The 144,179-nt window shown below is 36.8% G+C and overlaps 2 protein-coding genes across 3 annotated transcripts; one reads left to right on the forward strand and one right to left on the reverse strand.

The window, feature by feature from the left end:
* Nucleotides 1-20,182: 20,182 nt before the first annotated feature.
* PFDN4 (prefoldin subunit 4) lies at nt 20,183-90,136 on the reverse strand. 2 transcript variants are annotated; one of them, XM_007475698.3, is made up of 5 exons: nt 90,026-90,136; nt 85,967-86,047; nt 21,602-21,709; nt 21,112-21,252; nt 20,183-20,587 (listed from the first exon to the last, which is right to left on the reverse strand). In XM_007475698.3, exons 2-5 carry the CDS (start codon nt 85,991-85,993, stop codon nt 20,456-20,458), a joined length of 408 nt encoding a protein of 135 aa, XP_007475760.1. In that variant the 5' UTR covers nt 85,994-86,047; nt 90,026-90,136; the 3' UTR covers nt 20,183-20,455. The 2 variants fall into 2 exon arrangements, with proteins under 2 accessions (XP_007475760.1, XP_007475762.1); XM_007475700.3 differs by lacking the exons at nt 85,967-86,047; nt 90,026-90,136 and adding an exon at nt 39,678-40,002.
* Nucleotides 90,137-92,970: 2,834 nt separating this feature from the next.
* Nucleotides 92,971-115,244, forward strand: LOC100028177 (1,25-dihydroxyvitamin D(3) 24-hydroxylase, mitochondrial). Its single transcript, XM_001378239.4, has 12 exons — nt 92,971-93,903; nt 94,153-94,343; nt 95,570-95,663; nt 97,666-97,762; nt 101,059-101,150; nt 102,605-102,716; nt 106,050-106,195; nt 111,127-111,293; nt 112,394-112,472; nt 112,973-113,170; nt 113,290-113,410; nt 114,349-115,244. The coding sequence occupies exons 1-11, from the start codon at nt 93,646-93,648 to the stop codon at nt 113,398-113,400; spliced, it is 1,545 nt and encodes a 514-aa protein (XP_001378276.1). The 5' UTR covers nt 92,971-93,645; the 3' UTR covers nt 113,401-113,410; nt 114,349-115,244.
* Nucleotides 115,245-144,179: the final 28,935 nt, after the last annotated feature.

Consider the following 144,179-nt stretch of genomic DNA (forward strand, 5'->3'; position numbering starts at 1 on the left):
ATTACAGGGACACTAATGCATTGTAAGTGGAGCTGTGAGCTGATCCAAACATTTTGGAGAGCAATCTGGAGTTATACTCAAAGAGTTATAAAGCTGCATATACCTTTGACATAGCAATATCACTACTAGGTTTACTTCCTAAGGTGATCAAGTATAAAGCAAAAGGAACTATATATTCTAAAATATTTATAGCACCTCTTTTTGAGGTAGAAAATAACTGAAAACTGAAGGGATGTCCATCAATTGGGGAATGACTAAACAAGTTGTGGTATGTGATTATAATGGAGTACTATTATGCCACAAGAAATGACAAACAAAACAGTCACACACAAAAAAACCTAAAAAGACTTATATGAAATAATGCAAAGTGAAGTAAGCAGAACCAGGAGAGTGTTGTACATGGTAACAATAATATATGATGATCAACGGTCAATGACAAGTATCATAAAAAAAGTAAGGATCCCAGACAACTCCAAGGGACTCATGACAAAAAAGGATATCCACCACCATAGAAAGAGCAAATGGAGTAAGAATATAGATTGAACCATACTCTTCTTTTCTTTATTTCCTCCATGAATTTTTCTCTAATGTAGGTAATATGTTTCTTGTTTCACAATATGACAAATAAGGAAATATGTATTACATGATAATATGTGTACTACCTAGACAGTATTACCTGTCTTCTTGGGAAGGATGGGAGGGAAGGAATTTTTTTTATGTTTACTAGTTTATTTTTTGAATAGGAGGATTTTGAAAAGAAGGTTAATTTTCATATCAAAAAAAGAATAAAATTAATGAGTCATTTAAAATTCAAATAATAGAGCAAAAGAAAATGTAAAATGGGACCCAAACAAGCAAAGCAGTGTTGGAATTACCATGTTAAATTTGAAATATATATATATTTTTGGAAACTGTATGTAACAGAGATTCACTATTTCTTATGTGTTCCTCTTTTTTCTGTTCTTTGAATGTGGAAAAGTTCATGTATATTAAGGATCATCAAGTTCATAGAAATAAAATATGTAGTAAGCAGAGAAAATACTGCATTTGATTGACAGGGAGGATGCGACACAGAATCACATGAGAGCCTGGATCAAGATTCCAAGGGGGTTGTGGTCCCAACTGAAACAAAACTTCTTACTTTTGGAGGTAGCTGTGATTTTCCACCTTTCTACAAAATATCTGGACCTTTGTGAGACACCAGCTTGAGGACAGAGAGACTTGAACAGGCTGCTGGCAGCTAGATAGAAGACAAACAAAGAATCATCAAATCTCTACTGGACCTATTTTGGACTTTACCTCTTGGATCTTGGCCCATTTCTGGATTCAGTTTGTGAGGTTCTGTTTGAGGGGAACTTAACTTATTTAGCTTAAATAAGTTAGCCAATAGGATAGTATTAAGAGAACTTAGTTTGGGGAGAAGATTAAGAAATTTTCCTTCTTTGTTACCCTCATTTAGATGTTTACCTCTTGTCTCTTCCCTTTAAATATCCCATAATAACAAAGAGAAAATTTAAAATTTTTTAAACATTTTTTAAGTTATTCTGACTCAGTGGTCCATTATTTCCTGATCCACTTTTCAATCAGTGTTGGGAAAGCATCACCCAATCTGCAGAATTTGTATTATCTTCTACTCATCTTGTAGGAAGTCATTCCCTTCCTATTTGTATCTGATAAATATCACACATAGATAATTGGGGAGGAATTGAGACCCTGTGGCTCGCTCATCCCCTTTCATTGATTTAGACCTTTCCAAATTGTCTTTATCTCATTATTAAAGTTATAAATAAAAGTTGGCTCCATCTTAAAATCCTGCCTGATCTCTACTGAATGGCCTGTCAACATGTTAGTACTTTGACGTATCTTAATAAACTCAGTCCATTCTCTTTGTCCTGCCTTTTACCTCATTAATCAAGGCAAAAGCCTGAACAATGGATTTTTCCTTTGAACACAATGTGCTTAAGATGGCAACTTACAAAGCTGCCCACATAGATGAAAGCACGAATTACTGAATTATGGGAAAATTAGACAACATAGAGTCTAGACAGAGCCAAGAATCAGTCAAGTCAGCACCCACCTTCTGAAATATACAGTGATATGCAACAGGGGATATTTTCAACATTACCTTTTAGATGTGCACGTTATCTATGACAAAATTCATCTGATACATATATTTATCTCATAATGAATCAAATTGTATGTATTAACAAAACAGGAACAAAGCTTTATCAAAATTACATAAATTAAAATTGAAAGTCAAAGCACTGTCAAAACTGTATATGTTAACAATACAGGGTCAAAAGATATGCAGTAAAACAAAAGTCATTATAGATTTCAGCATCAGAGACAAATTCAGTTAAGAAGCATTAGGGAACATGATAATGGAAAGAGTGATTCCTTCAGTTGTTCAAGGAAAGGGTAATGAAAGGAATAGTCCAAACATAATACATATGAAATGATAGAAAAGGAGTAGCCCATTCCCTCTTCCTCTTCTCCCAATTTTTGCTGGTCTAGGATTCCACTCCCTATCCCTCTCTCTAAGCTTACCTTTCACCTTGCCCCCATCCAAAATACCCACCTGTGCAGTGGATGGTGAAGATGATAAGATGCATTTAGTCTCCCAAGCACAATGGATTGGAAGGTCACCTTCCCCAGGAGGAAGCATGCTAAGCAACACCAAAAAATCATCAGCACCTGAGGCAAAATCCCAGTTGCCCCATCCTTAGTTACAACTCTGGGCAAAATTGTGATCCGTCTGGCAAAAGAAATATGCTCACGTTTCAAAATGTCCATCATAGCTTCTGCTACAAAAAAATAAGCACTGTGATTTCAATGGTATTGACCCAGGTTGTGTTACATACCTTTGCAATACCAATCACGAAACAGGTGAAAGGGGATCTCTTTAAAGAACATTAATGCAAACTACTGTGCAGAGTTAGTGCAAAGGTTTGTTCAAGCTCTTTTAGGCACCTAATTATTTTCTGATGGGTATTCTGCTTTTTATTATACAGACTTCGAAGCCCTGACCTAGATAACCAACTCCTCGAGGACCCCAGCAGTGTCATTTCTTACCATTGAAGGCAACTGGCCAACAAATATTCCATGTAAAAACCCCACTCCCACAAAATTATGACCATTATTATTCCTTATCAACACGAGTATTTGATGCTTCTATACTTCTATACCCAAATGGGGAATGGTAGGATAAGTCTTACGCTATTCTATCAGTTTCACATCCTATATCCAGAGCCCAGAGAAAAATGTAAATTTTTTGGCCCTGTATCGTTTGGTCCAGGAAATCTTTTCAAAGGACAAATCTCCAACCTTTCCTCGGCCACATTGGTTTTTATTGTGGCATAAGGCAGCTGAGAACGGGGAAATGTGGACTTCCACAATTTAATTGAAACTGAGAGTTTTATTAGTTTACCCTGAAGTGCTAATAAAAAATGGTCGATAGCAGATGGTCTTTCTCTGCTCTCCAATGGCACTTCCATACCCTGAGGTTAATAACCCACCCTTTTTTGTTGACCTATTGACATCATGTCTCCAGCTGCATTTGTTTTCTCTTTTAAAAAAACATTATAAAATGTTCAATATCTTGTTGTTGTTGTTTTTTTACTGGTAAAGAAACTCTGCATGATTTCCTTTTATTGAACCATTTGTTTCTTACCTCTCCAAAGCTTCACTACATCTCTGAACTCTCATTGATTTGGACATTCTCTCCCTTCACTGGGGGAGATCAGAACCCATTCCAATAGAATATTAAGCTCTCTGATGATGGAGACGTCTCCTTTAGACGTCTTTAGCCTTTGTGTTACCATTACTTTACTTAGAACAGAGCAGATGCTTTAAAAATGTTTGCTGCTCTGAATGACATCAAACAACATTTTTAAAGAGCTGTTGATACAAAGATAAAAAATGAAACATTCCTTTCCCTAAAGAAAGTTACATTCTGCACATGCATGGGTTAAGGTATACATAAAACAAATACAAGGCAATTTGGCATGATGGGAGGAGTGGCATTAATAGTAGTGGGAAATCAGGAAAGGACTTCTAGAGATGGTAGTCCTTCAGCTGAGCTTTAAAGGAAATTGGAGATTCTAAATGGTAAAGAGGGACTATATTCCAGGTGTTGGGAACAGCCTATTCAAAGGATGAATAGGAAAAACTGCAAGTAGACCAGTGTAGATAAATTAATGGAAATAATGAGGGTTAGTGAAGCATTTTTTTTTAATTCATGGGAGAGAATAGTTTTTTTAATGCTTGATAATTAGGGAAAATAATTTAAAATAAAAAAAACATAAGGAAAGTGCTGAAAGTTCAAAGGAAACAAAGATAACTGAAAGTAACGTGGAATGCTAAAAGAAAGAAAGCTATTCATAATATAGCTTAGCATTTTCACATTGAATCCTATTTCCTCTATGCTACTTTGTATATGAATACATTCTTTTGTCTTGTTGGGGTTGGGAGGAAGTCATTTAACTAAAAAAAAATTTAAGTCAAATTATAATTGTCTTTAAAATAAATGTCATATTTCTTGGCCTGGCATTGAATCTGGTCCTTGAAAAATGTGCCCAAAATGATGAATAGCAAAAAAATTATATTATAATAACCATGCTATCTGGTATTTAGATAGCACTTAGTAGCTTACCAATAGCTTTAACTTTATTGTCTCATTTGAGAGGAATCATGGCTTAATAAACAAAAATTTTGCTTTAAAGCCAGTAAGATTTGGGTTTAAGTCTTCCCTCTGACACATACCAGCTGTGAGATCCCAAACAATTCGCTTAATTTACTTAATTACTTAATTAAATTTACTTAACCCTAGGTATCTCTCTAAGACCCTAAGTTGCAGAGATAGACGAACATAAGTTGTCCTGGTAGAGGGAATGTTCTCACCTGGAAGTTCCCTATACCAATGAAATCACAGGCCTTTTCTCTGTGCCTATAGTACAAAAAAGTAGTTACATCAATTACTGACATTAGCTAGAGGTGAACAAGGAGGACATTCTAGGCATGGAAGACAGCCAGTGCCAAAACCCAGAGATGGGAAATGGAATGATAAATAGGAGGACCAGCCAGAAGGTCAACTGAATTAAACCCCAGAAATCAGGAAAATATGTACTAGAGTACTTTAGAAGCATCCGGAGTAATACACAACTGAAATGTAGAAATACATGAAGAATCTATTATGTCTTTGGTGTAGGAAATTCTTTCTACCAATGCAGATTGAAAATGGTCTATGATTTAGTATATTGTCCTAGACCATTGCCTGAAATATGGAGAAATATGGAAATTAAATGACTTGCCAAGAGTCTAAAAGCTAATAAGTATCAGAGGAAGGATTTGAAGACAGGTCTTTCTGATCCTGAACCCAGCTCTTCATCTATTATATCACATTGCCTTTATAGCTGACACTATAATGGAAAAATAATTCATTTTAATCTTTTTGAAGTCAACTCCCAATGGAATTCTATGTGGCAACCCATTTTGAGTTATTACATGACCCTAAAAGTTTAAAAAAAATAATGACTTTAGTTTAGGCATATTTAACATCGAGAAAAGTATGCTGGAATCAGCAGGAATGGAGATGATCACAATAAAGTAAACAAGAGAACATCTAGTTTACTGGAAACATAGGTTCAATCCTGTTGCTTTTCTTTCCTTTATTAATTTCATACTTTGTTTTGCTGATGGAAAAAAAATACTAAGTTAGCAAATCATAGATTCAGAATCCTTAATTTACATAAACAAACATTGGCAATGGAATGAGGTCTCCCTTTCACACTGAATAATAAGTTCTACTATCTCTCTGATCAATGACAATTCTTTTAGCTACATCATAATACCATTACCAGCACACACACACACACACACACACACACACAAAAACACTAGACATCCATTCAGGGTCAGGTGAAAGATCTATTCAACCTGGCAGTCTGTCCCTGTGGAAAAGTAAGCAGAAGGAAGGTGTTTTGTGAAAGTGGTTTTGTACAAATTCAAATGCTCCCTCACCCCATATAATTACTCATTCTCCAAATTTGTTTCTACACTATTTGGAATCTATTCTCTTCTCTTTAAACTCATAGCCACCATCTCAGTTCAGGCTCTCATCCTTTCTCACCTGGATTTTTGCAAAAGCCTTCTGTTTGGACTCCATCCTCAAGCTTCTCCCCACTGCATTTATTCTCTATTCAACTACCAAAATGATTTTCCTAAAGGACATGCCTGGCCATGTCACTCTTCTGCTTAAGAAGTTCCAGTGGCTACCTATTGGCTCTAGGATAAAATAGTATTTTGCCTTTATCTCATCAACTTTAAATATCTATTTTTGTGTACATTTTGTGATGTATTTAATATATATGTATCCAGTAGCACATTATATAATTTATAAATAAATAAATGTGTGTACAATGAGAAAAAGTTTGAAGATCCACCCCCTTTTTTGTTAAAACAAATGATAGTGGGGGCAGCTGGGTAGCTCAGTGGATTGAGAGTCAGGCCTAGAGAAGGGAGGTCCTAGGTTCAAATTTGACCTCAGACACTTCCCAGCTGTGTGGCCCTGGGCAAGTCACCTGACCCCCATTGCCTAGCCCTTACTACTCTTCTGCCTTGGAGCCAATACATAGTATTGACTCCAAGACTGAAGGTAAGGGTTTAAAAAAAAAAAATGGATAGTTCTCTAGGTTATTGTCTTTTCCTCAACACACCCATTTCCTCACCTCACCTTAACATTTCAACCCTCAAAATGACCAATACCAGCCCTAAGACTACTTCTTCACATATCATTAGACCTAGTGGCTAACCAGAGATGCTTCTCCTTTCTCATTGAAACCCATAAAAGCTAAAGTATGTGTTCTTTTCTTCCTCCACTTTTCCTAAGGGATAGGAGAGGTTGCTCGAAATGGTATAAATCCATTAGAGAACTTTCTCTTTGGGTTGCATAAAAGAAAGATGCTGATAGCTTTCTCACAAGCTTTCTGGTCCCAAACTCTCTTTGGCTTTTCCCTGGGACTGGCCTTTTGTGGAAACCTTTCCCAAAGTGCTGGGTACTGGGGAGGTCCAACCTAGTCCTCTCAGTCTCTTCCTTTTCCTGTGGTATTGTGTTTGTATTTTGTTTGTTTGGATGTAGTGGGGGGGGGGGGTGGTAGAGGGGCAAGATGATATTGATACCTCTCCCCATCATTTGCATCTAATTAGGCATTACCAGCTTTTGTGCTCCAATAATTTTGAACTCTGGTTCCCAGTGTCACAGAAGCATCATGACCTTGGAGGGCAGGCCATGTCAAAGCTAAATTCTAACCTTGACCGAAGGAATGAGCATTTTCTAGTTTGCTCAATCAGGCTGAAACACTACTCTCTACACTACTGGAGGCAGACTCAAATAGAAACAGATCCCTATAGGCCAGTGCCCTAACTTAGAAAACCACAAATTAACATTATCTACATTGCATTTTTTTTCTTAGCTACTTCCCAATTGCATTTTAATCTGGTTGGAGCCATGGGAGTTTTTCAGGCTGAATGTGATTGTTTGACATCTCTGACCTACACCAAAGAGCCCAGTGCCCTATTCCTAGACACAGAAAATCCTGGCTCACATCAGACCCAGCATGGCCACACTCAGGATCTGAGGTCTCAATCTGACCCCTAGTGACCATTTTTCCTCATTGCTTCTCCAAATTTCCTTCCTGATACCCTGAATCCTGATAGCCTGAGTCCAGACCAGGCAACAAAGGCAGGCGAGGTGACCTAGAAGTCCATAATCAAAACCCAGGCCATGGTTTGCCATGTGCTAATAGCACCAGGACACCTTTTACGTGGTATGAGGTAGGCTCTAGCTGTATAGTATTCATACTTAATTGCCTGTCCTTTTAACAAACTCTGTCCTCCCTCTTCCAAGAACATTTTGTGGTCATTTGATGTTCAGTTGGATATAAGCTCTTTGAAGGCAGGGAATATTCTTTTTTTTTTGTCTTTATATCCCCCCAGCCTAATATATACTCACCTAACTAGATACTCAATAAATATTTGAATTGAACTGAATTTTAGTCTTTCATCCTGCTAAAGAAAAATGAATCTAGCAGGAAGTTTTATTTTGTTAATCAATCCTTCCTTTTAGGATCTATATCAAGAATACTCCCTTTTAGCCCCAAAGCATCTTTGAAATTCATGAACTCATTTTTTTCCTAGCAGGAGCATCCCCCATCCCTTGCCTGATGCTGGAACTGATATTGCAGCATTTAGTGTCTGAGGAGAATATACAGATATTCCATAGAATTATGACAAAATCAGGGAATGAACATTTATCTAACACCTACCCAGTGAAAGGCACTGTCTTATGAGCTTTACAAATATTATTTCATTTGATTCTCAAACAACCCTGTTGTGTAGGTACTATTATGATCCTCATTTTACAGTTTAGAAAACTAAGAGAAGCAAAGGCTAAGTGACTTGCCCAGGGTCATGCAACTAATAAGTATCAAAGGTAGAATTTGAACTCAAGTCTTTCTTACCCCAGGCTCAAAACCATCTACTTTCCTCTAGCTATTTCACATAACAATGGTAGTTTCCTAGCAAAGGACTATCTATTATCCATCATAGGTTCCATCTCATCCAGCCCTCTTGCCTTTGCTCCAGGATATAGAGACCAGCTCCATTGTACATATACACAGGGCTGCATTGGTTTCCAGACCAGACCAGACTCTTCCCAATTACCCTTGGAAAACAACTGGGGAAATGATCACTGACTTTCAAGGTTTTTTAATAGGCTAAATCTTCTATCTAGAATGCTCTCTCCTCATTTTTCTTTCTCTTGGAATCTACAGCTCTTTTTAAGGCTTACCTCAAGTGTCACCCCTTCATCAAATTCCCCTACTTAATAATGTTCCCTCCATAAAACTACTTTGTATTTACTTTTAAAATACAGTCTGGGGAGCAGCTGGGTAGCTCAATGGATTGAGAGTCAGACCTAGAGATGGGAGGTCCTAGGTTCAAATCTGCCCTCAGACACTTCCCAGCTGTGTGACCCTGGGCAAGTCACTTGACCCCCATTGCCTAGCCCTTACCACTCTTCTGCCTTGGAGCCAATACACAGTATTGACTCCAAGATGGAAGGTAAGGGTTTAAAAAAAAATAAAATACAGTCTGCTTATTATTTTCTTTTACTAATCACATAGTCACAACCACTCCCATTAAAATGTAAGCCACTTGAGGTCAGAGACTTGGGGTTTTGTCCTTGGATCTCCACCCCAGTAAAGAACTCTAAAGCCCTCAATACAAATACAAGTTCTCTGTGTTCACATTTGACTTAAAACACTTCCCATTCCTGTGATCCTGGGCAAATCATTTAACCCCCATTGCCTATTCTTTACCACTCTTCTGCCTTGGAACCAATATACTTAATATTGGTTCCAATACAGAAAGTAAAGGTTTAAAAAGAAAACAAAGAAATCTAGAGAATAGTTAGCAGTCATGGCCCTACCTCCACTCTCACCCCCAAGCCTCAGACCAGAGCTACTCCTTTTTGACCCACTTTCCCCTCCATACTATCTGACTTTGAGTTTCATAGGGTATATATATCATCATGGCATAGTAGGGAAAGCGCTGGACCAGGAATCAAGATAATCAAGATTTTACACAACACAGTATTTAGCAAAAGTCAATAACTAGGTTAACATAGATAAATCACTAAACTCTCCAAGAGGGTTTCTTCACTGTTAAATAAAGGATAATGGGGGGGGGGGGGGGCAGCTGGATGGCTCAGTGGATTGAGTCAGGCCTAGAGCTGGGAGGTCCTAAGTTCAAATCTGCCCTCAGACACTTCCCAGCTGTGTGACCCTGGGCAAGCCACTTGACCCCCATTGCCTTGCCCTTATCACTCTTCTGCCTTGGAGCCAATACACAGTATTGACTCCAAGATGGAAGGTAAGAGTTTAAAAAAAAATAAAATAAAGGATAATAAATTGCCTATAATCAATTCTACCTCACTGATTGCTTTATTTAACAAATAAGAGTATATATGGATAATCTTCAAAAATAAAATAATAATAATAATAATAATAATGGCTAGCATTTCTAGAGCTCTTTAATGATAATAAAGCCCCTTACCTATTATTATCTATATTATCTGTAGGGGATATATGCCTTTTATAGATGAGAAAACTGAGGCAGAAGTAAAGTGACCTACCCAAACTTATATAGGTAGTAATTATCTGAGACTGGATTTCAATTCACATCTTCTTGACTCCAAGCCTAGAGATCCATCCTTCCTCTGTCCTACCAAATTATCTCTAAGATATAAGACATAATGTGTTATAAAGGACTTGGGGTCAGGAAAGCTCTAGATAAGAGCCTTCAGGAAGGACATTAATGAACCTTCTAGAAAAGGATGACCAAATTAATGAAGGACCATGTGGTTACACAGATGGACTGAAGGAGGTGGTGAAGTTTAACTTTGATGAGAAAACTTGAGGGTGGTGGAGGGAAGAGAAAGGTTATAATAGTTGGTATTGGTAAGCTATTTTTTGTTTGTTTGTTTTTAATAATTTGAAAGTCTGTCACCTAGGGGGAATAAAAAAAATGAACTTCTTATCCTTGGTCCCATTAGGCAAAGAAAGGAATGATGTTGCAAAGAGGCAAATAAGGTTAAATATAAGGGAAAATGTTCTCACTGTCGGAGATATCCAAAATAGAATGGGCTACTTCAGAAGGAAGAGGGCTTACCTTCACTGAAGAGTGTCAAGAGAGACCTAGATGATCACTTTTAGGTGATACCATAAAGGGAATTTTTGTTTAGGTGTGGCTTCATCTTGATGGTCCCTTTAGTCTGATACAACTTTGAGAATCTATAATTCTAATTCTGTTCTATCATATCTCTCTTGTGATATATTAATTATAATACTGATGTTCCAGCTCTGTACATATCACTGCTCTGAACCAGGACAAGATTCTAACATTGATAATTAAGATAGTTAAAACCATAAGCATAGCTATACCATATATACAAGTATTTCCAACATACTGACTTTCTGTGGCTCTCATGTTTCTTTCATATTCTCATTCTCATATGACTTTGCTCTTTGGGGGCCTTCTGCCACCATTCTTGATTGAATAGGCAGACATTTTATTATCTTCCTGGGATCTCTGTTGTATGGTACAACTGCTGAAAATCCATATATTTTACACTTGGCCATTGACTTTCTTAGCTCACAGCTTTCATTAAATAATGGCATGAATGTAGGCAAGTATTTGATTGTGTCCAAGATGACATTTATAGAATTTATTCCCTATATCCAAAACTGCAATACATTACAATTCACTTCCCTCTTCTTTCTGTCTTTGTTGTCTTTGATGAAAATCTTAAACAAACCCAAGTTACTTACTAAGAATTATTCAGATTCTATGGATGTATCTAAATTTATTTTTAAAGTCCTTTCCCAATGTCTCTTGCCATTGCTTAGTCTCTTTGGTAAATAGATCACTTAAAACTTTCATGGACATACATACTTGATGTGATATTTGATGAAACCAGTATAAACATATTTAGACTTATTTTAAAGGCCTTTGGAAACTAAGACATGAATTATGTATCAAGGGTACAAAAAAGCTTCACTCATTGCGTGATATGCCTTTGAAGCCTTTGAAATGGTAGAATTCCAAGCATTTCATTATTCTTTCCTCTAGAATTCAAAATCAGGTAAATAGAAAAGAACCATTTATATACATGATTTTTTTTTAGGTCTACTTTCACTTGATGAGAACAATTATGCAATTTTAGTGGGTCCAAATGCCAAGTTTATCAATTAATCCATATGTGCCAGGCATTCCACTATGTGCTAGAGCAGTGGTTCTCAACCCTTCTAATGCCGTGACCCGGCAATACAGTTCCTCATGTTGAGGTGACCCCAAACCAAAAAATTATTTTGGTGGCTACTTCAAAACTTTTGCTACAGTTATGCTACAGTTATGATTCAGAATGTAAATACCTGATATGCACTATGTATTCTCATTGCTACAAATCAAACATAATTTAAACATAGTGATTAATCACAAAAACAATATTTAATTATATGTTGAGAAATATTAATCCAGCAGGAGGCAGCCTGAGCACTGGGGCAGGAGGTAAGTCCTGCCTGGGGAGGGGGTCCGCAGATGCAGCCTTCTTCTTCCTGTCATCTCCCTCCAGCTTGAGCTGAGGCTTCACTTTGCTGGGGTTACTCAGCTCCGTTATCTGCTCCAGGACTCATTCTTAACCCCTCCGGAGCCAGCCCCCTCTCTGGGTCTCTGTTTGAGTCCAGTCTCCAGGCAACAGGGCAAATCCATCGCCCCTCATAGGGGGAGGGCTGCTGATAGGAAACTAAAATTAGTACAATGTGCGGGCATCAGGGTCCCAGTTCTTTCCGAGATCTTGCTGTAAAGTAGCACGATTTCTCAGCTGCTAAAGCCATTGGAAATATGTATTTTCCGATGGCTTTAGGTGACCCCTGTGTTTTGGTCATTCGACCCCCGCCGGGGTCATGACCCACAGGTTGAGAACACGAAGGAAAAACAGTCCCTACCTTCAAGGAGTTTTCATTCTAATGGGGGAGACGTGTATAAAAAGGGTATGTACAAGATACAGAGAAGATGAGAGATACTGGATCATTGTGCCTTTTTCACCATAGAAGAATTTTTTTTTTAAAAATAGCTAAAAAGTAAAAATATTTTTAAAACAAATTTCAGTAGTAGAATTTTGTCTGCAATTTGCTTTTTTTTCTTCATCACTAGTAATTGTAATTATAGTTAAGGCGAGTAGTGTGACTAACTTGGTCATTTTGAAGAAAAATCTATGATGTGGAATGCAATCCAAATTAACCAAATGGAAATAGAGGCAAGCATGGCTCCATCCAGACACTTCCCCTCTCCCACACAGATTCCTCCTCATTCCCCAAAGCTCAGGGATCCCTCCAACCCTACTCCCCATTCACACCAAGCTCTGGCCCCCTGACTAGATCTATTTGTAGAGGACATGCTTATGAGGTACATGGCCTAGCCTCAGTGGTACCAGAAGTCCTTTCTGGAAGAGCACAGCCTCCCTATGAAACAAGCCTGAGTCTGTAACTCTGGCTCTCCAGGGTAGAATAGGGTACCCCAAAGGCAATGAAAACTTTTAATAGTATTGAGGAAAAGGCTTTCTAGCAGACTTCAAGGTGCCTGAGGCAATGGGGTTGGGGAATCACAGTGCCTATGGCTATGGGTAGGCAATGTCTTAGTTGGGGGAAAATAAGCAACTGCTTGGTTCAGAGCAGGCACTCCTACAGGCACTGAAACAGATGCCACCCAGAGAAACCAAAGAACTTATTCAGGTGGTTCAGACCAGAGTGTGGTTGGTGCTGGTCAATCCAGGAACCTAGACAACACGAATGCTCTGCCTTTCTCCTCCCTGCTAAGCTTCCTCCAGTCTTGCCCACTCCCTCCTCCATTCCTAGTCCCCATCCGCTCCTCCCCCCAGGGCCTCAGCTACAAGGTTCACCTCCTCAGGAAGCTTTCCTGGATACAGCAACCCACATCTTTCTCTTCCCTACCTACTCCCTATCTTGTCTTTGCTAGGGCAAGGCAATCAACATGTAAACAACTTTGTTTCTTAATCTCCAGGCACTCTCCAGAGCCCCTGGGGTAAAGACAGAAGTGACACATTTCCTGTCCTCAAGCAACTTCTATTCAATGGGTGCAAAGCTGCCTATAAAATATATATCAAGTAGATACTATCCTAGGCATAGTAGGAGGGAAAGACATTAGAAATGGGGTAAGGGATAAGGAGAAAGTGGAGACAGGAAAGGCTTCCTTGGTGACTACTTGAGCAGAATCTGAAGGAAGCCAGTGATTCAAAATAGCAGAAGTGAGGAAGGAAAGTCAAAGCAAAGGTATGGAGATAAGAGGAATCTCGTGTGTGAAGAACAGGTAAGGATGGCTGGACCTCGGGGTACCAGGAGATGACTAATGTGCAAGAAAACGAAAAGTTTTCCCCTTATGTCTAAGTCAAAGTCAAAGCTCAGATTGCATCTGCTCTGAGGTTGGACCCACCCTCAGAAGAGGAGGAGCTGACCTTATTGGAATAACTCTGGAATCTACTACCCAGTAATGGCAGGGAGGGGAGGTGGCGCCTTGCTCTGTGGCTCCTGTTCTTTCTCCAGCCTGGTGGCCACAACTGTAACCATGATGTTTATGCTTCAGAGCTGGGTATCTGACTTTTCCCTGGATGAGGTTCTGGTCTGGAGGGTAAATGGTCAGGCTGTGGGAAATCAAGTTAGCCCATCATTTTACTTCCTCTATTTGGCAACAAATGTCTCCAAATGCACAATTCTTCAGTAAAAACAATCCATACTAGGAAAGTCCTCCTCTCCTACTCTGCTCCCTCCTCTCCTACCCCTGCTTCACACAGAGGTGGGCCTTCTTGCCAGAGCAGACCAGTCCAAATGTTGCATTCCATTCTCTCCAACTCATTGGCCCCTCCATACCCACTCCAACTATGTTTCCATCTTTCTGTCTCCTGACTGGCTATCTTTCTTCTCCTGCCACTCAAATAATTCCCCATCCTTAAAAAATGCTCATTTGGCCTGTTCATCCTGACTAGCAATTATCCTATGGCCCTCCTCCCTTTCCTGGCTAAATTCTTTGAAAAAGTCATCTGCATGAAAGCTCTATATCAAATTATTTACAACCTAGGGATTGGGGGGAGTAGGAGTCTGAATCCTGTCAGTAAACAATTGTCAAAAATTGTTTCTACATATTACTGAAAAAAAATTAATTAAAAAAATCATCTGCAATCCTTGCTCATTTCCTTTTCTCTCACTCTTTTAACTCCCTGCAGCCTGTTTTCTGACCTTCTCATTCAACTGAAAATGTTCTCTACAAAGTTATCATTGGTCTCTTCTCAATTCTCATCCTTCTTGACCTTTTCACTTTTCACAGTTTTCTCCTTTATATTCTCTTCTCTCTAGGTTTTTGTGACACTGCTCCTTCCAGATTCTCTTACTATCTGTCCAAAAACTTCTCTGGTTCTTTTGCTTGATCTTTACCCATGTCATACCACTTAACTTCAGGTGTTCTCAAGGTTCCCCAGAGACTCCCTTTTCTTCTCCTTCTCTTGGCAATCTCATCCATTCCTGTGGTTTCAATCATATCTCTGCTGATGATACTCAGATTTATAAAGCCCTAACCTTCTTCTTGAACTCTTGTACCTCACCAATTATATACTTAACATCTCAAACTAGATATCCCATCTGAAACTCAGAATGTCCAAAACAACTCATTATCCCTTCCTCCAAAATCTCCCTCTTCAAAGGCACTACCATACTTCCAGTCATCCAGTCTCACCATGTAGGTATCATCCTTGACACCTCAATAACACATATCTCAGACATCTAAGCAGCTGCCAAGTCCTATTGTTTTTACCTTAACATCTCTCCTATACTGACACTGCCATAACCCAAAAACTCACTAATAGTCTCCCCCTCTTATCTCTCCCTACTGTGAATTTCAAAACTACTCCACCCTATTCAGACCATTCTTTAGAAGATCTGAGTTAGCTATTTCCTGATCAATAACAATAGAGATACTTGGAATAACAGAATCAGGTCTTGGAAACTACATTCTCTACCCTACTCAGTGTAACAAGATTAGGAAGGGCTGCAGCAAATTCAAGATTTAATTATTTGAGAATATGGCCTTCAACAGACATGTGCAAAAAAAGGGCAGACCTCTGGGCAGTCCTAGGTCAAGCTAGAGCCACCATTGGCACATGTGAGATGCAGTAAGTGGAGAACAGCTTCTGGAGTTCTCGGGACTTCCTGTGAAGAGGACTAGTCAGTTCGAGGCTGGTGCTTGGAGTTGGAGGAGCCCTGTGGACTGCTTTCCTTCAGATTGGTCACATGAGTGATAAGGATTGATCCCTTTCCCTGCCTTGGCTATTCAAGGCCTTAAAGCCCACTTTGGCTCAACCTGAGCCAGAGTGGGTCTGAGTTAAACTTCTTTCCTTCTCTCTCTCTCTCTCTCCCTCTAATACTTTCTTCCTCCTGTTATAATTAAAACACCATAAAAATTTTGGCAGCTGATTTGAGTGTTTCATTTAGGAATTTCATAATTCCTTGGGAACCTTAAAATAATATATATCAGGAGGCAGAATGATATTCCTAACATGCAGATGTACTATGTTACATTAATTATACAGTCACTCAATAAATGCTAGTGCTTCCCTATTACTTGGCAGGATCAAGTATAAAATCTTGTTTAGCTTTCAATTCCTTTAACCACCTTACCCTTTCTTTCCTTTCCATCTTTTTTTCTATGTACTCTATAGTCCTGAACATTGTGCTATTCCTTGAAGACATGCCTTTTCTTTTCCACTGGCCCCTGTATCTAGAATCCTTTTCTGATTTCTACTTCCTGATTTCCTTGACTTCCTTCAAGACTCAGCTCAGACTTTTCTTCTGCAGTCCTTTTAATGACTTCCCTCTAACATTATTTCTAATTCACTTTTATGTACATAGAATGTGTTTTAAACCTTTACCTTCTTAGAATCTATACAAGTATCAGGCCCAAGTGTGCTCATCCCCTCCCCCTTCCTGAGTAACTTTATTTGTCCATCAAACATTCCTGACATACCACAGTTGCACCAGGTTTGCATCAGCTTGCATCAGTGTACATTCGGTACGTCAATAAAAATTAGGGTTTGGGGGAGGACAGGGGAGACCAAGGAGAGAAAGGGAGAGATGGAGAAGACCATGGGAGAAGTATGAGAAGTGTGCAGGAGGTGAGAGGGAAATGAGAAAGGAACTGGCAGGCTAGGCTCCATGTAGCTAGGTTACTTAGGAATTATTGTCTACCCTTCATAATAAACATTATAAAATATATACCTCTGGGCAGCAAGAAATATTATTTAATTTTAATTATTACACAAAGCAAAAGAGCCATAAGGGCTAGACAATTGGAAGTGACTTTCCCAAGGTCACAGCTAAGAAGTGTCAAGGTCATATTTGAATCCAGGACCTCCAATCATGAGTCCTGACTGTATCCTGGGCTTCCTAGCTGCTGCCCCTGTGCAGGGTTTTACAGGTAGCCTCCTCTACTATGTTGTGACAAGCACCTTTTTCCCCCCTTTGAATCCTAATGATTAACATATTAATAGGCACTGCTGGCTTGATTAAAAAGGCTTCAAGTACAGGTGAGCAAAAATCTCTGAACTCTGGGCTCTTGTGTTCAGTATTTCATTTACTAGGAGGGATGAAGGTGGTCTCTTAAATGTATAAGATGGGCCAGCAGGAAATGGCAAAAGGATTAGAAAAGGGATAAAACATTATTCATACATGACATTTCACCTCCCATCATTGTCTATAGACTCTCCGATTTCTGGAATGCTCTCCCTCATCAGTATCTCTTTAAAATTTCTGGCTTCTTTAAAGGCTATTTTTGAATCTTCACAAGCCTTTCATGATTTCAAAGGTATCAATATTTTACATTTGCTCCTTCCTCTGCAAAGGGTCTATTTTGTACTTATCTCAGTATGTTGTTTTCCCCAGTAGCAAATTTCTTGAGGGAAAGAACTACAACTTTTTTCTTTATCAGAGACTTGATATTTATGGAATGTTGTGTTCACTTATACCACTGTTTTGTTTCCAGTTAACACCTCACCAAAGAATGAATGTACCCATCTCCTTATTTTATCTTGGTAGCTAATTGTTTACTGGGAGTTGTTACGGTCAAAAATTTCATCTCTGGCTATAAACTGGTGAAAAGCTTCTCCAAAATCAGCTAGACTAGCAGTCAGATGACTGACACAATCCATCACCAGGCTCACATTTGAAGCTGTTTCAACTTGTTAGGATCCACTGAAGCTAATGTAGCCTTCACAATATCACTCCCCAAGGCCCAATTATACATATTTACAGTCACAAATACATATGTGCTATAGATCTGAAATTACCATTTGAAAATCTGCATACAACTGGAGTCAAGATTCATAAATACATGTATATATATGTAAGTTTATATATACATAGACATATGAAAACTATTTGTGGCAATATACAATAGGATAAAAAATATACATTTCATCTACCATTTGGGCAAATTATTATATGTGTATATACATATATACACTTTATGAGAATGTCATGAGAATATATATTTATGAGAAGGAACTTAAATATATGTTTATTCACATATAATCTTGGTTTCTAAGATAGGTAGGTCATATCTCCCTAGGTCTTAAATTTCTCATCCATTATGTGTAGGTGTATATACAGAGATCTAGCATATATGTATACATAAGTATGCATGGAAATGTGTATAAAATGGGAAATATATACATGTATCTGCATGTATGTGTGATAAATGTGTGTGTATGCATGTATATAAGAGAAAGCTGACTGGTTTGGGGTGGATTTTCAACTGGTAAGTTCAAAGAAAAAAAGGCAATACAGCAATATTGTATATTGCCAACTTTCCCACTCACATTGCATATTTCCCAATTAGCATTCAGAGTAAATCCTCTAACCTGGAAAACTGGTAAATGAAGAAAACCCTTAAATAGTCTCATTAGAGTGTGGCAACTCTGGCAAGGGATGATAATTTAAAACCTACAGGGGTACTAGTGAGCTGAAATCCAAGCTAGCTAATTAAGTTTATCTCCAGGGGCTGTATTAATAAAAGCAATTTCTAGAATGAGGAAGCTGACAGTACTACTGTCATCTTTTAAAAAAAAAACTACCAATGGAATATTAACCAGAAACATACAAGGAGAAAAAAAAATACCAACAATGTATAAATAACCTAATCTTTTCGCTTTTCCAGAATGTAGTTCTTAAAAATTATAAATTAGTAAGACAGGTAAATTACTTCTTTCTACACTGGAGAATTTCAACATAAACTCTTCAGTTTAGTAGTTAAATCCTTGACCCTCAGAATATGTTACTATCTTGGTAGCTATATAGCTCCTCTAAAGATTTTTGTTTTCATTTTATGAACATTTTTCTACGTGTATGTTTCTCAGCTGTTTCAAGGAGACTACACACAATTGTTATTTTTTGGTTTGTCTGATGAAGCAGCTTGCCACAATAGTAGTAGAAATGCTTGGAGTTAGGAAGTTTGAGGTATTTGTCTTTGCCTTTTCAGCACAAAGGCTAATTGCCTCTTGGTACTCTCCAGTTATTCTCCAGTATCAGAAACTATAAACCAATTGTTGATCTGCATTGGTAAGGAAAGTTCATTGGGAGTTCTCTTATAACAATGAAATAGTATATGTGGACCCCAAAAACTTCACATGCTAATATGTAACATAAAAACTCATTCCATTTTTAACCTTGCAAATTCTCCTCTAGTAGCAAGTGAATATTTAATGGAAAATATTCCTATTATATGTCAAAGTATTTAAATGAGTATTTTGGCATATCAGTGCCATCTACTGGAAAGTTAATACAATGAAATTATTAAAATACCTGAGTACCTTTCTGATTTCTTAAAAAGAAAAGTATACTTTTTATTCTTAAAAATGAGTTTATTTCTATTTGGAAATACTAGTAGGTTTTAAAAATATATATTTCATTATCGATATTTATCAAATACCAAATGTAACATGTGAGGATATTGTAATGATAATATAGACCTTTCACAGAGAGTCTGGGAAAAACTCAAATACACATTCTCATTTCTAGCATTTAATCTTTGTTTCTAAGTCAGTAGGTCACTTAACTTCCCTGGGCCTTAAATTTCCTCATCTGTAAAAACAAAAGGTTAGATAATCAGGAAGGTTTCTTGCTGCCTGACAATTTATATTCTAAAGTTTTTCCATCTGCATTGTGTTATTATTGTCTAATCTTTATCTACTTTTTTACTAAAAAATAGTGCCTATTCCAAAAGGACACCAAATTAAATGATTTTCTATAATCAAATAACTATAGGAGATTGATGTCCTTTTTATACTATTTTCATTGAGAAGGAAGCATGGTTAATAGAACTGGAAACCATATATTTTAATCCTACTTTTTATAACTGGTTTCTTATTGGATGTACCCTTCATTATCCATGTACTGGAGATACCAACACAAAGCATTCTCAACAGAAATAAAGGCATAAAATTATAATTAACCCTGTAAAGGAAAATGTGAAATTAAAAATTCTAAATGACAATATAGAAACATACAAATATTGCTTAACTGGTTTTAATAAACAGGACACAAAGACCCTTACCTTGAAATTATTATTATGCAAAATACAGATGTAGACTGCTTTTTCTTTAAAAAATATAAAATAAATAAGCAAGACATGTGAAAATAGGCAGGTTTTCATTAAATAAAGGACTGGAATTTTTTTTAAAGAAAAAATGTTGATTTGATTTCAACATCATATGGAGAATGGAAATCATTGTTACCAATATTCAAGTTTATTAAACAAATAAAAAAATTATATTTAGAAACTTTTAACTGTCATCCGCTTCAAGGTTTATGTTGCTCCCAAATTTTGCATATAACTGAACTTTCAAATCGGCTAGCACTCGTTGGATCGATTCAACTCGGGATTCTAATGCTTCAATTTCATCCTGCAAATTTTTCTGGAAAATAAGACAATTGGTGAGTAGTAATTCAATTCAAGTTATTCTCGTGTGATTTCTAAAGAACTATAGCAAAAATAATAAAGCTTTAAAAGTTAAAACTTCTGAGAAGCAAATGAATGGCACAGCAATTAGGGTCAGCGGTTCTCATCCTCTCAATTTGTAGCAATGAGAATACATAATGCATATCAGGTATTTACATTCTGAATCATAACTGTAGCACAATTACAGTTTTGAAGTAGACACCAAAATAATTTTTTGGTTTGGGATCACTGCAACATGAGGAACTGTATTGTGGGGTCACGGCATTAGAAAGGTTGAGAACCATTGAATTAGGTAATTAGATTCAAATATATCACCATTTTCTGAACCAAGAATCTTAATATAAATTTTACTGATGGCTGTATTTTTGACTATTTCAGAACTATAAGAACAATGGTCAATTTCAATTTTTTTATAATCAATACCAACACATGTCTTAATGCAAACAAAAACTAACAAACACACAGAGATTCCCAACATACCTTAGCTTCTTCCAGCATTTCTTGGGTTTCATCTTGAGAGTGGCTAATAAAAACATCACCAATTTGATAGGGAATCATTAACAAATCTTCATCCATCATCAATATATCATCACAAGCATCCTCTAAATTTTGAAGCTGTTTCTATAAATTCAAGAGAAAATACCACTGAAAAGGAGAATTTTTAAATTAACTATTACAAATACAAAGTAAGAAGTAACTTTCACTTTGAGACAATGACCGAAAAGGTAAAGGGGTTTCATTTTATAAAGAAATCTATCTCCAGAAGTAATTAAAAGTTAAATGTAAATATAAAATCCTAAGTAATCAACTTTTAAGAAGTCATCAAAATGAAACACTAAAGATATGAACACCACAACTCCCTCTAGATTTCTATAAACAGTAGTTTCTGAGTTCACAGTATTAAAAAACTACATTTCACTACCATTAACTCCATTTTTACCAATTATAAAATTTAAGATTTTCCTAATACCTTTTTAACTTCTATTTCTTCCTTCAATTCTGTGATTCTACTAGTATTCCGTGCAAATTTGTTAATCTTTTGTTGGTCCTCAAAAGTGACATTGACATCTTCTGCAGCCTGAAAAACAAATTTTTATTTTTTCTGTAAAACAAATTATTTTAATCAGTGAAGAAGTATACAAACCATTATTTTTAATTCTATAAGTTTTTATTATCTATTCCTTCCCATATTTGATAGGAAAGAATTCACTAAGTATTAAATGACTTCTATATTCAAGGTACTGAGGATTAGATGTAAGTCCTACCTTCAAGAACCTTATATTCCAAGGGGTTAGAAGGGATACACCTCACAAATAAGGACAAGATAATTTTGAGACAGGAGAGTATAAACAAATAGAAGGATCAGGAAAAGCTTCCCACAAATGTTTGTAGTAAGCCTTGAAGGATTCAAAAGATTTTTAAGAGTCTGAGGTAAGAAAAAAATGTTTCAGACATGAGAGATATCCAATGTAATTATGAAATGGACCTTCAAATTAAAAAAGCATTGTCAAAACTATTTGACCAAAACATAAAACACATAAAAGGGAATAAATGAAATAATTCTGAGAAGACAGCCTGGAATTAGACTGTGGGTGGTTTTAAGTGTCAAGCTGATAAGACAAGTTTATGCTGTATTTTATCCTATAAGCAATAAAGAATTATTTGAGGTTCTTGAGCAGTGGAGTAAGATGGTCACATCTGTGCATTTGGAAGATAATTTTGATAGCATTATGGATCAGAGATGAAATATGCAATGAAATCAGAAATGAAAAACAAAAAATACTTTAGAAACTTACTGCAAGCAAGCAGATATAAGAGTTGATGAGTCCTTAAATTAACAAAGTGATTATTTGAGAGAAAGGAAACTAGAGCTAAAAAGACCTGACAACTAACTGAATATAGGAGTGGAGGGAAAGGGAAACGCCATGGATAATATAAAAGATTTTGAAAGTGGGTGGCTCAAAGGATGTTCATATCCTCACAAAAAAGAATATATTGAGTTTGAGATGTGCTGATGGAATGAATATCCAAATAGACACATTCCGCCAGCAGATGATACAGGTCTCAAGTTTAGGAGAAGATTAAGAATAAAATTTGGGGGTCATTTCCATAGAAAAGATCTCTGAACTCAAGAAAATTGATCACCGAAAGTAAGAACAAGTAGGGGGAAAGGGGGAAGTACGTTGGACTGAGCCTAGGGGTGAGGGACACCCACATTTAAGCTGCAAGAAGTTCTATGAAGAATGATTCAGAAAAGGACACTGAGAAGGAAGGCTCAAACAGATAGGAAAAGAATCAGGGAAAAGCATAAAAAATTTTTTTTCCTTTTTAATTCCACATATTTTATTTTTATTTTAAGCATTTAAAAATATAATTCTGAGAACAAGTCTGTAAGCTTTGCCAGATGGTGAAAGGCACCCATGACACCCCAAAAGTTAAGAACTCCTTTCCATTGGTGTCATCATAGCTCTGACCAGTGCAGGGTTGTTGGAGTCAGTAACACTTGCAGTCCTTGAGCAAGGAGAAATGATTGAGCTTAGCATCTAGGAAGCACAAACAATGAGGGGAAACAGAAAGTTTAGGCAGATGACCTTCTTCCTCCTCCTAGTAGGCAAAACTTAGATGAGCTCTTTTGCTTAGCTAGCTCCCCCAGAAAGTAGCCATTCATTGTGCATATGTGCATAGACAGTGGGTGTTCTGACCTGGAGAGTTAGTCATGGTTTCTGCTATTTACCCTAAAGATGTTTGTCCCAAGAACAAAGAGGTTCAGTTACAGATGTATCTATGGACTCTGAATGTTGCTTCTGCCTCTTGTTTGAGGGCTAGATACTGTACACAGCCAACTCATGTTTATATCAATGTAACACAGGGAGTGCTTGGAACAAGTGTTCAAATTCTGGAAAATTTTTCTGTGGAACAATTTTATTAATGATGGATGTGTGTGTGTGTGTGTGTGTCTAAATGGATATACACATATGTGTATACACATACACGCTTTAGGATAGGAGAGCCAAGTGTCAGGGCATCAGCTCTGTGCTAGCATCCCTTAAAGAGTTTTGTGATGACATGATGAGTATCTCTTGCCAAATTACCAAGGCTTTCTGAATATTTCTCATTCAAGTACCATGTTGTCAAGTTAGAGACCTTCTGAATGGATGCTAAACAGTGAGTCTAAACTAATGTCTCAAAGTTTCTGACATTGCATTTTAGACTTGAGATAGAACATTCTATGTAGTAGGACTGCCCTCCCACCGCCTTAACCACCAGAATAATGGCTAACCACCAGAATAATCTTAGTTCACCTTAAAACTTACTGCATTGATAACTAATTCAAGCCATTTCTAAGTTTGTGCACATGTCCCCCATTAATGCCCCCTCCCCAAAGTGTATTTTTATGCCGCTGAAACGTATTTGTGTCCCTGTTTACATTGGGGGAAGCTTAGGAGTCAGCTTTTCCATATGTCCCCTCGGGTGGTCTGTAGTACTTGAGGAAAGCCATCAGTTGTAGCATGTTGAATGCATACTTTCTGCATTTTATATTCTTCATAACATTCTCTATGCGGCATCCTTCTCTTCTCATACAATCTAGAGCACGGATGAAGTAGTCCTTATGCAGGTGATGTTCATCTCTCAAGATGGAGCACTGCTCAAGAGTCACTGTCATAAACGTCCTGTCTTTGGACGTTATCCAGGAGTTTCAAAAACTACAGAGATATCAAGGATAAGGTTTGAATAAAGGCCACTGATTTTGTAACTAGGAGTTTACTGGTAACTTTGTAAAAGACAGTTTCAGTTAAATGGTGAAACTGAAACCAGGCTTCAAGAAGGTTGAAAAATAAGTAGGAGGTAAGGAAGTATAAGCACAAAATGTCAACAAAGTTTCTTTATCTCCTTAAGAAGAAATGTGCAAATAGGAAGCTATGATCAGACAGGGGAATGAAAAAATGCCAGAGTTACAGAGGTAATCAGTGATTTGAGATCAAGGCTATGACTTTCCTTGTGTGTTTCAAAGAAAAAGACAGTATATGAAAGTCAACTGGGTGTTTTGCAAGTTTTAAGTTTTCCCCTGCCCCCTGAGAATTCACCCCAAGGGAAGTCCCAGACTCACCTATTTCAGACTGAATAATAGACCTCCAAGTGTTGGTGATCCCAGTTTGGGTGGGACTAGTGGGCATACTCTAATGTTAAGTACCCTTATTTGTCTTAGTATTAAAGTCCTCTCCCAGGAAGCCCAGATCTTGGCTTGAGCTTCCCCACCCCCCCAGCTATTCATCGTAGTAGACCACTCCCAGATACCCCAGCTGCTGGATGCAGCCTCTTTTTCAAACCTGCTGTGACCTGTCAAAGTATGTTTGCTGTACCTAGTTCCCCAAAAGGTAAAAAAGATTCCTAAGTTCTATTATTCTTTGAAGAATCATCTCAAGCGGTTATCTTCCCTGAGATACTGTCCCCAGAGCCCCAGGGATCTGACTCTGTGTAGTATCTTGGCACCTGGCTCTGTGATAGCGGCCGATTTTTAGACCTCTCTCTTTCCTGATTAAAGACTTGGTTTTTGCAGACTACTGCAATAGTTCTTGTTATTTCCAAGTTAACATGAATCAAGGGGATTGAGAAGCTGTTGAACTGGAAAGACAGAACCTGATTGCAATGTGTACAATGAAAACTCCAGATATTGTAAAAATTAAAATTAAATGTCAATAATAAAAATATTTTATTTTAGGAGATTTATTAATGATCCATAGAAATCAAGGAATAAAGAGAATACAAAATAATGACCACATGCCTATGGCTGCTAGTTCAAATGCCTGCCTTACCACCAACAACCTCAGGACAAGAAGTAAAGAGGCGGGACCTTCCATGTCCCTGCCTAATATCCCATCTGCAGGAAGTTCATAATGAAAGGAAGTCAGTGGGCTCCTGGGAAATGTAGTTCTTTTTTAGGGTAACAGATTTTCAATTTTACAATATGATGGCAGAAGTTAAGGAAAAGGAATACTATGAACCAGTTACCAAACTCCTTGCGTAAAGAATGAGAATGATCCTAGGGGCTGGTAGATCACTCCTCTAAGGATAACATGAAGTAGATAGTGGAATGGACCTCAAAAGAAGTTGTAGGTGTTGATGTCAGAGGAAAGGCCTGAAAGTAACTGTATGTGCACATGGAGTGTGTGTGCCTACTCTTCTCCTAGATCTAGTGTGAGGGGAAAGGAGAGAAGGGGAGGAGAGGAGAAGAAAACAGAGGAAAGTAATATTCAACACAAAAACACAAATAAGTCTTCAGAAAAATGCAATTAATTTCTGGGTTTTTTTTTTGTCAATTCTACTGTTAATATATGACTGCAGAATATCATATTTCTAAGATACTTATGAAAAACTATTATTCTGGGATATAATGGACATAAAAGTACATTCCAATGGTAAAAATGTGATTGAAAAAATACTAGATTGGATGAATTCTTCTGCTACATCCCACAGCTGAGTATAAGCTTTGGCAAATCAGTGAATCTCTTTGGGTCTCTTTATTTGACTGCAAAATGAGAGAGTGGAGTTTTATCCTAGATCAGTGATAATGAACCTTTTAGACTGCTTGCTGTGCCTCCCTGCCTGCCTCCTCCCCCTCTCCCTCTACCCCCAACCTGAGTGCCATCCCACCTTACCCCAGACAGGGGAGGGAGAAAGGGAATAGAGTAGAATGGTCAGAGCACCCCCGTCAGGGGAAGAATGGCCCTAAGCACTACACTCAGGGGAGGGAGTAAGAGCTCCCCTTGGGCTGCTGGGCAGAGGGAAAGGAAGGTGAAATGGAGAGGAGGGGTGCAGCTCTGCCCAAGTTCCTCTGTCAATCAAGTAACTAACTCTAGAAGGTAATTTTGTAGGTACCCACAGAGGTCTCTGTGTGCCCTTTTTGGCACACATGCCATAGGTTCATCATCATGGTCCTAGATCATCTTTTAAGTCCTTTTCCAGGTCTAAATCTATGATTCTCTATGACAAAAAGATAATTTTTATCTAAACAATTCATATTATTCTCCTTTATATATTATACAATCCAGCTGAATTGACCTACTCAATACTCCAAGCTCCCTGAATTAGACATTCCATCTTGTTTTTCTGTGCAGGTACAGTAGGTAACCCTTCTACATTGTAGAGGTTAGGAGCACAGCAACCTTGGGATCTGGAAAATCCAAATAAAATTTTTGGCCCTTCACACCAAAGAAAAAGTCTCATTTTTTTCCCCTTTTTCTTTTACGGGTTGTTTATAGTACCTTATTATATAAAATTTGGGTTATATATGTAGGTTAATGTTAACATTTCTACTAGCCCTTGTATGTCGTCTGCTGCCTTTCACAAGTCTTTTCACAAACTTATTTTAACTTGAAAAATGAAATTGTGTATTAAGGTATTAAAAGACAAAATATGTTGATATTATACTATGCATATCTGAGTTTCTAAACTTTATCTGTTCCATCTGCAACTTCCACAAAATTCTCAAAACAATTTCCATTTAATTTTTTATGCTGATCCCTGATATATCAAAACAGAAATGGGGAAAGGCACAATGTGGAAGGGATGCCTGTATAATCTCAAAGAGCTAGCTTAGGCTTCAAGTCCTAACTGAACCTTTTCCTGATCCCCACCCCATCCTCTTCTAGTTATTAGCCTACTATTCTTTCTCCAGTTATTTTGTATTCCTCTTTTTAAGTTGTATCCCTTCCATTACACTAGAAGGTCCTTGAGGGAAGGAATTATCTATGCTGAAGTCCAGCATGGTGTCTTGCACATAATACTTAATACTTTTTGAACTGAACAATCAAAGAAAATTTTCTAAAAAATATTAAGTTAAAAAAACTTCCTGAAGAACCACTGTAAAATTCAAGAGATTTTTTTCACAATTAAAAATAGTTACAAATCTTAAATTTTCTTCATTATTTATAAGTTATTGGTGGAATTACTGAATCAGTGCTTGTTCAAATGCTTAGGAAGGGTGGCATATTTGTTATAAAAACTGAATTATTACCAGCCCTGACTTATATGACCCAGACATAATTAGGGGGCCCACTAATTGTTATCTATAACCCTGTGTGTGTTTGTTTGGGGGGAGACAGGGACAGAGAGGGATAGAGTGATCATATTTTAACCAATAAAGAATAGGAGGCCATTTCTCCAATAACTGTTTATTAATGAGAGGCATGCAATTCCATTAACAAAAATTGGATCCTTTTCCCCAGCCTCCTCCCAGAAAAAAAAAAAAAAGAGCCAACAAGTGGGTCTAGCTTCTTGATTTTCAAGGGAGTTTTATGTCCTCTTTCTGACTGACCTAACAGCGTGACCTGAGGACTTCCCCTGACAGTTCCCATTAATAAATATTCAAAACAAGAAGGGGACTTAGAAACTTCATTTCTTCCTTATTACTTCATCACACTGGAGGTCAGTGATCTTAGTCTATACATGGTGATGGCAAACCTTTTGGAACTTTTTAGAGACCTTGTGCCATGCCTCACCCACCCCAGACTGCTTGTCCATGCCCCAACCCCCCACTGTATGCCATGTCTCACCCCCAACTGCATTTGAGGGCAGCGCCAGGATGCAGATGCAGGCTGGCTAAGCCAAGGGAGACTCCAGTGACCCCTGGCATTTGGGAAGAAGGTGGGGGGGAGGGGGAAGGAGGGGTTACAGAGCCAGGCTACCAGCCCTGGGCTGGCTGTGCTCTGCAGATAGGATGGTTCAGTCCCCCCACCTTCCACCTGCATTCAGAAGCAGTGCTAGGCTTCAAGCTCTGCAGGGAGGCTCCAGTGCCCCCTTGGGGGAGGAGGGAAAGGGGGTAAGAGGCATGAAGGCTCCCAACTGGCCAAACCAGGGCCTTTATATGCCCAGAGAGGTCTCTGCATGCCATCTTTGGCATAAGTGCCATAGGTTCGCCATCCCAGGCACAAGCTTTTCCCAGCCTTGTGGCTGAACCATCTTACTTTTAATTGAGTCAAAATTCAATAGCTTAAAAAACATGGGCAATGCACCCTTTTCTGCTATGTTAGGAAAATGAATGTTAGGAAGCTTATGAAGCTTAGCAATTTCTAGCAATCTTCAGCTACAAAATATAAGTTGACTCAAGCAGATTTCCAGTGGCTCTCATCTCATTTGGGGACCTGGTTACCCTTAACCTAGATGATATACATAGCAAGGACAAAGAGAGTTTTTGCTTCCACATGCCTCTGAGAGTTCTTGTTTACAGATAAATAAGGAACAGGTCTCCACTTTGCTTTTAACAAAAGACTAAGGGATCAACCTCAAGATATCTTGAGGCCTAGGAGTAAGTTACTTTAGCTTGGAAGCCTGCTGACTTTTAAAACCAGAGATTTAAAGTAGGTTTCATATAGAAATATTACTAATACAATATTAATCTTCTTGAGTGGGAAAGAGTGAGCTGAAACTTTTAAAGAATCTATAGCATCTAGATCTAAGAAAAATAACACCTTAGGAAGCTCAAGGCAGACTTAGGTTTTCAGGCAGGAATAGTCTATGGAAGAGAATCATAATGTCACCTTTTAAAAGGGACCTAGTCCAATCTACTCACTTTCCCCACACAACTTAACATGTTTAAATTCATTTTATTACCCAGTTTGAAGTTCCAACAATTAGAAATTTACTTAAGTTAACAAATATCTTTTTAAAATGTAAATAACCCCTTTAAGAGTTAAGCTGGTTCGTATTTCTGAATGAACTAATTCATACAGATTGTTGGCCTTCACTTAGTTAGAAGAAGAGCTTCCACAGAAGTTAGAGGAAGGTTTCTTTTTTGGGGGTGAGGGTGGGGTGTTTGGAGCACTTGTGAGTTAAAGCAGAAGAGTCACAGAAAAGGATGGATACCATTCTAAGAGCACCACAGACTTGGAAGGGAAAAAAAAGTAGAAAACTGATTTAGAAAAATATAAAGAAATATGTTTATCAAAGCAAATTGAATCACTTGTTTTTAACAATCAAATCTGTGGGAAGCAACAATTATTTATGTCAAGCATTACTAGAGAACATTTGGTTGACATATAAAGATCTGTTTTTGCAGATGATAGCAATGAAATTACAATGGAAAAGGGATAGAATGCATTTTTCCTTCTCCTATAAGCTTAGTTTCCTGTTCCAGACCCAATAGTATAATTCAATTGCACTAGGTTAAATAAATAGGTTTTTGGATCTAAGGATCTCATCACACTTTATATTTTTTAAATGAATTTTTATTGACATTTTCTGTTTTTCACATCATCATAGTATCCCATCTATCCTTCCACTGCCTCTTCCCAGAGAGCCATCTCACACGACAAATAGTAATTTTTTGGAGAATGAAAAGTCAGCACAACTGATCAATATATTGAAAAAGAACCAAAATTCCACCTTTCCCTCTGTCTATAACAGCTGCAAACCCTGTTCTTCATCCTCATTGTAATGTCTTAATTTCTCTTCCCCCAAAGTCCTTCTCAAACCTGCACTGGCTTCACTCTCCTTCCTTCCCCATTAGTGAACCAGTTCAACTCCACCATGTCCTCTCTTCTCAAATCCCTCACCCTCTATGCTATCACTAATTAAGTTCTAGGAAGCTCCAACCTTGGTATACTCCACCCTCCATTAATTTACCGAAGTGATTTTCCTGAAACACAGGTTTGACCATATCACCCCCTCACCATTCAATAAATTCCAATAATTCCCTATTACCTAGGATCAAATAGAAAATACTATCTTTTAAAACCCTTCATAATGCAGTCCCTTTCTTTCTGATTTTCTCATTCTTTACTTCCCTCTATATGGTCTACATCCAGTAACACTGGCCTCTTTGCTATTTTCTAACACAAGACTCTCCCAACTCGGCATTTTCATTGGCTGACTCCCATGTTTGTTACACTCTTCCTCTTCATCCATACCCCCTATAACTTCCCTGACCATCTCAACTAAAATCCTTTCTATAAGAAGCCTTTGTTGATCCCCTTTACAACCAGTGACTTCCCTCCGAAATTATCATCACCTAGCCTACATATATCTTGAATATATATAGCAGTTTATATGTTGCCTCATTCATTTGAATGTGAGCTCTTTATGGGTAAGGACCATTTTACCTTTCATTGTATCCCATATCTCAGTATAGTGTCTCTGCCAATACTAAGTGCCTGACAAGTATTTTGCTTGCTTATTTGCCATACATGTCCAAAATTCTTATTACAAATTTAACTCTAATAATTTAAAATTCCACTAAAATGGGGCAATCCAAAATATATTAAGTTTCAAAAGTTTAAAGATAGTATGATGATATTTGGCTCAGTGGATAGAAAGTCAGGTCTAGAGACAGGAGGTCCTAAATTCAAATTTGGTCTCAAATACTTCCTAGATGTATGAGCAAGGGCAAGTCACTTAAACCCAATTACCTTGCCTTTATCGCTCTTCTGCCTTAGAACTGATACTCAGTATCAATTCTGAGAGAGGGTAAAGGTTAAAAAAAGGATACCATAGTGATGTATGCCATAAAAAGCAAATAGTTTCTTATGTACATTTGAGACACTGTATATGCTTTTTCCAAACACAGGAATTTCTGTTTAATGCTTCCTACAGATTCCAATCATTATTGACTGAGGCCCAGACCCCAAAATTCAGAAGAATCATAACAAAATGCAAGTAAGAATCATAATGAAAATTAGATACACAAATATGAGGCCAGATAAGTAAATGCAAAGAAATTTCAAGAGGAGCAAAGCACTAAGAACTAAGGGAAATCAGGAAAGAGTAGAATGTGGTATTTCAGATGAGCCTTGAAGGAAAAATGGGAATTTATGAAGAGGAAGTGAGGAGGTAATGAATTCCATGTAGGAGGGAAAATAGCCTGTGCAAAGGAAATAACATGTCAAGTTGGGAAAACAGCTATAGAGATCATTATGTTGGCTGGAGAGTAGTTTGAAAAGGGAAGTAAATATGAAATAAATCTGGAAAATAGAAATTTGATTGTAGAGACATTTAAATGGAAGGCTAAGGAAGTTCTATTTCATTCTAAAAGCAATAGGAAGCCACCAATGATTTTTAAGGAGAAGATTGCTGTGATCAGAACTGTATTTTAGGCATATTAATTTGACAATTATGTAGAAAACAGAATAAAAGGAAATACTAGGAGACTAATTAGGGAGCTGATGCTATTGTTCTGGTGATAGGAAAAGAGAATTTGGAATCAGCATGACTGACTATGGACTAAAGAGCAATAAGGGGAGAGAAAAATGACTTTGAAATTAAATATATGGGGCAGCTAGGTGACTCAGAAATGCACTTTGAGACAGAAGATCCTGGGGTCAAATAGAGTCTCAGATACTTCCTAGTTGTGTGACCTTGGGCAAATTCACTTCACCAAAAATGCCTAGCCCTTACTGCTCTTTTGCCTTGGAACTGATATTCAGTATCAATTCTAAGACAGAAGGCAAAAGTTTAAAAAAAAAAAAAGCACTGTCTCTATGCTCAAGAATTATGAAATCCCCTTCTATGACCATAATCTATTGGCTTTCCAATTTTCCTTCTGCCTTTTCTTACCAAACCCTACTTGTCCACTCCATGATCTCCAATCCCTAGACCCTTCAGTTCTCTTCAGACCACATCCCCTGTATTTGCCACTCTCCCTGTTTTCCTCATCTTGACCGCTTGATGAGCCAATTCAACTCTACTTTGTTCTCTTCTCCAGTTATAAGTCCCCTTGCCAATCCTCAGTCTTCAATCTCTCACATTATGTGCTAACTCCATTCCTACCTGTGCTGATGAATGAAATTGAGGAAAATCACTCAACCATTATAATTATATCTACTATAAATTTGTTATACCAACCTTAACATCCCCACTGCTGTTCCTATACCTCTTTTATCAACTCACTATCTCATTCTCCACAGTAGATCTCCTTTTCATCCCTTCCCAAATCTTTCAATTTCTCCTCCCTACCCTCTTAAAAAAACAAAGAACTTTGCCTCATACTTTACAAAATGGAGACCATCCAATGAGAACTCTCTTTTCTCCATTTCATATTACTCAAATGTCTTCTGCCACTATCTCCTTCTTCTTCAACCCTTTGTTACGTGAAGAGGTATCCTTACTCCTTACCAAGGCAAATTCCTCCACTTGCCCAACCGATAACATTCCATCCAGTCCCTCCAACAGAATACTGTTATTCCTGTTCTAACACTTCTCTTCAATCTGTCCCTGTCTACTGGCTCTATCTCTAAAAATGTCTGCCCATGTCGGCTTCATCCTCAGAAAACCTTCAATTGATCCTTCTATCCTGTATCCATGCTACTGTCCTTTATCTCTTCTGCCTTGTATGGCTAGACTGCTTGAAAAGATGATCTACAATAAGCATCTCCACTTTCCTCTCACTCTCCTCTTCACCCCTTAAAATCAGGCTTCCAGTCTCATCATTCCACTGAAACTGCTCTCTCCAAAATTCCCTGTCATCTCTTATTCCCAAATTCATTGGTCTCTTCTCAATCTTGATTCTTTTTTACCTCTCCTGGCAACTTCTGACACTGTTGCTCATGTTCTTCTCCTTCAAGCTCTTCCATCTAGGTTTCTAGGACAGCATTCTCTCTTGGTTCTCCTCCTGGCTATCTGCCCACTTCTTCTTAGCAATCTTCTTTACAGGATGCTCATCATTCTCACACCCCTCACATACTGATCTTACTAGCAACCATGGATTTAAATACCATTTCTAGGTTGATGATTCTCAAATCTATCTTGCCCTAACCTCTCTGCTGACCTCCAATCTCATATTTCCAACTGCCTTTCACACATCTCAAATTGGATATTCAATAGATATCTTAAAATTTTAACATGTCCAAAATGGAATTCATTATGTTCCCACTAACCCCACCTCCTACTGTATCCTCCCTACTACTGCCAAGGGTGCTACTATATCCTTCCAGTCCCTCATAACTCACAATGTTAGTGTCAACCTTAATTTGTCACTCACTCACCCACCATATCCAATCTGTTACCAAGGTTTTTCTATTTCACTTTTATAACATTTCTTGAATATACTCTTCTGGGAGTGGGGTGGGGGTAGATTATGAATCATGTAACCATGGAAAAATATTCTAAATAAAAAAAAAGGGTGGTGGGGGGGAAGAATATACCCTCCCCTCCTCTAATACTGCTACCACTCAGTACAAGTCCTTCTCACTTCACTCCGATCTACTGAAATAGCCTATTAAAGGATCTTCCCTTCCTCAACTCTCTTTCCACTCCAATCTCTCCTTCATTCAGTCTCCAAAGTGATTTTCCTAAAGAACAAGTCTAACCATGTCACCAAAGCCCTCCCCAATACACTGCAGTGGCTCTCTATTACCTTAAGGATCAACTACAAAATCCTCTGTTTGGTGTTCAAAGCCTTTCATAACCTAAGTCCCCTCCTACCTTTCCAGTCTTCTCACACCTTACACATACTCTTGTCTTTCCTTAATCTGCTAAGGGTGTATGTGTTATGTTAGTACCTGCTTTATTATTGATAGAAAATCCGTATTTTGGCTAAAAGCAAGAAGGTTAGTTAGTTATATTCTTCCATTTGAATAGCTTTGCCAAACCTGGCAATACCCCCCCACCCCCAAGAATAAATCTATTTCTTTAAGAACTCAACAATTAAAATGGAATTTTATAATCACTTTAGAATGATGCTTTCCCTCTTCTCAGGTAAATTTCTAGGGTACTTGATCATATAGGACAGCATTTCCATTGGCTTCCTTCTTGAAAATCATTGCTCGTACTTTTTAATTCTTCATAGACTTCAAAGCAATCAGTGTTTACTTATATTCTGTGACTATATATGTACATGCATATGACTATGTAAAGTACAATGACTGGTACATAGTAAGCCCTAAATAAGTGCTTTTCAATTGATTCTGTAGTTTTCCCACCAGTGATTTTTCATCTCACTTTATTGCATAGTGAAAGCACTTGTTAAAGGTTTTTTCATTTAATCAGTTATTTATTTATTTATTCTTTCATTCACTTATTCATTCAGATATATTCATCCTACAAGTTAAAAAGACATTTGTATAGGTATTCATTTCAAGGATCATGAATTTAAAGGATTCAACAAATCCAATTCCCTAATGTTACAGATGAGGAACTCAAGGCAAGGATGTTGAGGGACTTACCCAGAGCCACATAGCTAATAAATAGCTAAATAAGTGGTACAATGCACAAAATACTGGATTTGGAGTCAGGAAGACCGAAGTTTGAATTTTGTCTCAAGCACTTACTAGTAATGTGACCTTGGACAAAATGCTTAACCTTCCTGTCTGTTTCCTCTACTGTAAAATAAATATGGGATCAAATGAAGATAAACATACATAAATCATTTTGTAAACCTTAAAGTGCTTTGTAAATACTATTTATTTGTTATTGTACTACCACATACTCTTCAATCCAGTTACACTGGCCTCGCTGTTCCACAAACAACATACTCCATCTCCCAACTCTGGGCATTTCCTCTGACTTACCCCCCATTCCTGGAATGCTCCCCCTCTACTTCTCTGCCTACTGGCTTCCCTAGCTCCCTTTAAGTCCCAAATAAAATCTCAACTTTTATAGGAAGCCTTTTCCAATCTCACTTAATTCTAGTGTTTTCCCTCAGTTAATTATTTTCTATCCATCCTGTATTTGTCTCCTCCATTTATAGTGAACTCCTTGAGGGAAGGGACAATCTTTTGCTCCTTTTGTCATTCCCACCATTTAGCACAGTGCCTGACACAAAGAAGGCACTTTAAAAATGTTTATTAACTATCAATCCTTAAAATTGTGTGTCCTTAGGCAAAAAACCTGAGAAGCAACTTCTTCATCTGTAAAAAGAGGAGTTATACTAAAATAGTCTCCAATGTCCTTTACAAACAATTCTATGATACTGTGATGAACTTCAGTCTCTTCCTATCCAGTGGTTCCTTGAAAAATATGATCATTCTCCCCCATTCTTTAAAAACAACAATAAACAACTTTCATTTGACTCTCCTATTCCCTCAAGTTATCATCATGAAACCTCCTCCCTTCCAAAGCCACTCTTAAAAAAAAAAAAAAGCTGCCTTAAACTGTAGCCTCTTACTTTCTCTCTCATTCTCTTCTCAACCCCACACAAATTGGCTTTCTGATACATCATTAAACTGAAATTGATCTTTCCAAACTTAATAATGAGTTCTTAATTGCCAAATTCAATGACCTTTTCTCAGATAGTAAGTTCTTAACCTGGTAACTAGAATCTTTGGGTTTATTGAACACTAGCCAATTGGGTTAATTTGCTTCTATATGTTGTACAGCATCTCGGTTCACTTATCATGGCTTCACTGTAGCGTGGGTTTTTTTTTAAAAAAATACATCTAATTCTGTATTGAGTTTTCGCTATATCACTGAATACCATATTGTACACAATGGAAATGCAGTATGCCACTACTGCTTGCACAAGTTTGCCAACATGAGATTATACATGGCACACGATTGGTTGGTGGAATAAAGGCGACCAACCACAGTGCTGTATTCTATATCCTGGGTGCTGATTGGTTCAGTGACTGTAGAATGGGTCTGTTTGCCCTCCCACACTGTGCCATATGTTCAAAAATTATTTAAGAGCATATGAAGTGTTTATAAGAGTGTTGGAAAGGTTAATAAGAGTTCGGGAAAGGTTTATAGGAGAGTGGGAAGAGTTTATAAAGCCTTAAAATACATGTAAATAGTAAAATAAACATAATGTGACTACTTCACTAATTTTCACCTATCACAGGAATCTCTGGAACATAACTCCCATGACAGGTGAGGGATCACTGTATACCTAATATGTTCCACAGATCAATCTTTCTATTTTTTAATCAGTACCAAATCATTATTGATTACTGCTTTAAAGTATAGTCTGAGGGGGACCTACATGGTTCAGAGGATAGAGAGCCAGATCTAAAGACAAAAGTCCTGAGTTCAAATCTGTACTTAAGACACCTCCTATGTATGCAACCTTGGACAACTCACTTAAGCCCAATTGCCTAGCCCATATGCCTCTTTTGCCTTGGAAGGATACTTAGAATCCATTCTAAGATGGAAAATGTTTAAATAAATAAAGTATAGTCTGAGATCTAGTACTCTTAAAGTACCTTTCTGCAAACCTTTTCTTCAAAAGCAGCATTTGACCCTGTTAATAACTCAAATTTCCAAAATATTCTCTCTTCTGTGTTTTTAAAACACTACTCTGTTATTTTTCCCCTGTCTTTCCTTCTCAATTTGTATTTGTTGGATCAACATCCATATCCCACCCCCTAACCATGAGTATACCCCCCATGGCTGTGTCCTGAACTCTCTTACCTCTTTACACTCTGTCTCTTGTTGATTCCGTCAGCTCCCATGGCTTCAAATTTCATCCTTATGTGGATGACTTCTAGATTTATACATTTAGCTCTAATCTCTTTCCTAAACTCTAGCTCATATCACTTACTGCCTACTGGAGATAACCAATATTATAAACCCTAAGTACCTGAAATTCATCATGTCTAAAACAGAATGTATTTATCTTTCCCACCTAAACCTTCTACCTTTCCAAACTTATTTCTTTCAAAGGTACCACCTAAGTTATTCATTCTCCCTTACTCCACATATATAATTAGTAGTCAAGTTCTACTGATTCTGATTCCACCTCTCTTCAATCACAATGGTCACCTGCCAAATTCAGGCAGTCACTATTTCTTACTATTGCAATAGCCTCCTAATTGGTCTCTTTTTCTCCTGTCTCCTCCCTATTCATTCCAGTCCATCCTCAGAACAACTGCTGAAGGAGATTTTCCTAATGTAAAGGCCTGATTATGTCAATACCCTGCTAAAACAAACATTCCTAATACCTGATAACCTTGAGACTCAAGTACAAATTGCTCTATTTGGCAATTAAAGCCCTTCAGAGCCTGGCTTCAGGTAACCTTTCCAGTTAAATTCCTTCCATTAACGCTCTAACAGCCCATCTTGCTAAATCTCATCCATTGTATTCAATTTGCATCTCCTTGCCTTTGTAGAAGCCATCCAAACATACTTGAAATGTGCTCCTTTCTCAAATTCTAGTTTACTTAAAACTCAATTCCAATATATTCTAAATGAAGACTTTCCTGATGCTTACTACTTGTGGGACCTTCAGCAAATCACTTACTCTCCAGAGGTTAAGGGCCTCAGATCTCTGATCTGTAAAAATGAGAAGAGCTAAACCAGATGGCCTCTGCAATCCTTCCTAGCTCTAGACTTATGACACCTCCAGTGATTTTTCCTTGTCCCTAGCATAGTCTTTTTTGTTTATTCTGAATGTGTATATTTTACAAAGCTGAATCTTCTAAAGATATGAATCCTATCTTTCCAAACTAGACATTACTCTAGCTCCTTCATACTACCATCCAGCCAAAAAGTATGTCTTTCTTCAATATGTTCCACACTTGGTGTACTACATCTTCCATCTAATGTATTCCCTCCCTCCATAAAAAATAATTCAAAACCACTTTCTAAAGGCCTTCCTTCCTGATCCTCCCAACTGCCAAAGAAGAGTGGTCCTTAGTAAGTGTTTGCTGACAGATATGTTTGCACATACTATCTTCCCAGAAAGACTATAAGCCCCTCCCAGAGTAGGGAGTAATTCATTTGTCTTTTTATCCCAAACACCAGAGTTCCCTATATACTCGGTGATTGATAAGGAATTCATCAAACCCAAGTCCCATCATTTTTTCCATGCATTTTATTACAATTAATGCAGAATTTAACAATTCCAGCCTCTCAAAAAAGGGAAGTAATCCCTAACAGTCTGAAATTAGGCTTTAGAGTTGGTAGCAATGACCCCTACATTTTTTTTCCTTTTTAATATTCAGCTTTCCTTTGGGAATTCATCACCCTTATTGGCAGTTTCATCTACAGCTAAATTTGTACTTAACATTGGATTCACAAGCCAGTGGGGCCAACCTGAAAGCTAGCTTTCCTGATTAATTCAATGACCTTGGGCAATTCACTGTCCCACTCTGGGTCATTTTCTTACCTGTAAAATGATCAGGGGTTCTTATCCCAAAGTCCAGTAAAGAGATAAATGGTTGGAATTGGTTTCTTTTGTAATCCTACATATTTTAGAGCACTAGTTCTGAAGTCAGAAGACTGGAGTACAAATACTCTGACTGGAGAGGTGTGCTTAGGCAAGTCACATGACCTATGCCTACCTCAGTTTCCTTGTCTATAAAATAAGAATAGCAATAGTACACTATCTAACTCCTAAGGTGGTAGTGAGGCTCAAATAAGATAAGATTGCAATCCTTAAAGTGTTACATGAATGCCAATCGTTATTATTACCATCATCATTATTACTTAGAAACATTTTTCTGAGAGGGGTTCACCAGAGCCAAAGAAGTCCAAGTCACAAAAGCATTTTTTTAAAAACCCTGAACCACATAAAGTCTCCGGATCTTCTGGCTATGACATTCAATATTCTAAGGACCCTTCCAACTCTGAAATCTAGAAGTCTAAACCGCCCTAGGATCAGGGTGAATTGAGCGAAGACTTCACCACCTCGAGTTCACCCCCTCAGAGAACTAAGCACCCTAAGAATCTCCTGTTCCTCCCCTCCCCAGGGCACCAAGGCCAGGCCGGACCGCCACTGCCCTTGTGCCCTGGGGTAAGGTACCCATCCTCGGGGTATAGGAGGGTCCTCAGGGGACCCCAAAGCTCAGGGAGAGAGTGGGGAGCCAAAGGGCCCTTCCCCAATCCCTAGTCAAGTCCCTTGGAACTTCCAGACTCGTGACCCCGCACAGGATCGAGGAAGAGCCCTGGCCTCACGCCTAACGCCACCACCGCCCCCCTAGGCCCCGCGGAGTGAAGAGACCGCTACGGACGCGGGCCCCTAAGACAGAGAGCCACATCCAGCGGGCTAACACTCCCTAGTTAGCCCACACCCTCTGCAAAATCCTTCGCCGGCTCCAGCCCCCCAGTAATCCCCATGTTGAGCCATATGAGGTCCCGATACCCCGTCCCAAACCCACAAATCACCGGAGAGCCCCACTCACCGCCTTCTTCATGGTGGCGGCCATCTTGGGATTGGACCATCTCTCAGCAGGAGTGGGGGGCACAAGTCAGCTCGGCCTCCAGTGTAAGCCCTGCTCGGCCTCCTTCTCCCGAAGATGCCCTAACTCGAGAGGGAAGCCTCTTTACTATCTCCTTTCTACTCTTCTATGCCCGATTTTTAACTTCAGGCAACCGAGGGAGAATGTATAAACAAGAAAGCACTTGGTATCTTCCTCTTAAAGAAACAAGACTCCCTCGGTCTCCATCCTTATCTAGAAGGGGTGTGGTAGAGAGGCAGAGGACTGCTACGGGAGTGTGGGGGAGGGTCAGACGGAACTGCCCAATAAGAGAAAGATGCATTGTGACGTGCCAGAGAACCCTCCTTTGGACACCTGCAACTCCTCATCCTTGCTTGGAAAGCGAACTGTCCAGAGCTTAGTATATAATATCTGACACATAGTAAGCGCTTACTAAATACTGCTTGACCCAAAGGCTTACTTACTTATGAGCAGTTCAAGGTAAAGAATCACCGAGAATTATTACTGCCTTGCTCACCGCCCTAGTTTAGGCTGTTGCCACCGCTCACCTGAAGTACTGCAGTAGCCTCTTAATGGGTAATTAATGCTTGCCTCAAGTCTCTTCCCACCAGGATCTATCCTCCATATAGCGAAGGGATTTTCCTCCAGCACAGTTCAATGACAATGTGACATCCTCCCTCAATAAACGCCAGTACTACTTCTAGAATAAAACGTAAACTCCCGCTGTCATTTAAAGCCCTTCACGATCTGCCTCCTACCCATTCTAGCAGCCCTCTTACGCATTATCTGCTTCAAATAATCTACAATCCAGCCAAAGTCGACCTGTCTCCTGAGTCTTTGATTAGGAAATATACTTTTTTCTAGTTTTTTCTTCTTAAAATCTCAACTTTCTTTCAAAGATTAATTCAAAATCTGTCTTACTCTTCTTCTATGAGTCATTTCCTGATCTCTCCAGCTGCTGGAACCTCCTCTCTAAATGAACGTGTGTTTATTTTGTATATATTTGTATGCATGTCTATGTCCATGTGTATGTCTTGTCTTCCCCTATAGAATGTAAACTCCTTGAAAAAAGTGAGTATTTCATTTCTGTTTTTCTATTGCCATCTACAATCTAGTTGCTATGAAGGATTGCTTTGAGTACTTTTAAAAATTAGAAATAATATTATTAATAGATGTCAGCATACTCACAACTTTAAAATAAATGAAGTTAAAACGTTTTGAAATATAGAGACCAGCCAGAAGAAATAAAAACCATGGAGGGAAAGGATGAAGCAAATATCATTCATTCCTATCCCTTCTGCTACTGGAGTGGTCCCAAAAAGTTTTTCAATGAGCCCAGGGATTACTAATCTAATCACTAAAATTTTAGTCAATTACAAAATCATTCCTTTTGTCCACTTTCTAATAGTCTACCAAATATTTAAAACATAGAAGAAAAATGTCTAGTATATAATAGGCACTTAATAAATGCTAATTGTGATTGATCATTGATAACAAAATCTTAAAAGTGGGAAATTTCTTTGTCAACATAATTATTATTAAAAAGAGCTGACTTACATGGTATTTTAACATTTATGTTAAACATTGAATATTTTATTTCATGGTACCCTGAAGAAAATGCTAGATTTCGACCCAAAGGACCTGATTATTTTCAAATCTTAGCTATGCCATTTAACTATTCTGTGATACTTGAGCAAGTTATTTTATTCAATCAGTGTCTCAGTTTCCTCATCTGTAAAATTAAGGTGTGGAATTTGATGAATTCTAATGTCCCTTTCATCTCTAAATTTATGATAATTACATTAATTTATTTATAAAAGTTTATTTTTAGATAAGTCAAACAACAATATTAGAAGGCAATGTATATAATGGTAAGAGTCGTGAAGTCTAGTTATTTGGGATTCATACAAATTAGAATGACTTTGCCCAAGTTAGTCATCTATCTCAGTCTTAGTTTCCTCCTTTGGCACCAAAACATAGTTGTTTTGACTAACAAGTGTTTGCAAGTCTTAAGTGGCTCTGTAATATGAGCTGCTATTATTGAATAGATCCCTTCAACTGGGATCTATTCGGGCAACTAGGCAACACAGTGAACAGACCACTCAAATTAGTAAGAAAGAAAATCCTACTTTAGACAGTTGTTAGCTGTGTGACCCTAACAAGCTACCTAACCCAGTTTGCCTCAGTTTTCTCACCTGTAAAATGGGAATAACAATAGTACCTACCTTAAAGAGTTGTTGTGAAGGTAAAATAAGAAATTTGTAAAATATTTATCATAATATCTGGCACATAGTAGGTGCTTAATAACATTGCTTTACCCTGTTCATCTGTAAAAAAAGAGATAATCCTGATAATCTCTAAGGTCCCTTTTAGATCTAGATTGTGTAAAGATTGGATTTAGCTATCTCCTGATTATAACAATGAAGATACTTAACTCTTCCTTTATTGTAAAGATAAAATTGTAATCTTCTGATTGTAACAATGAAGGTACTTAGCTCTTCCTTTATAGTGAAGCTGGAATTGTAATCCACAATCTATTTTTAGATTTTAATCTACAAAAAGGTGATAACTCAGTATTTTAAGTACATCTACCCATTTTAACCACAAAAAGGTGTTAAGTAACTACAAAAGGTGAACTCACAAAAAAAAGGTGTTAAGTAACCAAAAAAGATATAATCTAACCAAAGAAGGTGAGAACTAAAGATTGGGCAGTCCTGGAGAAAAGAGTCTGCTGTTATTGGTAGATGTGAAAATTTAGGGGAGGTGACACAAGAGAAAAAGATCTTTAATAGGACCAAAGGGGCAGAAGAAGATAGATTCAATTTGAGTTTTGAGTTGGAGGAGGCTCTGACTCAGAGGAGAGACTGGAAGACAGACTCTTGAGGAATGACCAGAAGACAGACACCCAGACTTCTTTCCATTTAGACTATCACCATTGGTGAGTGAAAGGCTGACTTAGTGACCCTGTTTTTCTCTTCCCCTGACTGGGGCTTAGAAATTCTAACTGATATCAGAAGAAGCTAGAGTTCGTTCATGTTCTCTCTCTCTCTCTCTCTCTCTCTCTCTCTCTCTCTCTCTCTCTCTCTCTCTCTCTCTCTCTCTCTCTCTCTCTCTCTCCCCAATAAACTACCATAAATTCTATTTACTTTAGTAATTCATTTTGGGACTTAGAAATTAAATCCCTGGTGACTATATATTAGATATTCAGAGTCCAACCACAATTAAATTTAACAATTGTATGACACATTTAACCACACTGCAAAATATGCATACCATACCAAATGAGTTTTAATCATTTATTCCACATACAAAGAAGCAGTTTGGTGTAATGAACAGAGAACCATCCTCGGAGATAAGAAGAAATGGATTCAAGCCCTGCCTATGATGCATATTGACTATGACTTTGGGTGAAAAACTTGACCTCTTAATTCTTTAGAAAAGTTTCTAAAACCATATATTGCAGAGATGGTGCCAACTGTTTTGTTAGAAGGAGTTTCTTCAACTGTGATTTCTTTATGTGAATAAAATTGCTATACAGTTCTCTATTCTTACGCTGCATGCAAACATTAAATGCATTCTTGGTGTGTGTTTGTGTGTGTATATATAATCTGTGCTAGATTCTGGGAGAGATACTAAGAAAAATATAGTAAGATTCCTTTTCCCTAAGAAATACAAGCTAAAGATTAGTGAATTTTCTTGGTGGGGGTCCTCCTTTCACATAGGCAAACCACAAATCTGAGCCTATGCAGAATAGATGAGTTATGATAGCAAATAATAAACGCTATCATTTATATAACACTTTAAGATTTGCAAAGTGCTTTACAAATATTATCCCATTCTATCTTCACAACTTGGAAGGTAGGTTATGTAGGGAATTAGGACTCAATCTAGAATTTCATTTTAAAAGGGAACTTGGGTATAATGCACTGTAGTTAATAATAATAGCAATAAATCATATTGTATATTTATCAAAATCTAGTGGCAAATCTTTTGTTGACAAGCCTCTCCAAAATTATTGAAGCTAATTGTTGGAGATTTATAAGTCAACACCTTATACTAAGCATTTCTAGCTACTAGGGCCTGCCAGAAATTTAGGTTTTGTTAGCATAGCCCTTGAAGAACCACAGTTACTTCCACATCACAGTGACTCATCAGAATAAGACTTAACTGAAAGAAAAGACATATACAGATATAAATAGAATATACATTGTGTTATACTAGAATTGTTTTTATCTAATTAGAACCTTACACAGTATGCTTCAAAAAGTCACAAAAATTACTTAGAATCTACCCATATAGATATCTAAAAATGTATTAGTGTTTAAGTTAATGAGGTACTTATATGTATACATCTAATCCTCATAATCTTATATTTTAGAACTAAATACATCAAATGATTATAAAGACTAACATATCCACCCACTCATCTTTCAAGCAATTAAAGCATTATTATCCATTTTACATCTGAGAGAAATTAAACCCTAAATCTAGTAAAATGGGAAATAAAATTCAGGTCCCTTGCTTTCCAGTGCAGAATTTTTTCCACTATACTTCATTCCTATCCCCTCCTGTTTCACCTTTGAGGTTCTGCAAATATCTATTGAGGACATTTATTTTCTTTCATCTCTTCGCTTAGTTTCTTCCTCTTAGATTTTAAGAGAGAGATGAGAAGAGAGATGGGGGAAAGTTATAAGCTAATTCAAGGTCCAAACTATCCATATGCAAAATATGGCATCATGAGATAATTTTGGCAGACATATTCCTAGTGCTAGAAAAGAATGTGGCTTCTATAATGAAGTATGATCAAGCAAAGAACTGAAATACAATATGTAAAAAATACAACATGTAAAAATCTATCATGATCTTAAATACATTATCATGAAATAAAGTATTCTACTAATTAGCATTAATGAAACCTATCTCAACTACAGTTTTCATTTAGGATGTACAAAATTAGAGAGTATCCAGAGGAAAACAAAGAAAATTATTGGGGGCCAATAAAATAGGAAAGGTTTTGTCATTCAGATTATTCAAGACAGAGTACAGTTAAAAGATTCACTCAGGGTTATTAAAAGTAGAATAAAAAGCAACTTTATAACACCAATATCCTTTTCTTGATGGTATAAGGCTATAAGTCTTAGAACACCAAATAATCAAAATAATCACAATTTCAGATGACCCAAAGAGCAAAGGAAAGAAACATGATGGGTTAAAGTAAGCTACAGTATAGGTGACTTGACTATTAGACAAAGCATAAAAGACATCATTAAAGATATTATCTCTGAAGAATAATATAGCAAAGTGAAGAATTACAAAATGACACCATTAATGTTACATAGAAATATTAAGTTACAGAAGAACTCTAATACATTTGGTAAATCCACTGTGGATAATTTATAGAAATATATGAATAAGAAGAGCACAACATGAGACAGCTTTGGAGGGAGAATGCTCTTTTGAGATCATGAATCCACTGGATTTTTTATATAGACCAGCTAGTTAGTCAACATACCTACCTAAGATAAAGGAAATGACCTTAAACTGCATGCACCAAGAATTGGTTAGCTAGTCCATACTACACAGACAATTAGGTTTCTAAAGGATAAAGTCTTGATTTAATTTCCAAAAAAACAAAGATAAGGAAGGAAAGTATTCTCTCCTCTTTCAATCACATTGTTCTCCCATAACCCACCAACATATTCTAATAAAGAAAGAATAGATGTTTCCCTTTGGAATCCTAATGTCTTCAGGGATAACAAAGTAAAGTAAACACATACATAAACACACACAAGATATGGATCTGGATGGAATAGTTCTGCTTTGTTGGTTTTTAAAAAGGAAAGAGAAGGGGAAGAAAGGCAATATAGTATGGACTAAAAAAGGAAGCAGGGGAGAACCTATTTCACATAAATGGTGTATATGAGAAAAATATACCCATAAAGAAAGGGGTGAAGGGAATAGACATCTCATTGCCTCACTTTTCTCTCAACTAGATAAAAGAGAACTGAATAAACTATAGATACACTAGCAGAAGCTTGATGGCACATGCACATTTGCACACACATGAATTTTGGCATAGAAATCAACAGGGAAACAAATGTTGATAGGGAAAGAGAGAGAAGTATAAGACAATTAGAAATGATAAGGGAATATTCACCAGCAAAAGAAACTTCAGATTTAGAGTTCATCAGAAAGTGAGTACTAAAAAGAGAAAGAAAACATGCTATAAGAAATAGATATAGAGGGTAGCTGGGTGGCTCAGTGGATTGAGAGCCAGGCCTAGAGATGGGAGGTCTTAGGTTCAAATCTGGCTTCAGACACTTCCCAGCTGTGTGACTAGGCAAATCACTTAACCCCCATTGCCTAGCCCTTACCACTCTTCTGCCTTGGAACCATACACACTATTGATTCCAAGATGGAAGGTAAGAGTTAAAAAAAAAAAGAGAGAGAGAGGTATAAAGGGGCGTGATAGAGAAAGAAGGAACAGAGTAGGATCATATCACTTCAATTATTTATCAGATTAGAGCTACTAAAACATATAGGATTAAAAGGAGCTTTCCTTAATATTGTAAATAGTATTATTTAAAACCAAAAATCTATAATAGAGAAATACTAGAAGACTTCTCAATGAGAACTAGATAAATCAAGAATGTTCGTTGTCATAATTGGTATTTGATAAAGTTCTAAAAGTATCAGTTCTAGTAATAAGATAAAAAAAACCCAGAATTTGGAAGAATCAGTAAAGGGAAAGAAGAAATAAAATAGTTGCTTTTTGAAAATGATTTAATGGTTTTCTTAGAGAATTCTAATAATTCAGATAAAAATTAACTGAAATAAAAACATCACACTAATAAATTGTTGGTGGAAATATAAATTAGACCAATCATTTTTTCCAATTTTTAAATTACAAACTTAATAACCACCAAAAAGAAAATTTAAGTAAACAAATGCATAAAAAATGATGTGTAAAACCACAAACTTCATATTGTCTACAATTTGCTTTAAAATATGTAAATTATATATATATGTTAATATAAACATCCTCTTCTTTTGAGTTCCCTTTGGATTTGTTTTACTTGGATACTTTCTTCTCTTGATTTTGTGGGGTTTTTTTAATGTAATGATGGTACAAATTATTTTTTATTCTCTTCATCTCTTTTCATTTTTTCATATTTTCCTTATTTTCTTTTTATTACCAATATTTGTCATTTTTAATTACATTACCATCCATTACATTCAAGTGTCATAATCTATTCAGTCATTTCTCCCCATCATTGCATTTGTGTTATTTCTAGTTATTTTGTCATTGCAAAGTTTCCATGAAGATTTTCATATATACACAGCTTTTTAGTCTCTCAATAATACCCTTAGGTCTAAATCATTGCAATAAGATCTCTAGGGCAATGAATATGAACCACATGACAATTCTTACTATATATTTCCATTTTTTTCTACAAAACAATCCATAATTGCTCTAGTAATTTAATATTAGGCCTGTTTTCCATGCTCCTATTAGCATCTAACTTAATCAACTTACCCTGTCTGATTCTCAGTTAACACATTATTATGGCCATATTTAACTACATTGGTCCTTAGGTAACAGACCTGTTGCCAGGACCATACTTTTCCCAAAACCAAGTATCTCCAGCTTGGTCATAGCCAGTAGAACTTTTGTTCCAATGTTACAGCCCCTCAGGAATTCAGCATTACTTCCATAGTATGATGAGTATTAAAGTAAAACTTTGGCAGAATATTTATACTCTCTGAACCATTGTTGTCCCACCAAAAACTATGTTTGGATTATGTGTATACTCAAACATAGATCTATTGCTAGCCTCATGTAAGTGTATGTGTACAGAGGGAGTGATCTCTAAATTTCTATAATATTTGACCAACCTAAGATTCTATTCATCACCTTAACTTCTCATTTATTTCTTGGTTAGATTTATCTAGTTCTAAGAGGGGAAAATTAAAGTCCTTCACTGTTTTATTTTGCTTTCCATTTCCATCTGCATCTCATTTAATTTTTCTATTAAAAATATGGATGCTTTTAACTCTTGATGCATACAAGTCCAATACTGATAATGCTTCATAGTATCCCCCAACATAATATAGTTACTTTGTTCATCCCTTCTAGTTATATTCATTTTAACTCCAATTTTGTCAGAGATCATGACTACTATATCATCCTTCTCTGGACCAGCTGAGAAGCTGTATATTCTGTTCCAGCCACTTACCTTCATTCTATGTCTATCTCTTATTTTCAGTTTCTTATAAACAACACACCATCAGTCCTGGGTTTTTTATTCTTTATGCTATCCATTTTCTTCCCATGGATGAATTTATCCCATTACATTCAATATCATAGTTACTAGTTATGCATTCCCATCAACTCTATCCCTACTCACTTCTTAGTCTCCTCTTCCTTTCTTTCTTCCATATCCCTCCTCGGATGTACAATTTCCTTTCACCAATTCCTCTCCAATTCACACTCTTTAACAAAAATATTCCCTTATTCTCTCCACTTGCACTCTTAGTTCCAAATTGGCTCATCTTTCCCTTTACCTTCTTCCTGGTCTTTTAATTCTTATTCTATCCACATTTCCAAAAATTCTTTATCCTCACAATCCTCCTACTTTGATATGTATTAGATTCTAAGAATCTCTCCCCAATCTTGTCTTTATCTCCAACTTTAGACCCTACCTCTTGATATGTATTCCTCTCTAGGTATGCCTCCCTTCCATCCTTTTACTTAACTCCTTGTCCCCCTGTCTCTTAACCCACCTTTCCTTCTCTTATTCCTTAAATCTTCTAAGGGGACTCCTATTCCCTCCTCTCTAATCTATTTTCTTTCCCTCCTATTTCTCTGAACATTAAGAAGATTTTTAACTTGATTGTGTATGTTGTTCTCTCTTTGTCCCAGGTCTGATGAAAATAGGGTTACCTACACTCCTCCTACTTATTCCCTTCTCTATGGCAGTTCCTTCACTCATTCTTCCTTCATATGAGATAACCATTCCACCCTTCATCTTTCTCTATTTTATTCCATTACATTCACCTCAATCTTGAGTCTTCCAACCATACATATCCCTTCAAAATAACCAGGCAATGATGGCATTCCCAAGAGCCATAGATGACATTTTCTCATACAGAAATCAAACACTATGACCTTTTGGATTGTTTATGATTAGTTTTGTATGTTTCCTAAAGATCCAATTTTCTGCTAAAGTCTGAATTTTCCCCAAAGGAAGAGTTGAAACTCCTTTAGTTCATTAAATATATTTTTTACCTTTTATAATTATGCTCAGCTTTGCTAGATATGTTATCCCTGGTTGTAAGCCCAGTTCTTTTGCTCTATGAAATGTTGTTTTCCATGTCCTGCATTCTTTTAATGTTGAGGCTATTATTTAATATTAGTCTGACTATAGCTCCACAATATTTAAATTATTGTGTTTTTTTTCTTTTTTGCTTGTAGTATTTTCTCCGTAATCTGGTAGCTATGGAACTTATCAAAGCTATTCCTGTGCATTATCATCTTTAGGTCTCTTTGAAGTGGTTATTGGTAGATTCTTTCAATTTCTATTTTACCTTCTGATTCTAGAATTTCTGGGAAGTTTTCCTTAATAATTTCTTGAAGTATTGTGTCTATCTATGCTCTTTTTTAAATCTTAACTTTCCAGGAGTCCAACTGTTCTTATATTGCCTCTCCTTGATCTATTTTCCAGGTCATTTGTTTTTGTGATGAGATGTTTCATATTCTCTTCTACTATTTCATTCTTTTGATTTTTTTATTAGTTCTTGTTATCTTAGGAAATCTTTAGCTTCTCTTTGCCCAATTTTAGTTCTTAATAGATTATTTTCTGTGAGTTTCATAATTTTTTTATATTGCTCTTATCTTTTCTGTTTTTCTTCACCTTTCTGATTTGTTTTTTGAGGTCTTTTTTAAGCTCGTTGGGATGCCCTTTTTGAAATTGTGGCCATTTATTATATTTCTTTGCTGATTTTGAAGCAGATGTTTCTACTTCACTCTCCTCTAAGTTTGAGTCAAAGTCTTCTTTGTTCCCAAAATAGCAGTCAATAATTGATTTTTCTACCTTGCTTGCTCATTTAAAAAAAATAGCAGCCAGACTAATAGATTAAATTATTGGCTTTTTGCTTGAGTCCCAAGGTTCCTAGTATATTGGGATTTGGTACATCAGATTTCAGAATTGTGTGTGTGTGTGTGTGTGTGTGTTTTTCCAGGGTCCCATTTAGATATTTCAATTTTATAGTCCAGGATCAGATATACTCCCAGTCCTTCTCTCATACCCTAGTCAATGATTGACCTCAGGTTCTCTAACCAGAGTCCTGGGGTAGTTCTGTCATTATAATAGCAAGCACTCACCTTCATCCTGTGGCAGTAGGCAGGGACTCTGCTCTCCTGAGAGCAACAGCAGCCAATGAGATCAGAGACCCCCAGTAACCACACTCACCAATCTACACTTCCTTCTCATTCCTCTCCTCACTCTGATGCATCTTAGAATGGAACAGATATCCAGTCCTTGTTCTTCAAACCTCCAAAGTCCCTCATTTTGTTAGCTGCAAGGCTTTTATTTCTGAGTCCACTCCCTAAACCCCAGATGTGAGCCAGTCAGGGTATCTAGAGCTGAGACCCAGACCATAACAGATATAGCTGCTTCCCGGACTCTGTCATTGTATTCCAGTGGCAAGCTTTGGGGCTCAGCAAATGAGGTCAAGTTACCAATCCTGCCCCTAGGGGCTACCTTGTTGATTTCCACTCTGTTTTCTCTCTTTCTGCCTCTAAGGGCTATGGAGGTAGAACTGATTCAACTGAAGTCACAAATCTTCCTCCCCAGTTATTGAGCTTCACTTCCAACTCCTGTTTTTTGTCATTTTTAACTGATTCTGTGGAATTATTTTTGATTGTTTGTGGTGGATACCAGGCAAGTGAGAAAGCTTCACATCCTACTCTGCCATCTTCCCATAATGCATTTCTCTAATCATTGTTAAAAGCAATTTGGAACAATAGTTGCCCTTCACTATATGGTGGTTCACTTATTGCAGCTTCACTGTATCACGGGTTCTAAAAAAAATATCTAATTCTGTATCACAGGGGTTTTGCTATATCACGAGATTTGGGGGAATGAATACTGTACTGTACCCAATGGAAGTGCAGTATGCCACTACCACTTGTTCAAGTTTGCCAATGTGAGATTCTACACACATACTATTGGCTGATGGAATGAAAGGCGACCAACCACAGCACTGTGTTCTGTATCCTGACTGCTGATTGGCTCAGTGACTGTAGCATTGGTCTATTTGCTCTCCCACAATATTTCTGTATGTTTAGCATCTCTCTCTGTCCACTTCACATTGAAGTCTAATTGCTGTACATAGGGATGCTCTATGGTGTTGTGTTTTTGTGAAGTTTTCATAAAAGTTTGAATTTATTTCAAGGCTTTTGCTACCCAAATGTTCTGTACCTTCTAAGGCTTTTAGCAGTGAACCCAAGCACCAAATTACATAGGTTTAACAGTGTAGAAAGCGGTTAAGAACATATGAAGTGTTTATTAAAGGGTGGGAAAGGTTTATATGAGAGTTGGAAGGGTTTATAAAGTCTTAAAATATATATATATTAATAATTAAATAAATATAATACCACTACTTTGCAGATTTTCACCTATTGTGGGGATCTCTGGATGGTAACTCCCTCAAAAGGTAAGAAATCACTGTATACTCAAAAAGTCACTAAACTGTATATACTCCTTGACCTACTAATGCCACTAATAGATATATACCACAATACAGTGGGATGTATGGGTATGGGCATACCAGGCTCTTTTCAGGGCTACTTATCCCCATTTGGTATCTACCTGTCCCCCAACTTTCACCTGTGGTTTTAAGAAGCTGTACCTCAGTAAAACCATTTTGGCAGATGAGCTAAATTTGTTTGAGGGTAACCATCAAACTGATTGGTGATTTAGTGGGGCATCTGTCCCAAACATATGAAGACTTTCAATGTCCATGAAGGCAGCTGAACAGGCACTATGAAAAGTTTATAGATTAGTTGACATCAAAGACGCCAAGGTCATCCGCTGAACCTTGTGCCATCAATACTTGTACTGATTTTTGTCCTGCCACAGAACTTCAATGATTCTGGAAAAGAGAGTGAGGCTGATGACTTTGAACAACTCTGCCTCGCTTTAATCTAATTCATTCTCAAGTTAAGATATTACTCCATGATGTCATTGCTCCTCTTCAAAAAAAAAGGAATGTGTACCCCAAAGAGATAAAAAACAGAGGGAAAGGATCCATGTGTCCTTATAGTAGTACTCTTTGTTGTATCAAGGAGATAGAAACAAAGTAATTGCCTATCATTTGAGGAATAGCTGAATAAATTATGGCATATGAATGTAATGATTAAAGACATGGATTCAAAGAAAACTGGGACAACCTGTATGAACTGATAAAGAGTGAAGTGAGCAGAGCTAAAACGACTTATATAGTCAACACAACAGTATAAATGAAAATAACTTTAAGAAACAAGACTTCTGATCAATGCAATAACTAGTCACCACTCCAGAAAATCAATAATGAAGCATGCCTGCCACCTCTTGGTAGAAAAGTAGATAGAGTATGGATAAAGAATGAGCTCTACATTTTCATGCACAACCAATATAAAAATTTGTTTTGTTTGTACTTATTAGTTAAAAATAAGGGCTTCTTTAGTGGGGGTGTGGGGATGGGACATGGAATTTCAAGAGGGAGATATGTTGGTTGGATGGAATGATGCCAAAAAAAAAAGAAAAATAAGAACAAATGAAATATTTTGAAATATGCAAAAGAGTAAAAAATATTGAGAAGGGAACATAGATAAATAATGTTGGTACTAACACATTAAATGTGTGTGTATATATATATAATGTTGCATAATAGATTCAATTTTGTGTACAATCCTCTTTTCTGGTCTTTGTTAAAAGAAATGTTCAGACTTGGTGACTTTCTAGGTCATAATAAGCATTTTAAAAAAGAAAGCAAAAGACATAACTGGTTGGGGAAAAGAAAGGTGCAATCAAGTTTATGTCTGAAAGGAAACTGAAAATATGACTTTCTAGTGGTACAAATGCCATTGTGAAGTGTCTGAGCCAATAATTATGGGCCTAAACCAACCCTGCCACTTTCCAGTTTCACAGAGAAGTTAGAGTTTCCGTTACTTCCTTTGTTATTGCTCAGTTGTTTCAGTTATATCTGACTCTTTATGATCCCATTTGGTCTTTTAGTTCATTTTATAGATGAGGAAAGTAAGGCAGAGTTAAGTGACTTGTCCAAGGTCACACAGCTAGTAAATTGTATGAGGCTGGATTTTAACTCAGGAAGATAAGTCTTCTTGATTCCAAGTCCAGTGCTCTATCTACTTCACCACCTAGTTGCATCGCTGTTTTTTGTTTGCTTTTGTTGAAAGAATTAGGGATGTTTAGCCTGGAGAAATCTTGGGGAAGAGGAGGGGGTGGGGAGGAAAGGAATTGGGTGATCATTGTCTTCAAATACCTGAAGAGCTGTCCAGTGAGAAATTCTGCTTATTTTGTTGCCCAAAGAAGTAGAACTAGAAACAACAGGAGTAATTTGCAGAGATTTAGGTTCAATGGAAGGGGAAAAACAGAGCATCTTTCTAATGATCAGAGCTATTGAAGAGTGAAATAGGCTACCTCAGAAGTAGTGTATACTTCTTCATTGGAGGTCTAGTGGTGGAAATATGATGACCATTTGTTGGGAATTTTATGGAGGTGCATCTTGCTCAAATACCAGTGAGATCTTCTAAGGCTCCCTTAAATTTTGAGATTCTTTTATTCTGTGAAATTCTAAGACTAGAGCTCAGAGAGTAGAGTTGAAGTTGTAAAGTTGGGAATCATACACACATAGATAATTGTTGAAATTGTGCAGTGGATGAGATGACTAATGGGGGAAGACTATAGAAAGAACAGGACCTTGGATATTGCCTGTACTTTGGAGATCAGAGAGCTAGAAACCAGCAAAGGAGACAGAGGAGACATGGTTAGAGAAGCAGGAGGAGAACCAGGTAAGAGTAATGATAGAAGTAAAAGGGCGATAATTCAAGGTATAATGTTGGTCAGTATATTGAAATGATACTCTCAAATCAAAACAAATGAATATTGAAGACAAAGTTTTGCAATTTACAGGTCATTGATGAGTTTTGAAAGAGTAATTTCAAAATAATATTCAAAGGCTCTTTTACTTGAGATAAGTTTTTGTGTGTTATTTTTTGTTTGTTTTACTGTCCCTATGTTTTTATTAGTTTAGGAAAGAAATTCCTTCTACCATTAGGGATCTACAGCTTCTTTTTAATTTAAAGTCATAAAGGAATTGCTTAGATTAAAGCCAGTAAAATAAAATAAGAACTTAAACCTAGGCCATAAGCCTGACTCTAAAACCAATTCTTTATCCAATAACTCCATACTGCTTCTTTAGGCATATTACAAGTTGAAAACACTGAATAAGTTCTCATATGGAAACACATCACAATTGTTATCCCTATGGTTTGAAAACAGTCAAAAGGATTATATTAATAGGCATAATGCCACTAGATTCCCAGAATTATGGAAATAAGGATGTAGAACTTCCTATAAGAATTTTCTCTCTCAGGGTAATCAACCAGTTACACATTCTATCTAGACTGGAGATCGGGCAATGGATTAGATGACCCTCTGAAGTTCTATCCAGTCTGATTCCATCATCCAGTGACCATGTCTACCCTATGTTATCATATTTATTTGGGTTGTATCTAAATAGCAATAAAAGACTTGTAAAATCAAGAAAATTCCATGGTATTATCCAAATGATTATGTTGATAACTCCATAGAAATTCCAGAGTAACAGCAACCTGGGACACTGATAACTATGTTGAATGGAAAATAAAGCAAATTTTCCCAAATGGAATTGACATGTAAGTTATAAAATTGTCCAGATATGCTCCAGTTTAGTTTCTGTCACTAAGAGATAATACGTTCATCGCACCATTTCACAACTCAAAATGCATGGGTGCTTTGTGAAGCCTGTAGCATCTACCGTTGCTACAAGACTACAGACTAAAATCTCATTGGAAAGACGCTAGACGGCTGATGTAGAGTCATAAGAAAGGAGGAACTCTCTTCAGAACATGATTTAGTTCAAAGGGCCTTGAGTTACTTTGTACAACTTGGTGCCTGAAGAGAATAACCAAAAAACAAAGCTGTGAAGTTATTGGGGATTTAAGTTTATTTGAGTTTCAATGGTTGATTTTTAGAGGGAAGAGTCTTGAAGATTTCTTTTCTTTCAGTAAGCTTCAGTAGGCTGTGGCTTCAAATTTATGCCCTACCCCAAAACATTTCTGAAGTCTTCTTCTATGCAAAACGCACACACGCAAGACACACTGACTCTTCCAGATTATTAAGGAGTTTTTAATTTGTTCTGTTTTGTTTTCCTTTCTTTTGTTTAAAAAGAGTTAATCTAGTGCTTTGTAACCAAAACCTATTGCTAGAGATACATTTTATAAATCAAATCAACAAGCACTTATAAAAAACCTACTACTTGTCAAGCACTTTACTAAGTGCTAAATGTACAAAGAAAGCCTAAAGGCCTAAAGTCTCAACCGTACCTTTTGATGAAAGGCAATCATTCCCAGGGCCTTCTACTAAGTGGTGATCTGAAACAATGGTTTCTCTGTGTAAAGTAATATCCATTTGAGAATCAAAGTTGAATTTAAGATTTATTTATTCTAATAAACCAAACTAGCTAGGTTAGATTTTTATTTTAAAAGAGTGTATCAACTCCCAAGTATTGCTTGACATAGATTTCTTTCATGTCACACAAACTCGATCTTTAGAATATTTTTTTTTCATTATATTTTCAATGATTTCCTCAGTGCTATACTTGTAGTCAAGAAGACCTGGGTTGAAATTCTGGATGTTATAAGACAATTTACCATCCCTGAATGAAAAAAAATCTTCAATTTACTGATTTAAAATTTTAATAATAAATAAATGCTATATTTTATCATTTAAATTTTGCTATAAAATTCCATTCTCAAGCAATCTTCTTACTGTCGCTCCTACACTCAATGCTTAAGATTTCCATGCAATATATTAGACAAGAGAGACCAGGAGAGGCTTCAGAGAAGAGGTACAATTTGACCAGAGTCTAGAAAGCTGAGTAGGAGGACAATCAGAAGGAAAGGTGGGCAGGGTACAACAGGAGCAAAGACATGAAGATCTTAAGCATTGTGTGTAGGAGGATCAGCAACAGCACTTGAAATAACCATAGAACATGAGTAAGAAATTGATTTGAAGTTTCTGCTCTTTCATGTAACTGTAGTTGAGTTACTTAATCTTTCTCGACCTTGCTTTAGTAAAATCAAAGTTAGATGATCTGCAAGATCCCTTTGATTTCTAACATTCTATATTCTAGGATGGAGTCAGAATGATTATACTATTCTATATACTTCTTTGTTGTTTGTTCTGGGTAGCCATGTTTCATCTCACAAATTATTTTGTAAGATTGTAGTGGAATTTTACAAGTAATTCATTAATCTTTTGCACAACCTTTCCTGCTAGGATTTAGGTCATAGAATATGAAACTTGGAAGGATTTTAGAAAAATATTTAATCCTGATACCTTCACTTTTGCAGATGAGGAAACTGAGGCCCGGGATGGCAAAGTGAATTGTTTGAGATCACACAGTAGTTAGTAGCACAGATAGTATTCAAACCCAGGTTCTCTTAATTCCAAATCTAGTGCTCATTCCTCTATATCATGCTATAAGACAGGTTTGTACTAGTTGTACAGCCCTATCCTAGGTACTGTGGTGGATAGTTGATTCAAGTACTAGTTGATGCTTGGGTTTTATTATAAATCAATTAATCAACAGCGGTTCCATCAATGGTTTCCATATGGTCTCTTCTTATTTCTCTGAGATAAAAATTCTAAATCTTGCTGTCATATGATTTCTTTCCACAAACATAGCAATCCCCCATACTTCCACCAGGGGCCATTATAGGTCCAGCCTCCAGTGTTTCCATTTTAGTCTTGCTACATTTGTAGTCCTTTTAGGACACAGTAGAATTTATAGTATCATTATATAAAAGTAATTACCATTTGCTCTTCTGAATTCTTGTCTCATGTTTAATAGAGCAACAAAAGAACCTTCCAAAGCAAAAACACAAAATGGTTTTGTAACCCAAGACATTTCTGATCATGCCACTGCCTCTTTCAGAAATCTTCAGTAGCTTCTCATTGTTCATAAGATAAAATATAAGCTCCTTAATTTGGCATTTAAGGCTCTCAACAATCAGACTTTAAATTGCCTTTAGAGCCTTGTTTAACATTAACCCTTTACCCCAATGTCTACAATTCCATTCCATTCCACTTAGCAGCAAACATTGATTATATCTTAGTCAAATTGAGCTATTAGCTATTTCCCCAATCCTATCCTATGCTCCCCCCCCCCATGCCTCCAGAATTTTACATGAACTCACATGCCTACAACACATTTCTTTATCTCTAACTTTTGAAATCCTTCCCTTCACTGTCCAGCTCAGGTTCCACCTCTTACATGAACCCTTTCCTGTTCCTCCTAGCTGAAAATCATCAGTCTGGTCAAATATTCCTAGATTTCTCCTTTACCTCTGTCACATTCAACCTTGGATCATACCTCTGTTTGTATGTGCCATATTTTCTTATTTGACTGAAGGTTCTTGAGGGCAAAAGCTACATTATTTTTTCATCTTTATAAAGTGCAAATTACTAAACCCTTCAGTGACCCAGGTGACTCTCTAAGACTATAAGTTGCAGAGAAAATGCCAATCTACACTTCTGGAACTTTCTCACAAGGTATTCTTTATCCTGATGAAATCTCAGGAACCAGTATAAGAAAGAAAAAAAGTGGATACAGAGCTAGTCTTGGAGTCAAGAATAATAATAATAAGAATTCAAATGTACATAGCACTTTAAAGATTGGAAAGTACTTTATATATATTATTTCATTTTATCCTTGTAGTAATTCTGAAAAATACTATTATTTACTACTGAGTACCTATTTTATAGATTAAGAAACTTAAGCAGGAAAAAGTTTCATTCCCAGGGTCACATAGCTTACAAGTACCTGAGGCTGGCTGGATTTAGTTCAGATGTTTTATCCACTATACCAGCCAGCTACCTGGAAGACTTGGATTCAAGTCTTACCTCAGATATGCAAAGTTTATATGACCTGAGGCAAGTTACTTCATCTCTCAGTGCCCTAGGCAACTCTCTAAGAATATAAATTGCAGAGAAGGTACTGGCCTTGACTGATAGAAGGTATTTCCTCTTGCAACAATTCCATATATTAATGAAGTGACAGATCCAGTTTCCATCCAAATTTATGTGTTTTTGTGTTTCCATCCAAACAATACACATTGATAGACATGTGTATATATATGCATATATATACATGTATATGTAAAATTTATGCATATATGGTGCTTGGCACAATGTCAATAGGCACTTAATATTTATTGAGAATTTAATTGAACTGGAAGTTCTTTAAGCATTAACTTACTCTGACTTTTCTCTTATTTCCAACACACAACTTCGTCAAAGCAATTTTGAAATTGTCTTAAAATATTTATTTTAATAGAAGCCATAGCCAGTCTTATACAATGATAATAAACATAACACATTTCCAGAGCATTTTATAGTTTGAAAGTACTTTCCTCACAATAACACTATGAGAAAGGTCGGAGTTCCTTACCCACAGTCATGGAGACTAATAAGTCTTTTTTAAAAAGTAAAAAAATTAAAACCTTACTTTCTGTCTTAGTAACAACTCTAAGACAGAAGGGTAAAAGCTAGGCAAATGGGGTTAAGTGACTTGCCCAGGGTCACATATCTATGAAGTATCTGAGGCTTGATTTGAACTTACATCCTCCCAACTCCAGGCCTTGTGTTTTATCCATTACACCACCCTTGCTGCCCCATCAATAAGTCTTTAAAGCCAAAACTTGAACCCAATTCTTCAAATTCAAACCTTCAATCTCATAGCTGCTGCTTACAAAGTCACTCTCTAAGCTTAATAGTTTCCTTTGAAAATATAAATTCAGTCTAAGAAAAATGAGGGGAAAATAAACAATAATTTGTGGGTAGTTTCAAGTTTCAATGCATGGCATCAAATGGCAAAATTATATCTGAAGGAATAGCAAAGATCTTGCTTTGTCATAGAGTATTATAATTGCTTCATGGGCTAGTATACAATAACATAGCTAACATTTATATGAAAATTTAAGGTTGAAAATATATACATGCATATATTCTCATTTGATCTTCCTAATAAACATTTAAGGCATCACTATTATTGACCTCATTTTACATGTGAGGATACAGAGAAAAAAAAATTGCTTAAGGTCATATAGCTAGAAATATCTGAGTTAGGATTCCAATATAATTCTTTATGATTCCAAATCTAGTATTCTATTCCCTGGACCTCTAAGCTGCCTCAAAAGAAACCATAGCTTGTAGAAATTGTGTAATCATAGTTATAAACTCTTAGAGTTGAAAGATAGACCTCAAGAGTCATCTAATCCAGTGTGTAGCTGAACAAGAATATCCTTTACAACTTCCATGACAAATAGACATTTAGCCTCTATTTCAAGATCTGTAGTGGGAAGACAGGTAGGTAGCTCAATGGATAGAGAGCCAGGTCTGGAGACAGGAGGTCCTTGGTTCAAATCTGACCTCAGTATGACCCTAGAAAAGTGATTTAACCCCCATTGCTTAGCCCTTACCACTCTTCTACCCTCGAACCACTATACAGAATTAATTCTAAGATGGAAAGTAAGTTTTTTAAAAATTTTAATTAAAAAAAAAAAGAAAGACCTGTAAATAGCTGTCCTCATTTAAGTAGCTTTAATTGCTAGGAAGAGTTTCCTTTAATTGATTCAAAATCTACATCTTTGCAACTTTCCCAATTGTTTCTAGATCTTCTCTCTGGGAAATATCAGAACAAGTCCAATGCCTTTTCCTAAGAATAGTCTTTTAAATACTTAAAGAGAACTATCATGTCTTTCTTGAGTCTTCTATAGGTTAAATATGTTCTAGTTCTTTCAAACAATCCTCCTCTGACATGGTTTATGGTTCTTTCACCATCTTTGTTGCCCTCACCTGAACTTCAACAGTTTGTCATTGTCCAGTCCAAGATACAGTACTCAGAACAAATACAAAGTTTGAGATGTGATCTGATCAGAACAGAGGACAGAACGATTGACACCTGTCCTCAAAACACTATGTTTTCATTAATACAACCCAAGATTATATTAGCTTTTTGGCTTGTCACTTCCCCTCCATTGATTTATTGAGTTTACAATCAATGAAGACCCTCAGATTATATTTGAAAATTGTTATCTGGCTGTCCTTCAATGTCTTCTCTTGTGCAGGGGATTATGTTTTTGTTACAGTGAAGACTGTAAAGTATTTCAGAACTGAGAGGGAGAAAAGGCTCCCCTTCTTAAAAAAAAACAAAACACATAACTTGAGACAGAAAAGTGGTAAGGACTAGACAATTGGGGTTAAGTGATTTGTCCAAGGTCACACAACTAGGAAGTTTCTGATGTCAGATTTGAAGCCAGGACCTCCAGTCTCTAAACCTGGCTCTCTATCCACTAAGCTACCTACCTGTCCCCGCCACTTCTTTTTAATTTACATGTTCAACTTACTTATGGCTTTCCATGTAAGATTATTGGCATAGACTCTGATGTGGCTCCATGGACTAAGGGCATGCACAGAATCAAGGTTGTTCCAAAATAAATTACAGGACTATAAAAGATACCTAAATTCAAAGAAATGATTTACTACTTTTTTGTTTAAAAAAAGGCTTAACTCCTGTCTTAGAATTGATCATTTCCAAGGCAGAATGGTGGTACAAGTCAGGCAATTAGGGTTAAGTGATTTGCCCAGGATACACAATGAAGAATTGTCTGAGGCCAGATTTGAACTCATTTCTCTAGTGTTGGAAGAGAATTTCTCTCTCCATTATGTCACTTTTCTTAACATCACCTCTCAGTGACCTGAAGGTCAAAGACTACTGAGATGTGCAGGTATAGACAGGCCCTCAGAGAAAGAAACTTAGAGAACCAAAGAACCAACAGAACAAGAAACTGATTCCACAGGCACTACCCACCTCTGGGCAGTCCAGGCAAATTAAGAAACTATGATTGGTTCCTGAGATGTTACATGTGAGAGCTAGTGGGTGGAGAAAACTGCTTATAAGGGGAGACCCAGCAGGAAGTGAGCATCTTCTGGCTGGAGTATGGAACCTGAAGGAACCCTCATTGCTCGTGAGCTTCAATCCATCATTGTGGCCAACAGAGAAGAAAGTTAAGTAATTCTCTACCTCTTTCCTACCTTTCCCTCTCTTTACTTCTACTACTTTGATTTAATAAAGTTATAAAGTCACTAGAAGCCTCATAATTTAATTTTACTTATTACATTAAGCTTGCCACTCTAACTTTTAAGCCATGTAGTTGATCCATGATCAACTTTCTTTGTTGGAGCCCACATTTGAGAAAATGTAGCACAAAGGATAAGTTGTATTTTTCATGAATGTGGTTACCACAAAAGAAAACTTCCTTAGGAGTTGTCTCAGGAGAGATGAAAATTGTCATTTTCAGATCTTGTGCTATTTTCCCACCCCTTTAGTTTTATCTACCTAGTACCCACTTAATTCCATTTCCCTCTTGGACTAATATTCTCTCCTCCATTTCATCACTCCTACCTAACCTTCTATATTGGTTCACAGGGATGAATTATTTGGCTTAATCTCAGCATAGAAATCTTGAAACTTCATCTGGTCACCTTTAAGATTGGGGAGGCAAGATAATGCCAGGAAAAGAACATTGAATCTACAATGATAAGACCTGGATTTAAATCTTACTTCTGATGCTCACTTCTGTGACTATTGATAAGTTACTTGAACTTCCTTGGCCTCAGCTTTCTCATCCATAAAATTAGGGACAGAGGTAAAATTAGATTGTCTCTGAGATCTTGTCATGCCTTTTATCTGTGATCCTACAGTTCTGTGAGGTCATTTTCATCAGGCCTGTTCATCTCATCCCAGGTATGATAGGGGCCCAATATTACTAGTTAGATGATAGCAAATTTAAGAAGAGAAAATGACCAACAGCTTTGTTAGAATCTACCATCCAGGCTAGGACAAAGAAAGTGGCCTGAACATGAGGAGTTATATAAGATTCACTGTCATAATAAAAAATAAATTATTGGATATCTAATTCATGCAGTATGTTATATACTGATGATGCCTCTTGTCAAAGAAATAGTTGAAAAATGATGAAGGCATAAATAAAAAACAACAATGCAGTAAATTCCATGTAAATAATAGAGAGTATAAATGCCAAAGGTATTCAAAAGAAAGAGAGATGTCTGAGGGCTAGAGGAGACAGGGGGAAGAGTCATAAAGATGGTACAACTTAACCTGAAATAATAACTAAATTTAGATAAATAAACTGGAAAAGATGAGGGAGGACCTTCCTGGTAGCAGAAATTAAAGGAACCAAGTCTTAGAGATAGAAGTCTATGTGTATTTTATTTATTTTTATAAAGAAAAATCAACAAGGTATGATGACTTGGATTTGGGGTCTGGGGAGGAGAGATTCAGTGAAGGAAAATGCCAAGGATAGGAATTATTTAAGATTATAAATTTAAATTGTTTCTTGAGAATGCCACTCCAAAACAAGTTATGTCCACATCTATTGGGGGGTAAAGTCTCAGATCCACTAAAGTTTGCTAGATTCATGCTCCAGGTAAAGTTTTTTCTAGCATCAAGAGAGAATATTCAGATATAATCATGCTTTAATGATTTCATTGATTATCAGAATTGAAAGGGATCTAGGCAGACAGGCATCTAGTTCAAACTGAGAGCTGAAAAATAATTTTTATAACATACTCAACATGTAGTAATCTACTCTTTCCTTGAGGGCCTCCACTAGATGAGAGCCCACTACTTCCTAAGGCAGCCCATTCCATTTTGGGACAGCTCTAATTGTTAGAAAGATTTTTTTTTGACATGCCTAAATGTGCTTCTTTGCAACTTCCACCCATTGCTCCTAGTCCTGTCCTCAGGAATCAAAACAAAGCAGCCTAATCCCTCTTCCAAGTATCAGTCTTTTAAATACTTAAAGATAGATGATGTCTAATTGAACTGTTGTACTCTGTAAACATTTTCTTCTTCTGGTTACACAAACCCAATTCTTTCAACCAGTTCTCAAATATCATGAACTTAAGATACTCCATCATTCTGGTTGTTTTTCTCTATTTCTTCTTCAGTGTATCAAAGTCCTTTTTGAGTTTGTATACCCAGAACTGAACATAGATATGGAATGACCAGGACAAAATATAGAGAGCCTGTCACTTCCTGAGTCCTGGATACTATGACTTTCTCAGTGCATCCTGAGATCCTCATTAGCTATCTTCATCCTTATCTCACAACATGGAGTTTTAAGTTCACTAAAATGCTAAGATTCTCCTTCAAAGGAACTAAACTTGTGAGGTTGATTTTTGGAATCCAAATGCAAGAGTTTATAATTATCTTTATTAAAGTGTCTTTTAAAAATCATCTTAATTGATTGGGCCCAGTGTTCTATTCTGTCTGCTTCTGATTCTGCCATCCAGTATGTTAGCTATCCCTCCCTCCCAAGTTTGTGTTGTACACAAATTTGCTACATACCATTGATGCCTTTAGCTAAATCATTTTTTAAAAACCAAAAAGCAAAGGGTCAAACATAGATCCCTGGGGTATTTTCAAGTTTACATTGATCCATTCTTCCTTGGGTTCAAACATTTAAATAATTCCACATCTATTTGTGGAGCAGTAAGGTAGCACAATGGATAGAGTACTGGGCTTGGAATCAAGAAGATTCATCTTTATAAGTTCAAATCCAGCCTCAAATACCTGGTTGTATGACCTTGGGCAAGTCACATAACCCTTGTTGCCTTAATTCCTCATCAGTCAAATGAACTGGAGAAGGAAATGACTTTGAAAATAAAATTAAAATAAAATTTTAATAAAATGGATATGTTTCCAATGTTCTCTCCTTCTTTAACTATCTAGTATCCTAATAGAAACCCCTTCTCTAAGACATTCACTCTTAGCAAGCTCTGATACAAGGAAGACAAGGCAGTTATTTCTAGGAAGAATGGAGGCAAGAGTTCCAGAGCTATACATAGTTATCATTCATAAATCAAGTGTTGCTGAATCAGGAACTGCCTTTTCATTGATAGTATATTAAAACTGATTTTCAAAACTCTAGTTAACTGGATATATCAGTACCTCATATCATCAAACTAAACCCAGATTCTCTCACTTCAGTTTTGTTCTTGGGCTCACAGGGACAGGTGAAAGAGGAAAGTATTAGTTAGAGTGATCTTCTCTCAACAGCTTTAAAAAGAGATGATCATTTTTCAGAGATGAATAGTCCTCTTTGAGAACAAGGGGATGGTCTAGGTAACTTCTAAAGGTACTTTTTAATCCTAATTTTCTCTGATTCTTTAATCTAATAATTCAAACTAGAAAAGACAGGAAGTGATTCATTAAAGTTATAAAAATTTTTTCTGAGTTTCATATTGAGTAATACTCCTTATATTGTGTCCCAATAAAATGTTACTCTTGTTTCCAATGTCTAAATGTTTCTAAGCATTTTATGCTGATGGAATGTTGCCTACCTCGAGTTCCAAAGAATGTACTTCCTGCTAGGTAGCCTATCTTCATGTATAAAGAGAGATAACATCGTACTTTAAAGCAAAATAACCAGAGTTTTTAGGCAAGTTTAGCAGGCAAAGATGCATTTAAAAACAAACAAACAAACAAACACCTAAAATCACTTTTTTTTAAAAAATGCCAACTTATTTCCAAACTACCTTCCTCCTTTAACACTTGCTGGACTTCAAATCACAGTTTTAGAGCTAGAAGGTATTGACCTTTGGATCATCCAATTCAACATTTTGTCTGGACAGATAAAGAAATGGAGAAACAGAGAAGAAAGATTGCCTTAAAGTCACAAAGGGATTTAAATTCCAGTCTTTTAACACCAATTCCATGTTCTTTCTGCAGTACTATGTGGTCCCTAGGACTATACATCTTAAAATAATGGCTAGCTAGAATTTCTATGGTGCATAAAAATTTGTAAAGCATTTTGCAAGTATTATATAATTTTATCCTCTCAACAACCAAGGGAAATAGTAGTTATTGTTAGCTCCATTTTATGGATGAGGAAACTGAGGCTGACAAGGGATAAGTCACTTTGCCAGGTCAACACAACAGATAAGTATTTCAGGATCTGAACTCAAGTCTTATTGACTTCAGGTCCTGCTCTAGTCATTGGGCCTACTTGTGTACCTTCTTCTTTGTGCTAACTCCAGAATAAAGCCAAAGGACATAAAAAAAAACTCTTCCTCATTTCCAAAGTACTAATAAGCAAACTATTTTTCATGGAATACCAAAGCTATAATCTGCATGAATGAGCCATTAACACCCACCCTTTTTTTTTTCCATATGGAATGCCACACCTTTGCCTGCAGTGATTCATAAAGCCCTCTGGGAAGGATTCTTTCTGGGTTCTTTGCAGGTTGTTTGACACTCTCTCCTACACCCTCTTAATGGACTAATCAAAGAGCATGGGATAAAACTTGTGCTTGTCATGGCTAGTTTACACAGATGTTGGACAACATGAGAATTATGAAGGAGAATGGAAAAAAGAACTCTGTAAATGACTGGATAAATTTTGCTTCCTTGTTCTAATTAAACTCTTCTACACAATTATTGTTGGCAAGGAAAATGCCATAGACTAATAAAATAGGGGAGAAAATAGTATTAATATTGGGCTATGTTATCTCTTCTTTTCCTCAGGCACTGAGGTACTAGAAAGGTATATACAAATGTTCTATTTGGCAAGGGAACGGAAGAAGCTGGTGGAAGTTTCTTGAGAGTACATGAGGATATTATACCACATATATTGCCAGATTTTATGTTTAGTTATAAATGGAGCTAAAATGTAGAGCAATATTAGATTTTCTAAGTCTCCTATCAAGCAGCTAATCAGTCTATCCTGTAGTAAGAGGTAGAAGAAGATGAACTCTGGGGCTCTGAGCTTAGCCAAGAAGCCCCAGTACTCTACTAAAAGGTCAAATAGAACCCAATATACCTCTCAGACTCCTTTACCTCCCTATGGACTATAGGGTAGCTGGTTCTAATTATTATAATAATAATAATGATAGAAAGTTTCCATAGCTCTTTAAAGCTTATGAAATGCTTTCCAAATAATAAACAAGAAGTTAATAACATAGGTATTACTATCCTCATTTCACAAGTAAGGAAACTGAGGCTCAGGGGATAAAAATGGCCCATCAAACCAGATTCTTTGACTCCAAAGCAAATCTCTTTCTACTGTAGCAATAAGTTTTCATTTCATTTCTATTTAATTTAATAAACATTAATTAAGCACATATATACTATTTGTAGAATACTATGCAAATCATAGTAGAAGAAAAAAGTAAAACAGTTCTTGCCCTCAAGGAGTTCATATTCTAATTTTCACCATTTATTTTGTTTAATTGAAAAGTTATTTATACGAACACATTCCTTATATTTCCAACCAGGAGATTTCAGAAAAGCTCATTACAAGTTGAAGTAACTTAGTAATGTTACACATACTCTCATGCAACAAATAGCCTGTTAGTCCCTTTTCTTGTAAGAAAATTAAATGAGGAAATGTGTTTATGAATTGAGGGTTTGAAATCAATTCACTTCTTTCACAAGCTCAGACAAGAGAAGAATATATGTATGTTGGCAAGATGAACTGACTTTATGTAAATAAAAGGGAAAGGTATGACACATCAGGACAAATTGTTCAAAATGAAATACCATGAACTAGTTGAATTCAATTCTGTTAAAGAGTGAGACTGAGAGAGACAGAAAGACAAACAGAGATGGAGATAGACAGAGAAAAATAGTGCGAGGTAAGGGCAATGGGAGGGAAGAAGCAAGGGGATATTCCAGTCCTTCCTAGTTGGTTTCTCTGCCCCAAGTATCTCCTCACTTAAATCCAACTTCCATTCAACTGTCAAACTGATCTTTCCAAAATGTGGGTTTTACAAGTAGCCTCCCTGTTCAATCAATTCCAGTGACTCCCTAATGTCTCCAGAATTAAATAGAAAATCCTCTGGCTTTTAAAATCCTTCAGAAGCTGGACCCTTCTTACACTTTATTCCTCTGCATGCACTATTCTTCAGACCAGTAATACTGGTCTCCTTGCTATTCCTCAAGGCACAATCCATCTCCAGATTCCCTTATACCTAGAACTCTTTCCCACCTTATCTCTACCTCTGGACTTCCCTGGTTTCCTTTAAGACTCAGCTAAAGTTTTACCTTCTGCAAGAAGTCTTTCCTAGTCCTCCTTAGTCTTAATCCTTCCCTCTTAGATTTTCCATAATTTATCCTATATCTTATTTGTGTGTATAGTCAATTGCTTGTTGTCTCCCCCACTGAACCATAAGTTCCTTGACAGTAGGGATTGTTTGGGGGGTTTTGCCTTTTGTGAGGAACTCAGCTACTAGTATGGTGCCTGGCTTATAGCTGACACTTTGAAAAACAAACAAACAAACAAACAAACAAACAAACCAAGAAAGTTATTGACTGCTTCAAAGCACAGCTAAATTTAGAGTAAAGGATAATCTGTCTCCATCCCTTATCATTTCAGCTCCTCAAATCCTAGACTACGTTTATCTAAATTCTTATACACCTCTGACCCACCATCACCACCAGCCCACCCTACCCACTGCCAAGGCTTTCAGTGATGTTAGAAAGACCTTACAATAAGGGTGGATTGTAAAACACTGATCTGAGTCACAGAGAAATTAAAGAATCCCTTTTGCTGGAAATCCTTAACAATTTAATAGATTAGGTTGGTTTCTTCCTTGCTAAAAAAAGTAGTGAAATGAATTCTAAGGTTACCACATGAAGTCTTTTCCAACCCTCTTCATTTCTGATCCATATACTTCCTTAAGCATAATAAAAACTCTCACTTTGAATCAGTGATTTTTAGGGAGCTGAGGAGAGGCAGAAAGAGAGCTGGAAATAATATATACCATGATTATAATTGCACAAAGGAAGTCAAATTTTGAGTAACTCAAAGATCAATAATGCTTTCAGAGAAGAGAAAATGAGATCTACCCAGTAGAATGTTTTGCACACTATCAGATTTAATCACTCAGATTTTTTTACTTGATTAGTTCTCTTCAATGCAAAGGAGATTTTCATTCTGGAGGTGGGGTGGGGGGCATTTCTAGAAATTATTGTGATGTAAAGACAAAATGCACTAATAAAATTTGCTTTTAATATAATAAAATTAATTGATATTAAAAAAAAAAAAAGAATATTAGCTTAGGAACCCAGATAACCTACATTTGGTGCCGAGCTCTGCATAGACTTCCTATATGATCTTAAACAAATCACTCCCTTCTCTATACTTCAAAGTTCTTCTCTCTCAATAGGGAGGACTATAATATGGGACCCTTTGGTTTCCTCCAAGTCCTAAAAATCTGTATACTAATGTCCTTTTAGCTCTAAATTTCTTTGTTCCCAGTCACAGTTAAATGCAGAGAAATGCAATTTGTTGCTCAGAGTTCAGGATCAATGAATCAGTCTGAACATTTCATACATGAAGTAAATGTATCCCTAAATTAGTTCTGGATGGCTGCAATTCAAATTTTATTGTAAGGGGTAGTTAGATGGCTCAGTGAATAGAGAGCCAGGTCTAGAGACCAGAAGTCTTGGGTTCTAATGTGACCTCAGACATTTCCTAGCTATGTGACCCTGGGCAAGCCATTTTACCGTAATTGCCTCGCTCTTACTCTCTTCTGTCTTAGAACCAAAGGCAAAAATTTTTAAAAGAAAAAGTTTTAATGTGAGTACCATGAAGTAAATTAATTTAGTAGAACTAGATAATGGTTGCTCTTTTATGAAAGATTAGAGATAATGTATTTATGAAGCCAGTAAGTATTTCTTAGCTTAATGAGATACAAATTTCACTCCCCACAATAATAGGACTTTTGGGGGTGGGGGAACTGGGCATTTGAATTATATATCAAAGTACACTCTTAAGACAAACAATCCTTTATGATATATAATAAAAATCTAAATCCTTATCCTGGTTACCTTTGGTAAACTAGTCTAGCAAAAGGAGCTAAGTGGGACAGTGGATAGAGCACTGGATCTGGTGTCAGGAAGACCTACATTCAGATCCACAGTCAGTCGCTTACTTGCTATGTGGCCCTCAGCAAGTCATTTAATCTCTGCTTCAATTTTCCCAACCATAAAATGGAGATAATAATAATAATACCTACCTCATGGGGTTATTGTAAGGATCAAATGAACTAATATTTGTAAAGCATTTCGCAGAGGCATATAGTAGGCACTTAATAAATGCTTATTTCCTTCCTTCCAAGTCTATTAATTTTTTTTAAATCCTTACCTTCTGTCTTAGAGTCAATACTATGTATTGGCTCCAAGGCAAAAGAGCGGTAAGGGCTGGGTAATGGGGGTTAAGTGACTTGCCCAGGGTCACACACCTGGGAAGTGTCTGAGGTCAGATTTGAACCTAGAACCTCCCATCTCTACACCTCAATCCACTGAGCTACCCAGCTGCCCCCCCCAAAGTCTATTAAATCTGAAATGACAATAAACCAAACATAAGAGCTGTAAAGTATTTAGGGATCATCCCGCTCCAATATTTTATATGTAAGCATGCTCTGGGACACCTCCCTCCCAACTTACACTGACCCACATGTTGGGTGCCCTGGGGGATGAGTATACAAGGTTCACTGTACTCTGTGGGTCTATTGTATAAAAAGTATATGTCACAAATCTTCACCATTTGCCTTTCAGTCAGCAATTAGAGGACATATTTAGCAAAACACCAAGGCATTTACTGAAATGGCACAGTAAGAAGAGTCACAATAAATCATTTTCCTCAGAAACTTGGAGGTCACTATCCTACACATGCATGTAGTATTACTGGAAATGAACACCCATAGGGGTTATAAGTAGGGAAGGACACATATATCCAGTGTGCATACCAAGAGGGAGCCATTAACACCTCTCCCATGCTGCAGGAATTCAGCTATGTCCCTGGTGACCTCAGTCTTGTCATTTTTGCTAGACTTGTTCCACTAGTTACTGCTAAAAACTAGTCCTTTGGAGAATGATCTGGTTGTCCAGTGGTGGTTACTAGATACTTTGTAGTAATCTTCCCTGCCTCCAGCTTCTGGTTCAGCCAAAATCCTCATGAGTATTGTTATGCTATTTTAGCCAACTACTTGAGAAAGAATGGGCATTCTTGCCCTAAGGCCAGCAGCAGCCTCCTTATTCTTCTTCCTTTGATTCTTGGCTTTAAGGTCTATCTTCTCCTGAGTTGGAGATGCCAAAGCCTTCTGGAATAAAGGGCAGAACCACAACAAGCTAATGCTCTCATACTTAGCCTTTTCTTTCAGCAAGCTTCCTGGATGGATTTGTTCAATCAGAGACCTCACTCCAGCTTGTGGTAACTATCCAAAATACCTGCCACATTTTTGACCTCTGTAGGCCAGGTCATAAACCAGGCATTGGTCATTTGTTCAGAAGTCGCACAACAGCTCTGGTGTTCAGTATTCTCCTGGTGTTAAACTCCCAAGTCCTACCCATTGATCATGTAAACATATTAGGCAGAGAAAAGGCACAGAGACAATAATATACACAAGATCATCATCTGAGGCTTCCTGAACCCGCGAGAAGCCACAAGGTAGAAAGATAGAGGAAGGATAGAATTTTGGATACCGTGAGGGGCGTGGCAGAGCCAAGTTAGATATATGAGGTGGCAGAAATGAGTCAGAAACCAGGCCTTATTAATTATATTGGAGCCACAGCAAAACACCAATCAGTGGACTATTCAGAAGGCTTATTCCATCCAAAGATCCAGATTCAGTACCACACAGGTCAGATACATGATAGAGAAAAGAAAGTGCCTGGCCAAAGGCCAGATCCCAGGTGAGAGAGAAAGAGAAGGAAAGGAATTAAAGATGGAGCTTGGCCAGAGACCATCAGTGAGAGCTGAGATCCAAGAGAAAGGCGGAGATTGCTGTGGCTGCTTTTTTTTTTAATTCTTTTTTTTTTATTTAAACATTATTTTATTTGGTCGTTTTCATACATTGTTCATTGGAAACAAAGATTGTTTTCTTTTCCTCCCCTTCCCCCCTCCCCTCCCGCCCCCCCCCCCTGCCTTTCACTCTCCCATAGCCAATGCATGATTCCACTGGTTATCACATGTGTTCTTGACTCGAACCCATTTCCCTGTTGTTGGAATTTGCATTATAGTGTTCATTTAGAGTCTCTCCTCAGTCTTATCTCCTCCAACCCTGTAGTCAAGCAGTTGTTTTTCATCGGTGTTTTTACTCCCACAGTTTATCCTCTGCTTGTGGGTAGTATTTTTTTTTAGATCCCTGCAGATTGTTCAGGGAAATTGCATTGATACTAATGGAGAAGTCTATCACCTTCGATTGTACCACAATGTATCGGTCTCTGTGTACAATGTTTTCCTGGTTCTGCTCCTTTCGCTCTGCATCACTTCGTGGAGGTTGTTCCAGTCTCCATGGAATTGCTCCACTTTATTATTCCTTTGAGCACAATAGTATTCCATCACCAACATATACCACAATTTGTTCAGCCATTCCCCAATTGATGGGCATCCCCTCATTTTCCAATTTTTGGACACCACAAAGAGCGCAGCTATGAATATTCTTGTACAAGTCTTTTTGTCCATTATCTCTTTGGGGTACAAGCCCAGCAGTGCTATGGCTGGATCAAAGGGCAAACAATCTTTTATCGCCCTTTGGACATAGTTCCAAATTGCCCTCCAGAATGGTTGGATCAATTCACAACTCCACCAGCAATGAATTAATGTCCCCACTTTGCCACATCCCCTCCAGCATTCATTACTTTGCATAGCTGTCATGTTAGCCAATCTGCTAGGTGTGAGGTGATACCTCAGAGTTGTTTTGATTTGCATCTCTCTGATTATAAGAGATGTAGAGCACTTTTTCATGTGCTTATTAATAGTTTTGATTTCTTTGGCTGAGAACTGCCTGTTCATGTCCCTTGCCCATTTGTCAATTGGAGAATGGCTTGATTTTTTGTACAATTGATTTAGTTCTTTATAAATTTGAGTAATTAAACCTTTGTCAGAGGTTTTTATGAAGATTGTTTCCCAATTTGTTGCTACCCTTCTGATTTTAGTTACATTGGTTTTGTTTGTACAAAAACTTTTCAATTTGATGTAATCCAGATTATTTATTTTGCATTTCGTAACTCTTTCTAATTCTTGCTTGGTTTTGAAATGCTGTGGCTGCTTTTAATGTCTTTGATATGCAAATATACACGATACATAGGGATGATTATCATTGGTTAACGACAAGGTATAGGTGTGGTTTCTCTTAGCCAGGTGAACACAAAGAAACCTGTTTTCCCGACTCACCTGGGAGAAGCTGGGGTCAAGGGTCAGAGGCTTTCCTAGCCATGCACAAGACTGAGCATGCTCTCTTCTAAGCCACTCTGTACATACTGTTTCCCTTGCCCATAGCTAGGGGTGGACTGCTACATCATCTGTAAAAGTTCATCCAATTCCTGTTCTTTTCATAGGAAATATGATTACTCACAATCTGAGAGTTTCACTCCACATTCTTAGATCCAGCAAATGAACTGCTCAAAATCTGCAAACAACAAAGTCTGAAGGGGAATGCACTCTGTGTCACTACAATTACTACACAAAACCCTGAAAATTTAGAAGGCTGGTTGTAGACTTGCTACATTTCAGTGCTACCTAGAAACCAAAGCTAGTCATCAGGCTTATTAAGATCCCAGGCTCTATTACTAGACCAAATATGACATCTCAACTATGATAACAAAAATACTTAATTAAAACTTAAAATAATGTAAATAGCAAAAGGAACAAACATAGTAGAGTTTATTTCTGACACCTCTGTCGGTATGGGTACAATAACTTTTCTTGACACAATATACACTGTCTCCTCTGTGCTTGCTTCTTATATGACACATTGTCTACTCACTGGTTCTTCTCCATGTCTAAATTCTTTCCCTTATCATTTTCACCTTCTGACTTCCCTGGATTTTTTTCAAGTCACAGATAAAATTTCATCTTCTGGAAGAAGCCTTTCCAAACCCCCTTAATGATGGTGTTTTCCCTCGATTGGTTATTCACAAATGTACACATAGGTATGTGTGTATATGTATCTATATAATATGTTTGGTACATAGTGTATAAATGGAGATTTTGAACCTTTGGACTTCATCCCCCGGAAGTCCCTTAGTATTTCCCAAAATTTCCTTTAATCTCTCCTGTGCTTCCATGTTTGTGTGGTCACACTGTTTTATAAATTCTGTAGCTCCTCCCTCTTGCTCTCTTCTCTCACAACTGGGCTGGGTTTAAGTAGTTCTTTTGCTTTAGTTATTACTAATAAAACTTTTAAAATATGATACTTAGTCTATTGGATATTAATTTTAATCTTTACAATTGCTTTGTGCATGTTGTCACCCACATTAGACTGTGAGATCCTTGAATGTGCAAACTGTCTTTGGGCTTTATTTGTATTCCCAAAGCTTAGCACAGTGCCTGACACAGAGTAGATGAATAATAAATATTTATTAATTGACTGGTTAAATATTCCCTCCAGAGAAAGGGCATGGAATAGAAATTTCCCTGGAAAAACAGATTTCATTTTAAAACTGGGTCATATTATGTGGATATATGAAGTAAATTATCAATAGCTTTCTGATCTCTTCTTATAATGTCCACAGGGGCCAACTTGAAGATCTGTTAACCTTCCAAGGCAGTCTAGATTGTTCTGAAACCTCTTGCTTTGGTTCCAGGATCATTGGGTGTCTGCCCTGACTCTGGGTCGAAGGGCATCTTAGCAACACCACTCTGACCACAGACAGTAACTTACCTCTCTATTTCCTGGCAGCGTAGGCACATCTCAGGATTTCCTGCATGTTGATCTCAATCAACACTCTACCTCCCTGGTTCTTACTTCCTTTGCTCTCCCTATCCCCAATGATTCCCTTTCTCTACTACTTCCCTCTTTTCCTTTTTCAAGACTGTATCTTTTAAGAATCCCTTTACTTAAAAAAAAAAAAAAAAAGAATCCCTTTACTATTAGAACCGTTTGGGTTTTTTTTTATTATGAAAAAATCAGAACCACCAAAAGACATATGAAGTTAGAGTAAAATAAACAGAAGCAAAAGAATTAATTAGAGCCCTTTGACAGAGATTCCCCTCTACCTCCACTCCACTCTGTAGCAGCTTTCTAGGAAAGGTAGTTTAGGCAAATTTTCCGAAGGAGTTATACTTTCTGCCTCTCACTCTAAAAAATAAATTATATGAAATTAGACCAAGAAACACTTTTCCTAAGCCATGGCCACTACATACAAATGAGGAAACTGATGCCATGAGAGAAGTGATTTATACAAGGTTACTATATCATATGACCCTGGAAAAATAGAATCTTGATCTATATCCTAGTTTTGACAATCATTCCTTCTGATCTAGATCATTATACTAGTATTCTAGTTGTTTTCTTTGACTCAAATGTCTCTCCTCTCTAATCTATTTCTCACTCAGTTTCCAAATATCCAGATAAGAAAAAACTCTTAAGGCACAGGTCTAACCACGTCACTCTACTGCTCAAGAAATTCCAATGGCTCCCCATTGTCTCTAGAATAAAATGTAACTTCTCTATTTGCTATTTAAAGACCTCCACAATCTGGCTAGAACCTACTTTTCCAGAATTATTACGTATTACTCCCCTTTATTCTCTCAACAGTCTAGCCAAACTGTTGTTCTGGTTGTGCTTCACACAAGCTGTCCTGTTTCCCATCTCCTTACCTTTGCATAAGCTTTTCCTTTGTCAGCAATGCAGTCCTTCCTCACCTCTATCTCTTGGTTCTAGTTTCCTTCAAAGATCACTTCATAACCATCTTCTATACAGGGCCAGTTCCACCAAACAATAAAATGAAACCTATTTATTTTGTATATATTTTACATATACTTTTATATGAAAAGTCTCTCCATGGATAGAATGAACATACATCTAGCCTGCAATTTATTTTTGTCTTCATGTCCCCAGTGCCTAGCATAGTATAAATATGTAACAGGTATTTTGAGATTCTTTTCAATTGATTGATGCACTTCTCTAAAGCATATATCACGAGTTATATTGTATTAAAACTATTTCTATATTGTTAGAGCTCCCTACTAAGACAGATTATTTCTTACCCAATAGACACACATTACATTAAAACTGGAAGCGTCCTCAGAGATCATCTAGTGTAACCTGCTTTTACAAATGAGGGAATGGAGACCCATAGATGTGAAAAGATTTGCCCTAGGAAACAGGACAGCCATTTCATTATTGTTGTTACAACTAAAGCCTCTTATATTTGTTGAAATAAAATCTGGTAAATATTTTTGGAAGAAGAAATGAATGAAGGTAATACACAGTCTAGTGAGGAGATTCTTAACCTGGGGGCTATGAAATTGCTTTTATAAATGGATGGATGGATAAATTGATAGGTGATAAATGGATAAATGGATAGATAACTAGACGGATGGTCTGATAATCTAGATGTATAGATGGATGGGTAGACAGGCAGAAAAGTAGATAACAATTTTAATATAACTGGTTTCCTTTGTAATCCTATGTATTTTATTTTATGTATTTGAAAAGCATTATTCTCTGGGCAGCTATATAGTACAGTGTGCTGGGCTAGGCATCAAGAAGACCTGAGTTAAAATATAGCCTCAACCACTTACTAGCTGTGTGACCCTGGGCTTAACTTAATTTAACCTTGTTTGCCACACAACTAACTAACTAAAAACATTTTTTTGAGTCCATAGGCTTCATCTGGCTGCCAAAGGAGTTCATAATACTACCAAAAAAAAATTTAAGAACTTACTGAGGCTGCATAGGCAGAAATAGTATATCTATCCTCAAGGAGCTCACTCACAGTCTAATAATCTATGGAGAAAGCACTATGTCACCTGAATTTGAATACTGGTTCTATTCCATGTTTACCTGTGGGACTTCATCTCTATGATTGTTTCCTCATAAATGAGAGAAATGGGCTAGAAAAGATTTTATTTCTCTTCCACTTCTAAATAAAATCCAATTTTGTGATCTCCAGGGTCAATCTCATCCTTAGAATCTCCTCTAGTAATCAGGGATTAGACAGTCTTCAGGATCACTTCAGAAACCTCAAGTTAGACTATGCAATACATTATTAACAGGGATAAAAGCTAGGGGCAGCTAGGTGACCCAGTGGATAGAGAGCCTGGATGGGAGATGTGAGGTCCTGAGTTCAAATGTGACCTCAGACACTCCCTAGTTGTGTGGCCCTGGTCAAGTCACTTAATCTCAATTGTCTAGTCCTTATTGATCTTCTGCCTTGGAACCAATAGTATCAATTCTAAGACAGAAGACAAAAGTTTTTAAAAATGCTAAATTTAAAATATGCTAAGACATGATAAGAACAGTAAAATGGAGATAAGAGAATTGTGTCACAAGCCGATCAGGAGAGAGGTAAAGGTGAACATATGATATGCTTTTTGTGCCTTTTTTTTTTTTTGCCTGAAACTTTCCTTCCATCATCTCCAACTATTGAAATCCTATCCTTCCTTTAAGGTTCATTTTTAAGGCAATTCCTTCCTGAAACTTTCTCTAATTCCCCCAACCAAAAAGGACCCTCCCCTTCTCTTATGGCATTTTGTTTGTATGTCTCTTATGGTATTTATCAAAGTCTGATTTCTGCTCTTTTATATTCTATTATTTGCTTATCTTCTCAAAAAGATCAATAGCTTCTAGAGGGCAGGAACCATATTCACTGTACCACCCACAGTGTCATGCCTTAACAATAGTAGCTGACCTAAAATGGTGTTTTGGAGATAGCGTGAACTTAATAAATGTTTGTTGAATTAATGTATCATTAACAAGGCAATATAGTACAGTGAAAAGAACACTAGATTTGAAATCAGAGGATCAGAGTTCTCCAAAATAAAAAGATTGTACAAGAAGATCTCTAAAACCCCTTCTGGATCTAAATCTATGATCCTAAGAGTTAGATAGAAATATTAGCTTTTCTATAACAGAGCTCTAGGACACTTTAATTATGATAGATATTGCTGTGTTTGTTAGTACAATTCTATTCATTCAGTACATTTGACTTCCTCTCTACCTTCCTTAATACTATTGTAAGATTTCTCAGAAACAACCTTCTGTCAATGTCATTTCTAGGTCTCTGTGAGCAGGTAAACTGGAATGTGCTCTGAGGACTAGGTTAGTGATCTTATATCTAAAGTCACCAAGAATACTTCCGGAATTGTGAGTCTTCCTCATTGATGTAAGTTCTGATTTAGAAAAGAAGCCAGCTTGGAAACCTGCCAATATCAGAATCTCTAAGCCCACTCTGCTTTATTTCAAAAAGGGAGAGTGAAAACCAATCCAATATAATGCAATTCAATTCTACAAATATTTAATAAGTACCTACTATGTGCAAGTCACTGTATATGTGGAATTGCTGATATATTAATGGTTGAAGTAATTCAATCTTGATCAAAAAGGGATTGCTCTATTAGCAATATTCTCTTTTGTTTTTTTCACCATCTGAAAGTGATTTTTTTTCACTACTTCAATATTAACTTTAAAGGAAATCTAAGAATTTCTTTAAAGGAAACTTTAAAGGAACTTTTAAAAAACCTGAGAGCTCCACATTTTGGGAATTATGTAAGACACGTGACCCACCAAGTTAGCAGAAACCCTAATCAGTCAATTAGGGAAAAGGAGGCAGGATTATTTTGGGGTTTAGAAACAATTTAAATAAGTTGGATTATGTGGAAAGAACTCTGAATTTGAAGTCAGAAGATGTGAGTTTGAATCTTGGCACTTATTAGCTGTGTGACCTTAAGTAAATCAATCTCTAAGCTTCGATCTCCCCATCAGCAAAATCGGTATCATACTACTTGCTCTACATACTTCACAGGATTATTGGGGGGGGGGGGGATTAAATCTTTAAGTACTACAGAAAAACAAGGTATAATTTTGTTCCTAAGCCATCTTCTCCAGTGCCATAGTCAGTGGGTTTTATGTATGACACACATGTTCCCTCTTCTCTTTTTCCTTCTTACCCCCATGTACTCTGTATATAAGTAAAAGAGTCTGGCTTCTCAAAGCAATTCTAAAAAACTTTGCTGGAAAGTGCCAAGTGAAATAGATAGATGAGAGCATTATATAGAATATATAGATACATAAAATTACATATTCCTCAGTGTATAATTATACACATATATGTATCTATCCATATACATGTGTACATATAGCTCTATGTATATATACACTGAGATGCATGTATGACATACATACATGAATGTGGGTCTATAGTAAACATCCATTTATATATAGATACACTTGTGTATATGCATACATATATGTGTGAATATATGTGTGTGTGTGTGTGTGTGTGTGTGTGTGTGTGTGTCCACAGAGAGGTGTGCCTAATTCTTTTGGACAATACTGATGAATTCAATCATCTAACTTCATCCAATGGTCCAAAGCACTTCATTTCTTCCCAACTTGATTAGCTTGGTTGTTTACTCCCATTTTACACTTTTGATTGATTAATTTTGTAACTCAATCAAAGAAGCATTCTCATATGATAAGACTATCAGGGCCTACCACATCTTTTAACTCCACTACATCAATGGGCAGTTGGGGAGGAGGCATTGTCCCCAAGATTAACATTTATTCTCAGCAAATCTACTTGAGTGTGTCTGGCAAAGACCATAGTCCCCTATCTTGGATAGTGCTCAGTAGGCACCACCAGGTGCCTGGAGTATACAAAATAAAATAAAAATCATTGAACCAGAAGTTGGATGACCTCAATTTCACACTTAAGTGTGTCATTTACTAGTTCTGTGGCCTTGGGTTTCATCCTACCTTTCAGAGACTTGATTTTCTCATCTCTAAAATGGGGATAGCATAGAAAAACACAAAGGATTATTATGAGGTTCTGAAATAATTTATGTAAAACAATTTGTAAGCATAAACTGTTTATAAATGTGAGTTATCATTATTATTATTTCGTTATTTCATCTCTGCCCTCTCAGAGCCATGATGTTTTGGGCTACGATGCTCTTTCTGAAGATGAATTTCCATTCTTATAGCCTTAAATTTCAGAGACAATAAAATTAATGACAACTGGGATTGGCTTAATCACTAGGTTTGCAGGTTTGTTGAGAGAACAAAAGGGAAGGGGAGAGTACAAACAATTTGACATGAAGGACTGAAGAGGAGAAAGGAGGGAAATGGAGGGAAAAAAATAGGGAAGGAAAAAAGAGAAGGTGGGAAGGGGAGGAAGGGAAGGGGAAGGATAGAGGGAGGGAGGGAGGGAGAGGAAGAAGGAAAGGGAGGAGGATGGAGAGGGACAAAAGGAGAGGAATGGGGAAGGAGAGGAAGGAAGGAGGGAAGAGGAAGTGGGAGGAAGAGAGAGAAGGAGGAAGAGGGAGGGAAGGAAAAAAGAGTAAGGGAGGAGAAGGGGGAAGAAAGGTGTGAAAAGGAGAGAATGTGGGGAGGAAGAGGGAGGGGGAAGGGAGGAGAGGAGAAGAAGTAGAGAGAGGAAAGGGGGAAGAAGGGGGAAGCAAAGACTGAGGGAGAAGAAGGAAGAACAGGGTAGAGAGGAGGGAGAGGAAAAGAGGGGGAGAAGGGAAGAAGGAAAGGGAGGGGGAAGGCGAGGAATGAGGAGAGAGAAAAGAAGCGGAAAAGGGAAGGGAGGAGGGGGAAAGAAGTAGGGGCAGTATAGAAGGGGGGTGAGAGGGAGGAGTAAAAGGGAGAGGGAGGTAGGATAAAGCTTAGCTTTATTCAAATTACAGGTATTTCCATTCCATTTAATTCACCAAACATTTATTAAGCAATGTGCAAGGTATTGGGAATGATGCATTGATGCAAAACAGCACAGTCCCTTCCCTCAATGAGTTTGTATTTTATGATTGTTCTCTTGGGGTTTTACTACTAACTTATATGACTTGGGCAAGACCTCTTACCTTCCTGGACCTCAGTTTCTTCATTTATAAAAGGAACAGTCAGTCAGTCAAGGTACCATGCTAAGTGCTGGGGATGCAAAGAGACAAAAGGCAGTCCCTGCCTCAAGGAGCTTACAGTCCAACAGGAGAGACAAAAAGCAAATGCGTATAAACTTGTATAAATAAAAAATATTTAACAGAGCAAAGACATTAGAATTAGGGGGTTGGAACTAGGCTTCCCTAGGCTGTCCCAGCTTCTTGTAGAGAGGTTAGTACTTGAGGCAGAGGGGGAAGAGCATTCCAGACCTGGGAGACAGCCACAGAGAATGCCCAGAGCCCAAGAGATGGAGTATCTTGTTCATGGAACAACAAGGCAGACAGTGTCACTGGACTGAAGATTGAGTGGGGGTAGATTATGAAGGGCTTTGAATGACAAACAAAGGATTTTGTATTTGATCCTGGAGGTGATAGGGATCTCTGGAGTTTAGTGAATAGAGGGGTGACATGAACAAACCTGTGCTTTAACAAAATCATTTTGGTAGTTGAATAGAGGATAGATTGGAGTAGGGAAGCAGATAGAATCTCCAGCAGGAGGCTATTGTGATAGTCCAGGCATGAAGTGAGAGTGCTTGCCCCAGTGTTATGGCTGTGGCAGAGAATAAGTGGGGACTTCTAAGAGAGGCATTGCAGAGGAGAAATGGGCACGGTTCTGCAATAAATGAATACGGGAAGATGAAGACAGTGAGGAGTTCCGGATAACACCTGGTTGTGTACCTGGTAGTCTGGGAGGATGATGTTGCCCTTGACAACATTAAGGAAGTCTGGAGTTGGGGAGACAGTTTAGGAGGAGAGGTGAGTTCCGTTTTGAACATGCTGAATTTAAGGTGTCTACGAGACATCCTGTTTGACTAAAAGATGTCCAGGGTTTCTTCCAGTTCTGACAGAACAAGATGAAGCTATAAATGATTTTGAGTTCAAGATATTTTCAAAATAAAATTAATTTTAATTCACCTAATGGTTTAAAAATTAAAAATAATTGGGACATCAGGCTTTAAAAATAAAGGGATTCATTATGAAATCCAAAAGGAATATGTATCTTTTTTTCAATACATGACAAACAAGGAAATATATGTACAACCTTTATCATACTGCCTGCCTCCTTAAAGAGAGAAGGGGAAAAAAAACAATGACAGGACAAAGTGACAAAATGCCCAAGGCCTGGACGTTCCTGTGATGAAGAAACAAGTAGGGGCACTGGGTTCAAAATGAAGACTGGCCCTAATAACCTCTAGAAAACTGATAAGCAGATACATCAGATTGCCCTGCAAAGAAATATTTCTTCTACCTCTAATAGTCCCTGATAAAGTTATAAATTATTTTGAGCACATTATTCTCAAAACAAAATTGATCTTAACACATTTAATTGTTTTTTTTTAATAATCAAGATGTCAGTCTTTAAGGATAAAAGAAAGGGTTTATTATGAAATTCTAAAAATAAGAACAAGACAGCATGATAGAATGTCCAAAGCCTGAACATTTCTAAATTAGAGAAATAAGTAGGGCATTGGGTTCAAAAGGAGGCATGAACCTGATAACCTCTAGACCTGATAAACAGATACAATATCTTTCCCTACCAATAAATATATGTCTCAGAAATGCAAAGTTGTTTGTCAGTCACCCAGGAAGAAAAGAAGAAGTAGTATTTGCTAAGGGGAAACATGATTCACTATAATAGAGTAGCTATTTGTCCTGGATATAAATTCCGGTCTAGGTACTGACTTATGTTTTAAAGTTTACAAAGCATTTTTTTCCCCATACTGTGATTCTTTGCAACAAGTAGAATAATTCTTATTATCTCCATTTTATAGATAAGGAAACTGAGCTTTAGAAAGCTTGTGATTGGGGAGCCATTAGGTGGCTCAATGGATTGAGAGCCAGGTCAGGAGACAGGAGGTCCTGGGTTCAAATATAACCTCAGACACTTCCAACTGTGTGGCCCTGGGCAAGTCACTTAAACCCCATTGCCTAACCCTTACTGTTCCTCTGTTTTGTACTGATTCTAAGGTGGAAGGAAGGAAGGAAGGAAGGAAGGAAGGAAGGAAGGAAGGAAGGAAGGAAGGAAGGAAGGAAGGAAGGAAAATTGTGACTTGCCCAAAGTCACTGAGACCTCTACAATCTATTATAGAACTTTGCTATGTACCTCCCTAAAACATCCACTTTAAGTTATTTTGTATAATATTTATTATATCTATTTCTCCTTAAGTGAAATTAAGGACAATCTATCTTAGTCAAGCTGAGTTATCTCATTCCCAATGGGAGAGTTCTTTCTACTCTGTATTATACTCTCCTATTATATCTTCTCTGATTTCTGTTTTGCTATGATTTCATTACATGGGTTTCTTTGCTATTTGCTTACATATTCATTGTGGAATTGATATTAGGTGGGAAAGAAGTCAAGCTTTGAAAATAGAGCTTGAGGTTCTCTTCCCCTAAAAAATAACAAAGCCATCAGAAGTTAACTTGAACCTGACCATATCCTCTAGACTAACAATATTTAAGAAAATTATATAATTCTAGCCCAGTGTTCCCTCTCTCTGAGGACAGTACATTATTCTCTGGCCCCAACCTTCTACTTCCCCTCCTGGCTGGAATTATAGCAGGGTGGGGGGAAAAGAGACCAGAAATGTTTATTCTTCTTCCCTGTGGGAATACAATGATAGCCCTTGCTTAATAGTAGGCCTCTTTTTTAGGGAAAGACACAATGGAAATCTTTCCCTACATCTTTTATAACAACCTAGTTGGACATAAAATTAGCTGGTATTTATTTGGTCAATTTAAATTGACAAAATACAATCATTATTCCATTTGACATTTACAACAACCCTGTTTGGTAGATATTATCTCCATTTTACAGATGATAAAACTGAGGTTCAGAGAGGGACGGTGACTTATCCATGATCATGCAAACAGGGAACACATCAGAAACTAGATTTGAACCCAAACCTTCTTGATCATGAATCCAGCAGTTTACAGACACCATGGTACAATGATCTGGATATCAGAGGAATGGTCTTAACAAAGCAGATACAAAAAAGTAAGAAAGTTAAACAGTATAGAGGAGAATAAGCATTTTACATGGTGCCTAGTGACATGCTAACCACTTTTATAAATATTATTTCATTTGATCCTTACGATAACCCTGTGAGGTAGGGGCATATATTATTCCCATTTCACAGTTGGTGAAACTGAGAAAAGTATGACTAGGGTTATACCACTAGTAAGAGACTGAGGCCAAATTTGAACTCAGGTCTTCCTGACTCCAGGCAAACTAATCTATCCCACTGAACTACCTAGCTATCAGTAGGAAAGAAAAAGCTAAGGGATATTTTTTTCTGAATTAGAACTTGAATTTTCAGATTATGAATTCAGCGTTTTTTCCTAGACCTTTTTTTACCCTTTCCTATAAAGGAGTAAATAGTAGAGATAGATTTCCATCTCATTAAAAGCAGATAGAAGGGGGGCAGCTAGTGGCTCAGTGGATAGCCTGTAGACAGGAAGTCTTGGTTTCAAATCTGGCCTCAGATTCTTTCTAGTTGTGTGAGCTGTGTAAGGTAACTTAACTCCCATTGCCTAGTCATTATCTCTCTTCTGCCTTGGAATCAATGCATGGTATGAATTCAAAGATATACGGTAAGGGTTTTAAGTTTTTTTTTTAAATAAAAGCAGATAGAATCTACGTGTAAAAGCAGATACATAAACAAATCAAACTTAATTTATTTCAGATCCTGACCCTGAGGGTCTTTATTAAGTGATGCATTATAATAAATTATTTGTGAATCATAATATACAAATCTTTCTCCAGGGAATTTTTTAATTGATAGGGGAAGCAAAAGTAGGCTCAGCATCCTGAAGAAAAAATATGAAATAAAATGGGAAAAAATTAGGATGCTTGTGTTGGCTGATACTATTTTGTTTTCTCTTTAAAAGCAATCTTACACTTTGAAAATGGGGACAAGCTAGTAGGGGACTAAGGAATAATTAATAAGGGAAAGTAATATCTGGGACCTCACACATAATAGGGAATCAATAAATGTGTGGGCTAATTAAGCACCTAAAAGGTATTTCCCACAAGTCAATTCTTCAAAAAATACTAAAAGTCAAATTCTGCCATTGCTTTGCAAACAAATCTGAAAGCTACTAAGTCTATAGGTAGGTTAGAATTTGGGTCTTCTATCAATACCTCAAAGACTTGTTGAAAGTAAAGTCATGGTACTATGAGCAGATCTTTGACTGTATTAAAAGAATTTAGGTTTAAATTCAGCCTCTAAAACTATTTGTAAAATGAGGAATTTGGCCTAAATGATCTCTGATGTCACTTCTATCTCTAAATCTATGATAGTATGTTTTGTTAGGTAAAACTTAAAAGCTATGGCTGCAGAAATGGAATTGTTGCCACTCCCCTATTTAAAGTCTTTCCTAATCTTCCACACCTTCCTCTAGTTACTGGCATTTGTTCCCTCTTACAATAACTGTTGTTGTTGTTACTAGGTAGATAGGATTTCAATGGATAGAGCAGCTGGACTTAGAACAAAGAGGACTCATCTTCAAGATTTCAAATCTGGCCTCAGACACTTACTAGTTGTGGGACCTTAAGCAAGTCATTTAATCTTGTTTGTCTCAGTTCTTCATTTGCCCTAAAAAATAGTGAGCTAGAGAATGAAATGGAAAATTAAACAATTTCAGTATCTTTGGCAAGAAAATCCCAAAATGGGGTTTTACAAAATCTTTGGTCTGCTTTTGTAAATACAGTACGTGTATTTGCTGACTCATGTACATATTGTATCCTCCAGAAGAAGGAAGATTATTAAGACCAGGAACATTTTGTTTTTTGTATGTTACCTTGCACCATATGGAAATTTAATAAATGTTGAGTTGGTTGAAATTCAAATTCAAATAAGGCCCTATTGTGTGACTCCAGATTTGAGTTGTTTTAAAATCACACAAACTGAGAATCTAAGAACCATTCCATCAAAAAAGCCTTTGGGTGGGGCAGCTAGTTTTCTCAGTGAACAGAATCAAACTTAGAGATAAGGGGTCAAATGTGGCCTCAGATACTTCCTAGCTATGTGGACCCTGGACAAGTCACTTAATCCCAATTGCCTACTCCTTACCACTCTTCTACCTTAAATCCAATACTTAATATTGATTCTAAGACAGAGGAGTGTCCTATTTAAAAAATGCCTTTGTGGTTGTGACAAAAAGATAAAATTAGAGAACTTGCTGGAAAGCTAGAGAAAATCCCTTTTCCATGGCAGAGGCAATCTTGAACTTCTGATGTCTGAGGAATCAGTATATGCTCACTCAAGCGTACGAGATCCCAAATTACATATTCTACCAAGCTACACTAAGATTGGATTCTGGCTAATTATCTCCTGGTTGCTATAAAACATCATTATTTAACATTGCATAAGAATCAGAGTCTAATAGATTGCCTCGCTTGACTCAGTCAGTGGAAATATCAGGTAATAAAATGAAGATAATGTCTGCTATCTGGAATGTGAAACACTGAAAGATAATTTAAAATATTCTGTGAATATGGTCTCTTTTTCTGCAATGTAAAAAGATGGTTATATCAAAGCCCTATTACTCTACTATAGATTATTGAAGCACAATTTACTATCTACCTTTTTTGTATCTCAGTATATATACACATTTTTTTTCATTCCCTCCAATTACACATTGAAAGCAGCCAGGTGCTTTCCATTAGGTATCCTTTAGTTGCCAATATCATATCAAGATGTGCTCTTGTTGATTCATAGAACAGCTCTGGCAAAATACTATCAAAGCCCAATAAAATTTAATAAAAGTCATCATCCATAATACGAAGAGGAAGAACAGGTTGTTTACGTATAGTAGGCAAACAGAATGTTCTTTGAGCCCAGGGTTGTTGGGATCATTCTAGGGTGGAATTTCCCAGAGTTTTAGACTGTAAGAAAAGCAGTGTAAGGCATAGCAGGAGATGTTTGGATTATAAGATCATCCTTACCCTGAATGTTTGAATCAGCCTGAACATTTTTCTTTCAAGTAGGCTCCTCTCTGCCCTTTAAACAGAATTAAGTCTTCAGTGCTGAAAAAAAAATGTGACTGAAATTAGAAACAGCATGTTAGTAGAGCTGTGAATTGGTCCAATAGATGAAGAACTGAGGCAAACAGGATTTTAAGTGGCTTGCCCAGGGTCACATTCTGAAAAGCAATGTATAATTATTCTTAGACAGACTAAAATGTTCCTCCCCTTTGATTCAAAGATCCTACTGTTAGGAGTATACTCCAAGATCAAAGCTGAAAAGAAAGATCCCACACATACCAAAACATTTTTAACAGCAATTTTGGAGTAGTAAAGATGTACTAAGAAGAGAGAGAGAGAGAGAGAGAGAGAGAGAGAGAGAGAGAGAGAGAGAGAGAGAGAGAGAGAGAGAGAGAGAGAGAGAGAGAGAGAGAGAGAGAGAGATGATAGACACACATATACAGATATACATTGATTCATGCAATTATGGAATATTGTTGCTATAGTTCAGGCATATTCAGTTGTGTTTGACACTTTATGACCCCATTTAGGGCTTTCTTAGCAAAGATACTAGAATAGTTTACCATTTCTTCCTTCAGTTTATCTTATAGATGAAAAACTGAGGTAAATGGGGTTTTAAGTGACTTGCCCAGGGTCACACAACTAGTAAGTATCTGAGGCTAGATTTGAACCCTGGCAAATGAGTCTTTCTGTCCCTAGGCCCAGCATCCTACCCAATGCACCACCTCACTGCTTTGCATTGCCTGTGTTGTAACAAATATGAAAAATTCCAAGAAGGAGAGGAAGAGCTACATAAAGTGATGAAGTGTGAAGGAAATAGAACCAGGATAGAAACATACATATGGGTCACTAAATGGAAGGAATAACAATAACAATGAAAATGAACAATGTATCATTTTAATAATCAGTTGTGACTGGAGAAAAGTTGAGAAAAACACCTTCCTATCTTATTTGCAAAGGTGAGGCGCTATAAGCATATAATATTTCATATACTGTCACAGTCAACATGTGGGTTTGTTTTGCTGAATTTTGTTTTTCTCCTGAATCTTTGGTCAAAGAGATGGCTCACTGGGTAGGGAAGTGGCAAGGATTCTATCTTAAAGGAAGGTGATGTAAAAACAAATGATACCCCCTTTAGAATAGAGAGGATATAGGAATTAAACTTAGAATGACCTTGGTTCAAATCTGTCCCCTGGCCTTCAGCTATATATCACACAAGAAAATTCACATAGTCTCCAGGTATCTCCTTTAGCCCTCAAGGATTTCTTACTAAGAGACAGAAGTGTTTGAAAAAATCAGAAATACTTTGCATGTTGAGAGCATGTAAGATTTCAGATTGTAGGAAAAAGGGTAATATGGCTTTGGAAAAAAAAGCAATTTTTGTGATAGCCTTTTATTTTTGCCTTGATATTCATAGATCTAGAAGCAGAAGAAGTCTTAAAGATCATCTAGTTTAACCCCTTCCTTTTTGAAAAAGGGAAACTGAGGCTTGGAGATGTGAAAATATTTGTCTATTAAGTGGCAGAGCTGAGATTTGATGACAAGTCCTTTAACTTCAGAACTGGCACTCTTTCCACCATAGTAGATGAATATTGTACCAGTGCAATTTTTTTTCTATATAATTAGTCATTTGACAGGTCAGTTAAGCAGATGATTCATATTGTACATTTCTCCCAACTACTCTCTGCATTTTTAATTTTATAAATAAGATCATGTATATAAAACTACATAGGAACTCCAAGTGCCACATAAATGAGCTACTTAGAAGGATCTGTTCTATCATCCAGGTAGGTTTCCTTTTATGACTATGGAAAATCACATGTATTTTCCTCTCCTGGACAAATCTTGCCCCAATCATTTCAGAAAACTAGAGGTTCTACAGCCTTTGGCAATTTTGATACTGTTGGTTTTTTTTTTTTTGAGAAGATAGATTTCATCTGAATAGTACACTTCTCCCCTATTTAGTTTTCTGTTTCTGCATAGTGTTTTAAAAAATCCTTCCTGTACATACCAGTCTCCTCCTCCTCATCAATATAATCTCAAACTCATTCTTATAATTCTAAATATTTTTCTCAAACTCATCATCTCATTTAAATTGCACTTTGAGCTTGTGAATTGTTTTATATATATACATATATATTATTTCATTTATTACAACAATCCTTTGAAACAATATTATTACTCTCATTTTACAGGCTTAGAAATTATTATTTAGACAAGGTTATATATTCTGTCTTGGGCAAGATTCAGATTCAAATTGTCTTTATTCACTATCCACTTTTCCATATAATCTTCTATTCTACCTGGCTCTTGGAGGTAATAGTAATAATAAAAATATCTCATTTATATAGTACTTTAAGCCTTACAAAACACTTTCCTTACCCCCCCCCAAAATATATATATATATATTGTAAGGCAAACAGTCAAATAGTTATTACCCCCATTTTACAGATGAAGATCTTGAGGTTCAGAATAGTTAGGCAACTTACTGAGGACCACACAGTTACTTATTTGGGGATTTAAACTCAAATCTTCCCCAAATCCAATTCCAACATTCTTTTCAGCCTATCCTGCAATAACACTGTGTAATTTCTTTTAATTTTTTTGTTGCTTTCTCTAGCAAATTTTTAAAAACAATTTCTGAGTTCTTTTTCCCTTCACAAGAAAGTAAAGGGTATATTGTTGCTAATAACTTTTTCCTAAAATAATTCAACAGGATCTCTCCTTTGCTCCAACTATACTCTACTTTGTATTAGACTTAACTACAATTGTGTCACTTACTTCCTAGTAGTATGTAAACTTCTTTAAGATAAACATTGGTTCATTTTTATCTCTATATCTCCAGTACTTTAAATATAGGGGGTACTTAGTAAATGTTAGTTGAGCTGATCATTTTGATTTTCAGGTAATGTTTGATATGAGTGGCCTAAATTAATCAGTGAATTCTCCAGGAAGTATTTATTCAACTCCAACTAATATATCTAGTTCTATTATAGGCTCTGTGGCAGGTCACAAAGATTTCAATTCAGTTCAATAAGATTATATATCAATATTCTCTGCTAAGTGCTAGGATAACCGGGGTGGGGGGAAAGAGGGGGAATACAACCTGCCTTCAAGGATTTTATATTTTACTAGAAGGGAATCTGATATGCAAAGCATAGGCAGGATAGGGAATGATAAGGACAAAGGGGGAATACAAAGAAGTGACTGCTGAGAAGTTCATAGTTCAGTGGTATAATCAAAAATATGATTGAGTGAAGAAATTCATATCATGGAACTAAATATTTAGGAGAGTCATGAATGACTTCAGTTCCTGAGCACTTCCCAGTTCTTCCAGCTTCATCCAATCCCAAAGCATCCACAGATAATTTAAAAATTATTATAAAGCTTAACATGGATACTTGTTTTGAGAAAGAGAGAGATTGGGGAGGGGGGGGGGAAGAGAGACAGAGAGAAAGAGAAAAAGAGACTTAAGGACCTTCCTTCTATGCACTTTAAAGAAAGAATCCATCCCTTATAGTCAACCAAATATTACCAAAGATTACAGATCCAGGTTCCAGAGTGGCCAATCTTTCCCTCTAGGTCTCCTCCCCCACAAGGTGCCCACCCCACCACCAATTTCTCATCTGAGAGGTGAGTGATGTGAAAGTTGTGGGATGAATATAATTATCCTTTCTGGAATTTGATGGGATTTCCCAGAATAAAACAAAAGTTGTGGGCCTGAGTAATAGGGTTCAGCACTTATATAGCACTACAGCCTCTCTAATTAGTTAATTCCCCACACCATCCCTGTGAGGTAAGCAAGTGCTATTATCCTCCTTCACTTGGAGGATCTGAGACATCCACATGTTGACTCACAGAGGCTAAGCAAAAAGAAAGAGACCAAATTGGAGAGGTTTGGGTTTTTTTTTAAGTTTCTGGGCCAATCCTGAAACTAGTCATCTTGAATTTCTATGAACTTCCCTTCTTTGTGGTGTGAGAGCTGTTTCAAAGGAGATTGGAAGAGGAAATATTTCTTACCTCTTTAAAGAAACCTAACAGTTCTCTGGCCTTCACTTGATATGAGACACCTAATTCTTCAGAACAGAGGTGTTCATATTACATTCTATGAAGCACATACTTAGGGAGTGGCTAGAATTTCTATTATGATGTAATATTCTTCCCTTATATCATTTTTTTTGAAATTATAGAATCTACAACTGAAATGAAACTAACAGTCAAGTACAACTCCCCAATTTTTAAAAAAGTTTAATTAAAATCCCAACTCATCCCTCTCCACATGAAAGAAGATATCATTTAAGAAAAAAGATACCTGTATATATAAAACTATTTTGCCTGTTTTTTTAATCAGTTCTTTTTCTGGAGGTAGGTATATATAAATCATTCTTCAAACAATATTTCTATTCTTGTATATAATGTTCTCTTGATTCTATTGATTTCACTTTTCATAATTTCATGTTGATCTTTCATTTTTTTAATTAGCCTGCAAATCATTTTATATATTGGTATTCCATCACAATCATATACCACAAATAATTTAGCCATTCCCCAATTGATGGGGATTCCCTCAATTTCTAGTTCTTTGCCACCACAAAGAAATATGTTATAAATATTTTAGAACATATAGGTGCTTTTTTCATGATCACCTTAGGAAATAAGCCTAATAATCATATTGCTGGGTCAAAATAACTCTCCAAAATGATAAGATCAGTTCATAGTTCCACTAACACTGCATTGGCATCCCCATTTTTCCATGTCCCCTCCAACATTTGTAATTTTACCCTTTTATTGTTTTAGAATTTCCTCTTTTTTAACAGAGGAAATTGGTTTAGTAAGTGGCAAAACTGGGGATCAAACTGAGTGCCTCATAATCAACCCAAGATTCTTTTTTCTATGTCACACCGCTCACCTAGGGTAGAAAAAAATTCCATTGTCTCCATATTTGAATATTGAATTTGAAGTTTTTTTACTCTAAATTCAGATCCTTTTTCATTGTAGCACCTTTTTTTTGTTTTATTCTCCACTATAAGTCATGAAACTTCTCTTGAATCTGAAGAACGGAGACTACTTTATTCAATTTATTATTTCAAACTTTGAATTTTAAAGGAAAGAATAAAAGGAAATAACAGTCCCTGGGAAATATTAAAATAGGAGGAGAGAATATAAATAAATCTTTGTATATACAAATACCACTCATTTGCAAGAGGTGCAAAAACAACCCCTTTAGATTGACTAAATGAACTTGGAGGGACTACTAGTTGCTTCAAGTTAACAAGAAGGCAGCATGATATAATGGATTAATCACTGGCTCTGAACTCAAGAAAAAATATGTTCAGATCCAGTTACTGACACTCACTGGCTATGTGATCATAGACAAGTCACTTTAACCCTGAGCTCTTATTCCCTCACTTGTAAATGGAAACAATAATAGAGTTCCTTCTTTGCACTGGAGTCATGAGGTTCAAATGAAATCACATATATAAAGTATATTTAAAATGTCATATAAATGTTAATTTTTTTATTATCATCATCATGCAAGACCTACATCATTTTCTGATGATCCTGGCTCAGTCTTAACACAATCACCTTTGCCCTGTAGGTTTTCCAGTGATAGGCCTGGCACTCTATCCACTGTGTCACCTACATAGTCCACCAGGCTGTATCTTTACTGTACTTGTATTGCCCTCAGTATATAGCACAGACTAGGCATTATATATAGTAGACACTCAATAAATTTTAAAAATTGAATGAGCAAGTTGGAGTTGAAGATGCAACATAGAGGTTTGTTTTTTTTTTATCTTATCTTGTTTTAACAACCAATCAGCCAAATAAAACAAAAATTAAAACTTGAAAGCAAGGAATTTTAAAATCCTGTGATTCAAAATAATTTGGCCTTTTGCTCTAATTGCCTTGTAGTAGAGACAGAAACATCCTCTGATATCCTGTAGAGACCACTACTATAGTAGAAAGAGCACTGGTCTGAAAGTTAAAAATGGATCATAGGATTTAGAGTATGGGAATTTACTCCAGATTTCCTATTTCGCATTTACAGAGATCAAGTGATTTAGTCAAGTTCATATAACTTATAAGAATGGAGACAAGTTTTGAATCCTGGTCTCCTATCACCCAGGCCTCTAGCCATTACAATAGGTTGCCAACTAAGTGGCCTAAGAAGACAAACCACTTCCTCTCTCCCAAACTGAGTGAATTCATCTGTGAAATGAGGAGGTGGGACTAGATGATCTCAAGGATCCTCTTTCAGCTCTGTGATTTTGTGACTCATTATTGTAGCTTTATCCTGGGACAAAATAAGAGAACACAAACCCAAAAAAACAAAAAATCTATTTCCTACCCAGGCAGGTGAAAAAAGTGTTTTCCATACCAGTTTCCTAACTTTGGCTTTCCATTACCACCTATAAAGACCAGTACTGGTATAGCTTTTCCAGCAGTCTGAAAAATGACCATTTTGACTAGACCTTCCTCAGCAAATTAAGAAGGGGATTAAACTTCCACAAATATAAAAGTCTTGAAAATGTGAAGGCTCACATATCATGTAGGTGCAGAGTAGGGGAAAGGATGCTTTGGATTCTAGTTTGGGGAGGGGAGTGGGTGGGAGAGCTAAGTCTACCCTGGAGAAAACCGACCCCGGTGAATAGGGTGAGCCTCTGGACCGTTTACAAGGTTTGATGTTCCAGTTTCTGCAATCTTTCCTTTGACTTGCAGACCTTCAAGGATACCAAGTGGATTGTGCAACATCCCGGAGTGCCACAGCTGCCGCTATTGCTGGTTCTTGCCTGCTGGAAGGGGAGGAGGGAAGAGGAGGAGAGCACAGGGCATACACTCGTTGAACTCCACTTAGTTTTCAGCTTCTCTTCCCTTCCTCTCCCGGGTGGAGCCCCAGGGTCATCTGCCGGGGGAGGGAAGGAGGAGGGGGACTGGAAACTGGGTCTCAGCAATATGTACACCTGAGCCAGCTATTCTAAACCTGAGTGACCTCCCTCACCTCGCTGGCTGCCCATTCCGCCCCTCGGTACTCCTCCCACCTGTGACTCCAGTGGGCCAAACCACGCCAACTCGGGCCCACCCCGCCGCACCCCGCCCTCTCATTGGCCACCTGGGGAGTCCCGCCGGCTTGCCCCAGCTCCATAAATACCAGTACATCCTTCCCTAGCCATAGGAGTCCTCAGAGTAGGAGAGAAAACGAGGGCGGCAGCAGGAGCATCCATCCTCGTGCACACCACCTCGGCGGCGGGTCCTGACTCCAGCCCCACAGGCACATAGATCTACAGATAGACAAACCAGAGAACGAAGACGTCCCTTGCGTGCAGAACACGCTCTGACAAGAGCTGCCTGCCTGTACCACAGCCCACCACTCCCATCTCCTTTCTCTCTCTGAACTCTGGGGAAGCTGCAATTTAGTCACTGTTCCAGCACTGAGCATCTTTCTCCCAATACTACTTCTCTGTCTACTCCTCTTCCTCCCCCCGCCTCATTTCTCTGCATACCCCCAAATTCGTGTTTTCCTCCCAATCCTCCAAACCTCTCTGGATCTGCACATCTAGCTCCTCTTTGACACTTTTAGCTTCTCGCACACTTTTCTCCATTTCATTTGCCCCACACGACTCTGGTCCCTGCAAGCCATGAGTTCGCCCATCAGGAAATCTCCCTACGTCGCTGCCTTCATGAAGCAAATCAGAGGCCTCAGACAGCCTCCTCGACCTGTCACATCCTCCGTGTGCGGCCCCCAGCCTCCTGAGGCGCCACCGATTTGCCCTCTGATGGTACCCAGCGAGGTGCAATCTGCATCTGCCCTGCCGGGTCCAACCAACTGGCCCCTCCTGGGAAGCTTGCTGGAAATCCTTTGGAAGGGGGGCCTGAAGAAACAGCATCATACGCTGGTAAATGCTCCCCCCTCCCCTGTTCCCTATCCTTCTCCCTACCTGCCCATAGCTACTCTCCAAGAGTTTCAGACCCTCTCCAGCTTCCAGGCTGGCGGTGCGCTCCGGTCCTTCAGTAGCTGTAGTAAATGGGAGAGACAGATAGAGACCGAAAAGAGAAAAGATATTCTCTCAGAGCATATTTGGGTAGGGGCGAAGGGAAGGTGCTCCTAATCTTGTCTCCCCCACTCCTTCAAATCATTTTCCCAGGCGGAATACCATAAGAAGTTTGGCAAGATTTTCCGCATGAGGCTGGGCTCCTTTGATTCTGTCCACCTTGGCTCCCCGTGTCTGCTGGAAGCACTCTACCGCAAGGAGAGCATGTACCCCCAGCGCTTGGAAATCAAGCCCTGGAAAGCCTATCGCGACTATCGCCAGGAGGGCTATGGACTGCTGATTCTGTAAGTTGGGACTCCAACAGGAGTCGATTTCCCTTGAGGGAGGGACAGAGAAGAGGCTCCCTTCCTTGACGCTGGGATTTTAATGACGAGGTCGTCATGATCAGACAGGAATGGGAGCCTATAGACCTAAGAAAATCTCAAACAGGAAGGTGAAACGCTACCTTAGGCCTCGTTTCCTTCTCTGTAAAATAAAATGATTAGATGATCAATAAAGTCCTTTAAAAATGAGGCCCAAAATTCCAGAGTCAAGACTTTCCAGATGTAGAATTCCCTAACTCAAACTATCCAACTGGGGTTCCTAATCCCTTTGTAATTAGAGGTGGGGGGAAGGGGAAAAGGGAGAATTAATATTGTCTGCAGAATCAATGAGACCTTCATCTGCATTATCTGGAAATCCTAGCCTATTGAGGACAGCGATCCTAAGGGTGAAATACAGAGGGAGAGAAAGCTACAGAGATTTGGAAACACCTGCAAACCCCTGCCAAAAGGGAAGAGGTGAAAAAGCGTCTAGCAGAGAGGAAGCATTGGGCTGGTCTCAGATGTGGTGGTGCTGCAACATAGTGAGTGGGCTCTAAGACAGACAAGCTGGGATTTGAATTTGAATTTGCAATGATACCTTGCTCTTTGGAGATGCAGAGACATTTTGCCTCAAAAGCAAGCCTCCCAATTCTACTCAATGTACCTTTCCTGCCTTGGCTTTCAATGTGAGAGGAAAACATCATCTCTGAATCATATTTTCTTGACTTCTCACCCAAGCACATTTTTAGACCATGAGTGAATTCCATCCTATTAACCAAACTGGTCCCAAGGAAAAATAACAACCACCATAAAACAACACCATTTATATTGCTCCTTAAATTTACAAAACATTTTACCTACATTGTCTTATTTGAGCCTCACAAAAATCATGTGAGGTGGATACCACATAATATTATTATTTCCAACTTGTGAAAGGGGAAACTGAGGCTAAGAGAGATTTAGTGATTTGGTTACGGTCACCTAATTTGGATTCTGTCAGGATTTGTATTTGGATCTTCATAATATTAAGCCTAGAACTTTATTTACTAAGTTGTGCTGCTTAAATTGTCTACATAATTAAGCTTTTGTCTAAATTATACAAGAAATTTGTGTTAAATCTATTTTATTTAGGCTGTGTAAGTGGTAAATTTTTAGACTTAGAATTGTTCCCTCTTTTGTTTTAAATAATATTCTCTTTTCATCCTCAGGGAAGGGAAAGACTGGCAGAGAGTAAGGAGTGCCTTTCAAAAAAAGCTAATGAAGCCCACAGAGATTATGAAGCTGGATGACAAAATCAATGAGGTACTTGTTACTGAGGCAGCCCCTTGCCTGGGCTCCTGGAAATAATGAGAGGTTTATGAAAACAAAAATACGATCCATAAGGCATGCTTTAAAAATAAGACCAATTTTTAGAGGAAATCAAAGGAAATTCTTCTTTCCTTTGCCCCACCCTATGCATGCACCTTTGAAAAATAACCAAGTAATCTATGCAGAAGTGATTTCCCTCCCCTTAAATTCTCCAAGGAATTCTATCATTTCCTCATAAAATTAGATGACACATGAAGGATTCAAGGTAAAAAGCCTGGAATACATCATCTTTCCAGAAAGATGGTGCTAAAAGTTGTTAGGTTTATGGTAAGTTTCATTTAGGTGCCATACAGTTTAAGAAATGCTCATGAATAAATACTTGAGAATAACTCAAGTAAATGTATCTTTAATTAAAGAAGATACAGTTTTAAAAGGTGTTATATTTCAGTCTTTGAGTGGCACCTGGAGAGGGTGTGAAAATATATTTATATGGTGGCTACTATGTGCTAAGTATTGTTCTAAGCACTTTTCACAAATATTATCTCATTTGATCCTCACAACAACTCTGGGAGGTAGGTGCTATTAGCATCTGCATCTTACAGTTGAAGAAACTGAGGAAAACAGGTTGAGTGCCTTGCCCAGGGTCACACAGTTAACAAGTATTGAAGGCTGTATTTAAACTCAGACCTCCTTGATTCCAGGCTCAGAGCATTATTAATATGTTACTGGCCATCTATAAGGAGTCAGAATTTCTAGTCTTACCTCTGACACACATTAGTTGTGTGACTCTGCACAAGTCACCCATCCTCTTAGTGACCCATGTGATCCTTTATACTATAAATTACAGAGGAAATACTACTGATACTCATCTTACTCAGAGTCCTCTATACCAGTGAAGTCAAGGTCCCATCATAAAGAAATTCATTAACCCTTAAATAATAAAACTTTGAGAATTGGTATACCTCACCAACATTCTCTTCCTTAGAACTTATCTCAGGGTAATCTTTAGTATCAAGTTTAAGTCCTGAAGTGATTTCTCTAGGCTTTTCTGTCTAATTGAGATATCTGTATCAGGAAATGTTAGCTACATAAAAGTTATGGTAAAGCATTTTGATGTTAAATATAGTGTTTGCAACAGGGACTCTTTATGGCACCCACCACTCATGTTGTTTTACCACTATGATGTGGACATTTTGTTTGATCTGATCATCTATTGTTTTTAAACCCTTACCTTCCATCTTAGAATCAATACTGTATATTGGTTCTGAGGCAGAAGAACAGTTAAGTGCTAGTCAATGCGCCCAAGGTCACACAGCTAGGAAGTGTCTGAGGCCACATTTGAACCCAGGACCTCCTGTCTCAAGGCCTGGCTTTCAATCTACTGCACCATCTAGGTACCCTGCTGGTGGTCCATCTTTTTAAAGTCCTAGAACTAGAGGTGAAAAGGACCTCAGAATCTTGGTCCTTGCCCTCACTTTCCTGAGTAGGAAAGTGAGGCTTAGGTCAGGGGACTTGCCCAAAGTTGTACAGCAAGTAGCAGCACTAGCTGAACTAGAACTCAGATCTACTGGCTTACTTCCCACTCGGGATTTCCTCTCCTAGATCAGTTCTATAAAAAGTTCTTTTCCAAATAAGGAAGTGGACAACCTCAGAATAGTTACAACATCACAGCACTTGAAATGCTTGGCTAACTAACCCTTTGGATGGTTACCCTTTAGCAGTCTAATTCCCATTGACTTTAGAGTCAATGTTTTCCTTTTCTTAAATTGCAAGCATCACATCAAAGACTGAAACCTGATCTCTGGGTATTTGCAGGAAATCTTTGAAAGTCACAGATGACAAGACTTGATTGGGAGATAAGGTGGACTCTTATGGAAATATATAACTAGCTTACTTAGGAAAAAAATAACCTCATAAGTATCAAATGCCAGAAGAATTGAAGTAAGCTTATGATGCCAAAAATCCTTTTTTTCAATGTGTCCTTCTTGTTTCTCAGGTCTTGGCAGACTTCATGCAAAGAATAGATGATCTCTGTAATGAAGATGGCCAAATTGAAGATTTATATAGTGAACTGAACAAATGGTCATTTGAAAGTAAGGTTTCATTTTTTTCATAGGAATTTAAAGAGCTATGATCTGGTGATATTATTGTTAATAATCATAACTTTAAGATTTACAGAGCATTTTAAAAATGTTTTCTCATGTTATCCTTGTAACACTGTCACACAAGTGCTATTATTATCTCCGTTTAGCAAATAAGAAACAGATATCACTGTGAAAGGGTTCTTTTAGTTAGTAATTTGGTGTCCCTTGTTTTAGGACAGCAATAATCATGTAATAACTCCATAGTTGCCTTGTAAGTATAGTAGGGGATAAGCAGGTCTTGCTCCAGGATATTTGTCCAACACTACTAAAAACCTGTCCATTGGGTTATAACCAAGCAATAGAATTTACCTGCATATCTGTCCTGGGACAAGCAGGGGTATATTTACCTTGAAATTACAGAGTTAACTGTGCTGTCCTAGAAAGCAGATTTATTCCAATATTTTCTCTTATTTTTTGTTTTTTTTTCCTGGGTTTCTTGGTTTCTCATCTTTTTGTTTTATGCATTATCTAAATATTTGTCTATCATATATTATATCATATATCATATATTATATTTCTATATCACATATTATACTAACAATCTTAAAGCAAATAAAATGCTTTATTCTGGGTTTTTTTTTAAGATATTAAGTGATTTGCCCAGAGTCCCACAGCTAGCAAATGTCAGGTATGATTCTACTGCAGGTCCTCATGCCTCCAAGTTCAGCATTCATCCCACCATGTCCCTCTGACAAAATAAAAAAGAGAAAACTTGAGATTCTTTTAGCCAATAGCAGAGGGCTAGTATTAGAACTGGCTAAATCAGAAACCTAGGCTTGCCAGTTATGTAGCCCTTTGCTATCCCCATTAAAGAAGGCAATTTCTCAGCTTTTTCACATTCATACTATATTGTTCTCTAAGAACACACAAAAAAATTGGGAGTAATTGGATAGTCTAGGGCCATGTTAGTGAATCTGTGGCACGTGTGCCAGAGGGGGCTGCTCCCCTCCTCATCTCCATGCGCAACTGAAGAAATTTCTTACTTCACCCACCCTTCTGCCCAGCAGTACAATTAGAGTGCTTCCTCCCTCCCCTGTCTGGGATATGGCAGGTGTGGTGAGTTTCACATGCAATGTAAGCACTAAAGTCTGGGCACTTGATCTCTAAAAGGTTTGCTATCACTGGTCTAGGGAGTTGAACCTTGTGGAATGTCCAATTACACTGGCATAATATCAAATCTAAAATGATAATAAAAATATTTTTAAAAGGGGAAGATATGTATTCCTACATGAAAAGCCTATTTGCATGTTCCCATCCAAAGATTACATGGGTCTGTTTTGGATTACATAGAATTGTTGCAGTTCACAAGGAAGACAGAAACCAGTACTCACTATATTGATTTTCAGGACTGAGGTGGAACCAACAAGGTAGTATGATATAGTGGAAAGAAGAATGGTATTCAAGTCAGAAACCCTGAGCTTCAGACTTGGTTTCAGTATTTCTTAGCTCTTTAACTCTGGGCAAATCACTCAATTTTCCAGCTTCTCACTTTCTTCATTTGCAAAATGGAACAGGACTTGTCTTACCTCCATCACAGACTTATTATTGTAACAGACCTTCATGTTACTCAGGACCCTAGAGGTCAGATTGTCCTATTCCTTTTTTTCTCATTGCATGAATATCTGCTACAACTGACCTGACAATGGGAATGCAGATATCTAACATTTAGAGATTGGTTGTCTGTCATTATATATTATGTTCATACATGGACCTATGCCTTAAGCCAGAAGTCTGACTTTCTATGTGTCATACATCCCTTTGTCAAAATTGGTGAAATAGATAACTCTTCAGAATAATGTTTCTAAATGCATATAATACAGCAGACAAAAATACATAAGAAACCAGTTACACTGAAATATAGTTATCAAAATCTTAGAATAAAAATAATTATGGAGCCTCGGTTAAGAACTCCAATCTATAGATTCAGGGAGATGATAAAATACATAGAGCAGTGGGACCTGGAGTCCTGAAGACCTAAATTCAAATTTAGTTTCTGATATTTACTAGCTCTGTGAGTCTGGGCTAGTCAGCCTCAGTTTCCTCATCTGTAAAATGAGGATGATAATAATAGCACTTATCTCCCAAAGTAGTTGTGGGTATCAAATTATATCATATTGGTAAGGCATGTTGCAAACCTTAAAGTATTATATAAATACTAGAATTATTATTTTAAATTCAACAAATATTTATTTAACTTCTACTCTGTGCAAATCTCTGAAATAGGCACGTGAGAAAGAATATTGAATAAGATCTAGTCCTTTGCCCTCAAAAATGCCATAACTGGAGGTAGCTAGATAGTTTAGTGGATAGAGAACCAGACCTGGAAATCTGAGTTCAAATCTGGATTCAGACACTTCTTGGCTGTATGACTCTGGGCAAGTCACTTGACTCCCACTTGACTCAGCCCTTTCTATTCTTCTGCCTTGGAACCAAAACTTAGTTTTGATTCTAAGACAAAAGGTAAGGATTTAATTTTTTAATGCCACAACATAGCAGAAGAACTAAAACAGACAGAAATAGTTAAATTCCAATTTAGTTTTGAGCTTGGTTAAATGTCCAACAGAGCTACCTAGTGCTCTGCAAGATCCAAAGAGGGCAACATTCCTTCTAAATAACAGGTAATGAGTGGAGACTTCAAGGATGGAAACTGATGGAATGAGAAATTGAATTGGTTTAAAGAAAAAGAATTAAAATATTTTCCCCTTAATTTCCTAACTTTTGAATCCTCTGGAAAACAGTTCCAGTGTCTCCTAAGTCACACGGGAGACATGACTTCACCTGAATTCTTTTGGGTGAATGTTCAAGATTATTCCCTTCACTACTAAGTAGAATTTCCTTTGGTTGTCTAGATGGGAAAAGTGGGTGATCCATGAGAGATTAGTTACTGACAACAGACAGACCCAGCTTTACAGAGCTTTTGATCAACATTTTAAGGATCAGACGGTGTAAATGGGAATCCTAAATTCAGTACTATTCCAGTGAGGAGCTTCTGGGTTGAAAGGGCCCTTGGAAGAGGACTGATTTCTCACCAAAGAAGTGAGGGGAGCCCTTTAGTTATACATGCCACTTCCCTCAACCTGTTTCAGGCCCTGAAAAGAAAGGCCACTAAGTTCTTGGCTTCTTTGATTGTTCTTGGAAAAGACAACGCTTCTACAGCAGACAGAATTAAACCTTTATTAGCCAGATAATCACAGACTCCAGAGTTGTTGCTATTGTGTAACAGCCATGTTCATTTTAAATAACAGGTATTTGCCTGGTGCTATATGAAAAGAGATTTGGACTGCTGCAGAACAATGCCAGTGAGGATGCTTTGAACTTCATTACATCCATCAAAACAGTAAGAATACATTTGAAGTGTAGTTTTCCTGGGTGGAGTTACATGGCTAAAATGAATCATGAAATCACATCTCTTGTTTTGAATGAGAAGTATCAAAATAAATCCATTAAAACTATTTCATCTACCAATTCAGAATTGATTTGGTAAGCTTTTCCATAAATTGAATCATATTTAATCTGGGTCCCCTGGTTACTGCAAAATGTATGATGTGATACAAAGAATTCTAAATTTTGAGTCAGGGGACCTGAGTTCAAATTCTTGCTCTACTACTTTCTACCTATGTAACCTGGCCAGGCCACCTTCTTGAGGCTGTTTCCTCATCTATAAAATGAAAGAATTAGACTAAATGGCCTTAGAGGTCTATTCCAGATCTAGATCTATTCCCTGTTGGGTAAAAGAAGGTCTGGAAACAGATACAACGCCAACATTACCCCCAATCAGAAGCTTAAGGAATTGATTTCAGTTTGTTGTACCAATGGCAGTAGAAAATCTAGAACTGGTTTAAAATAAGGATTCATAAGTAGTTTCATCTAGAAAGGATTCCATTTATAGTTTAAAGTCAATTGAATGGCTTTTAGCAGAGTGTCCTACAAAGGGAGTCAACCTCAAGAAGTCAAGGAAGCTTGGATTCAAGTTCCAATTCTGACACATCCTGGCTGAGTATCCCTGTGCCTGAACCAGATTAAAATGTAACTGGGGGACAGTTGAGTGTAGCTAAGTGACTCAGTGGATAGAACTCCAGGCCTGAAGACAGGAGGTCCTGGATTCAAATATGGCCTCAGACACTTCCTAGCTATGTCACCTGGGGCAAATAAGTTAACCCTAATTGCCTACCCTTTACTGCTCTTCTGCCTTAGATATGAGACTAAGTATTGACTCTAAGACAGAAGGTAAGGTTTTTTTTTTTTAAATGTAACTTGGAGGGGCAGCTCGGTGGTTCAGTGGATCAAGAATCAGGCCTCGAATGAGGAGGACCTGAATTCAAATGTGGCCTCAAACACTTCCTAGAGGTGTGATCCTGAGCAAAATCACTTAAGCCCAATTGCCTAGCCCTTGTCACTCTTCTGCCTTAGAATTGATACTAAGACAGATGGTAACATTTTTTTTAAATGTACATGTGAAATGTTTAACCAAATAAATAAGAATATGATACAATGTACATAATGTTATTTTGAGGTTTTCTAAGTCAATATGGTACACATAGGGATTGACTCCTATTTGAATTTGACATTACTGCTCCACGGCCCTTCTCTCCAAATGACCTGAATTGACAGAGAAAATTTCCTCATACAAAAATTCTTTCATGCTAAGGGAATCACTACCTCCCTATCCTGTGATCATATGCCCTCTGCGGTCCCTTCCAACTTCTGAGAATCTAGATTCTCACCAAGATATATAATGCCCTGGTTCTCTTTAGAAGGACAAAGAATGGAAAAGTGCTTGCTTTCTCACAGATGATGAGCACTTTTGGGAGGATGATGGTGACCCCAGTGGAGCTTCACAAAACTCTGAACACCAAGGTGTGGCAGATGCACACTCAGGCCTGGGATAACATCTTTAAAGCAGGTGAGAAGGCCCTTTCCCAAACGCCTGACTCAGCTTGGGCCACTCTGTGAAGATGTTGTTTTTCTTTGTTCTTCCTCAGTAACTTGTCCTGGTTCCTGATTTTGTTGTTTTCTAGACTGTCTCTCTGTCTTTCTCTTGAGATATGACAGCATCAGAGCAGAACCTTCTATAGGAACAATGATATGTAGCTCAATGTAGAATCCTTTAGATTAAAGAATAGTTTTCATCTCCCCTTCTCCACTCCAAATTCCCTGTTCAAAGAACAACTGTTTCTGGGCTTGGTAATAATGTGACTCAGATTATATTTTACCATTACAAGGCTCTTTAAACAGGGGAGACAAAAGCATGGAACTTGGAGGTAAGGCAACTTGGTATAATAGAATGCACGCTAGGGTTGGAGATAGAGAGTCTAGGTTCAAATTCTGTCTCTGATCTTCTATGGAATCCTAGGAAAGTCACTCCCCCTTAGTGGCCTTGGTGGTTTACTTCCCTATAAAATAAGGAGATTGCTTTTCTCCTCTAAATCTGTGCTCTTGCGAGGCACAGGACCTGAGTCTGAAGCTCAGTCCTCCTACTAACTTCTTGTATTACTTTGGCAAATTTTGGCCTCAATTTTATTTGAAAATAAGAAAATTGGATTCAATCATCTTAACGACTCTTTTAACCTCATTTAATCTTCATAGCAAATCTGGGAGTTTTACCTTAACACTTTAAAAACTTGCTGATGACTTCAGTGTGGACATTTTCACCACTGACAAAAAAACACAAACTCTGTACTTAGTAGATAATATTCATGAAGGATTGTGGCTGAAGAATGGAAATACGTTATAATTGAATATAATGGATTTGGAGTCAGGGGACCTGGGTTCAAGTCCTGACTTTGCTACTTATTATCTGTGACCTTGAACAAAAATTACTTGCCTCTCTGGGTCTCAGTCTTCTCTTTAGTAAAATGAAGAGATTAGATTAAATGGCATCTAAATTCTCTTAAGGCTATAAATTCTATGATTCAATGACCTTCTGGTGATATGCTTGGCATATTTCCTTAGACTGAACCTCAGAAAATAGACAAGTCCAAGTCTAATTCAAGTCCAGGCTTTTTACTTACCTCCTTCCAGTATTGGAACACTTATTAGAGCTCATGTTCCTTTGGAATAACCTTTAAGAGCCCACAGTTGCTGCAATCCTATGAGGAAGAATCAGCGTAGGACACTTTAATGGGCAAGTTCATGGATTATTATGACAATTTTAGGGATAGGAGCCAGACCTATAATTCCATCAGTGTAGGGTATTCCCAGGTGAAAAAAGTCCCTTTATCAATGCATGTTGACATCTTCTTGGTAACTTATAGTCTTAGAGATTTGCCTCGAGAATTGAAAGTTTAAGTGACTTGCCCAGGGTCACATAGCCAGTAAGACCTGAGCCCAGGTCTTCTTGGCTCCAAGGTAAACTGTCTATCTAACTTTGTAATATAGAAGACAGGGTGCTGGATTTGGAGTCAAGAAGATGTGAGTTTGAATCCTACCTTAGATGTGTTAGACTAGGAAATTCCCTTAACTTGTGTCAGTTTGCTTCCTCATCTATAAATAAGGATAATGATAACACATGTATGTAGCCTTCTTTCTTCAGTTGAATTACTCTTTACCCCTATTAGATTAACTGCTTTGCCTAAGAGGTCATCAGAAGATTTTCCTCCTTCATGAAAAAGTTTAGAACTTCTTCTTGTGTCCTTAATGCTCACTAGAAATCTCTCTAACTCAGCATTCTCTCCTCCAGTCAAGACTGATTAACTGGGCTATGCTTTCAGTTCAAATGGACACAGGCTTCCCCTATAGTCAAACTAACTACAATATGGCAGTGTGGTAGCAATGACTAAGGAGACAAAGCCATCTGTTCAAACCCCATCTCTGTTACTTTCTACCTATTTATTCTTGGACAAATTATTTAATCTTTCTGAGCCTTGTTGTTCTTTTTTTTTTTTAAATAACCCTTACCTTCCATCTTAGAATCAATACTTCATATTGATTCTAAAGCAGAAGAGCAGTAAGAGCTGAGTAATGGGAGTTAAGTGACTTGCCCACGGTCACCCAGCGAGGAAGTGTCTGAGGCCAGATTTGAACCTAGGACCTCCCATCTCTAGACCTGGTTCTCAATCCACTGAGCCACCCAGCTGTCCCTGCGTCCTCATCTTTAGAGAAAGGATATTCAACTAGATGACCTCTGAGGTCCTTCTAGATCTATGAGCTTATAAATATAAGAGAATCAACTCTAGCCATATATTTATTATAGGTCAGCTTTGCCTTCTCTGGCATCTACCTACAGGTGGCTCAGAAATTTGAGGTAGAAGAGGGGAAGGAAGAAGGGAAACAAATCTCTGGTCAGGCCTGCTTAGTAACCACATGGTGTGGATATAGAGTATAAGTACTAGTCCATTGGAGGGCAAGAGTTCCAGACCCCACTTTGAACACGGACCAATTTTTTCTGCTCTTAACAGGAATTTGAACAGGAATTTTATCCCTAGAAATAATAATAAAACATATAAAAATGTAACTCATGGAATGCAAATGTGCTTCATGAAAAGAACTTTCTAAGGGGCTGAAAGAGTCCCAAAATGGGACAATGGCTCAGTATGTCGGGAGTGCCTAATATAATACAAGACATACAGCTGGTACTTCATAGGACTAATCTATGAAAAGCTGAAAGGAATTCAAGAAACTGCCCCATTTGATATGTATTTTATAGAGGAGGACATTGAATAAACATGGTGTGTTGGCACAAAACAAAATTGGATATTGTGTGCTTGTTCATGGTATATAGTACTTTCCCTGACAGAACATAAACTCCTTAAAGGAAGGAACTATTTTTTTTTCTTTTGAATCCCCAGTGCTTTAGCATAGTACCCAGAAAATAGCAAGCAATTCCTAAATGCTTTTTTGATTAATTAATAATAGCATAGCCATGAGGGCAGGTAGGTGGTTCAGTGTATTGGGAGCCAGGTCTAGAGACAAGTGGTCCTGGGTTCAAATCAGAAACTTCCTAGATATCTGACTCTGGGCAAGTCAGTTAATCCTAACTGCCTAGCCTTGGCTCTTTAAGACAGAAGGTAAGTTGGTGTTTGTTTGTTTTTAAATAGTAGTGTTTCCACTTAAATCTTTGGTAAATTGAATGGAAAATCATGTCCTTCTCCATTGTCTTACTTATTATTCCCCATTTGAATTAAATTCTACTGCAGAGAAAATCTTGGATTGGGATTTTAATTTGATGATGTCTTCTTCCAACCTAATTGTAATTGTATAACCTCAATTCTTTCCCTCTTCTTTCCTCTTCCAACAGTCAAGTCATGTGTCAACAACCGATTAGAAAAACACTTGGAGAATCCCAGTGAAGATTTTCTTTGTGATATTTATCACCATAATCAGCTTTCTAAAAAGGAGTTGTATGCAGCTGTTACAGAGCTCCAGCTAGGTGCAGTAGAAACGGTAAGCTAAGACCATGTTTGTCTCTTCTACATGTGGACGAACAGTCATGTGGAAACTCCCGCAAGACTACTTTTGTATGTTTGGTTGGTTTTGTTTTATCATGAATGCTGCAACTCAGGGGCTCTTTACCTTTTTTGTTCCTTGGACCAATTAAGCAACCTGGACAAGCCTGTGCACCCCTTCTCGGAATAATGATCTTAAATGTATAAAATCAAATACATGGGTTTTCAAAGGAAACCAACAGTATCAAAATACTAACAATAACTAGCATTAGAGTACCTACTATATACTAGGCACTGTACTAAGTACTTAACAAATATTTCAGTTTATACTCACAACTCTGAGAGGTAGATGCAATTATTCTCTCCATTTTACATTTGGAGAAACTAAAGGAAACAGAGGCTAAGTGACTTACATAAGGTCACATAACTAGTAGGTGTCTGAGGCCATGTTTTAATTCAGTTTTTCCTGTTGTTAGTTAGCACTCTGTGCCACCTAGCTGCCTACATGGAAATACAACTATCAACATGATTTTTAAATAAATTATAGGCACCAAGATAAGAATATCTGCTGTAGATAAAAACTGGTTCCTTTGAAGAATAAAAATTTCACATTTTATTTAAAGTAAGAGATGTTTTAGATACTGTACTCTCTAAATATGAAAGTTCCAAATACCTGGGGTCCTCATTTATGAAACAGGAGGAAAATATTATAGCTTAGGTCCTTAGTAACTCCAAATCTATGAGCCTAAAGAAAACCCATTGTTCTCTCAGGTTAATATAAAACATTTTCCCCCAAATTGCAGATGTAATGATGTAGGGAAAATTCAGTGACAATCTAAAAGAACCACCATCCCTAAATATTGAAACTCTGTTGCCCTTCTCAAAATAAGAGAACACATTCTCCCATAAAGCAAGGACTAGTCCCCATACTTTCCAACATAGATTTTTTCCCAATAATTATTGAATAAATGAATTACCTAGAAAGTTCCTCATCCCTATATATTTTCACAAATATATAGATAATCAGATTAATAATTTTAGCTTGTAATTTTCAGATAATTTTCTTTATGTGCACATATAACATATATGTCTATGAAGTACAGCAAGAAGGATATTGATTTAGGAATCAGTAGTCATGGCTATGTTACTGATGAATTCTTTGACTTTATGTCAGTTATTTCTCCTCTTCGGGCCTGAGTATTAGGGCTCAATGAGCCCTTAGTAAATAATTGAGGTTGTCTGAGGCCCAGCCTTACTGCTCACTAAATGACTAGCAGCCTGAGAATGAAATGTTTTTGGCCAGAGCCACTTACTTAGTTTCCCTAAAACAATAGGAGCATTGCAACCTGAATTAGTAAAGCGCTATTTAGTAGGAACTATATAAATATTAGCTATTAGTATGATCATCACTATTATTATTCAAGTGAGCACTCCCACTTCAGGTTAGAGAGATGTTTGGGGTACTCTAAGAGATAAAATGGCTTTCCAGTATGTATCAGAGGTGGATCCTTGAGCTTAGGTTTTCCAGGGCTTTCTGACACCAGTATTAGCTCTTTGCTTACTATATGATGACCAGTCTCTTGACTTTTCTTTTGTCTTTAGACTTCAATAACTCTAGAAGAGAGAATGAGGCTGACAACTTTGCATAACTGTAACTCATCACTAGTGATGACATTTTGGTCCTCTTTGAGTAGGAAGGACAACCACTGCCACCACCCTTGTCTACTATACCACTCTGTTCTCAAACCCTTGTTTTAAAGCTATTTGTAAACAATCTTTGTCATGCTTCCCAACACCATGGACCCCTGTTGCATTTTAATTTCCTAATTTTAGAAGAGCTGTTTTAGCTGAAAGTGATAAGAATATGGAAAAAAAATCAGTTTAGTATCTGGGAACCTAAGTGAGCACCATTGATTCTTGAAATATTGAAGAAGAGCTTAAAGTGCCATATAAATGTGAAAAATTATTGGCTGCATGGTGGCTAAAGAACAAGTCTAAAAGTCAAAACTAGGGCTCCAGTCCTGCCTTTGACACATACGATTTGTGTGTCCTTAGACAATTCACTTGATTTCTGAATGTGCTAGACAGTTTGTTAAGGTTTTAAATTTCAGAGGTGGTGCTGACCTACCTGAGAGGGAGTTTTCTCATCCAGGAATTCTCTGTACTAATGATATCACAGGTATAGACCCAACTTATTATTATTATTATTGTTATTATTATTATTTTCATTACTATTATAGCATCCCTTCTCAATTCAAAATTGCTTTCTCTTCCTCAGTTCTGGGGCAACCACACAATGACTTCTTTCATTCCTCCCCTCTCTGTTGAATTTTGTGCTCCTTTGCAAAAAATAATAAGATATTTAGTAGAATTGTTCTCAGTGGAGCTAAGAGGTTATTCTAATTTCTGATGCTTCAGGTTAAACGAAATGAGATTTTTAACACTAGGTCATCCTCATAGGAGATGTCTTACCTTTTGACAATATTTCTGACTTTCCTACTACGTTGACTTTGAAAGTTGTTAACCAGGTTGAGGATAAATTCAACTCAATTATCAGCTTTGGGCTCAATAATATGGGGTGCCCAGATTAAGAAAACCATGGTTCTTCCTATTATCCATTCTTTTCACTGTACCATGGAGCTTATACTCAGTGCCCAAATCAGCTGGGTCAAGAAGGTTTCCTAGGATAGGTCCCAATGGAGCATACCCTAGAAGCACCTCGAAAAGTGCAGCCTGTCTTGGACGTCTTTGGTGAAGCCTACAGTTATCTGTCCTTTGGAAACATTCAAGAGTACTTGTGGTGAAGGACTTATTGATATGGTTAGATTTGTTTCTTTTTTCAGCTTGGCTATTCTGAAAGTCACATTTGGTAAATCTGAGAAATTTGAAAGCATATCTAACATGGTGGCTACGCCTTCTTCCTGTTTTGCAAATTGGGTTATTACAATAATGCCTTCCACCAGAGTTTATTTGCAGCTGTAACCACCAGAATGTTGTGACTTGAAGCAACCTGCCATCAAAGCCTCCTCTTCCAAAAATAATAAATATGATTTGCTTTGAGCCCTCTCCCAATGTGCTGTTTGGTCTGGGCATCACATGTGTATTTTCAGAGAACCCTACATGGCACTTGGCAAGACCATAGTAACGTCAGTAGGGAGGTTACTCTGACCATTTCCAGGGGAATATTGTCCAATTTAGCTACTGCAGCCATATGCCACACAACATTCACCACTGGTCATCATAACCTGGCATGTGTTTTTACAAAGGGCTGGACAGGCTGTCTGGGCCATCCCCCCCTTTTCTAGTTTCCTTCTAGTTTCCTTTGGAAAAGAAGTAAGTGATGCCATTTTAAAAACTGAAACAAGCATTTATTAAGAACAAGTAGAAAACTGACTTTCATATTTTGGTAGGAGCTGTGGCTAAGGGCAGGATTTGGTTTATGTAGGAATCAATTTTCCTGGGGTGAGAAAAAAAGAACTAGATGAGAACTAGAAAATTTTTTTGCTGTTATTTGTTTTTGTTGCCCACATATAAATAACACAGATATTTTCTCATGTCTACTCTATGGGGTAGAGATAGATAATAAAACTATCCCCATTTTACAGGTAAGAAAACTGAAGATAGGAGACTTGAAGTGATCTATCCAAAGTAAAATTTTACTGCCAGAAGAAAAGTTATTATGACTCTGTTAGATTATAAACTGATGGGAGGCAACTACCATCTCTCAATGGATTGAGAGCCAGGCCTAGAGCTACGAAGTCTTGGTTTCAAATCTGGTCTCAGACACTTCCTGTGTGTGTGACCCTGGGTATTTCATTTAACCACCATTGCCTAACCCTTACTGCTCTTCTGCCTTAGAACCAATATACCAATACACAGTATTGGTTCTAAAACAGAAGGTAAGGGTTTAAAAATTTTTTTAAAAGCTGATAACAACTGATGTTATTTTATATGTAGTCCTTTGTACACAATTGGTATTTAATAAAGGGAATTACACTGAATTTTAAATACAAGTTAATTCCTTTTTAAAAATTGCTTTGTCCAAACCTATGATTTCAAACATAAGGAACTCCCAGCAAGAAAATGCCCTCTACCACTCTAGTTCAGCAATTGTTCTGTAATTTATAGTATTAGAGATATTCTAAGAAATAAAATGACTTTCCAATATGCATCAAAGGTGGACCTTGAGCCTCGGTTGAAAGCAGGCCTTTCTGACTCCAACATTAGAGCTTTCTCTACTGTACCACTCTGTATTCAAAACCTTGTTTTAAAGCGTTATTAGCAAACACTCTTTGTCATGCCTCTCCACACTCCTTGCCAACTATCATATAGCCCTTCCTAATTTTAGAAGAGCTGTTCTAGCTGGGAAAAAGAAGAATGTGTAAAAAATTCAGAGCTTAGTGTCTGGGTGTAACTTAAGTTATACAACAGATGTTTTTTCCTCAAAAATGTAGGAATGAGATGCATTTTAAATGCATGAAAGAAGCTGAGGAATCATACCCTGTTTTTACTTAAAACTGGATACTTCTTTAATGCAATTTGCAGGGGAAGGAGCTAAACTTTCCATGCTACTCCATGGTACTACAATGTGGAGGAAAGAGTACAAGATTTCAGAGTATGTGAAAATGCATCTCAGCCTTGACATTTACTATCTTGACCTTGAGCCAAATCACTTCCCCCTCTGAGCCTCAGTTTCCCCATTTGTACACTGAGGAAGTTACTCTCGGGTCCTTCTAGTTCTAAGCCTAAGATAATAACAGCTAATAGTATTTATATAGCATATTAAGGTTTACAACTCACTTTATAAATATTAGAGGTAGGATTTGAATTCAAATCTTTTCAGTTCCAAGCCCATGCTCTATTCACTCATTCACATCACCTCCCTGCCTTAATGATGACGTCTGATGATGGTGTCTATTTGCATTTCAGACAGCCAATAGCTTATTGTGGGTTTTATATAACTTATCTCGAAATCCACGGGTGCAGAAGAAACTTCTTGAAGAAATAGAAAGAATTTTGCCTGATCACCGGTCGCCCAATGCAGAGGACTTGAAGAATCTTCCTTATTTAAAAGCTTGCCTAAAAGAATCAATGAGGTAAGATGCTTATGTATGCCCCTGCCAGCAACATAGCATTAATTGTCTAAGTCATGAAAAAAATTCCTTTTTTGCTTTATTACCTCATGAGTTAAAAAGTTGCCCATCCCCACCATGCCCACCCCTCCCATACCCAAAGCACCCCAGATGGATTAAAAAATGAAAGTTAATTGATGTAAACAGAACTTAAGGTTATCTTGAAGCATCATGAAAACAGAGTGGATTTGGACTTAGAAATCTTGACACATTCTCGGGGCCTCAATTTCTTCATATGTCAAGCAAGACATTGAGACCTCTAATATCTCTCCCAGCCCTAAATCCTGTGAACCATTGAATCATATTCTTGTGTTCTATTTTCCATGAAAGGCTGGGCAAGTCACAAGTGCTCTATCCATCATCACTATGTTCAAAATAATAATAATAATAATAATGTTCACAGGGATGCTGGGAACATTCATAAATAAGATTGCAATCTCATGTTTCTCAGCTCCCTTGCTCTCAAAAATATTCTTTCCATAAGGGTGGCTCAGCGGATTGAGAGTCAGGCCTAGAGATGGGAGGTCCTAGGTTCAAATCTGACCTCTGACACTTCCTAGCTATGTGATCCTGGGCAAGTCACTTAACCCCCATTGCCTAGCCCTAGAACTCTTCTGCCTTGGAAGCAATACACAGTATTGATTCTAAGACAGAAGATAAGAATATATATATATATATATATATATATATTCTTTCCAAATTCCCTTTAGAATGCAAATTTAGTAAACCTCATCTCCATTTGAAAATTAATTTGTAACTCAGGAGATGGCATTATAATTATTGATAAACATTCTATTCTGAGTAATTGATTCTTGAGTTCAGAGCTTGTAGAGATTTTGAACCCCTTTATTTTGGAGACAAGGAAACTGAGACCCAGGGAGATAAAGCACTTGGCCTAAAGTCACACAGGAGATAATGACTGATCCTGGCTTAGAAGTCAGCTCTCTTGACTCTCAAACCAATTTTCTTTTCACTGCATACTACACTACCTTATTTATTTGATCAGAATCTGATTCCTCTTAACAATTGATACAGAATTTAATAACTAGTACTTATTTCTGTAGGTTAACACCATCTGTGCCATTTACAACTAGGACTCTTGACCAGGAAACTGTTCTTGGAGACTATGCCCTACCCAAGGGGGTGAGTAGAACTTATGGGTTTTTTTATTTAGCAGATATGAAAAAGAAACTTAAAGAGAGGTAGACAAAGCTGCCAATAGCTGTCTTCTAGGAGGGTATCAGTTCAAATGATAGGGAAAATTGTCAGGTTGTGGGTTAAGATTTTATTTTTTAAAATCTACATATTAATTGTTACATATGCAAATATTGGTGAGAAATAAAGGAGAAAGAGAATTGGATTTAGAGCCAGAGGAGCCCTCGTGGTGTTCCAGCTATGAAATTCACAATGTGGATGACCTGGGACAAGTCATTTCACCTCTTTGACATTCAACTTCTACTTTTATAAAAAGAGTGGTACTGCTTGAACCCATCTCAGAGGGTTATTGTGAGAAAACACTGAAAAAACTAAATTATGTAGTTGTAGTAGTAGCAGTAGTAATAGTAGTAGTAGTCGTAGCATGATTTTTACCATTTCTTCTGAACCTTCCTTCTGGTTAACATGCATGTCTAATGTATTTTTAGACAGTTTTAATGTTAAATACTCAGTTCTTGGGATCTAATGAAGAAAATTTTGAGGACTGGAGTCAATACAGACCAGAACGTTGGCTTCAGGAAAAAAAGAAAATCCATCCTTTTGCTCACCTTCCATTTGGCATTGGGAAGAGGATGTGCATTGGACGGCGCTTAGCTGAACTCCATCTTCATTTGGCTCTTTGCTGGGTAAAACTTATTTTTTGAAGCTTCTTTCCTGGTAAAGAATTGATATCACCCTGAGCCTTGAATAATTGTAGGAGGAAAAGCACTATGGTTATTCTGTTTCTCGTTATTGTGTGTTCTAGATTGTACGAAAATATAACATTGTAGCTATAGATGATGAGCCAGTGGAAATGCTACATTTGGGCCTCCTGGTCCCCAATCGGGAACTTCCCATCGCTTTCTTGGCACGATGAGGTTCTTTAGGTGAGTGACTGTCATGTTCTCCTTCATGAAATGGGGGAAGAGTACTTAGCTTTGACATAATGATAATCATTCCCATTGACATGCATCACTTTCATCATAACCACCCTCTCAGGTGAAGAGTAGATAGTGTAATTCTCCTCATTTTATAAGAGGACAAAATCAAGGCTGAGGTTGGTGGCGAGAGGAGTGATTTGTCTCAGGTCCCACAACTATTAAGTATCAGAGCCAGGACAAGAAACCATGTGTTCTAATTCAAAGGCCAGAACTCTTTCCAGTTTCACTAACCTGGGCTGAGAGTAAATATGGTGTTACCTCCAAGTATTAAGCCTTTAATAAAAAGTTTGATTCTCAGTTTCAAGTTCAAGTTCAAGCCTTGCCTCAAACACTTACTAGCTAGGTGATCCTAGACAAATCACTTTATGTCTCTGAGCTTCAGTTTTCTCAGTTTTTTCTCAATTTCCTTGCAGTGGTAAGGAAATTGATTCATAAACCTTAAAGTGGTATAAATGGTTACTTTAGAAATATGAATTATGGTTATTATTTATTAAGAAAACACCAACTTATAGGAAAAACTCACTGAGCTAAGACCAAACCCCTGCTTAATTCCCCACTCCAACATCACACACACACACTCACACATTTATTATCTCTTCTGAACCCTGATTGGAGATTTGTTATATTCTAGGAAACTTTTTAAATGAGGAAATGGGGTTAGATTTCATCTTGGTAATGAAAGGGTTACAGCCATTTGTAGTTTCTTATTGGGAAAAGGGAGGGAGAAAGTTGAAGAGGGCATACTGACATTATGAGCTGCAAAAGCCTGTGGCATTTTTTGATGATCCATGAACAGGCACATATAAAGACCAAGGAAAAGAATAACTACCAGCTTATGTTACATTTCCCTCATCTAAATACTTTTCTTTGATCTGTAATTGTAGGTTATTCTTCAGGTTCTCCACCAAGTACCAAGAAAAGCCTCTTTTAATATATACTCAAGATTGGCGTTCAATCCACTGAATGATCAATGGAAAGCCTACTTTTCAAGAGCAACAGATGGCATCCACAGGGCATTTCATCCCTATACTGGGTGGATATTCTTTTCTCCTATATAGTTTCCGATACCTCATTTATTTTTACTGTAACAAACTCAGGGAACTGTACTGAATGCTGGAATACAGGGTATTTTATTTCTATATCAGATCAATAGTAAGGAAAAACAATCATTAGTATCTAAAGGTACCCTAACTTCAAATAGTTCTAGTCTTAACTTGGTCATTAGTGAGCCAAACTTTCTACCTAACATGAGGGAAATGGAAAGGGTGGATGAATTCTGAGAAAGCCAGATAGGAGATGGAGAACTATCTTTGTCCTTCTCTTAGGTAGGTCTTGAGTTTCAGATGGCTGAATCTGGGGCATCTCTCTGCCTTGAGGACTCTACATTTACATAACTCTTAGCTGAAGACCAAATGTTATGTGGGACAGCAAAGAACTATTAGCAAATCAATGACCTAAAACTGTTTACATTTCTATCATAAACACATACTGTTTCAATATTTTAAGGCTCTCCATACTTCATCCCTGATTACAATCTCTCTTTCCTTTAGGAGGCAGAATGTATGAGTTTCCAGGGTGAGGAAAAAAAATCTATAATCCACTATACACATTTAAGAATATAATTATTAAATAAGTTACTAAATATCCAGAAATTAACTAATGTCAGCAACTGTGAAAGTGTTGGCTAAGTCTACCTCCCTGCCAATAAAATTAAGGATAGTTAGACATTTAAAAAAATATTTTCATATGTCTTTAACTAAGCAGAAAATTATTATTTTAAACAGATAATTCTTTTTGAAAATATAAGTGTGAAGAAGACTTTATTTTGTTAATTTGCTATTATTCCCTTTTGCATTGTGGTTTGTAGCCATTATGCCATAGACAAAGACACAACCTTTTTTAAAAAGTGTAAATGTCTATCAGTTTTATTAAACTTCTTCATTTAAAGTAAAGATCCTTTTTTCTTTTAAGTTATTTTTGTAAAAATGATATTAGTTGGGGGCAACTGGTTAGCTCAGTGGATGGAGAGCCAGGCCTAGAGATGGGAGGTCCTAAGTTCAAATCTGGCCTTAGACACTTCCCAGCTGTGTGACCCTGGGCAAGTCACTTAACCCCTGTTGCCTAGCCCTTACCACTCTTCTGCCTTGGAACCAATACACAGTATTGATTCCAAGACGGAAGGTAAGCATTTTTAAAAAATGATATTAGTTCATTTAGAATCTGTCAAATTAGAGCAAAGGCCTGGATACTTGTCTCAGCCCAAAAAAAGATTTAATTTTTGACTTCAGTAAAATATTAACTTCACTTTTTACATTTATAATATAGACCTTTAGTAAGTCCTGTCTGCCTAAATAGAGTTTTCAAACTTTTTTGCTCATGTATTATTCTTTGCTTTGAGAAAAAAATGAAACATCATGGGAAAATCAAAAGACCCATAATTGCGATTGTAAGTTCCATACAATTCCCTTCATCTTTAGCAGAAACTCATGCCATCCCATAGCATACCCTTGAGAAGCACTGTGCTTAAGAACTGTACTAAAGTTTGTATACATCATTTTTAAAAGAAATGAGATTACAAAATGCAAAATATCTAAATATTTCTGTTGTACAAATAGTACAAAATTTTGCTGATGCTTGTTTCTACGCTTTGTATATGCTTATGCAATTATTTTTCTTTTAAATATATTGATATATATTTAATAAAGTTTACATTTTTAGTAACTGACATACTCTGAACTGTCAGAAATGCAAAACTTTCACATTTATGAACTTGTGCATACTTTAAATGTAGTTCTGTGTCTTCTCCACAATGACAACATATTATTTTCATAATTACAATTTTACTTGTACTATGCAAAAATGCTTTTTTATACCATCTTTGGCCTTACAAGAAGCACTGTAATAAAAATGAAATTTTAAACCGCTTGAGACATAGCCATTCTCTATTTGCCCTGGACATAACACATGCAAAAACCGAGTATTTGGGGCTTATGAGTTTTTGTGAGTAGTCATTTTATAAACTGTACATGTGGGGCACACTTTAAGAATACCTGGTACATGAAAAGTCAAACTCTAGAAACTGATGAGTTCCTGGGTCATGAGAGCATTACAAATATGTCATTAATGTATTGTGTTAAAAAAAAAAAAAGAACCACTGAAGGATTTTGATACCAAGTTCTCTGTTTTACTTAAAATATTGTTCTGCTTCAAGAAATCTGATTTACATACAACTTTTCAGGAACACATATCTTGGGTGAAGCGTGAGCCAGACTTCTATAGAAATGATAATAGCTGACGCTTATATAGCACTTTAAGATTTGCATTTTAAGATTGTACTTTCATCAGTTATCGCTTTTGACCCTTGCAAGCAATTCTCCAAGAGAGATGGTATTATTGTGCCAATTTTAATAAGCAACCTTGGGTAAAGTAATTACCCAAAATTATAGAACTAACTAGACTTAATCAACATGCAAATCTAGGTCTCCCGTCTTGAGTCCAGTCCTCTATCATTAATTACTCTATGTTGCCCCGCACTGGAAATACTTGAAAGATATTACTATTATCTTCTTGAAAACACCTACCTGGGGGCATTTAGGTGGCTCAGTGGATTGAGAACCAGGCCTAGAGAAAGGAGGTCCTGGGTTCAAGTCTGACCTCAGACACTTCCCAGCTGTGTGACTCTGGGCAAGTCACTTACCCCCATTGCCTTGGTCTTACCACTCTTCTGCCTTGGAACTGATACACATTATAGATCCCAAAAGAGAAGGTAAGGATTTTTAAAAAAGAAAAAACTACACCTGTCTTCATTTGCCTTATCAACCCCTCTTTCACCTTCTAGTAACTAAATTATCAGTAACAATAGAAACAGCCTCAATAATGACTTCTTTCTAATTTATAGATTATTATCATTTTTGATAGCAGAGAGGCAGTTTATCATAGTGAAGGTGGAGTAAAGAGGAACTGGACTGAAGCCGATCACTGATACATTATGGCTAAATGGCCTTGGTTAAGTCGCTTAACCTCTTGGTTGCACAATCATTATACTATACTATACCAAAAGTATAAATTTCAGAAAAGGTGCAGATAAGAATTGGTGCCCCCTAAAGTCCAATGAAACCATGGTCAAATCTTGTTGATCATCATTATTCAGAAATGGCATAAACATAGCTAACCTTTACATAGCCCTTTACAAATTAAAAAGTGCTTAAATGCATTAGTTCCTTTGAGCCTCACAATACCAGGATGAGGAAGATGGCATATGCATTGCTTTTTCCATTCTAGAAGTCTGAAAGCTGACACTGAGAGAGGAAGTGATTTGCTCCAATTTCAATAACTGGTAACTGGCAGAATCAGTATTAAACTCGGGTCTTACTTAGACACAGTTCATTGCTTTCTTCACTCCACCACAGTGTCTCTACGAAATATTAATGACTCACCTCACATCCAGATTTAATTCACAAACACCTCTCTGCTCACACGCAACCTCTCTCTTCTGAAATTTCCATCATTAGAAGCATGGGTTTGGACCTTTTAAGAACAAGGCAAAGGACTATCATGCTAGCCCCAAAGGATAATTGGGGAAATGTTTCCAAACAACATCAAAAGAGATTTTCATCCGTATCCCTCATAAGGAAATTCCTGAGTCCTTATCGTTTGTGATCGCTTATTAATGCATAACAAATCTACCCTGCTATAGTTTGCACCGATTTTCCTTCTTGCTACAGACTCAGTAATAGCAGGGAACAGTGTGTACTCACTCATCTGTCAATAGAACATTCCTTTACTTGGGGAGTAATATTAAGTCTCTCCTTACTAGGTTGTGACGCCATATCCCTCAGCCTACTTGCTTCAAAGATGGCCCCAAGCTATAGGTCAAGTCTTATGCACTTGCAGAGTCCAGTGAACAATTAAAGGATTTAATTATAACCTCTGAGAGCATATGTTTCTGATTCATTTTCCATGCACTGCTCTTGCCTTTGGGGTGTATACGGAATCCTGAGGGAGAATGGTATTATCTTCAGCAGACTAGGATGTTCAATTGGAAATGAGAAGATCTGGCTTCTATTCCCATCTCTTCTATTTCCTGTGTGCATTTGAGAAAATCCTCTAGCTTCCAAGCCTCAGTTTCCTCATCTGTACAATAAAAGGATAGAACCTGATGATTTCTAAGGTTTCTTCCATACATTTTTATTAGAATATAAGCTCAGTACAAGAAGAGATTGTTTTATTCTTTTTACTTGTATCCCCAGAGCCTGGCACAGCTCCTGCATGAAGTAGGTACTTAAAAATATTTCATGGGTTGATTCTGGTTCTAGATCTTTAAAATTATGGGTTTGGGCCAGATGATCATCATCCAAATTCCTTCTAAGGCTCAATCCAAGATCCTGGATTCACACAGTTTTAGATTTGAAAAGGAATTTAGTCAATTCTATTTTGGCTCCTACATTTGACAAAAGAAGGAAATGAGGTGAAATGATGAGCTCAAGTAACTCACCTATGACAAGTTAGTGACAGATACAAGTTTATATCTGGAACTCCTGACTCTTGGTCCAGTACTTTTCCTTGATAACTATTGATATTAGAACATTAAAGAGAAGAAAATACAGGTAAAATTCCATTTTAATAAACAACCTGGGACAATTCATCAAAGATTCTATTGCAATACCACCACTAATGTCCTATATTTTTGTTTCATCATAAGATGGAGGTGTCTTTGGTCAAAGCTATTAATAGTTTAAAAACTACTAATACAAGAAGAGTATAAACTCTATCTTGTAAGTTCAACCAGTTTTTGGAAAGGCTTGGCACCTATGCTTAAAAGAGAAATAGCACAGATATGCACTGAAAAACTCTTTCTCTTATCCAAGCCTGGTGTAGCTAAACTTAAGAGTCTAATGATACAAATATTAGTCATCAGGTGACATTTGGGTATAATGTATATATATATATACATATATATATATACATTAAATCATCTACTAAATATAAAGGACCTTCAATCTGCATCAGTGAATAAGGATTCCCTCTGCAGATTAAATCACGATGTAATTGCAAGGCACTTGGAGAGATACACAAAGATGAATAAGACACAGTTCCTATCTTAAGCAATATAGAAATTGACTGAGAAGCTAGTTAGCCCATAGAAACAGGAATCATTTGCTCAGTATAATAAATAAGCTAGTGAAAAGAAATATTCTTAATTTAATAGGGGAAAATGGCAAGGAGAAAAAGCTCCCATATATATGAAGTAAATGAGAACTTTTAAATTAAATGTAATTGGAGGTCCAACTAGATATTAATAATTCAGTGTCCTTATCTATGCTCATGCATGGATCTCCTGCATCTATTAATTAATCAATAAGCATTTATTATGCTACTACTATGTGCCACACATTGTGTTTAGCTCTGTGGATTCGAAGGCAAAAGGAACTTACATTCCATTGCAAAGACTGGATGGAACCAATACAAATGTTATTCAAATAAATACAGGGTAGTTTTAAGGAAGAAAGTGTTAGTAGTCATTTTCTTCCAGATATCTAAAAGTAGAAATTCTCCTCAAGGTTTTATCCTTGGCCCTCTTTTCTTTTCTCTTAATATTTATAAATTAGAAATTAATTATGTGATATATTAATATATTATTTATTATTATATATTATAATTATAAACTATATAAACATAAAATAAACTAATTATAACAAATTCATTATTCGTAAATTAAATAAATTATAATTTATTGGCTAAATTATAATTTATTCATTAAGTAAATTCATAAATTATAAATTAAATTTATAAATATAAAATACACTTATAAATATAGATTCCTTCTCTTGTTGACTTATCTATTTACCTAACTATAATTAAGATGACTCCTGAATATATTTCTCCAGCTCTGACTTCTTCCCAGACCTCCAAAGAATACATTTCTTAGGCTGTTTGACTTGTAGTAAAGAAGAACTTTCCTCAGATCCTTATTGGATGTGTGACTTTGGGTCAATTTAACCTCTGTCAGCTTCAGTTTTCTCATCTAAAGAAGCTTCTACTTCATCTAGGTAGTACAGTGGATGGAGAGATGAGCCTGAAGTCAGGAAGACTCGAGTTCAAACTGGCCTCAGACATTTATTAGCCGTGTGACCCCGGGCAAGTCACTTAACCCTTTTCACCTCAGTTTCCTCATCTGTAAAATAATCTGGAGAAGGAAATGGAAAACCATTCTGGTATCTTTGCCAAGAAAATCACAAATAGGGTTATGAAGAAACAGACACAACTAAAAAGAATCAACTACAACACTTCACACAGTTGTAGTCAGAATCAAATGAAATAACATGTGAAGTATTTCACAAATATGAAGGCACTATATTAATATTAGCTATAAATGTTGCTATTATTACTACTTCTTGAACATCATTTACTACCTGAATGTTCTAACAGCACCACAAATTCAGTATGTCCAAAATTACTTTCATTTTCCTAAAAAAAACAAAACCACTTGCCCTTTCCTCTGGTTCCTTTTTTTAATTGACTAATGATCTGATCATTCTCTTATTTGCTTGAGGTTAAAAATGTTAAAGCTATCTGTGAATGTGGATTATGAAGAAGAGGAAAAGTCTTGAGTTTCCAAGACCTTTGCACTTCCAAAACATGGTAGCTCTGTTCCCTGCCTTTATTGCCATGGTCATCATCCTAATTCAGGTCCTCATCACTTTCCTCCACTACTAGAGAAAAATTTATTAATCTCCCCAATTCTTAGCTTTCCCCTCTTCAATTCAACTTCCACCTCAGTGTGGCTATTCTTAATTAAAAAAATTCCTCAAAACATACCACTTCCCTGCTCAAAACCCTTTAAACGTTCCCCCAATGCTTTGAACAGCTAGGTGGTAGAGTGAGTAGAGTGCTGGACCTGGAGTCAGGAAACTGAAAATAAATAATACCTCCGATGCTTCCTAGCTGTGTGACCCTGAGAAAGTCACTTAATCTGTCTGCTTCAATTTCCTCATATGTAAAATGGAGATAAGAGCATATCCCTTCCAGTATTATTCTGAGGAGCAAATGAGAGAATAATTGTAAAGTTGCTTAACACATTATCTGGGACAAATAAGTACTATTATATTCATATATTTATATTGTTATGAATAAAAAGGGTTCTGGCCAGAGTTATAAACATTTATTAATAAAATGAGAGAGAGAGAGAGAGAGAGAGATTTTCTCTTAAGGAAAGATTAGACTGAATAGAATCCATTCTTCAATTGGCTAGGTAAGGCCCTATGCCCACAGAAGCAGCAGTGAGGCTGCAATATCTCAATCGCAGAAATGAAGCCAGTCTCTCCTTTCCCCATCATATTTTTAAACCTCCTCGACTCCTCCCTTCCTGAGGATGTTGCTGTGCACTGACACCAAGGGATGCCTTGGGACTCCAGGCTATTAGATATGATGTTACAGAGTAACACCCACTGTTGGGATGCTGCAAGGGAGGGAGATATTTTCCTTCATGCTATATATATCTAGATGGATAGATAGATAGATAGATAGATAGATAGATAGATAGATAGATAGATAGATAGACAGATAGATAGATAGATGTGTATGTATATATACATACTCCTCATATCATTGTTATTATTATTGGATAAAGTATAAATGTCTTAATTTGTCATTGGAAGTCTAATAACCCACTTTCCCCTCTTCCTTGCCCACTATTTATGTATTCTACATTGAAACTGAAATAAGACTATCTTCCTTGTTGTTTTTTTGGTCTTTGTTTTTGTTCATTGACTCTCACCTAAAATCACCTTCCAGCCAAGTTCCTGCCAGACAGATTAAGTGACTTGCTCAGATCACCTCAGATATCTTCTTTAATTACTCTAGCTAAAAGTGACATCTCTGTTGAAAAATGTTTTGTATCCCATTGCCTAAACCTGTCCTTTGCATTTTTCACATTCTGCCTTGTATTGGAGTAATATAAACCCATATATTACCTTTTATGAAATTATAAGTTGCTTCATCTTTATAGCCTCAATGACTCTAATAGGGTCTTACTTAGGCACTTAATAAATGTTTGTTACTAATTCTGAGTACTTTTAATTCCACTAAAGTAAAGTATCATATAATCTGCCCAATAATTAACTTAAAATTATTCATGCTTTTGATTTTGGAAAATATTTCAAGTTTCCTTTGTCCTTCCTCCTGAGTCATATTATTGTTTCTTACCCACAAAACTGTTATCGACATCGGGAGGATTTTCAGATTTACTGTGCCAATAAATCATTCAACATGCTCATCATTGGCATATGAGGCATTTTTATTTGTGAATATTGTTCTCTATAATCTTCTGAGTTGGACAGTGAACCAAATAACATTGCCATTTTTATAGCTCCATGATTATGTTGTCTTGAAATAATCATAGTATTAATAATAATATATTTCATATGTTATTTTATAGAGAAACAAAAATAGAACAATATTAGGGCTAGAAGAATCCTTAGAGAACTCAAGTCTAACCCCATTCCCCATCTTGGAAATAAGGATTTAAGAAATCCATAATCCCCTCAGTGCCAGTGACATACTTGGTGCTCTGGGCATACAGCCAACTCTTCATCATCTTTACTTTAAAATTCATATGATTTTTCTCCAAAAACTTTATTTTCTTGATTTTGGTTTGCTTAGTAGAAAACTGTCTTGCCTTGGTGTTAGGAAAAGGACATGGCCCAGGTAAATCTAGATATCATAGGGGAGCAGACTCAGGATTCAAAGTTAACTCTGGCAAATATATGTAAATAGTCAAGATCTGACTCTGTAAAATTGATTTGACATTATTACAGCATTTTATGGTTTTAAAATTTAGCATTAGGAAAGAATTTAGAAACTGGATGTTTAGCCCACCATTTTACATATGAGGAAATTGAAGCCTGAAATCAGACATCTAAAAATGTCTCAAAAATGAGACTCAAGATCAAGTCTTCTGACTCAAGATACAGTCCTTTTTTTTTCTATAATTCCATAGAAATGTTTAACTGAAAGGGATCTTGGAAGACATCCCAAACATTTCCCTAAAGCAACTAAGGACTTTCCAATGAGGAGCAACCAACAATCTTCTTTAAAATTTCATCTCACTTTTTCAAAATTCTAATTCTTAGGAAGTTTTTTTCCCCTGAAATCAAACCTAATTTACTTCAAAGAACTATGATCAATATGTAAATATTTATTTTTCCAGAGGACCAATGATGAAATATGATATCCATTACAGGGATGTGATAGAGCCAGGTGCAGAATGAGACATATTTCTTTAAATAGATACTGAGGGAATTTGTTTCATTTGCCATTGCATAATTATTATGAGAATTTTTTTCCTTTTTTTTCCTAATGGCTTTGGTGGGTGAGGATAAAATAGATTTTTATGTTTTTTTCTTTTTTTATGAAATGGAGTCTTATCAATGTGAAATGTTAGGCATAGTTTGAGAAAAGGTCACTATGCTATTGGTTTATAAAATAAAAGTCATAAAATGGAAATAATCTACAACTGTTTGTAATGTAAAAATAAAACATCAATAATACTTTAAAGAAAGAAGAATAGAAATCCATTTGAATTACATTCTGATATGAAGAAAAAAACTGGAAGGACTCTTAAGGTCTTCTAGAATTCCTGAGTGAAAGTCTTTAGGGTTGTACATCTCATCTCGAAGGGAAGAATTTTTGTTGACTATGAACATAATAAAAACACTTCTCTTAACATAACTAGATATTATAGACATCCCTAGAATGTGAACTTCATGAGGACAAGAATTATTTCATTTTTGTCATTGCCTCCATTGTCTGGTACTATGTACCTGCCCCATAATAGAAATATATAAATGACTGTTGAATTGAATGGGGAGGGGGGGAGAGAACACACTCAACATCCTTAATGCTGCCTTATGGGGTCAAATAGAACAAGTTCAATCCTTCTTCTGTATGAGAGCTGTTCAAATACTTAAAGGCTATTTTTATGTTCCTCCCTCCCTCTCCCCCTCCAAATCTGGTCTTCTCCCAAGTTTCTTCAGCCAAACTACATATAGCAAGAAATGAGCCTCTTAATCAATAGTGACCCAGAATAAAACTTTGAGAACAACTCAGAAAATAACCCTTGTTTTCTTCCTATTCCCTTCAAGAGACCCCAAAAGCAAGGTGACCCATAGCTCTGATGTATCATAACTTCTCTGTGACAATAAATTTGTTATTTTGTGCTTCAGTGAAAATGTGCTGAGCATAGTCAGAATGACCATCAAGTCATTGCTGCCAGATCTTTCCAAGGTTCACTAACTAGTGACCTGGAAAACTCCATATAAAGCCTTTAACAATCTTCAAGGGCCGGAAGAGATTAAAATGGTTAACTCATCAACTAATCCAGAGTGAACTTGGGATCAGTTTGCCCTGCATATTCTTTCCTAGGACCAGAAGGAAAATCTGAAAACAACATCATTTAAGGAGAGTACATTTCAATCAGACAGGTCAATAGCAAACTTCCTTGGCAATTAGTGACTATTCATATTGTGAAAGGTCTGCTGAAATTATAATGTGTTCCTAAATTTCTCAATGAATCTCCCAGGATGGTCCTGGAAGTTAGATATAAGGAATAAGAACTTTCTTCTTGGAATTACAGCTTCAAATCTGTTTTTGCTCAGTCTCAGATATTTTAAGTAGACAATGGTAACAAAATAGATAACTTACATCATTTTCTTAAGGATCCAGGATTTCATTGTTAGAGATGGTCCTTTAATCAATACAAATTATGGCCCATCTATACCTAAGAGCAATTTTCTGAGCTGTCTTAGCTGAAAAAAAATCATTACTTCTTGACTTACAAAGCTAATTAGTCAATAGTAATTTATTAAGTACATACAATGTGCTTTAAAGAGGTAAATTGGTCAATTAACAAGTATTTTTAGACAACTTCTATCTGCTAGGAACTGGGGATGCACCGAACAAAATGAATGGCCATCGCCTTCATTCTGTTTGTGGAAATAGTATTTAGAAAAATAAATACAATATATGCACAAAGTATTATTGTCAATGAAAGGCAGGCAAGGATCCCAGTAGTTGACAGACAGATATGTCTTAAGTTCTACCTATGAGAGAGGTGCTTGACATCATCAAACTGTCAGCAGCAAGTTGTCCCATCTCAAATCCAACTACGGGCTATACTATCACATCAGTGATTTAGAGAACTGAAGAAAAAATTGCCTCATCCCATCAGTGTCAGTGTTGTTATATTATAAGAAAACACCTCAAGTAATTAATTGCATTCTTAATAGCTAAGGTCATCATCTCTTTGAATAATGTTTTAATCAATTTTCTCTCATATCACTGTGTAAACCATAAAATAAAAAATTCACACCAAGCCTCTTCCTTCATGAAACTTGCCCTGATTCAATTCTCCTATTTAGAAGGAATCTCTTCCTAGTCTAATTTCATAATGCTTTGGACAAGGTGGAATAGTAGAAAAAGAGCTCTACTTGGAATAGATTCAAATATAATTTTGTAAAATCACAAAATTATAGAATGTCAAAGTTAGAGCTAAAAGAGACCCTAGAGGTCCTTTATCTAGCCCTTCATTTTACAGTAGAGGACACTAAAACCCTGAAGGGAAACATTGTCATCTGAGGTCACAGGGATGGTAAGTGGCAGAGTTTCAATTGAAACCACCCCCCATTGACTAATGATCTTTCCATTCCACTCTTGTTGCTAGTTGTTGTGATTCCTGCCTGTTGCTTCACCTCCTCTGAGCCTGAGCTCTAAGATGTAAGTAAAATTCTTCCCACTATTTCACTCAGTCAGGTTGACCTGAAAAAATAAGAACTACAAATATAGATATAATAAGGAACTCAAACTGAGGATGGCACACTAATCTGGGAAGAGAGAAAACAGAAGCCCTCAGGCTTCCAATAAACTGTCAAGACTGGGAAGGACATATGCTGGGTACATGCACCAGCCACAATCTAAAGTGGTTAGGAGAGACCTACATGCAATAGCCAGAGACTAGGGTGAGTGGACAAATACTTAAAGTTTTAATTGTCCTTAGAATAGGCCATTAAAATTTACTTGAGAGTTCATTATTCATTTTGGGATAGGGCTCACTCCAGGGATTTTAAAGATAGGTTGCCAGAGATGATAGTCAACCTGAGGGTTTCAAAAAACAAGAATGTCAGTGGTTTTCTGGAAAGTACTAAAAGTACTTCAATAAACCATAACGTGTTATGATTATTCCTCTTATATACGTGGTGTTCTGGGGTGTATAGGGTATTCAAAGAGGAGCAGCCCCTCTTGTGTGAGGGCTTACTGAGCCTTTTCAGGGCTTCTTTCCTGCTTTAGTGTCCTCCTGTCACCCAACTCTTACCTGTGGCTCCAAGAAACCGTAGCATGCGCAATGGCCATACCTTGGTACAGCCATCTTGGCAGGTAGGCTAAACCACATTGAGAGTAACTGAAAGGCCTCAAACCCACTGATGAGTTAGGGATGATGTCTACTCTGAACATATGAAGATATCCCACTGCAGAATAAATGGATGAGAACAATGCATTCTATTGGCTGCCTAGAGCTTGGTCAGATGTCAAATGATGCTAATCAAGGAATATATGTAAATGAGTTATTAATTGTTGCAGATTAAAATCTATACTATAAATTGGCAATGAAACAAAGATATTTGGCCTGACAGATAGAAGATAGAGTAAAGTGGTCATCCACTATATCCCAGGCCATTGCCAGTTATCTTGATTTTTGTCCTACCACTTGACTTCTATGACTCTGGAAGAGAGAGTGAAGAAAATGATTTTGTGTAGCTTGGCCTCTCTTAAATCCAACTAATGTGTAAGTCAAGATTTCACTTTCGACTTCCAGGATAAGATGGCCATAGAGTAGAAGGAACTACATGACTCTCTCTACTACCAATCACAACAAAGCATCTCAAAAGGACAAAATTCAAAATCAGATGAGGGAAGGGGCTCTGTCAAGGAGTGCAGCCTTGAAGGTAGGAAGGGTTTGGGCAGTTCCACACTATATGAGGGTAAAATTACACCTACCAAAGTACAAACTGATCAACCCTCCCCAATACCACCTACTTCACCAGAGTCAGAGTAAGTGCTGGGTAATCTCTAAATTCTTGAGGGCTGGCTGAGGGCACTACAATCCTACCCTTGAGGGCAGGACAGGGCCTTGGCAGCTAGACTTGGGACCGAAAGCAAAGCACAAGCACAGAGACAGGGCAGAGTGGCAGAAACAACAAACTGGAAAAATAGTCTCAGGGCAAGACTCTTTAAAGCCCACTACACCAAGAACTGCCTACCCTCCTCACACAGAATTCTGGCTGAGAAGCCAAGATAATTCAGAGAAAAAAATAAGCATAGTTGGCTACCAAGACAAAGGAACCACAATCCACAAGTACCAAAAACAAATAAATAAATAAATGAAAAGCCTTTGACCCTGGATAACTTGTATGGAGAAAAGGAACAGAGTACAGAGGTGATAACAGAGAGTGACAAACAAGCAAACACATCTAAACTTTCCAAAAAATGGAAATTGGACATAAGCTCTCAAGGAACTCAAAATGGAATTCAAGAACCAAGTAAGAAAGATAGAACAAAAATGGGCAGAATAGTGGGAAACTGAAACACAAGTAATTAAAAAAGAAAATAACAGCTTAAAAGATAGAATCTCCCACTTGGAAAAAAAACTCAGAAATCACATGAAGTAATAAACAAATTGGAGACCAGAATTTCCCTGCCAGAAGTCATGAAAAGCAGGATGGACCAAACCAAAAAGGAAAATCAAAAGATCATAGCTTAAAATCAGTCTTTAAAGACTAGAATTGGACAACTTCAAGCTAATGATCACCCAAAACAGCAATAATTAATAAAGAAAATCAAAAGAATGAAAAAATAGAAGGAAACATGAAATATTTCATTGAAAAGACATCTAATCTAGAAAATAGGTCCAGGAGAAACAATTTAAAAATCATTGGTCTAACTGAAAGCCTAGAAAAAAATAGAAGCCTTGACATAATATTACAAGAAATTATCCAAGAAAACTGCCCTGATATTCTTGAACAAGAGGGCAAAATAGATATTGAAAGAGTCTATAGATCACCCTCTACATTAAATCCTCAAAAGACAGCCCCCAGGATTGTAATTGCCAAATTCAAAAGCTTCCAAACCAAGGAGAAAATATTGCAAGAAACCAGAAAGAGACAATTCAAATATCAAGGATCCATAGTCAGGATTACACATAATCTGGCAGCCTCCACACTAAAGGACAGCAAGACTTTAAATATGATATTCAGAAAGGCAAGAGAATTTGGTCTGCAACCAAGGATCATCTACCCATCAAAACTGACTATATACTTCCAGGGGAAAGCATGGGCATTTAACAAAATAGAAGATTTCCAAGTATTCCTAAAGAAAAGACCAAAATTAAATGAAAATTTGATGTCCAAATACAAAATTGAAGAGAAACATGAAAAGGTAAACAAGAAAGAGGAGAAAAAAAAAACATTTAAGGACTTCAGTAAGGTCAAATTTTTTTATATTCCTATATGGAAAATGATATTTGTAACTCTCAAAAATTGTTTTCACTATCATAGTAGATAGAAGAATTATTCATAGAGGTTGGGATACTAAGTGGTTTAAGATGATGTGTAAAAAAATGTGGGGGGGGGGCATGGATAGAAGATGGTACCAAGAGAAACTTAAAGGAAAAAGAAAAATAGAATAAAGTATACCATATAAAGAGGTGCATAGGAGGGAGAGGAAAAGAATACTATTATAAGAAGGAGAGGAAGATAATGCTAATAGATAATACTTAAACTTACTCTCAGTGGAATCATTTCTGAGAGAGAAGAGCATCTAGATCCATTGGTATAGAATTCTATCTTACCCTACAGGGAAGTTGAGAGGGAAAAACCAAGTGGGGGAGTGGGGTGGGGATTACTAAAAGGGAGGGAAAGAGAGGGGGAGGGAATTCAAGGAATAGACCTTAAAGAAAAATAAGAGGGGAATAAGAAGGGAGGGGGTGGGAAGGGAAGTAAAATATGGGTGGTGAATAGGTAGACTGATTAAAAGCAAAACATTGGTGTAGAAGGCAATAGTGAAAGAAGAAAGGACAGGACTAAAAGAGAAAATCAAAATGATGGGGAGTACACAGGTGGTAATCATAACTCTAAATGTGAATGGGATGAACTCATCCATAAAATGGAAGCAAATATCAGAGTGGATTAGAAACCAAAATCTTACCATATGTTATCTATAAGAAACACACATGAGGCAGGTTGATACACAAAGGGTAAAGGTAAGTGACTGGAGCAAAATCTATTGGGCATCAATTGAGAAGAAGAAGGCAGGAGTTGCAATCATGATATATGACAAAGCCAAAGAAAAAACAAATCTGATTAAAAGAGATAGGGAAGGTAATTAAATCCTAATAAAAATCAGTGTAAAAAATGAGGAAATATAAGTACTCAACATACATGCACCAAATGGTATAGCATCCAGATTTTCAAAAGAGAAATTATTGAAACTTAAAGAGGAAATAGATAGTAAAACTATACTAGTGGGAGACCTGAACCTTCCTCTATCAGATCTAGATAAATCAAACCAAAAAATAAATAATAAAGAGGCAAGAGATGTGAATGAAATCTTAGAAAAATTAGAGTTAATAGATATATAGAGAAAAATAAATAGGGACAAAAAGGAATGTACCTTCTTTTCAGCAGTACATGGTATATTCACAAAGATTGACCATGTACTAGGGCATATAAACTTTGCAAACAAATGCAAAAAAGAAGAATTAATAAATGCAAACTTTTCAGATCATACTGCAATAAAAAATAATAATTAGTAAGGGTACATGGAGAGCCAAATCAAAAATTAATTGGAAATTAAATAATATGATTCTCAAAAATTGGTTGGTTAAAGAACACATCACAGAAACAATTAACAAATTCATTGAAGAGAATGACAATGAGGAGACATCATATCAAAATCTATGGGATGCAGCCAAAGCAGTACTCAGAGGAAAATTTATATCCCTGAGTGCATATCAATAAATCAGAGAGGGAAGAGGTAAAAAATTGGGCATGCAAATTAAAAACTAAAAAGCAAACAAATTAAAAAACCCAGGTAAAAACTAAATTGGAAATCCTAAAAAATAAAGGAGAAATTAATAAAGTTGAAAGTGAAAGAACTGTTGAATTAATAAATAAGGCTAGGAGCTGGTACTTAAAAAAAAACAAATAAAATAAAGTACTGATTAATCTAATAAAAAGTAAAGAAAAAAACTAAATTAACCATATCAAAGATGAAAAGGGTAACCTCACCTCTAACAAAGAGGAAATTAAGGTAATTGTTAAGAACTATTTTGATCAATTATATGGCAACAAATATGGCATTCTAGGTGATAATGATGAATATTTGCAAAAAATATAAACTGCCTAGATTAACAGAAGAGGAAATAGAATACTTAAATAATACCATATCAGGAATAGAAATCAAATAAGCCATCAAAGAACTCCCTAAGACAAAATTCCCAGAACCAGATGAATTCATTAGTGAATTCTATCAAACATTTAAAGAACAACTAATCCCAATACTATATAAACTATTTGACAAAATAAGCAAAGAAAGAGTTCTATCAAATTCCTTTTATGACACAATTATGGTACTGATTCCAGTCAGGCAGACCAAAAACAGAGAAAGAAAACTACAGACCAATCTCCTTAATTAATATAGATGCAAAAATCTTAAATAGACTATTAGCAAAAAGACTCCAGCAAGTGATCACAAGGATTATTCACTATAATCAGGTGGGATTTGTACCAGGAATGCAATGATGGTTTAATATTAGGAAAACCATCCACATAATTGACCATATTAACAACCAAACCAACAGAAATCCCATGATTACCTCAACAGATGCAGAAAAAGCCTTTGACAAAATACAACATTCATTCCTATTGAAAACACTACACAGCATAGAAATAGAAGGACCCTTCCTAAAAATAATAAACTATATATTTTAAACCATCAGAAAACATCATCTGCAATGGGGATAAATTAGAAACCTTCCAATAAGATCAGGAGTGAAGAAAGGATGTTCATTATCACTTCTATTGTTTAATGTTGTACTAGAAACACTAGCAGTAGCAATTAGAGAAGAAAAAGAAATTGAAGGTATTAAAATAGGCAATGAGGAGACTAAACTATCACTCTTTACAGATGATATGATGGTCCATTTAAAGAATCCTAGAGAATCAACTAAAAAGCTAATGGAAATCATCAACTTTAGCAAAGTTGCAGGATACAAAGTAAACCCACATAAATCATCAGCATTTCTATACATTTCCAGAACCCTAGATAATATAAAATATTTAGGAATCTATTTGCCAAGAAAAGCACAGAAATTATATGAACACAGCTATAAAACACTTTCTACACAATTAAAATTAGATCTAAATAATTGGGAAAACATTAATTGCTCATGGGTAGGATGAGTACCATAAGAAAAAATAACAATCCTACCCAATTAATTTATTTATTCAGTGCCATACCTATCAAACTACCAAAAAAACTTTTTTATTGAATTAGAATAAATCATAACAAAGTTCATTTGGAAGAACAAAAGATCAAGAATATCAAGAGAAATAATGAAAAAGAAAATGTGAATGATGGGGGCCTAGGCATACCAGATCTTAAACTATATTATAAAGCAGTGGTCATCAAAACAAACAATAAAATACTGGCTAAGAGATAGTAGAGAGGATCAATAGAATAGGGGTAAATGTCCTCAGCAAGATAGTATACAATAAATCCAAAGATACCAGCTTTTGGGACAAAAACTGCTGGGAAAATTGGAAAATAGCATGGGAGAGATTAGGTCTATATCAACATCTCACACCCTATACCAAGATAAATTCAGAATGAGTAAATGACTTAAATATAAAGAAGGAAACTATAAGTAAATTAGGAGAACATAGAATAGCATACCTATCAGATCTAAAGGAAAGAAAATAATTTAAGACCAAGCTAGAAATAGAGGATATCACAAAATGTAAAATGAATAGTTTTGATTACATTAAGTTAAAAAGGTTTTTTATAAACAAAACCAATGCATATATAATTAGAAGGGAAGCAACAAATTGGGGGAAAATCTTTATAACAAAAACCTCTGACAAAGGTCTAATTTCCTAAATGTATAAGGAACTAAATCAATTGTACATAAAATCAAGGCATTCCTCAATTGATAAATGGGCAAGGGACATTAATAGGCAATTTTCAGATAAAGAAATCAAAACTATCAATAAACACATAAAAAAGTGTTCTAAATTTCTTAAAATTAGAGAAATGCAAATCAAAACAACTCTGAGGTACCACCTCACACTTAGCAGGTTGACTAATATGACAGCAAAGGAAAGTAATAAATGTTGGAGAGAATATGGCAAAATTGGGACATTAATGCACTGCTAGTGGAGTTGTGAATTGATCCAACCATTCTGGAGGGCAATTTGTAACTATAGCCAAAGAGCTTTAAATGACTGCCTACCTTTTGATCCAGCCATACTACTGCTGGGTTTATACCCCAAAGAGATAATAAGGAAAATGACTTGTACAAGAATATTCATAGCTGCGCTCTTTGTAGTAGCAAAAAATTGGGAATTGAGAGGAAGCCCTTCGATTGGGGAATGGCTGAACAAGTTGTGATATCTGTTAGTGATGGAATACTATTATGCTCAAAGGAATAATAAAGTGGAGAAATTCCATGTGAACTGGAACAACTTCCAAGAATTGATACAGAGTGAAAGGAGCAGAACCAGGAGAATATTGTACACAGAGACTGATACACTGTGGCACAATCGAATGTAATGGGCTTCTCTACTAGCAGCAATGCAATGATCCAGGACAATTCTAAGGGACTTACCAGAAAGAATGCTGTCCACACCCAGAAAAAGAACTGTGGGAGTAGAAACAGAGAAGAAAAAAAACTGCTTGATTACATGGGTGGATGGGGATATGATTGGGGATGTAGGCCTTAAAGGATTACTCTAATGCAAATATTAATAATTTGGAAATAGGTCTTGATCAATGATACATGTAAAATACAATTAAATTGTTCATTGACTATGGGAGGTAGGAGGGAGGAGAGGAGGGAAAGAATGCAAATCATGTAATGATGGAAAAATAATCTAAATCAATTAATTAAATAAATAAATGTTTTTTTAATATTTCATTTCCATAATGTCATTAGTCTTCTTCAAAAAATGAAGGATAAACAGCAGAACAACTTGATATTCTTTGTAGTATATTTAACTGAAGCTGTTCTCCTTCCCTGTTGAGTTTCTTAAGACCAAGATTTATATATCTTTGTGTCTCCTCAATGACTATCCTTAAGCACTTCCTGTACTTTTTTTTTAACTCTTACCTTCCTCCTTAGAATCAACCTTATGTATTGGTTCCAAAACAGAAGAGTGCTAGGGCTAGGCAATGGGGGTTAAGTGACTTGCCCAGGGTCACACATCTGTGAAGTGTCTGAAGCCACATTTTAACCTAGGACCTCCCATCTCTAGGCCTGGCTCTCAAATCACTGAGCTACCCAGCTTCCCCCTGCCTGTATTTATTTTAAAGCTCATGATTTCATCACAGTGATTTTCCCCTCCACTGATGGAGATTATAGACCTACTTCTCCCTTACACATTTTATATTGGTGGGTCTAGAAATTTGCCTGATGCAGTCTTTTAGGGATAAGCATTTGCATTTAGCTAAACTAGTCCTTAGCTGACAGATGTATAACCCATTAGCAGGAACTAAATTTGAAGATTTTCCTATTCGGTAGGATCTCTTAATACCTGGGTTCCGTTGTCAGATTTCTTACACCCAGGATCTCCAGGACATGAAGAATTAGAGTGGAATTTTAGTTGGGTGAATGTTGAAAAACCATCCTAGTTAAAAGAAAACTTACCTCTCAGTCTCCTATAACAATCATTTGACTGGGAGCCCACAAAAGAGCTAAGGAGCTAAGTCCTAGGTATAAGAAGAATGCTCACAGCATGTCATGAACTTTCTGAGATATGTGTAAACAAGTTATTAGTTGTTGGAGATTAAAATCTATACTATGAATTAGCAATGAAACAAAGATATTTGGCCCAACAAATAGATTGAGCAAACAATATTCCAACAATAGAGAGTAACAGGATTAGTTGTTATGAAAGGCATAAGAATTGTATGGAATGCCATTCCATTTACACTATGCAGAAAGCATTTCTTCTGTTTTGTAAACAGGGGGCAGGGTAGGTATTAATCTCCTTGTCCATGTTGAAATTTGCCTTTGGGACCTATTCCTTAATGCCTGTTTAAGCTGAAACAGATTACTATCCAAGGGTTCAGCTTGGAAAATAAATTCCAAAAGATTTCACTTGCAATAAGATATATGGCAAAATGTCATCTCTCATGCCAACCTGCTTAAGGAACACTGATATAATGTAGACAACAACATATTCTCTCTTTTTTAAAAATATTGGGGAAAAGTGGGGTGGGACAGCTAGGTAGTTCAGTGGAAGGAGAGCCAGGCCTAGAGACAAGACATCCTCGGCTCAAACCTGGCCTCAGATACTTCCTTCCTGTGTGACCCTGGGCAAGTCACGCAATCCCCCATTGTCTAGCCCTTACTGCTCTTCTACCCTAGAACCAATATTCTAAGATAGACAGTGAAGGCTTTAAAAAATAAAAATTTTAAAGCTTGGTTTTTTAATATTAAATTAACAATCAACAAATAATAACAGTCCAATATACAAAGTATAAAACAGGATTATAAATCAAACCATTATCTTCTGGAGCATATGTTTAAAGGTATATTAAAATTAATATGATAGTAATACAGTGTTGTTGTTGTACCCTCGTGAACTTCTTTTTGTTTTCTTCTGTGTGTTTTTCATGTTTTATTGATGCCTTTTCTTCCTCTTTTTGTACCTTTTTCATTAAACACTCCCTCCATCTCTAACTCTAAGTAGAATACATACAAAACAAGCTAAATATAGAAAAAAAAAGGAAGTATCTAAAAGAAGGGAGGCACTAGAATCAAGATGGGATGAGGAAGGCTTCCAAGAGAAGACAGGATTTTTGTTGAGACTTAAAGGAAGAGGTCAGTAATGGGAGAAGGAGAGAAAGGGCATTCCAGGCCTGAGAGAAAGTTCAGAGATAATATCCAGAGTTGGGAGATGAAATGTCTTGTTTGAGGATCAGTGTCTGGATCAAAGTATACATTTTAGGGAGTAAGTTGTAAGAAGACCAGAAAGGTTGAAGAGGATTAGGTGATGAAGGGCTTTGAATGTCAAAGTATTTTATATTTGTTCCTAAAGGCAATAGAAAGCCATTGGAGATTTTGGTGTTGGGAATGGGGATAGAGAGGTAACATTGTCAGACTTGCACTTTAGGAGAATCACTTTAGAGGATAAATGGAGGATGTACTGGAGTGAGGAGAGACTTAAGGCAAGTAGATCCACCAACAAACTGTTGCAATGATCAAGGCTTGAGGTGATAAGGTCTGCACTAAAGATGTGGCAATGTTAGAGGAGATGAGGGCATGTATTCAAGAGATGATATATTGCAACAATGAAATTGGCAGACCTTGAAAAAAAAAATATATATATATATGAGGGTATCAGAGATGTGGAGAGAAGGGAATTTCTTATCTAATAGAATTTTATTTCAACAAATATATATTAAGTGCCTAGTGAAGGCTAGGATTCATGTTAGGCACTTTCATAAAGATGAAGAAGGCTGAGACTTTGTAATCAAGGAGTTTATAGGAAAAGAAGGAATTTCACACTGTTCCCTAAACCTGGAATGTTGTTCCCAATTTCTCTACCATATGGACTATAGTCTATCCTTTAAAGACTAATTGAAATGTGGCAAAGAGAATTAACTTTGCAAACAGAGGACCTTGAGGTGAATCTAATCTCTGCTACTTACTAGGCAGGTGACTTTGTGTAACATATTAAAGTTCTCTGAAGCTTAGTGGATCTATAAAATTAAGAGAACAAATTCTATCAAGCTAAAAAACCTGTTTTTCCAAGGCAGCATGTTCCAAGGGAAACAAAATTTGGATTTATTTGCTAACCTGGGTTCAAATACTGGCTCTGCCACTTTCTGCCTGTATGACCTTAGCTCCTTTAAATTTTATCTATAAAATGAAGGGATAGAATCTGATGACTGTTCAAGTCCTATCCAGCTCTAAATCCTAGAGTCTGATGATGCTTTCCTTCATCCTCCAGGTCAGCAATTACCTTTCCTTTCTCCAAGCTCACATAGAATTCTGTTTGTGTTGCTTTAACATTTTAATTATACTTTTTGTACTTTGTCTTTGTGTGTGTGTGTGTGTGTGTGTGTGATATCTTTCTGTCAAATCGTAAAGCCTATGAAGACAGAGAACATGTTTTAAATCTGATGTCTGCTAGGCCCTAGCAAAGTGCTCTGTCCACAAAAGGTGTTTAATATGATTTTTTCAAAGTTCTTATAGAAATGAACACATTTACAATTGTATCTTCATAATAATTAAGAAGTAGAAAGAAAATGGACACCCATCAATTGAGAAACAACTGCCCAAATGATGGTATATGAACATAATGGTATATAAGTGTATTGTAAGAAATTGTGGATGGGAAATAATCAGAGAAACTTAGAAAGAGTCATATGAACTGATGAAGACTGATGTTAGTAGAACCAGGAAGAACACCTTCCACCGTGGCCACAAAATGTAATAACACTATTAAAGACTCCAGAAGAACCCTGATCAATCAAGTAATTCATCATGACTTTAGAGGACTGATAGTGAAGCACATTTCCCACTTGTTAGAGATAGTGAAAGAGAAGTGTGAAATGTGTCATGTGCTCTCATTCATGGCTAGTGCTCTTCTTGACTACATTTATTTATTGTGAGAAAGAGTTCTATTTGAGGGAGAGCCAAGATAGTGGAATAGAGGCTGAGGCACTCAACATTCCCCTCCAAACAACTTTAAAATAATGCCTCACAGTGGCAGAGCCAAGAAAAAAGTCAGAGACACTTTTCTAGCCCAACACAGCTTATGAAGTCCACAGTAGAGGTCTGTACCACCAGGCTGGGAACAGGCCCTGAGTATGATAGGAATACTAGCAGTGGAGTGGGTATTGAGGCCTTTCCTCAATAGCATCTTTGAGTGCTCTTAGCCTAAAGACAATAAGAGGGTCAGACTAATAATCAGAAAGAGATTACTGGGGGCCCTGTGCTGGCACTGGGTGCAACTGGTACCAATTAGCAACTCTATTACTGATAAGCAATTTTGGATCACAGTTCCAGAATACAGAGGAGTGCTTTTAATTAGATACAAGAGAGCAAGAGCCCTGTTCATAGTTCTAAGGCCAACAGGAGTACCAGTACTTGATGCTACAGAGGAGCAGGGATCTTTCCTGGGTAAAGACTACAGCATAGTCCAATAGAGTCTCTAGGTCTCTCCCAGGACAGTACCACCTTAGAGGCACTGAAAACTTGCAGACCCCTAAAATTATCTCTGAAGACAATAACACAAAAAAAGTCTAAACCTTCCCACTACCAGATGAGCAGAACCCAACTTTAACATAAAATTCAAAGCAAAGAAATAGGCTGTGTAAAATTTAAATTAATGTGCAATACTTCAAGTATTATTTTATAAAGTTTATTATCTGACAAAATAGAACCACTTGACTAAGTTTTTTCTACCTGCTCAAAAGTCCTGCTCCACCAAAACCACAACACTAAGGAAAAAGAGTTCACTTCCTGGATTCTGGGAGGTTGCAAGTTTCTTAACTTTTATAAAACTAGAATTTTATGACAATTATACAATCCACACTGAGGAGAGTTTTGACAAACACACAGATTGACTCAGGATACATTAATTTTTACAAAGAAAACAGCTTTATTTAAAAAAAAACAGTGTAGCAGCTAATTCAAGAAAATCTTTTGGGTCTAAAATGTCAGCAAGAATCTAGATCATTCTGGTGGAGGTAGATTAAGTTGAAGAGTTAAAAATCATCCAGAAGCTATTTAGGCTTCATGGGAAATGTTCCCTCTTGGGAGCCATCCAAAAGTACCATGTTCCCCTAGGAAAACCTTCCCAGCTCCTCTGGTATGAGACTGTAACAGCCATAAAAGGCATAACTTTATATTTCTCATTCATTACATTTTTATAAATGCATAGTTGGGGATTGGTGTTATAATACTTCACTTCAGCTACTAAATGTACCATGTCTCTTGTTACAAACAACTCAAGGGTACTTTTATAATGATATCTTCTCCAGTCCACTCATATGGGGAAATACAAATAAAGACAATGTGAAGGCACATATAGCTAATTGTCAAAACACAGTAACTTAAAGTGACATAGTGTAACATAACTTGACAAACAAAATAAAATCTTAAATAAACAATCAGAAAATACAATATATGTGACAGGATACAGGCACTGAATTCAAGAGTCCTTTTTTCCAATTCTGATACAGAGATTTCCTTAAAACAATGGAGTCTGAAAAGGCTTAAAAATCAAACCCCAGACTCTTTAAAGTTCCTTTCCCTCCCCAGGATCATTAACCATTTAGGTTCCTTTTGTCATACTTCTGGGATTTCCCATAGTAAAGGAGAATTCCAAGCTGAACATAGTGTGGAGGAGTCCCCTATTGGATGTATTGTAGAGACTGGGTAGGCCAGAATGTCATGTGGGTGTAGGGAGACAAATCTCTCCTCAAAATTGCAAGGACCAGCACACCCAGGAACAGTACAAAGAAAAGACATCCTAAAACTGAGAACTGTTTGAGATAGGTAATGCACCATTCTTTCATAGAGTGGGCCAAACTTGCAATTCTACTTCTTGTTTTTAGTTTGGAAGAGTAACCTTCCTTCCCCTTCCCCCTAGAGGTAAAACACCAGGGAGCAACTTGCTGCCCCCTGCCACTTGGACACAGTAAAAGCCCTTTAAGAGGCTAATTATTGTCTAAGAGAAACACACCCAAGCTTCCAAGGCAAGCAGCAAGCAATCACTCAACTATTGGCAATGTAAGGGAAAGAAGGATTTATTTGTTCCAAGCCTCCAGAGAGGAGCTCCAATCAGTAGCAGCAACAGCAGCAGTAACAGTAACAGCAGCAGCAGCAGCAACAGCAGCAACAGCAGAAGCTCCTCAAGGACCACCCAGTCAGGGAGGTAGGATCAGTATCAACACACAGTAGCAGCAATGCCAGGAACAAAGAGAGTTCCCCAAAAGGGGAGTGGGAAGTGGGGGAGAAAAACTGTGGTGGAAGAAATGTGATTTTTTTTTCAAATTAATCTACTCAGAGAGAATTAAGGGTTCTGAAACCCAATTCTGGTCACCATAAATGTAGGCTCTAAATTAATGTGCAATACTCCAAGTATTATTTTAGAAAGTTTAATATCTGACAAAATAGAAGCACATGACTAAGTTTTTTTCTATCTACTCAAAAGTCCTGATCCACCAGAGCTGAGACAGGAAGGAAAAACAGGAAGAGAGATGGACCTCCACCTAATTTATATTCTGTCTATGTTAGCACATAACAACAGGAAGTGAGTGGGATTCTGGGAATCATAGTTTTTCTGGAGATCATAGTTTTTAGGGTAACAGATTCTAATTACACAACATAGAACAATGAGCAAACACTAAAAAATAACTTGACCATAATAAGGTACTACAGGGGTGGGAAAGACCAAGAGATAAACTTAGAAGAAAAAAAATAATGTAAAAACAGCTACAAGTAAAAACTCAAAGGAAAATACTCATTGAACTCTACTCTTGGAAGAGTTAAATAAAGAGATAAGAATGGTAGAGGTAAAATGGGGAAAGAAATGGGAATGATACAAGAAAATTATGAAAAGAGAATTAACAGCTTGGTACAAGAGGCAAAAAATACTGAATAAAATTACACCTCAAAAAGCAGAATTCGTCTAATGGAAAAAAGGCACAAAAAAATTGAAGAAAACAATTTCTTCAAAGACAGAGTTGACTAAATGGAAAAAGCAGTACAAAATCTCACTGAAAAAATAATTCTTAAAAATTAGAATTGGGGAAGTAGAACCTAAAGATACCATGAAACTCCAAGAAACAATAAAACACGGTCAAAAGAAATGTTAAGTGAAAAAACTGACCTGGAAAATAGATTTGTGATAGACAATTTAAGAATTATTGAATTAACTGAAAGCCATAGTCAAAAAGAGTCTACACATTGTATTTCAAGAAATTATAAGGGGAAACTGCACTATTATCTTATACCCAGAGCATAAAATAGAAACTGAAAGAATCCACCAATTACCTCCCAAAAGAGATCCCAAAATGAAAACTCCCAAGAATATTATGGACAAATTCAAGAGTGAAAGACAAGGAGAAATTTTTGAAAACATCTACAAAGAAGCATTTCAAGTATCATGGATCCACAGTCAGGATTACACAAAATTTATCAGTTTCTACATTAAAAAAGCAGAGAGCTTGAAATACAAAATTCCAGAGGGAAAGGAGCTAAGATTACAACCATCAGCAAAACTGGATATAATTCTTTGAGGGGAAAAAGTTGATATTTAATGAAGTAGAGGAGTGCCAAGCATTCCTGATAAAAACACCAAAGCTGAACAGAAAATTTTATATCCAAATAGAAGACTCAAAATCATAAAAAGATAAGCATGACAGAGTAGTCATTAGGCACTGAAAGGATATTAGCTATTTATATTCCCATATGAGAAGATAATACATATAACTCCTAAGAACTTTATCATTATTAGGCCAGTTATAAGGAATTAGTATGTCTGTTATGTTGGGATGATGTTCTAAAAAGAATGTAAGGATAAGAAAGGAGTATTCACTGGGAGAAGGGGAAAGCGAAATGGAGAATGGAGGAAATTTTTCACATAAAGTAAACATGAAAATAAAAGTTTTTATTGTGGAGGGAGAAATGGAAGGGGAGCAGGCAATTCTTGAACTTCTCTCTCAATAGAATTGGTACAACAAGGAAAAAACATAAATAAACTCTCAGTTGGGTATAGAAATCTATCCTATCCAATATAAGAAATATAGAGTGGAAAGGTAATAAGGGAGAAGGAAGATTTGGGAGGGTAGTGGCCAGAAGCAAGACAAATTTTGAGGAGAGACAAGAGAAAAACAGAGAAAAATAAGATGGAGAAAAATGTATAGTTAGTAATCATAACTGGGAGTGGAAATGGTATGGACTACTTCATAGAATGAAAGTAGAGAGTAGATCCATTTGGAAAGCAGAATCTGAAAATATGTCATATACAATACACCCACTTGGGACAGAAAGATACACAGAATTGGAATGAAGAACTGGAGTAGGTTCTATGATACTTCTGCTGAAGTAAAGAGTTCAGAGGCAGCAATCACAATCACAGATAAAGCCAAAGCAAAAATAAACTTAATTGAAAGAAATATTCAGGGAAACTACATTTTCCAAAAAGATTACCATAAATAATGAAGTAATACCAACAAATTTTATAGCAAGTTTCTCCAGGAAAGGTCTTATGTCTCAAATTCACAGAGAACTGAGTCAAATTTATAAAAATAAGTTCCAATTACCAATGGATTAATGGTCAAAGGAGATGAACCAGCAGTTTTCAGAAGAAATCAAAGCTATTTATAGTCATGAAAAAAAATGCTCTAAATCACTATTAGAGAAAGACAAATTAAAACATCTCTAAGTTACAACCTCACATCTATCAGAAACGACAAATACTAGAGGAGTTGAAGGAAAATAATTACATTAATGAATTGTTGGTAGAGTTGTGAAACAGTCCAACCATTCTGAAAAACAACCTGGAACCATGCCCAAAGTGCTATACTAGTACAAGGTCTGGAACCACAGAGAAATCAAAGAGGAAGGAAAAGGACCCATAGGTACAGAAATATGTATAGCACCTTTTTTGTTGTTGTGGCAGGGAATTGGAAACCAAGGGGATATTTTTCATTTGGGGAATGGTGTATTATTGTGATAAAGTACTACTATGCTATAAGAAATGACAAGGAAGGCAGTTTCAGGGGGGAAAAATGGGAAAACTGATATAAATTTATGCAAAGTGAAGTAAGAAGAACTGGGAGATCATTTTGCAGAGTAAAAGCAGTGTTATGATGCTGATCAGTTGTGAAAAATCTGGCTACTCTGATCAACATAATGACCTAAGACAATTCTAAAGGTCTCATAATGAAAAAAAAGCACTATCTGATATAAGATGGTAATGGAATACTATTGTGCTATAAGAAATGATGAACAAGATAGTTTCAGAAAGATTTAGAAAGATCTATATGAACTGATGCACAAGAAAACACGGTACAAAGTAACAGCAAAATTGTGGAATGATCAACTGTGAAAGACTTATCTACTCTCAGCAATACAATGATCCAGGACAGTTATGAAGAACTGCTGACAAAGAATGCCATCCACCTCCAGAGAAAGAACTGTTGGAGTCAGAATGCAGATGAAAGCATTTGCTATGTTTTTACTTTAGTTTATTTGAGTTTTACTTGGGGATTTTGGTTCTATATTATTATTTTCTTACAAAAATTAACAATATGGAAATATATTTTGCAGGGCAATACATGATAACCAAGCTCAAATTGCTTACCATCTCTGGAGGTGAGAGGTCGGGGAAAGGGAGGGAGGGAGGGAGGGAAACTTCAGAAACTTCAGAAAACATTTGTGAAAAATTGTTGTTACTTGTAATTGGTAAGAAAAAATATCTTTATAATAAAAAAGAAAAGAAAAAATGCTTCTCCCCAAAGAGAAAATTTATGACTCTGAAATGCATATTAAAGTATAACTTTTTCACTTTGTGTGGGTTTTGGGGGGCTTTTTGTGATATGGCTAACATGGAAATGTTTTGTGTGATTTCACATGTGTAATTGATATTCTTTGATAGTTTGCCTTCTCATTCAGCAAGGAAAGGAATGGAAGAGAGGGAAAGAATCTGGAAATCAATTTTTATAAGAATGTTAAAATAAATAAATAGTAAATTTAGAAAATATGAATAAAAATAAATCCACTAATATTTTAAAAGTTGGTCAGGAAAAAATAGAAAAATTAGAAAAGAAAATGATAGAAAAGTTAGTTAATTAACTACATTAGGTAGTTACTATATATTAAGAATTGTGCTAAGCACTGGGATTACAAAAAGGGATTTTAAAAAATCTTCTTGTCCTCAAGGACATTATAGTGGGAGAAACAACATACAAATAATAAAAGTATGTGTAAATATATATACAAGATAGTTGGAATAGAATCTTCTAGAAAAAGGCACTATCAGTGAACAAACCCAAAATGTTCTCTTGAGGAAAGCATTTGAACTGAGTCTTAAAGAAAAGCAGAGACTTACGCGTCGGCTATGGGGGGTGGGGGGAGGAAAAGAAAATGATCTATGTCTTTAACGAATAATGCTTGGAAATGATCAAATAAAATATATTTTAATAAATAAATAAATAAATAAATTAATTAATAAAAAGAAAAGCAGAGAAACTATGCAACAGGAATCCAAGCAAAGGAAATAGTCAGTGCAAAGGACTAAGGCTGAGCAGATGAAGTGTGATATGAAGAGAAGAGCAAGTGGACGTAGAGCAAGAGGAGAGTAAGACCAGTGGAAGTAGATTATAGAGTATATTCTAGGAAGTACAGTATAAAAAAAGGAAAATGGAA

This window comes from Monodelphis domestica, chromosome 1 (assembly GCF_027887165.1).
Source record: "Monodelphis domestica isolate mMonDom1 chromosome 1, mMonDom1.pri, whole genome shotgun sequence".
Taxonomy (NCBI): Eukaryota; Metazoa; Chordata; class Mammalia; order Didelphimorphia; family Didelphidae; genus Monodelphis; species Monodelphis domestica.

What these genes read in the sequence shown, in the direction of transcription:
- PFDN4 (XM_007475698.3), bottom strand. Translation starts at nt 85,993, where the DNA reads ATGTTCAGGCTGATTCAAACATTCAGG. An exon ending in GGCTGATTCAAACATTCAGG is followed by an intron (nt 21,710 to 85,966) that starts GTAAGGATGATC and finishes TTTGTTTTTCAG; the next exon opens with GCTGCAGAAGATGTCAATGT. An exon ending in AAATGCTGGAAGAAGCTAAG is followed by an intron (nt 20,588 to 21,111) that starts GTATGTTGGGAA and finishes CTTATTTTCCAG; the next exon opens with AAAAATTTGCAGGATGAAAT.
- LOC100028177 (XM_001378239.4), top strand. Translation starts at nt 93,646, where the DNA reads ATGAGTTCGCCCATCAGGAAATCTCCCTACGTCGCTGCCTTCATGAAG. An exon ending in TCATTACATCCATCAAAACA is followed by an intron (nt 101,151 to 102,604) that starts GTAAGAATACAT and finishes GCTTTCTCACAG; the next exon opens with ATGATGAGCACTTTTGGGAG. An exon ending in GGATAACATCTTTAAAGCAG is followed by an intron (nt 102,717 to 106,049) that starts GTGAGAAGGCCC and finishes CTCTTCCAACAG; the next exon opens with TCAAGTCATGTGTCAACAAC.